At 37.5% G+C, this 144179-nt stretch overlaps 5 protein-coding genes and 1 non-coding gene across 8 annotated transcripts in view; 4 read left to right on the top strand and 2 right to left on the bottom strand.

Moving 5' to 3' along the window:
* The window catches only part of LOC140160634 (uncharacterized), a 33018-nt gene extending 15419 nt beyond the window's left edge, over positions 1 to 17599 (top strand). The window contains exons 6-12 of one of the 2 annotated variants that reach the window (XM_072183892.1): positions 1292 to 1456; positions 3419 to 3510; positions 8518 to 8680; positions 11530 to 11625; positions 11864 to 11968; positions 14520 to 14601; positions 15106 to 17599. In XM_072183892.1, the coding sequence (XP_072039993.1) occupies positions 1292 to 1456; positions 3419 to 3510; positions 8518 to 8680; positions 11530 to 11625; positions 11864 to 11968; positions 14520 to 14601; positions 15106 to 15535 (1133 nt within the window). In that variant the 3' untranslated portion in view covers positions 15536 to 17599. The remainder of the gene's footprint in view (positions 1 to 1291; positions 1457 to 3418; positions 3511 to 8517; positions 8681 to 11529; positions 11626 to 11863; positions 11969 to 14519; positions 14602 to 15105) is intronic. The other variant, XM_072183900.1, reaches the window with a different exon arrangement.
* Positions 17600 to 19748: 2149 nt separating this feature from the next.
* LOC140160625 (YEATS domain-containing protein 4-like) lies at positions 19749 to 34165 on the bottom strand. The gene is made up of 7 exons (XM_072183880.1): positions 34021 to 34165; positions 29781 to 29900; positions 26222 to 26288; positions 25353 to 25447; positions 23923 to 24015; positions 22545 to 22632; positions 19749 to 20919 (listed from the first exon to the last, which is right to left on the bottom strand). Exons 1-7 carry the CDS (start codon positions 34102 to 34104, stop codon positions 20741 to 20743), a joined length of 726 nt encoding a protein of 241 aa, XP_072039981.1. The 5' UTR covers positions 34105 to 34165; the 3' UTR covers positions 19749 to 20740.
* Positions 34166 to 41452: 7287 nt separating this feature from the next.
* LOC140165061 (testis-specific serine/threonine-protein kinase 2-like) lies at positions 41453 to 51819 on the top strand. Its single transcript, XM_072188483.1, has 10 exons — positions 41453 to 41744; positions 45664 to 45804; positions 46415 to 46511; positions 47241 to 47384; positions 47879 to 48010; positions 48356 to 48478; positions 48983 to 49132; positions 49428 to 49581; positions 50296 to 50438; positions 50987 to 51819. The coding sequence occupies exons 1-10, from the start codon at positions 41571 to 41573 to the stop codon at positions 51478 to 51480; spliced, it is 1752 nt and encodes a 583-aa protein (XP_072044584.1). The 5' UTR covers positions 41453 to 41570; the 3' UTR covers positions 51481 to 51819.
* A 15949-nt stretch (positions 51820 to 67768) lies between these two features.
* LOC140160608 (eukaryotic elongation factor 2 kinase-like) lies at positions 67769 to 131183 on the bottom strand. Its single transcript, XM_072183856.1, has 13 exons — positions 131008 to 131183; positions 113830 to 114278; positions 112851 to 112888; positions 97706 to 97877; positions 95239 to 95388; positions 93720 to 93784; positions 86487 to 86685; positions 84592 to 84915; positions 74857 to 74976; positions 73881 to 74069; positions 73169 to 73293; positions 72525 to 72703; positions 67769 to 68988 (listed from the first exon to the last, which is right to left on the bottom strand). Exons 2-13 carry the CDS (start codon positions 114199 to 114201, stop codon positions 68861 to 68863), a joined length of 2061 nt encoding a protein of 686 aa, XP_072039957.1. The 5' UTR covers positions 114202 to 114278; positions 131008 to 131183; the 3' UTR covers positions 67769 to 68860.
* A 368-nt stretch (positions 131184 to 131551) lies between these two features.
* Trnal-uag (transfer RNA leucine (anticodon UAG)) lies at positions 131552 to 131633 on the top strand. Its single transcript has one exon. It is a non-coding gene; the product is annotated as a tRNA-Leu (tRNA).
* Positions 131634 to 133459: 1826 nt separating this feature from the next.
* Positions 133460 to 138993, top strand: LOC140160592 (transmembrane protein 180-like). Of its 2 annotated transcripts, none has more exons than XM_072183844.1 (5): positions 133460 to 133716; positions 135179 to 136156; positions 136670 to 136824; positions 137317 to 137400; positions 138151 to 138993. In XM_072183844.1, the coding sequence occupies exons 2-5, from the start codon at positions 135272 to 135274 to the stop codon at positions 138422 to 138424; spliced, it is 1398 nt and encodes a 465-aa protein (XP_072039945.1). In that variant the 5' UTR covers positions 133460 to 133716; positions 135179 to 135271; the 3' UTR covers positions 138425 to 138993. The 2 variants fall into 2 exon arrangements, with proteins under 2 accessions (XP_072039945.1, XP_072039937.1); XM_072183836.1 differs by having other exon boundaries at positions 133460 to 133751.
* The last annotated feature ends 5186 nt before the right edge of the window (positions 138994 to 144179 follow it).

Genomic DNA, 144179 nt, shown 5'->3' with positions numbered 1-144179 from the left:
TTCCATTGAGCAATATCAAGGATTAAAATCACACGTCTCACATCAGGTAGTTACTTGGCTTAGCGGTCGTACGCTGTGCCTTTCAACCGAGAGGTACCGAGATCGATTCCCGCCTCTGCCTACTATTTTGTTCAAGACTGGAAAGAATGAAGCTTATTTGACTTTAGACCACTTAATTATTCATGACTTACCCTACGCGGTGGTGTAAAGTGCTACCGGTAAACATGAATATGAATTTATAACACAATGGCTAATTTAAATAAGAATGCGGCCTCATGCTAATTAGGGAGTGCCTCTTCCTATCAATTATTCCATGGCGGCGTCCACAGTGGTTTGTGCAGCTAGTTTGAATAAAATGGAAGCACACGCTATGACCAGACGATGCAGCTTGATACACACAATGTATGAATAAAATCACTTGATCTAATTTTAATTAGATCAAGTGATTTTATTCATACATTGTGTGTATCCATGTGTATATTCATTGTGTGTATTCATGAAGACTTAAAAGTATTCATGAATATTGATTGACAACATTTTCAGCGCTCAAATCGGACACAATAGATGGATAGTAGCTTCAGTCCGTTGCATGCATCATGCAATTCTATGTCTGTGGATAACACTTTTGTTATGGAATTCAAGCATGCCTTCTTTTCAGTAACGATACAGAAATTTAGAAATTGAACGAGTTTCTTGCCTAGGTTGAATTCTGGACCACTTTGAATTTGGAGCCTTTTTTTAAATTGACCATCTTTCCTGAAGTAGAGCCGTTTACTAAATGGAATAAACGCTATTATGAAGCTCGGACTAACTGGAAACATCAGATTTGAACAGGAATTTGTTTGATGGATATATTTCTAATATTTTTTCTATATTTTTGAAACACCATGACTGATAATATGACATGTGATAAGAGTGTAGTAATAGATAAATAAGTGGGGACCAAGGACCGAACCCTGACGGACTATGTACTCAAGATGGACAATATCAGAGCCAGATCATTTGTCAGAATTCAGACTTGTTCAATGATCAAGATATGACCTAAAGCAGTTATGAGCTGAGCCAGAGACTCCAAAGATGTTGTGGTCCATAATCATGATAATATCAAATGAAGTTAGTAGGCAGGTCCAACATTACCAGGAAAACTACACATGATCATCTATGGCTCTGAGAACAGTATCAGGAGCCATATCGGTGCTATGATCAGATCGAATGACCTACAAAGTTTTTTTTAACTGCTTATCTTATTTTGTTTTTCAATGACGATTTTGATATGAATACATTCTAATAGAAAGTAATTACAATACTTGCCCAGAGGATTGGATAGCATCGGAAGATTTCTGCTATTTAGTGTCGGATGACAAACTGGATTATGAACAAGCAAGCTCCACATGCAGTGAAAATGGGGCAACTTTAACATCAATCTTGAGCAATGAAGAACAAACTTTCCACTCTGGTAAGTAACGTAAGTTTTTGTTCACGGCAAAAAGAAAAATATCGGGGGTCTTTGGGTGACAGAGCATGTGCATAATGTGCTCAACGATGCTGAAAAGGGGTGTCTTAAAGGGCAAGTCTATTGCAAAAACAAGTTTATCTCTATTTGAAGAGAATAATTATTACAATACAAGCTGACACTTGTTGCAATTTTTTTGTGCGTATTTCTCCTGAAAAAGGAGAAATTGTGTGGGTAAAGTTCAGCCTCGTACGTGTTCTTCCCCGTTTGAAGCGTACGTGTTCTCCCCCCGTTTGGTTCATGACGTAGATAAATGAAGCGGGCACTTTATCGTGCTCTCATCATACAATCACAATCACTTTGAGAAGTTTGACATTATCAACAATGAGTTGTACTATCACTTACCATAACAATGCTGCATAACAATATGCACACTATTGTTCTCATTTCGGGAACAAAACTCACACAGTATTGTTACTATGCGTTTGCTTTGTAATATTTCATCCAACTGAAACTATAGCATTGCAATATACAGGGAAATCAGATACATGAGTTTGTGGACTTAACATGGTTTATATGCTAGTCTCAGATGAAATTCTAAGCTCAAATTATGTATTTATATTTTAGGCCCAATATTTCTCATGATATTGATATACATATCACAATTGTCTAATATATATATATAAAAGAAGCGGGTGGTTTTATCCATATGTTTAAAAACCATTAAATTTGTAATACTTAATTTGGAATTTGTTTTTCTGTGAACAACAACAGTATACGTTCTGTCCATTGAGTGCGTTTATAGTCCCTTTTCTCACAGCGGGCACATCTCATTTCATGACGTCGCCGTTTTTCTAGGCCAAATCTGTCTCGTTCGAAGGAACTCACCGCTTAAGTTGGTTTTTGCAGAATATCAATTTTAAACGTCTTATTTTCTCAAAAAATGAGTCATTTTCATTGTCCTCATAATATTAGCTTGCCAATGATATGATGTTGTTTTCGCAATAGACCTGCCCTACATACGCGTCACCTCCAAAGTTGGAGTGACCCCCCCCCCCCGGGCATTTGCACCCACATCTCATATGCAGTTTATCCCTTACATAACATGTCTTGAATAGCTAATGTAGCCCACCAACCCTGTGATTAAGAGGCTAGGAATCCTGGCCCACATGACAAGGCCTATTTAGCCCATTTAATCTGGCATTGAGACTGTCCAGTGTAGGAAATTTGTAGCCTTTTTTTAAAAACATGTTCATGATGTTTGCAATTGGCTTACAGCCATCACATGTGACAATACACAGCTAGGCAGGTCATAATTGCCAGTATACTTTGTTTACTTAGTGATAAGGCCTATCATCTGTATAGAAAACTATATGCAGCAAGCTACAATAGGCGATTTACTTCAGAAAAAGTTCAATATAACTATAAGTCCATTCTTTATAGTTAATTGAATGTTAGTTGTAATAACCCAGCAATGTGTGTATAAACATGTATAATATATTTTCTTACAAACTAATAATTGGTGTTCATAAAAGCAAGGATATGAGACAAATATCCCTGACAAAAGCTAGCAAGACCACAATGGATGTGTAATTTTATTTTTTACTTTAGTGATAAGGCATCTAGCATCTATATAGAAAATTATATTCAACAAATTTGAGATATTGCCAACATGCAATATTATAGTTTGTGGATATTTTGATGCAATTTTCTTCGTGCAGGGTGTCCCTGAAAGAACTGTATCGTCCGAATTTTTAGGTATTTTAACGCGTAAACCTAACATAACTAAACAACTGATGTGGTAGTGGAATATATTAGCTATCACATACTTTTAGCTGTGTATCATTTGGCAAAACGGGATAATATTTTTTAATCCCCCAAATTAGTGCTGTATTTAAATTGGTTATGAAAATGACATTTCAAAATACAACATGTAACAATTTGGTGGCATTGATTATTTTACAGTTCTACTGACTGTGTTGGTAAAAGAACATGCTTGGATCGGTCTTGATGACCTACAAACAGAGGATAATTTTGCTTGGACAGACGGTTCTGACGTATGTTTTACCGTATTAGTTTCATTGTTTTGGTGCCACTTTATTATTTTGATATTGTTAATGTTATGTGCCCCCTAAAATATTTCCATAATATTTATTAAAAGTTACTTAGTTTGTCATCAGACATTAGTTTTCAATTGTTCTGATATTTATCTCTATTTGTTTGTAGGGGAAGGTGGGGCATAACGGACCCCCGGGGCAAAACGGAACCACCGGGAAAAATGGGCCTTGGCAATACTGCCGTCAATGCAAATTATATTGAGGAACACAATATGGCCGCACGGATTTACAACAAAAATTTGATCTGAAACAATCCACTGACATCCGAGCAAGATCGAGTCAAAAAATTACTACCCGTCTGATGTAAGTCGTTAGGAATTTGGCCGATGGCCGAATCCGGATTCGACTTTTGGTAAATTTATTTTATGCATGCATTACTTTTGAATTTGAGAACAAGGGATCAATACTTTACCTATAGAGGGCAGCATATCGACTTTTTAACGGTTATCGTTGTTGACCGTACTGCGATGCACCGTTAGCTAACCCTGTATACCGCCCTCTTTTGAATACTTATCATCTGATCTCCGTTAAAAATTGATATGCTGCCCTCTATTATGTACAGCATTGATCCCTTGTTCTCAAATTCAAAAGTAATACATGCGTAAAATTAATTTACCAAAAGCCGAATCCGGATTCGGCCGTCTGCCGAATTCATGACGATATGTACTACATATGTAGTGTTTAATGTGCTGAAATTTTTCTTCATTAATATCGGATTCCCAAATAATTGTGTATATTGTAAACACGAAGGTACTAGCTTTGAACTGTAGGCCTATGTACTGCATGGCCTATATGCTACAATTTCTAAAAAATCGGGTATGGGGCAAAACGGAACCCCTAGGTGTGGGGCATAACGGAACAGGGTTCCGTTTTGCCCCGTGCGTTTTGCCCCACAGATGGGTTCCGTTTTGCCCCAATTGGACATAAACACGTATTCACTCAAGGAAATGTAGGCGTTATCTAGGGGCCTACTCGAGCATGGTAAACACTTCGCTGAAACAGGCATATAACTAGGCCTACAGATAGAATTAATGATTAAAAGTTAACTTACTCCACAGAGATGGGTAGGCCTACTACTTAATATTTCTTTCCAATCAAATATTGGGCCATATTGGTCACACATATTAAGACGTTAACCACTCACTCCACAGAGATGGTAGGCCCACTTAATATTGTAACTGAATATAGGCCTACATATAACTAGGTCTAGGACCTACCGATGGAACTACTGATAGGCCTATAAGTTTACACCCAGGGTGCCGTTTTTCCCCATAGGGGGGTTCCGTTTTGCCCCGATAGTGGGGCAAAACGGATTTTTTTTTTGTTGAAAATATTTCATTTTTATAAAAAAAATTGTAAGATTCAAGTTATATTGGCTAATGGTATATTAAAGGTAAATACAAACTTCACCTGAACATATAATTTTTACAGTCATATTACTTATGGTGACGTCACAGAGCATCCTCGAAGTTAAGTGTTCCGTTATGCCCCACCTTCCCCTAGGCCCCTACATGGAATGTTCTAGAAATTCAATGGAAATGCTAATCAGTAAAGTGAACTAGAAATTCCTGGATTCCTGGGATTGTGATTTGATAAGAGCCATACTGCACTCACAAGTTGTTTGATATAGTAATGCACAGTTTACATGAGGACTCTATTTCCAGCAAGGGAAAGTCCTCGTGTATATTGGTAATTTTGCCAGGCAATACCCCGGCCCCTGGACCTCTGACCTTTCATAGTTTCCTCAAAATAGAACCGGGGCTATTTTTTCAAGACAGTACTACACTCTCCAGAGAGTTTCTCTGGAATGTTGATGGCTTTTGCACACTTTTGTTATGTATTTACCTGGTTATGGTTTTATAGGTCACATAGGGGGGGGCAGATATAGTTGATTCAGATCATATTGCTCATTGCTGGAAACAAATGTCCCCCTGTAAATTGCATGGCCAGGGCAAGTCATCCATCAAAATCAAATTTATGGTTATTATGTAGGCAAGGGTAAAGTCCTCATGTAAATAGGCCTTAAGGGGCTGTGCAATATTATGAGCCCTGGGGGAGGGACAAGAAATTTTTGGCGAGCCGAAAGGCCGGGGGGAAAGCAATTTTTGGCCAGCCGAAGGGGGGGGGGGTGGAAGCGATTTTTGGCACACATTCATGGGGCGCGTATTAAATAAAATGCTCTAAAAAGGCTACGGAAAACAGTACGGAAACCCCGGGGGGGGGGAACTCAGTACAAATGACCATACGGGGACATGCCGCAAACATGTGTAGCATTTTCAGCCTTCTGGTATATCAATGACCCCTTTTTCAAAGCCTATTTTGGTATATGAATGGGTCCTTTTTTCAAAATTTTCTCAATTTTTTCGGAAAACAGAATTTTTCCTTAATCTAGCCAAAATTTCCCCAAAATTTTGGGAAAATTTGTAAAAACTAAGACAATTTTGGGTAAATTCGGCCGAAAATTTGGACTTTTGGTATATCAATGGGTCCAAATTTCTTGAAGAATTGGTATATTTATGGATCTACTTCCAAAATCTCAGCGGCACGTCCCTACCAAAACCAAACTTGAGTACCCCCCGGACGGAAACGCTTTAATATGTAAATTTTCATGCTCGCTGCGCTTGCAACATATATCTTGACTATATTTGCAAATTGGGATCCCAATTTGGCATGTGCGGGGGGCAAATACTTTTGGCGGGCTGGGGGGGGCAATCGATTTTTGGCAGGCTGAGGAGGGGGCAATCGATTTTGGCAGGCCGTTCGAAATTAACCCTGCTTCGGGGGCTCATAATTATTGCACAGCCCCTCAACTGTGTTTGCATGTTTGGTGTTGAGTGAACTCGGTAGCAGGTGATTTTGGCCTGGGCCAAGTCGTGACCATAACAATATGAACCGGGGGTGGGGGGGGGGGGGCTATGATGCCTATGGAAAAGTAGGGGATAGTGGGGAGTGTTCGCCCTAGGGGCAGGTTCACCCACCCTTGGTTCTCAACACTATACGGCGATCGGGGAATTTGGTGATGGCAAAATTAGGTGACATATGTCATTATAAACTTCTCGTATTAGCTACGCGATAGGAACGTGCTCATCGTGTTGTGGCAGTCAAAAAAAAAGCAAAAAATACACAAAAACGTAAATATTTCTTGCATTAATAATGTTGTATTAGGCCAAATAAAAAAATAAACATGTTTCACGTCCCTCCCGCTTCCTTTTTGAGGTTTTCTCAAATAAATTTTATTTTTGAAATTCAGTTATAACTTTTCAAAAAATATGTCTAGGAAGTTGGGATGCTTTCTATAGCCTTGTTAAGATACAAGAAACATTTTAGGAAGGTTTTATGATCATAAGAGGGGGTGTAACTCTCAGAACAACAAATAAAAAAGGGCCTCCTCCTTTTTCCAGGCATTATTGTATGTACGGATTGTACGCTAAAACAGCTCTAAGTATGGGTATTTACACCAATTTTGCGATAAAAATAGAAAATAAAAGCCCCTCTTCCTCCTTTTTTTCGAAAACCCGGACGTGAAACATGTTTTATTTTTTACTTGGCCTTATCATCGATACATAAATGCAGATGGTTTTAATGGAAATCTGTACTAGTATTAGGAACACATGGGATTTGTCAAAGATTTAAGGCAGTTATAAACTTGGCATTCGATTTGTATACGCTGATGAAAATACAAAGATGTGCACAAGGTGGAGGTGCACGTTCGCCCCTTTGAGGATGCGGCATGTTCGCCCTATATTTGCCCCGGGCGGACTTACCCCAAACTGGTGGGCGGACCTGCCCCATCAGGCCAAAAAAAAGGTTTCTTTGTCCATAGAGGCTTATGAAACAGTTGGGTCGGTAGGTCGGTTTAAAAATTTTTTTTTTACAGATATTGCACTTGAAACTGACAATTTGAAGACTGGTAAATAAATCAAAACACACAGCACTTTACTGGTTTAACTCTTGAGATGGTTCTGCATGTTATACTGTTCATTTTCTTTACATGTTCTTTCTTTAACTTTATACTAACCACTGTTTTACTAGCACATTCAACGCAAATTAAAAAAAAAACACGGTCGGGACCAGGGTACACGGTCGGTCGGACGTGGACTAACAAACAATTTTTTTTGTTTTGGCCTCAGCGTATTATGCAAAATATTGATAATTATACCATAAAATAAGGTAAAACTACTGAAAAGCATGTTTTTTGTTCAAGTTATGTTGTATCAGTATTACTCATACCACCGTTTATGTCCTAATCCATAATCCCCCCGAAGTTGTAAAAAATTACGTTTAAACTCACTTGGACCCCTACATTTTACCTTGACCCCAACCCCTGCAATAAATTTAACTCCCCAAAAGAGAATGAATGCCCTATAGATGCTGTATAGTCTTGCTAAATGTTTGTGTTGAATATGTTATTGTTATGTAATGTTTTAACCTTTTTTTTATTTAGGGTGAACTTACCCCACCATATGGGCGAACGTGCCCCAACATAGGGCAAGTTCACCATTTTGCCAAAAAGTTTTGCTTGCTCTATCCTGTTGAGTTGTGAGATTGTGGACGTATAATAGCCAAGACATATAATAATCCCCGGCCTATAACCGCCGGAAAATTGACATCGCTATAGGGCGACCACTCCCCGCTCTCCCCTATCATTACCCCCCCCTCCCCCAAATAATTTTGGCCATTGCCCCCCCCCTCCAATATTTTACATCTTCCGGAGCCTCTGATAACTATACCCGTCAGTCCGAACCACCGCTAGTCCGAATTTTAAGCTTACCTATAACATTAAACCTAACGCTAAACCTAGCCCTAATCCTAAAAATTCGGACTAACGGTGGTTCGGACTGACGGGGGAGACCCCCAATGATTTGTGTCATGTAATCTAGACTCGCGTTACCTCTTTCACCATAATCATCTTAATTATCAGGAAATCCCTATTGATCATTTTGACAGATATCTTATACTAATTGGGCACCTGGTGAACCCAATAATCAAGGTGGTATTATTTCTGGGGGTGAAGACTGCACTCATTTAGTATTGGCTGGCAGCAGCAGTAGGAAATGGAATGATGAGGGCTGTCAAAATACCTTCAAATACATTTGTAAAAAAACTAAAGGTAAATAAATTTGAAGAAACTACCATGTTACTGTTGTTACGTAATAATTAGGCCATATAAAATTAATGTTTTGGTTCTCGACAGAGGATTTTCATGAATTGATGAGGGAGAGAGATTTTTCCCCAATGTAAAATTAGCATTGTTAGTAGTTTTCGGTCTTTTCCCAACAGTGCTCCAGGAAAGGAGGAGCCCCCCTTTTTTTTTTTTAAATGTGAGATTCAGAGGGATAACTCCTAAGAGCACCACAAACAGTCTTGGAAGTGATCCAGGTTCTTTAATAAACTTATTTATGTGTATAAAGTTGTCAAAATATTACAAATTGGCAGCAATCATGGACAAATCACAGAACTTTGATTTTGGGTGTGAAAATGCCAGAGAAGGGGTCAAAAATTTTGGAATAAAGCTAGATGGATTTTTACAGAAATTAATGACAAAATTTATGGAATATTCTTGGAATTCTTTCAAGGAGATATAGTTGGAATAAAAAATTTTGTAAAAAAAAAAGTACTAACGAGATGGAGAAAAAACAGACCTCTGTTCGTAAAGTGTGCCAGTGCAGCACTCGAAGGAGCATGCTTTCTGTATGTAATACACCTTTTTCGTAATTGACCACTTTGTTGCCGTTGGCAGCGTTTGGCTCTGCTTAAACTCCAGTTAGGCTGAGCAGAAAACTGAAAGCGAGGCCAAAGATGTAAATTACATACTCCCAATTTTGTAAAGTAATTTCGGCCAAGTAACTATAAGGACTATCTAGCTGAGACTCGCTACATAATATATGTAGTACAAGTAAATTAGAAGTATATTATGTTTACATTTGCAGCAGATCATTTCATGTTTCAGCTGCAAACATTTGGAACAGTCTGCCATTTTCAGTTCGCTCTGCCATTAAGAGCTTGTGTAGTTTCAAAACAAACTTGAAAACACATTTGTTCCAAAATGCCTTTAATTGACTAAAATGCATATCATGAACTATACAACACTGATGAACTGTTTTGGCATTAGTTGTTATGTTTGTATCATTGTACATCAGAGGAGACTTAAAGGCATTCCTACAATGCACTATGATTAGGAAATTTGATCAATATAACCTAATCTTAGAGGCAAAGTCCCATTACCACACACACAAAATGGTAATTTTAAAATTGCAGCCAACGAGCTAATAGTTGAGATTTATCAAATTAAATTGGATTTTCTTATAGAAAACATTCTTAATGTCCCACTGCATTAATTTTATTCATAAATCTCAATGTTTTGAATGTTAAATAAAAGGATGAAAACACCAGATATTTGCACACAATCTCAATGCAAGGTATGGTCAACTGTGCCACATGTGTACAAAAGCCAGACATACCACGGTCAGAAACCCCATAGAGTACTGAAGTGTGACGTCATAAAATTTTCTTTTTTGCATTTCAGCATTTTCATGACCATATTTCAGTAGAACATGATGAAAAACATCCTGTCCAAATTTGGTGGGAATCGGATCATGAGGGCCCGAGATATGGCCGCATGAATACCTAATTAGCCCCATTGAAATCAGTGTAAATTGGCCTGGTTCATAACTGTTTGGAACCAGGCCAATTTACACTGATTTCAATAGGGCTAATTAGGTACTCATGCGGCCATATCTCGGGCCCTCATGATCCGATTCCCACCAAATTTGGATTGTGGATGTTTTTCATCATGCTCCACTGATACATGGTATTCAAAACGCTGAAATGCAAAAAAAGTTTTCTGTGACGTCATCACTTCGGTACTCTGTTGGTTATGGGAATGTCTTTATACATCCTCTGATTGTACATTGGTTGTTTTGCAAAGCGCCATGTGCGTCTCTCGACGAACTTTATTAAGTGTACATTATTATTATTATTACATTTTGCTAATTTTATAATCTGCATAATTAATTAGAGGCTATTAGAGTTCATTTTGTTTTCAAGAAATTAACCCTAATTAATTGTGCAGATTAAAATTAGCAAAATGCTAAACACAATATACTTCTAGTCATTGAACACTACTTTTGTAGTAAACTCATAAAAATCAAAAATGGCTATATAACCGCTATAAAGGCCGCTACAGACTCTTGAGTATTCGACATAGAATATTTTGATGTAACAATAAGGCGCGCGCAAGGACTATGACCTTGGAATGGTTGGAATCACTTACCTCAAGGCCCATACAGACTTTTTAGTGGACATAGAATATTTGATGTATTATGTCTTCGTTATTTAATCTACATGTATTCCCTTTCTATTTCCAGTAAGTTTTAACGAATGTTTGATGACAAAAACGATAATATCTTAGAGACCGTTCACAAACACTTGTTAGGGGGGGCCTGATGCAAAAAGGGAGGCCCTGAAAAGTTTTGACCCTGCGAAGGGGGGGGGGCTGAAAAATTTAACACAAATTTTCCTGGGAAAATTGAGTTTATATGCTTTTCTATGGGGTTGACCCATAATTTTCATGTCAAAATTTTTTTTGAGGTCTGTAAAGGGGGGCCCCCAAAATATTTTTGCGATTAATTTTTTTGCATCAGCCCCCCAACAAGTGTTTGTGAACGGTCCCTTATGTAGAATATCTGGTGGAAAGATATTATTGATTTACGTCATCAAACATTCATTAGAAGTTAAACATATTGTAGATAGTATGGGAATAGATAATGAAGACATGATACATGAAGTATTCTATGTCCACTAAAAAGCCTGCATGGGCCTTGAGGTAATGATTCCAACCATGCCAAGTTCATAGTCCGATCTTCTTGCATGCACGCGCCTTATTGTTACAATGGCGATTATCTGGAGTAATCGTAATTTTCTTCTCTTTACTTTTGGCGCTATTCTTCATGGCATCAGAAGCGACCCCAACAGTGACAACACAACTTACTGATGGCGCACCTTTCAGTTCTACCGAAGAAACAAGCTATACAGAAAAAAGGCAAGCTTCGGAAGGTAGGTCTTTTCTACACTTTTGCTGCGGTTGACATGGTTGATCAATAACTATGGCAATGATGATGATGATGTTGATGAATGCTCATGATAAAAATATGATGACGGTGATATTGACAATGAATTAATGATGATGATGAGGACGACGATGACAATAATTATCACGATGATGTCTAATTTAGTGACTATAGTAAACAGTAATTTTAAGGTTTCATTCATTTGTTCAACACTTTTCCACCAGAAACCTCTCAAACACTGACATCATCACCAATAACTTATGAACCAAGAACGACATTCAATGCAAATGCAGGAGCAGGTACCCCTCAAAAGGGGAATAGTCCAACTGGTACGTAAGTCACTTCATGTTTCCTCAGAAAAATATGATATACATGAATATCCATTTTGAACATTATTATATTTATTTTTTGCAAAATGTTAATATTTTATTCTGTGATTGGCACTTTTCAGTTTTTAGCGACAGTATGCAATTCCAATTGGTCCACTATCTGATTACAATAGATATTTAAATCACTGCTAAAAATGCAAGTCAACATTTGCTTGGAACGGTTTGCACTGTGGTGGTCGATGCTAAAATCACAATTTTGATGGGTTAAGTAGGAGAATAATAATAATAATAATAAAACCATGCTTATAAAGCGCAATACACAATTAAGTCTCAAAGCGCTACATAAAAAAAAAACACTGTATACAAATAACAACAGAACAACAAGTTTAAAATGTAACCATGGTTACAGGCATGATATAGAAATGAAGCATTTGAAACATTTGAAACATTAAACAAGTATGTTTTCACAGAGCATTTGAATTGATCAACAGTCTTAGATATTTTAATATTGTAAGGAAGATTGTTCCAGAGCTCAGCTGCAGCAGAACAAAATGAACGTTGACCATAAGATTGAGTTGACACTGGTGGAGTTACAAGAAGAAATTGAGAAGTAGAGCGAAGATTGCGTGTAGGCTTATATTCATGAAGAAGTTCTTGTAAATATAGAGGTGCAAGTCCATGAAGAGCTTTGTAGGTAAGAAGAAGAATCTTATACGTTATGCGGGATTTGATAGGTAGCCAGTGTAGTTCGCGGAGAATTGGAGATATATGATCACGAGATTTTGTAAGTGTTACAAGTCTGGCGGCTGAGTTCTGAATGCGTTGAAGCTTAGATATTTGTGAATCAGGAATACCATAAAGTAAACCGTTGTTATTATCCAAACGACACGTTACGAAGGCATGAACAAGTTTTTCTGTAGCATGTTGATCAAGATATTGACGAATTCTGCTAATTTTGTAAAGAGCATGAGAGGCAGATCGACAAATATTATTTATATGAGATGCCATGTTTAGATCATTTTCAAACAGAACACCAAGATTGCGCGCATTTAAAGATGGTTCAATCTGAGCATCGCCGATACACACAGTTGGAATACTATCACTGGATCTGAAGCGTGATGAAGAACTTCAGTTTTGTCTTGATTTAACTTTAGATGATTAGCAGTAGACCAGTTTTTAATATCCCTAACACATAGTTCCAATCCTGAAATTGTAGCTGATGATTTATCATCTTTCAAAATAACATAAACCTGTGTGTCATCTGCATAGATCATTCTACTAATTCCGTGAGCATCAATTATGCTTTCCAAAGGGATGAGTACATTGTGAAACCTAAAGGACCAATAACAGAACCTTGAGGTACACCCTCATCAAGAACATGAACAGAAGATTCCTTGCCATCAATAACTATCGACTGAGAACGATTTGTAAAATATGACTGGAACCAATTTAGAGCAGATCCAGTTATGCCGTACTTATCAGAGAGACGTTGGAATAAAATGTCGTGATTAATAGTGTCAAATGCTGCTGAATAATCCAAAAGAATCAGAACGGCCTCCTGGCCCATATCTGCAGCAAGTAACAAGTCACTGAAGACACGTAACAATGCAGTCTCTGTGCTGTGATTAGATCTATAAGCACTTTGCATTTTGCCATTTAAATTGTTCTCAAGAAGGTAACTTTGTATCTGTGAAGTACATGCACGTTCGATTGTCTTTGAAAGAAACTTTAAATTTGCAACAGGCCGGTAGTTTTTCAGTGTCTCCGGATCTAAACCAGGTTTCTTGATCAGAGGAACAATTTGAGCATGTTTTAAATCGTCTGGAAATTTTCCATTGTTGAGTGATAAATTCACAATTTTGGTGATGATTGGAGCAATTTCATCGAGACATTTTTAAGGAGCCAAGTCGGTATTGGATCAAGTCCACATGTCGAAGAGGGGGATTTCATGATGATGTTCCTAACATCTTCCTCAGAAAGAGGTTTAAATCCAGAGAAGATAGCTGTAGTAGATTCACAAATATCTGTTGAAATAGCAGTAGTAGAAGGCAAGTTCTTAAATTCCTCACTGATATGCTTGATTTTGTCAACAAAGTAACTTGAGAATCGGTCAACAAGAGGAACATTGGACGTGTCGGCAGGTAGAACCTTTGTAGATTTAGGGGTACATAAACTGTCAACCTTTTTAAACAGCTGGCGAGAGTCGCATCCTTCCAATTGCATAACATGATAATCTCGCTTGGCGTGTTTAATAAGTTGGTGATAACGATAAGGGGGAAGAAACATACAAATACTGTGTAAGGTGAAAAAAAAAGAAGTTCTACGGGCCCAACATACCCAGATTTTCCATTTCGTTTTTTTTATTTGCAGTATGTATGTAAAATCAGCCATTTTTTTGGGGGTTTGTTTGTTTGTTTTTGCCCATAAGATGACAGGAATTGCTGCATAAAAATAGTCCAGGGTTTTTTCGTCACCAAAACGTATTAATTAAATACATGTAGAATGAAATGAAAACTGTGTTATGACCAATGCTATATTGTATTATTTACAGGTGCCATTGTTGGTTCAGTTGTGGGTGGTGTCCTGCTACTATTGTTGATAGGACTTGTGCTTTTCTTCCTCATAAAACCAAGGTAAACTGATCTCATTTGTTTATTATATGGCTGTAAATGGCTATCTGTAATTTGTTTTATTGTCCTTGGGTATTTGGGGGGGGGGTGTTTGTTTTTATGCTTCATGCCAGTATACCTAAATGATAAAGATATAGTTAAACAAATCCATAAAATAACAAAAAAAATACATTTTTAATTTAATGGGCATTTCGTGATCCACAGCGTCACTTTTTTCAAAAAACAGTTGAGATTTTTATAGCACTGGAAACCTCTGGCTACATAATGTTTATGTACAAAAACAATTCTTGCATATGAATGTGTAGCAAAAATATCGTCAAATTCAAATTACGTTCAGAACAAAATTACAACACAGTGACCTATGTAGCAGTGTAATACATATCATGTATAACTTGCATACGCAAATAAACTTTTAAAACTAAAAAAGATCACAAAAAGAGGATGCCAGGATCATGAAATACTCCTTTAAGGTCATAATTTAATTCTTTTGGCCTTTCATGTTTACAGATTACAAAAACAACAAGCAACATCACCAAAGGATACAGCTGTGTTAGCAAACGCATTGTACGATAAAAACATTAATGGTGTACATCTAAATACCCCAAATGGTCATCAACAAGACGATGTAATTTACAGCGACCAACACCAACCTGAATACGCTTATGTAACGTCCACCAATCTGACAGCCTCCAAGCCTGGCGATGTCATACACAGCAACCAACGCCAACCTGAATATGCTTATGTAACTTCCACCAGCCTGTCTCATCAGCCCGATAAAAATGGCACCATAAACAAAAATGACACAGAAGACAACAGTTTGTACTATGCTACATCAGACAAATTTCCATGTCCAAGTAACAGCCAGCAACGCACGATTCTGCTGATAATGAAGGATGGGAGGACAATGTGGCATATAGTTCTTTTGATGGCAATGTAAAGAATGAAGAGGGTTGGGAAGAAAATAGCTTGTACAGTATGGATAAGTAACACTGATGAACATTTCAATTAAATTGAAATATTTTTATACATCTCTTTAAAAAAAGCTGTTGCTCAGATTTTAATGTATGCATCATGATATAACCCAATTCTGAAATGTGTCATGAAAATGTGTACTTTTTTGGCCAGAAGTATTACGTCTATGAGTTTGGGGAGTGTGGTGGTTGGTGGTGTGTTTGTTAAGCACCGGCAAACCACACACATCCATTGTCCAAGACGAATAAAATTCAAATGTACATGTCTGCAGTTACACAGTTGTGTAACACTCCCTTCACTTCCATGTTTGGCAGTGATTACACAAGTAGGAATATGTGGAGGTGGGTGTGGACCATTCCTCTGATACACTATTGAGTTGTATCCAGAACAGAAACCCTATGATACAAAATTATGTTACATTAGTATGTAGTCTGTTTGCACATGTAATTACACAGAGTGAGCTAGTTACAATACTAGTAATAATAATATGAGGAATGAATAAGTAATGAATTATTTAATATACAATTTGTAAACTAAGCTCAAGTGCATTTAACTGAGAAACATGTTTCTGAATATGCAAACCCATCTCGTATCACATACATTATACTAGTATATTTTTGTTAAATTTCTAGTATGTTCCAATTTAGGCAGTTAAAAGGCACTATCTGTGATTCACAATAGTATTGCGTTTTTGTATAGAGTATTTAGTGTGCTAACATATCCTGCTACTGATAGACTGAAATTCAGAAAATGACCCGTTTAGGGTAAAATTTCCCACTTGCAATTGAATGGAGCTCTTATTTGTCAACACTGCTGTTTTACAATTTTTTGGTATGAATAAAATGCCTAATGGCAATTTTATTGAAATATTTTTCAATTTTAAGATATTGCTACCAATTTATAACATATTTGTATGGTTTTGCTGATAGTGTCTTAAAGTTTTAAGTCTAAAACAACTTTTCAAAAATGATTGATACCTGTATTTATTTATTTAGCATTGGTTATCACCAATGTTTTATTTCTAGCTTACTCAGTTATGAATTCCTATAATATATATATATATATATATATATATATACATAGTTCAAACTCAGCTTTTGAACATGAACAATAATTTACGCATGACTTCCTCCTTTCAAAGGTTCATCTGTACATGATAACAATGTACATAAATTGATAATACCAAACAATAATATATCATGAACTTCTCTTTTCTCTTTGCCATACTGATATAGAAAACAGAAGGGCAAGATAGTTGAAAGTAGTCTGTAGTAAGTAGTATCTTCACATGCTTACTTTGAATTACATGTAGTGCAACATGATCTATAAAGCAACAAAGTTACTGTATATGCATGCATGTATTGTGGGGAATTTTCAGGTGTAAATAGACTACAAAGCCGCAATTAAAAAAAAAATACACCAACATAATTGTATTTGACTCATACTTTCATGTGTAGCTGTCTAGCTGACTCATTTTTTAGGTTATCACTTATATCATTACCAAAGTACATGTAACATTGAACCCTGTGATGGAAATAATATGTTAGCATATTTAGATTACTTGTTAATAAAATCAAGTCACAGAGAAATCAATTCACACTTTCACACCTACATTCCTAAACAATCTATACCATTTTTCACCCTGATGTGGCAACGACATCAGTGCGCATTTCAGTGCACAGGTCGAAATCAATAGCATTTGCTCGAAGTGCTAGCATACACACACACATGCTTAAAGACATTGCATATATGCATGAGCCACAACAGGGTTCATTGTTACCTTGGTAATGTTTGAAATCCCAAAGAATGACCCAGCTATTAGAAACCGAGAATGAAACCAACCACACACTATTCAGATCTGTAAAAATATCCTAACATTTATAAATATTCAGCACAAGGGCACAACAAAGACAAGGTTCCCTTTTGTATGAAATGTCCCATGTAACAGGAAGTTGAAGCAGCTTTTAATGCAAGAACTTCTACTTAAAATAATATGCCAAGGGAATTGTTAAAATTATCAGGATTTACTCTGCCATATTACAATGACAGTGCCTGGTAATTATTTTATTTGTTATGACATAATTTTCCCAAATGTAACAAATATAAAGAGAATCCAACTTAAACAAAAATATTTGTAAATTTGGGCAAAAATCAGGCTTTCTTATGATTTTTATAAAAATTTTGCATTTTTTGACCATTTTTGGTGCAAATTTCTCAAAGTTGGTCAAAATAAAAAAAAAAAAAAAAAAATGGTTCCTAGATTTTTATCTAGTTTTTAAAAATTAATAAAAATTTTTGGCCCAATAACTTTTTTGTTAACTTGAACGAAAAAGAGGTGAGCCAAAAAAGCCATGGGGGGGGGGGGCAAAATAAGCATTTTGGCCCAAATTTGACCTCACAGATGAATTTATCAAGTCTTTGTTAAATATGTATACTTTTATATACTTTAGACCAATAATTTAGCAGTTATGAGGCCCGAAAGTTTTCATAATTACATGGTTACGACCAACCCTAAGCTTAAAGGGAATAATTCCCAACCTTGGTGATCTTTGTGTTACATCACCCATTACCACTTGATACCTCCAATCTTGTGTGAAAATCGTTGGGACACTTGATGTTTTGAAGATCAAATTCCTGTGAATTGTGCACGAGGTTGAAAATATGTGATATGTTTTTGGTTCATGTCATATACTTGCTTACTCCCCCTGGAAACAATCCTGGAGTAGACATTAAGCGCAACCACCTTTAACTATTTTTTGGCATTCGACATTGATTAAAGGGAGTTGGGATGCGCAAAATTAACAAGTGTCTGAACATTTTTGCTGGTTGCAATATCACTGATGTGATAATTGGAAATAAAGCTTGACTTAATTTGAAGTCATGGAACCATACTCTTCTGTTCTGATAAGAATGTGTATTATTTTGGTAAAATTGGCATAATACAAGCCGGACTGACACAGATTTGGCATTTTGAGGATTTTGTTTTAGGAACTGCTGTATCTGATGTCAGATTTTTTTTGGAAAAAGTGGATTGACTTTGGTCTGGATGAAAAAATGTGAGTGAAGCAAGTGCAAAATAAAATGGAATTGTTTTTACATAATACTTTTGGTCATTTCAGACACTTCCGAATTCTCCATTGCCCAATGCAATGCATCATTTGCTGAATGATGGAGACCTGACCAGCTTTTATTTCATAACACAACACTGCTTTATACTGTTACATTCCTCAAATTCCATGTACAATGCAGTCTTATACAGGGTGAGTCAAATACGGCAAGGAAGCCATGTTCATTTAATAACCAACTTTTTACTTGCAGATATATTCTATGAATGCAACCCTCAATAGCAACATTCTGCGTGTATCTACTGGGGAACGGTTGGCGGGTAATGTGGTTTAGTTTAGAGTGTTACCGGTTAATGTGCTCAGTGGAAACAGATCGGTTCAGAGTGATGCGGTGTGGACACCCGGTAACCGTGATCCACCTCATGAGGTAGACCATGCGGTGTGACACCTGGTATTTCTGTCAGTGGAAACACAACGGTTAACGGTTGCCAGGTGTTGAACTTCTTTTATGTACATTTTATGTATCACATCGTGACCTTAAAACTAAAGCAGCTTGGGGGATCAAGAAAATATTTTCAGTACTTCCGATACAAACCACAATCCTTATTTTAAGCATCAGTAGAAATGTGCTGGTTGTTGCCTAAATCGGATTATGAGTTACCAGGTAATACCGGGTAAAAATACAGAGTGCTCAGTGTAAACACGCAGATTGTGTGAAAAAGTGAAGTAAATCATATCTAACATTATATTTCATGAGTGTCTATACTGTGATACCCAAATATTTCTACTACTCAGTGCCAGAAGTGGGTAAGTGCAATAGCTGCCATGTGTAGATGATTACAATATACTGTGTGTAAATTGCCAAATTTTCACACTTCTTGCACTGATCAGTCGATTTGTCCACCAGGCATTGAATCATATTTTGAATGTGAGCACACAATTTGCCCTTTGCATGGATCAGTCATCTTGCTACCAAAACAAGGTTCTCCCAGCAAACGCATGTGCAAAATATGCATTAATGTTCCTCGCGCTTTTCTAACAATGCGCCAGAAGGATTTTGCAAAGCATACGCGGTAATTAAAGCATGTGTTTGATAAATCAAATCAAATCAAATTCAAATCAAATCAAATTCATTTATTTCCATACATATAAAAAATTGTACATCAAAACAAACAGCTTTGATAGGTGTACGTACTACGCACACACTTTGTGGGTAGAACCTCATTTTCATATGAACATGCGATCGGTGAATAAGCAAAAAATTGCTAAAAGTCTCAATTCACAAACTAAGGTCTCCCCTGCTTATATGATATTACAGGAGATGTGTCTTAAATTGTAGCCATCGCTGGAAAGTGGAAACGGCCGAGAACATTATGTTGGTCCTGGTTTGTGGTCTTGGTTTCCAATAGAGTGGATTCCAATTTCACATTGAGCTTCAGGGAATCTTAATCCCTGACTATCAAAGAAACAGAAGAAATTACCATGTGCAACCATTATGTTGATGGACAGACATGTGATTTATATATAAATTTTAAGGGAGCATATTATATTTACATAACAAATTGCAGCAGACTTGACTAGGTGTTTACTGCTCCAGCTCACTTTCTGATGAAATCCCATGGATGTGGGATGAAATATCAAGTAAGTCAAATATTTGTTGAGAGAACTGTTTAAAATCTCTGTATATCATAGACTTCAAACCTATTCAATCTTTTGGAGGGCATATGATCGTCTGACATTTTGTTTACAATGAACAGTTTAGCGAAATTGACCTCCCACCAATTCTAAATAGTTCTGATATGCCACAACAAAAACCTTGTTTTGTCCTCATTAAACACAACTGCTTCCTGGTATCAGAGTCTTATTCCTCCTTTCATTAGCCTTACCAACACTTACCACAACTGACATGATTGAACATTGGTCCTTACCAAAAAGAACTTGCAATTGCAACCAACCACAAGCTCATGGTTTGGAACATGATATAGAGGACTTACAATACAGTGCAAGCCTATGTAAAATCATCTCCAAGTCTTTGAAATTCAATCCAACGATCTTACATTTGTAAAACTAATTGTTGCAAGACTTGGCAACAGTTTACACTGCCATCATAAAGCCACTTTGTCCCTGGTGAATTCAGAGTCCTCTAACCTCTTAATTTCACTTTTGAAATTAAGTATAGTGTCTTTGCTCTGTTTTAATCTTTCGTTTAGTTCTGTGATTTCAAAACGAATCTTTTTCCTCGCTGCTTGTAGAGCATTTGTTGTCCTTTCTTCTAGTTCAGCAACTGTAAAAAGACAAACAAAACCAAAATGACCAAATTGTACACTAGCTTTCTTATTAGAGAGTTTAAAAGGGGCCCTCCCACTCAAGTCAGGTCACCACAGACACAAACTGGCCTCCACCTATTACTACAGACAGAACATAATTTACATGGATAAATTTCCACCTTGACTAATTCCCTAAGGAACGTACACCAAAGGTGGGATGGCCTCTTTAAAATACAGTAAAACACTTACATTTTGCGGGTACTTTATTTTGTGAATTGAGAAAAAGCAGGATTTTCTGAGGGTTTTAAATTTGCGAATCCAGAAGATTTACTGGTAGTTTCTAGTGCTGTGGTCGACATGCCTTATGTCGACATAATGTCGACATTATGTCGACATAAGGCATGTATCCCGACAATACTGCTACTAAAAAAAATGCCAATTTTTTTTACAAAGTTGATGAACTTGTACATTTTGATTACCTTTGCTTTGTCAGGGACACATTGAATTAGTATGCATTGCTAGCTGTTCAATAGAAAAAAAAGTAATTAAAATGTACAACTTTTTCCAAATATGTAAAAAAAAATTGGCATTTTTTTTTTTTTGAGTAGCAGTATTTCTCTGGTTTCAACCTTGAATAACAAGTCAGTTTGGGCCTATAACTTGATTTTCTGGCCAAAAATATTTTTTGAAATTTTTTTTTTAATTTTTTTTTTTTTATGTCGACACACTGTCGACGTGCGGTATATCTAATTATATCGACATGTCGACAATAAAAAACGGTGCCGACCACAGCCCTAGTAGTTTCAATGTAAAATTTTATATTTCACGGGGGATTTAATTTCATGAATTTCAGGTCCTCCCGAAATTCGCAAAATTAAATACCTCACAAAATTTAAGTGTTTTACACAAATTTGCCCAATGTGAATCCCATGATATTGAATTGACAAAAATTATGTACAGTGTTTTAAAGAAAAATTGCATCACTTTCCACTTCAAAAGTGATGCCCCAAAAGACTAAATGAATTGCAATGATTGATTGTATAAAGGCAAACTGTGTTCATAACATATGGCTTGGTTTCTGTCATAAGGATGGTGGAACTTTTGCAACAATGAGGAAAATCTTTAAATATCAGTACAAGACTTACTTTTCCCCATGATTTCATGTATGGATAATTTTAACAACAGTTTCGCTGTTAAGGGACTTTCATGAATACAACAACTTGCTTATTGCATTTGTATATTTGTTTATTATAATATGTGATGTGATCAAGCAAAATCAGTCGGGAAGTCGGATATATTGATTTTGAGATATAGCCAAACAAAGACAATAATTTCTATTGTTGCATACTGTTTTGGAAACACTTCAACTGTTCATATCTTTGGCACTAACTGTTCAATTTCTAAGGCGTTTTCTGCAAAATGTAGCATTGCAATCATACAATCATGTAGAAAATTGAATATGCCCGACTTCAGACTGACTTTGCTTGATCACACCGCAAATTTTAAAACAAGAAACAAGCATGATACAGAAGATTCAAGTAATAATATCAGAAACACAAACCACAGCATAAATGGCAACAATCAGTAATGTTATAGCCAGCTTCTATTACAGAGATATTGAACAAAAAACCGATACACTTACAATCTGTTTCATGTTTATGGGCACCCAATGTGAGAGGTCTGACAGAGATCAGCAGTTGTTGCATCATAGCAGTAGGGTCCAGAAATATCTACCAGAGAAAATAATATGATAATGGTGAATACCAGATGTTGGCATTACTAGTAACATTTATACAGTGAATGAAGCATCCAGAGTCGCATCTTGGTAAGGAATTACCCATTATAATGAAAAAAAAAAAATATGTTTGGTTGCCCTCAACCGACTGACCCAAAAAATTGGAAATCTTGGGTCAGGGTTTTTTTTTTTCAATCACTTTTTTAGAAGAAACCTTAAATTTGGACAGAATCAAGGACTTTTATATTTGTTATTCACTCATTTTATTTATCAAATACATATTTGATTGAAAACAAGAAGTATTTCTATTTAAATCCAGTCCAAAAACACACAATTTTTTTACCATAAAATGATCAAGCATTTGTCAATACTAGCCATTTCAAAATGGAGGAAAATTGAGTAAGAGTCCATGAAAAAAAAAAAAAAAAAAAGATCTACCTACCGACCCTCCAAATTTTTGTCTCGGAAGGGCAACCAAACAATTTATTTTTTTGGCCTAATTATGTCCCTCAAGCTATAGTCCTTATGCTTTTCTTGGGAGCAGTAATTTAGATGTTTTTTTTATTGCACCTCTAAACGTAATGATGATATTTATATAAGTAAACATTTTCAGAAAGAAAATGACGCACAGAATCCAACTTGTTGCATCAAGCACAAAATCATAACATATTCCTGCCAAAATGAGCAGTTTTTGAGAAAATTGAGTTTACTTTACTGCCTGGAGGAAGGGATATGGACTATAGCAGTTGCAGTGATAGAGGCACAAATCACTGATCACATGCTGGTAGCAATTAGTGCAAATGATACTGGTGATTCAATCATTGCTTGTGACAGAAATCTGTATTGCTATATATAGGGTCAACAAGTTCCCCTCTACTACTTTTTATAATAAAATCAAAAATATTTTACAAAATATGAAAGTGTAAAACACATGGACCAAATTATAGCATCACACGTCATTCAGTCACAATGGTTTATTATGTAAAAAATGTTTAACGTTAATCTGAGTCCATAGGAGTGAAGTCTCAAATAATGTTCAGTGTTTGTTATCCACATTTTCTGCTTTTTTCCATCTTCTACTCGGATTCTGTGATTTTTTCCTGTTTTCCGTAAAACATTAGCACTTTACATTACATTGTGAATCTGGCCTCAAGGCAGGCAAAACATAGAAAATTTTATTTTCTGCAATTCTCTCACACTCTCCTTGCATATTGGGTCAAAAAGCTGCTATAAAAATGTCAACATTGCTCTAATTCTCTAAGATAGAGAATGTGTGCTAGCATACCAATTCATCATAGTGCTCCGATACCAACGTCTTCTTTCCTAACGTCAAGTTTGTGGGTGACTGGAACAGCTTCAAAAAATGGTACATTGTAACCTGTCAAAGAAAATAAAAATATTCATCAGACTAAAAATTCACTTTAATAACTTTACTTTATATATACAGGCCCCAGAAATGTGTGCATGATTTCACAACTCCCATACTCTGCAGGTATTTTTGAAAATGTTCCAATTACTATGTCAGGGTTGTGTGTATCAAGACAGGCTGCCAATTCCGCTACTTTGTTCTTTATACTCTGGAAGTTGACAACCATAGTTTTTAGGGTTGGTCTAGTAGGCGGTTTTGGGTTTTTGTTTTTCTTAACACTGCCCTATCTACCAGCACGTTTAGCTTCAAACCAGGATTTGCAGGGATCCAAGCGATAGGTTAATAGCTACTAGCTCTACACCAACCATCATTATTACCTACTCCTGATTCCAGAAAAATACAGCATTTTTTTGTGATTAAAAAGTATTATCTTGTTTTTCCAAATGAAACATAGCTAAATCCTAATCATTTAGTTAAAGTCAAAGACTTGTACCGTACTAAGACAAATTTCAGTTTATGCATATTCTAATTTATAGAAAACACATTTTCACACATCTTTTACAACCAATTATCAAAATTAACATAAAATATTAAATTTACGAGCAAACTCATGACCTATACTCCAAATTTTATACACTTGTGCCAAGTTGTTGAATTTTGTGACTGAAATTGTAAGATCATGCAAAATTGCATGTTTTGGGTCCATTTCCCCTCAAATTGGAAAGCTACTAAAATGTAACTTTTATTCCGAGTTAGAACCTGAGACCACAATACCTAAAGATATGATGGCATATGAGGTTAGTAGAACTAACTAAGAATTGGGATTTAGCTACCGTATTTCGTCAAATAGTCGCCCCCCCTCAAATAAACGCCCCCCACCACTTTTTTCAACCAAGATGTTTCAAAAATTCCGATATTTCCATGCTATCTTGTGTAGTAAGCTTACCAAGTTGCTCACATGGTCGGTAATAGCAGCAATAAATGGCGAAAATCTGCATCAGAAACCCGGAAGTGAACCAAAAGTCAGTGTCAAAAGTTCATAGTTCGTCATTTTAGCATGACTTTTAAGCTTACCTAATGATTTTAACAGGAATTGTCGTGCTAAAAATGACCTCTAATAAACGCCCCCCTTGGGAAAATGTAACGCCCCCGGGGGCGTTTATTTGACGAAATACGGTATGTTTCTTTTCGCAAAACAAGATATTTTTTTGAATCCAAAAACACTATTGCAGTACTTTTCTGGAACAGGGAATAAAATAAGATAACTGCTGTATGACAATTGCTTAGCTTTGCCTTGCCATAAAACAATTGGCTGCAACCCACTGATATCATAGGAGCCAACTTACCGGTCTTTCATTTGGATCTATAAAGAACACTTTAATGGCTATTTCAAACTCTCCCCAACCTGTCTCTTGAACTTCATATGGTGGTTTTGTGACAACTGAAAATAATTATGAAGAAACACATCAACAACAGGGTCAGAGAAAGTATACATCAAAATCAAAATGGACATCAAAAGGTTAGCCTCAACATCCAACTAACCTGTTTTGTTCTGCAGTAAATTAAGTTTTGGGAATTGTGACGGAAGCGATGGAGATTCAACAGCCAATTTAACAGAATGCACTACAAATACAGTGAAGTATGAATGGGCCTTTATTTAGATTCAAGATTTGTGTTTGTTGTTGTCCTGTTGTATTTTATTATTGAATGAAATAAAGATGAATGAATGAAACAACAATCGAAGACTGAATTAAACAAGACTAATTGCATCTGACATCTGTCAATCAAACTCAGAAACAATTTGTCATGATGAATCGATGATTGAAAATTCTAAAGTCAGTGGTAAAACAGCTTGCCCTAGTTAATTTTGCACATTCAAACATACAACCCGTCTCAAAATGTCTAGAAAAGTTGCCTTTTGCTTGTAAAATTTCAGAGATTTAACACCGTGTTATTACACCATTTTCTGTGATTCCTTTTCTCTGATGACGGCATCAGATGAATTAACCTGCCATTTTATGCACTGCTAACCAATCACAGGCTGTATGGAGTTGATGTCAGATGCAAACTGGTCTTTTGAACTTAATCTCAGATTTATAAGCTCTTTTGATTAGAATATAATATTTGATGAAATGCTATTGCTCCTTCTTTCAAAAGTCCTGCGATAACTCCATAATGCACAACAAGCCTAATTTTAATATTGATGATTACATACCTCTGAGCGGATTAGGATAGCTTTCATGCAGCTTAAACTGGACCTTCTTCACATATGCTGACATGTCCTGAAAATAAAGAGGTCACAATGGTTCAACTGAAAGTAAATTGTCAATTATCAATAAATGGGCAATTCCAAGCAAAAGTGGACATGACTCAAAAAAATGAAATTGCCAATATATATTTCTTTTAACTTTTATATTATTCCAAACAGATGTAAGGTTCAAGTTATAAACTTTTTTCGACATTTTTCTAACATTTTGGGTTTTTTTTTAAAGTTTCTTTGGAGAGTGTATTTTAAGTGAAAAACTCCTGTTCAACTTGGATATTTTCCAAGTGGGCCTATTTTATTAAACATGGGCACTTTTCTTTTAAATTTGATACATTTTATATCTCTGAAATATGGTCTTCAAAAAACATCCAACACATTTTAAATAATCCCCGGCTAATTTTTTTTTTTTTTTTCTTTCATTCCTAGCATTAAATATGGCGTAGCACGAGTTACCGAAAGATGCATTTTTTTATGTATTTTCAAAATGTTGGCAATGTAATTGATGCCACTTATTATTTTCCTTCTACTAGTAGTGCCTTGAGTAAAAATAAGAAATTAATATACAAAACACTATCCATCACATAATAATGACCCATTAAAAACTGTAGCACGAGTTACCAGTAGCACGAGTTACCGATGTAGCACAAGTTACCATAGCCCACTTCCCCCTGTACCAGCAAAGGTAATGCAAAATCTACCACTTGGCAGCAATAGAGGATCTCCCAACTACATGAATATGCATTTATATGTGACCATGGTATTGGTAACTATTTTTTTTCTTTCATTGCGTTTTCATAGCACTAAATATGGCGTAGCACGAGTTACCGAAAGATGCATTTTTTTATATATTTTCAAAATGTTGGCAATTTAATTGATGCCACTTATTATTTTCCTTCTACTAGTAGTGCCTTGAGTAAAAATAAGAAATTAATGTACAAAACACTCTCCATCACATAATAATGACCCATTTAAAACTGTAGCACGAGTTACCAGTAGCACGAGTTACCGATGTAGCACGAGTTACCATAGCCCACTTCCCCCTGTACCAGCAAAGGTAATGCAAAATCTACCACTTGGCAGCAATAGAGGATCTCCCAACTACATGAATATGCATTTATATGTGACCATGATATTGGTAACAGCTTTCTAGCACCAGTGTAGCCAGTGGGGGAGGGGAAGCCTGCCCCATGACAAACTAGAATTATGCAGTTCAGTAATTAAGGTGCCCATACACACACACACAAAAGTGTAAATAACAAAGGTTTGTAAATAAAAAATAATATGCAATATGCAAATAAGCTCATTAATATTCATAAATATGCAAATAACATGACACAAAATTATACAGCACATCAGGCCACCATATCCAACCAAACAAAGTTTGAAGTTGATTGGTTATTGTGTTTATAATGCTGCAAAGTGGATTAATGAAAATGTAGGCAAAATTTGTAAATAAGCTCATTAATATTCATAAATATGCAAATAACATAACACAAAACTACACAGCACATCAAGCCACCATTATTCTATCACCATACCGTACCAAGTTTGTAGTTATTGTGTTGGAGCTGTACAGTGGATTAATGAATTTGCTTCCGCCCGACAGCCAAACAAAGAAAGAAAGAAACAAACAACCAGGCAACCACACATGTGTGGGGGGCCAAAAATTAAAGAGAAAAGTGACCTCCTGTCGCAGGAAAATTAAAGTAAAAATATGGAAGGCAAAGATAGAGATAAGATTCAAGGAGCCAGTTTCCACCCAGATCATGTGCCAAAATAGTGTAAATTTATTTATACCAAATTTTTGCACACACCAATAAAGTCCTTTTTTTTTAAGCTCAAAGACTTTACATTGTACAGTCTCTCTAAAAAAACATGCTATTTAGCATATATCCCACTATCAATACCTGGTCAAAATGATGCAACCAAAATGTTTAGCCCTCCACCCCCTAGGATCTAGTCTAAGAACCAATCAATTAATATGGGCCTCATGGAAGAACAGAGGATACCTTAAAACATCCACTGAATGAGTAACCAAGGCAAAAGAAGAAATAAAACAAACAAAATAGATACTGGAAATCCTGAGATTAACAGCCACAGTGACATTGTTGATACTGAGATTTGTATAGTTCTGAGATTTGTATTGGAAATTGGTTTGTTGTTGAGTGTAATGAGGCTCATTTTCCAGCTTAGTGAAGTGATTGAAATCGGGCAAACTGTAGAGTATTTGCACCAAGCAGGAAATGGTCTCAACCAAAAGATGACCAAACATTCTATAACTCAGAAAGCAATTTTTAAAAAACTTACAGAGCAAATAACCATGAACATTACAAGTTTTGTGAGGGAATTTAGAGTCAAATAACATGGAAGTAAAAGTTTTATCAATTGTTGACTGTTCAATTTAACTGTTTAAATTTAAGCCCTAGAATAAAATATCCAAACAGGATCAAGCAAGGCGTATGTAAGGCTGGGATGTTTGTATGTAATGTGTGTGGTACATTGTATGCTGGTACATACACTGAATAGTGTTATTTGTACATAGATGGGTTATTTGGGGGCTTATTTGTACATAGATTGAGTTATTTGATCATTGCACCAGTTGTTGAGGAATTGTTATCAAAAAAAAATTGACATTTAGATGAACAATACCATTTTATATATGGCGGACAAACTGTAGCACGAAAGTTACCGTGAGTACGAGTTACCATGTTTTTTGCCAGTCAATGTAAAACTATGAGGGGCACAACTTTTTAAGGTATACCAAAACAAACCTTATTATAGCAATTACTTATCATATAATCAATAAGGCTTTAGTGTTTTTTGTTTTAGCACACCATCAAAATAAAAATGAGTGATTTTTAAGCATGTCCTCTGCTCAGTAGTACGAAAGTTACCGATTTTTACAGCTGTCCCATACATACAAAAGTTGATATCCTGAATTAGCAATACTATGAGGAACTAGCATTGACTGTTGGGTATTAAAATACAAAAATACAGATTCCAATCAAATCAATTTAAAAGCTGGAGCACAAAGTATGTAAAAGGACGCCATAAAGTGTAGCACGAGTTACCGTGGAATTGCCCAAATGTACCGTAGCTCTGTTACTACTAGCTGATAATAAGTTGTACAAGAGGATATGTAATTTCAAATTCACATATTCAAAAACCAAATTGCATTTACTACACAAATTGAATACTGACCAAGAGAAATTAGGAACAATTTTTGAGGCTGCAGAGTAGATTAATGAATTTGCTTCCGCCCGGACAGCCAAACATCATGAATGACATGATTATTAAAAATACATTTTCTTGTACATGTCATGTAGGTCTATATTGATTGTTTGGTGAGTTTGCTACATGGTCTGAATTTATCACAGTTGCCTCTATAGGTAACTGACTCTCGCATTCAAATATTTTTGCCTGTTTTAACATTCTGGATCTGGATATGGTAGAGTCAGCCGCTTCATCTGGTTAAAATCATACTATCGCCAACATTTTAAGAACATACCTCATTTCTGAATGGCTTCAGATAAATAGTCCACTGATGAGTGTGGCCATCCTCTTCACGTTTCTTGCCGAAATATCTTGCAAAGTTACCGTACACAATTGGCTTCACGAGGGTTATTCCTGCAAAAACGAATAAAAACCTCAAGTATCACTTAACCCATGCTTTTTGCTATCGGAAGTCAAAGAAGATCCGAATCTTTCAAGAAGAAGAAGAATTTTTGACTTGGCACCCCCGGGATTCGAACCTTTGACCCCCCGCATGCCAGCCGCACGATCGCGGACCGGTAGCTACTCGGGTTATTGCTGCCCGGCCAGCAATTCCGTGAGCATTTGACACTTGCTGGGTGATTGCGTCATCGCAGACCCTGGGATGCATGCATGCGCTGAATTTTTCATCGTGGTATTCTGTGGTATTTTTGGGTGTAAGGGTTAATCGAATACAATTTCAACCCACAGTGAGGAACATGTATATCCACCCTACATGTATATGTTTTCTTAGAATCTTTTCTTACACACAATGTAGGCCTATATTACCATGAAAATGGGCTTCAAGAGTCCTACACTTTTAGCTTGCAGAAAATGTCTCCTTGGACTTGTAAGTAGAAACTTTCTAGGAGTCGAGACATCAAGCATCAATGTATGCTATATGCTGTTTTTGGTTTTAAACTGAAGTTACAACAGTAACAAACTAACATGTAGAAATTGGTGAAATTTACTTGATGTTACGCTAGCATGGTTAGGGGCAGGGTCTTAGCTAGCCACCCGTCTGGCCGTCATTTTAGACGGGGAGTTTGCTCCTGGGACGGGCAAAATTAATGCCTTTGGCAGATGCTATATTATAAATTGTATTTTTTGAGAAGCTAATTGACCTTTTTAGTAGACCCAATTTGTATAACAAGGCCATATGTGACACGATCAAGGGAAATGAGTCGGATGTCGCTAATATTGATTTTGAGATACTGGCAAAGAAAGTGTTAAAATTCTTTTGTTTTATATTGTTTTTAGTGATTGATAAATTGACATAACTTTGCAAAGAAAAGTCCTATTAACATGGGGTTTTCAGTTTCTGAAAGCTCTAAATGTTCTCTTTAGAAACAAATGTAAAACTCATTTTCGACCAGGGTCGACATGTGACTCATTCCCCTTGATCATGTCACATATAAGCACATACTTGAACTCTTTGAACCCCCAATGGGCTATGTTTTAAAGGTCAAATTAGGACAGGCAATTTTATTCAAATGATTGATGGGCAACCCTCAATTTCTAGCTAAGACCCTGGTTAGGGGTCCTACTAATAACTATAAAGACACATATGACCATCTTTGAATTTACACATGACACACAGGACTTCATGATAATACACAACACATTCTATGCTAGAGGAACGTACGTCAGTATGTTGCTATCCTTTTTCAGTAGGTCACCGGTGATATTTTTTGCAACAGGTGTTATTTTTCTAATATTCTGTTAATGTTGAAATATGAATGAAAGTTATTTTGATGAGTCAACTGCATCTTTACTTGACTACATTTACAGAGTGGCAGATATGACAGATTTTGACCGAGAGATTGCCTATTTTGAAATTTTATTGAAATGCAATTTTAGCAACATTTTTGATGCAATTGGCTGTTGCGATCAGCTGTGTTTACTTCAAAACTTCCATTGCTTTAAAGTGTCATGTTTCAGCAAATCCGACTAGATTTTTAATTAAATGTGAAGCTCACAATGCTCATCGGTCACTGTCGGTAAGCAAATCAAATCAAATTTGTGGACTTCTCGAGCAACATACATATGGTCACATGTCATGAATTAGTCATCTTTTGTGTAACATAATGTTAAAGGGGCATTTCGTGATCCACAGCCTCATCCCCCCACTTTTCTCAAAAAAAGTTGAGATTTTTATCACTGGAAAACTCTGGCTACATAATGTTTATGTACAAAATATTTCTTGCAGATTAATTCGTTTTGCAAAGATATCGTGAAATTTGAATTTCGTTCTGATGCACCAGAACGAAATTACAACGCATTGTCTATGGAGCAGTGTAACACACATAATCATGCATAACTCGCAAACGCAAAATCGGAATCAACTGAAATTTTGGGAATAGGCTTTTTTCGTGGATATGTAAAGAAAAATGTCATAAAAAGAGGATGCTAGGATCACGAAACACTCCTTTAAATGATAAAAATATCACCAATTTTGATTCACTTCGACACAACTTTTAATGAATACATTGTAGACCATTATAAGTATATATTTCTGGAAAGCTTATATTACAAGGATGACAAATCAACAAAGTATAACATCATAATACAGGGTGGGTAAGAAATATACAGGGTGGAAGATCAACAAAATTAGCATCTTTCTTGTCATGGTAAACCCCATATTTTCTTTTTCTGAAAGCTATGTAGCTCAAAATAAATATGGATTCAGAAAGACATTGCATGGGCCCTTCAAACAAATTAGGAAGAAAAACTTTGGTATCTCTTGCGTTAAACATACAGGGTGGACAAACATTGTAAAATAATTTTAGAATTTGTATGACATTATCAATTAAAACTTTTTTCCTCCATGTCTGGCACTAAAACTAATAGCATAATTGAATTCCTCATCAAATTTCCTTAAAAATATGTGTACTTTTGAAAAAGCAGGGTGTTTCAGGCAAGAGATAGGCCATTTAGAAATGTCGGAGCATTACGTGTAAATTTTGTACAGTAACATATGGAAAACTGTCTTAATTAGCATTTAATTAGGCAATTAATTAGTTACATCTTTTGTTACAGTTGATCTACTATGAGGTAGATCTACGTACAGTCCAGGATTATATATGTGCAATTTGTGGTCCATGCTAGTTGTACTTTTTAAGATACAAAGGTTTGAAGTTTGCCATATTTTCACAATTTTGTGTACAATCCTATGGGGCTCACCCGCCCCAGCTCACCCGCCCCCGGCTCACGCGCCCCGGCCCCTCCATTGACACATGTTACATATTGAAGTATAACTCTCAAAGTAGTTGTCCAATTGACTTGGGTTTTTTTTGTATTTGATAAAGAACATAATTATCTACAAAATGACACCAAACTTTCTACAATAGGTATTAGGCCTATACTTTTAGAATAAACCAAGTTTGAAGTGCGAAGAAAGCGTTTTCATGTTTTTAATACGGCCCCTCCATTTTTGGGTGACCTATTTGTGACATGCGAATATATGTGTATGTAAATTAATAGGTATGAAAGGTCAGGTGAATTCAAATTTGCCAGGGAAGTAGAGATGCTTTCTATAGGTATGCTAGGTGAATTCAAATTTGCCATCAAACTGCATCATTTTATATATCAAATTAAAGCCCTTGAGTAAACAAAGCCAAAACTGAAAACCTTTTTTTCATAGCACTTTCCGTAGCAAAGTTACATCTTGTCAAAGACTGACTTTCATCAAAAAGATTCAGCTAGCAAAATTCCCCAAAACGGCATTTCGGGGTGTTTCTAGATCTTAGTCTCATGGCGATAGCAGCTTTTTTTAATGGAACTGCTATCAAAATCCTCTAAAATTCCATGTGCGGGTGACTTATCACCATAAAAATCATATATTTGGGTCAAGTGAAGTATAGAAAACATATTTATGTAGGTTTCTTTCTTCGGGCACAAGTTTTAAATTTCTATGTAAAAATGCATTGACATCGTCGGCGAATTTGGCTGACCAGCAAATGTGTTAACTAAGGTTTGCCTGGGTTACCTACTTTCTATAGCCTTGCTGATGATAATCAAGAAACACTTTTGGAAGGTTTTGTGATAATTTGAGGGGGTCTATCTCTCAGAACAAATAAAAAGAGGCCTCCTCCTTTTTCCATTGTGTGCCCTAAAACAGCTCTAATTATGGGTATTTACATTGGTTTTGCGATAAAAAATAAAAAGCCCCCTCTTCCTCCTTTTTTTTCAAAAACCCGGACGTGAAACATACATGTTTATCATGACATGTGTTTTTTATTTTACTTTAAATGCCTAAAAATCTCAACTTTTTTGAGAAAAAAGTGGGGGATGAGACTGTGGATCACGAAATTCCCTTTTATAATTGAGCAAGACTGTAGAATTCGGAAACTCTGATTCAGATGATGAACTCTGAGATCATGATTGCAAAACATGAAAAGCGAAAGGGAAAGACTGCCGAATTCGTTGACCGTCCGCCTACCGTCTCCGACTAAGTAAGTTTATCTTTATTCTTAATTTTACAACAATGTTTATACCTTTACACGTCCACCAGAATCGGGCCCGAAATCTGCCGCCGCCATTCTACTATTTCTAATTAACATAAGACTTTGCGAGGTCATTTTTGTTCTCTTTTGATCATGACCGTGATAAATTATTATAATAAGTAAATAAATTGTGTTGTGTATGTTGCCCGTACCTATTAACGCTGGGCGGTAAGCGATACAAAACGAAGACGAACAGCTTTCAGCAGCGCAGCGCGGTAAGTTTGAAACATTTACATGCACAAGATTGAAAAGATAAACAGTGAAGGAAAGACGTTCCGAACAGGTTTCAATTTATATATTTTCGAAAATTAAAAAAAGAAATTCGTCAAAAAATATTGAAAGTTGGGTGAAAATAATGTTTTATGATTGAAATTTGGGTGCATCATGCTTTTGGTGCATCATGCGTTTCCCGCGGGTAGCGGCCATTTTTTATCTACGTGTAAACTCGCTACTTTGTGTGCTGACTTGTGGAAAGTGGATTACGTTAACTGTATCATTTCCTCGTATATTTCTTCAATACTGGATTATTTTCGCGATTCTAAGTGTTTTTAAACCTCCGTGTACCAGTGGATGCTGTTTTTAACCTCGCAGTTTTTAAACATTTTGGTGTATACTGAGTTATAAAATTTTTCATGTTTCCCGCGGTTGGCGGCCATTTTTAAATCTACGTGCAATTTCGTGAATTGTATTATACCATGGGTCATTTTGAAACCCATTATTCGACATTTGTTGCTATTATATTGTGCCTTGAATACGTCTATTCAGTGTGGACCATGTGTTGCAGAATTGCCACCACCTCGATGTGGATCACTGGACTGCGCCGATAGATGATGCACTTGTTTCCCGTAACTGCCCGGTGAGTCTGTTCCATGTCTCCCTTCGCATTACAAACAATTATCGCCATTCAAAACGTTTTACCATACATAATCTGAACCGTACGTCTAGATTAACTCCCGGGGGAGGGGGGGCACTCCAACTTTGGAGGTGACGCGTATGTAGGGCTGTTAAGACCCCCTTTTTCAGCGTCGCTGTCACCCAAAGACCCCATATTTTTTACGAACACATGCTCTGTCACCCAAAGACCCTTATTTTTTCATTTGATCTGTCACCCAAAGACCCTTACTTGTTCACTTTTAACAGCAACTTTCATTTATCACTGATTTTGTCACTTATTTTGAAAAAACAAAGAAATTTGAAGCCATTTAGAACGAGAAATTCGATTTTCGAGGTTTCTGTCGCGCTGTTTCGGCTCTCACCCAAAGATTCCGTTTAAAAAAGGTCATGTTCTCACCCAATGACCCCATATTTTTTACATTTTGCTCTCACCGAATGCCAAAAATCATGCTGTCACCCAATGACCCCATATTTTTTACATTTTGCTCTCACCGAATGCCCCTGGGTGCGAAAGTGCCAGCCCTACACCTATATCCATTTCAAATCGAAGTGCCCCCCGGGGATTAACTCTTCTGCTATTGCTCGCTGGGGATGTTAACCCAAACCCAGGACCACAACAATTAAAATACCCCTGCCAAATTTGTAACACAGCTGCCAGGTGGGGCCAGGATTGTATTGAATGTGAGAACTGTAATAACTGGTTCCATAAATTTTGCCTGGGCATGAGCGACGAGGTGTATGACGTTCTTGCCAATCATGCATCTTACTCATGGCTCTGTGATGGCTGCGGATTACCTAATTTTCACTCCTCGTTCCTCATGGACCTAAATGAGCTGAAATCAAACAACAGTTTTGATGCCCTCACCGATTTGTGTGATGATTCCATTGATAGTTTACCTACGGACTCCAACTTTGATAGCCCTATGAAAACTTCTAGCCCTGTTAGAAGTGGACACACTGTGACTGATAAATCAAATAAACGCAAAACAATGAAATCCAAACCTAAAACTCGCTCTCTCAAAATATTGAATGTTAACTGCCAGAGTGTGCATGCAAAACGAGCTGGCTTTCAGTACCTCCTCCAAGAAGAGGAACCTGATATAGTTGTGGGTTCTGAATCATGGCTTCACAGCAATATTACCTCCGGTGAAGTTTTTCCATCTCATTACAATATTTTTCGCAAAGATAGAGACAATAATAATGATAGCCACGGTGGCGTCTTTGTGGCCGTTAAAAATGATCTTATTGCCCAAGACGAACAGGAGCTAGACCAAGAGGGTTGTGAACTGAAGTGGATTAGTATCCATGTTAGTGGCATAGCTCCAGTGTACATTGGAGGATTTTACCGCTCTCAGAAAACAAACTCGGATTACGTCCGCCTTTTGGAAAATTCCTTGAAAAGATCCCAAAGCAGTCCTCTGTTTGGCTACTAGGTGACTTTAACTTACCAGATGTAGATTGGGTCACAAATACCTTCAAACCGTGTGGTCGTTACCCAGGACCAAGTAAAACCATGTTAGAAATCGCTCTAGACCACAATCTTCAGCAGGTTGTCTTAAAACCAACGAGAGACAATAGTATCCTTGATCTATGTTTTACCAATAATCCGGCTTTTGTCAACAATGTGGATGTAAAACCAGGGATTAGCGACCACGACATAGTCGTCATACATGCTTCTATTAAACCCAAAATCACAAAACTTCCAAAACGGAAAGTGTACCTGTATAAAAAGCAAATTTCAGTAAAATCACTGATGAACTCGATGAACTTGGTGCTGAATTAACTGAAGAAGTTGTCCAGAACTTGGACATCGATGAGCTCTGGAATCGCTTTACAAACACTATCCAAAAATCAATGGATGTTAATATACCATCCAAAATGACTTCATCCAAACCAAGTGTTCCGTGGATAAATGCCACCATGAAAAGAAATATCAGGAAAAAACGCAAGCTTTATGACAAGGCTAGAAAAACTGGTGATTTTGAACTCTGGGACAGATTTAAACAATCAAGACGCAAAATTGACAGACAAATGAGGACACTGCATCGGGAACATGTCCATAGTATTGGTGAATGTCTTGAAACTGATAACACCAAACCCTTCTGGAATTATATAAAATGCCTACGTAGGGATGTTTTTGGCGTTTCCCCTAAATTTGACGGGTCGTATAGCATCTAGTGCCAAAGAGAAGGCAGAGACCCTAAACAAGCAATTTTGCTCGGTCTTCACTAGAGAAGACCTTTCTTCTATTCCAAATCTTGGAGTTAGTGCTGTACCAGATATGCCAAAAATCACGATCACTACATTTGGAGTTGAAAAACTGCTCAAGAACCTGAAAATCAATAAAGCGTCAGGTCCTGACAACATTCCAGCTAGGATATTAAAGGAATGTGCTTCAAGTGTGGCACCCATTCTTCAGAAAATTTACCAAAAATCCATCTCTTCAGGGGTTTTACCCCAGGACTGGCTGAATGCTACCGTCTCGCCAATTTTCAAAAAAGGCGATAGGTCACTCCCAAGTAATTATCGTCCGGTATCCCTGACATGTATTGCCTGTAAACAATTAGAACACATAATCCATAGCAATATCATGAACCATCTGGAAAAGTACTCTCTGCTGTGCGATAGACAACATGGGTTTCGAAGTGGTAGATCCTGCGAAACTCCGCTTGCTGGGTTGGTAAACGATGTTGCTGAGATCCTTGATAACCGTGGCCGTGCTGATCTATGCATAATGGATTTCAGTAAAGCGTTTGATATGGTTCCGCATCAACGACTCCTCACAAAATTAGACCACCTTGGAATAAGAGGAGATACCAAATCTTGGATTGAGGGCTTCCTGACGAAACGCCAGCAAAGTGTCGTCATTGATGGACAGGCATCCCCAAGTTCACTTGTAATTTCCGGAGTACCCCAGGGGACTGTCCTTGGTCCCCTGTTGTTCCTAGCCTATATTAATGATATCCCGGAGGGAGTAACATCTGAAGTGAGACTCTTCGCAGATGATCTGATTTTGTACAGAGCTATCAATTCTCCTGAGGACTGTGATATTTTACAAAAAGACATCAACTCTCTTTGTACCTGGGAAGAAACTTGGCAGATGAAGTTCAATATATCCAAATGTTTCATCATGCACGTGACACATCAAAGAAGTTTCATTCCACACCAGTATCGCATGGGAACTTCTACTCTCCAAACTGTAGATCACCATCCCTACTTGGGGGTCGAGATATCCAGCAACTTATCTTGGGCTAAACACATAAATCAGACTGTTAACAAAGCAAACAGCATTCTGGGCTTACTGAAAAGAAACCTTTGGAACTGTTCCCCTCGCACTAAAGAGATTGCTTATAAAACCCTGGTGAGACCGAGACTAGAATATTGCAGCCCAATCTGGGATCCGTACCAGAAAATTCATCAGGATAATTTAGAAAAAGTCCAGAGGAGGGCAGTTAGATTTGCAAAGAGCGACTACAGACGCACCAGCAGTGTCACGGACATGCTTCATGATCTGAAATGGGACACTCTTCAAGACAGAAGGGAAAAGGCTCGCCTCATAACTATATACAAAGAAACTCACAAGTTCACACCATCTAACATCAGTCATCACCTGACCAAGAACACTACAGCCAGACGCACTACTCGTCAAACTCATGAACTTAACTATAACGTCATACGCCCCAACAAAGACTGCTATAAATTCTCACTTTATCCACGGACAATACCAAAATGGAACTCACTGCCACCTACCACCAAAATAGCTCCTGATGTGGCCTCTTTCAAGAACTTGATCGGCGGTAAGGAAATTGAAATTGAGAAGAAAATTTAATAAGTTATCAGCGAATCGATGCATGATCTGTACGCTGATAGCCACACCAGGCGTTTTGTGCAGTAGCAGACAAGACAAGACAAGACAAGACATTTGGTGAGTTTTTGAACATTTTTCAACTAAGCCTATTTTTGTGAATTATTTCTCATTATTACGTTTTAGAGAATCCAAGTGTGTGAAAATATTGGATCCAAAACATAATGATGATAAGGGGCTGTGCAATAATTATGAGCCCAAAATTTCCAAACGGCTCGCCAAAAATCGCTTGCCCCCCCTCGGCCCGCCAAAAATCGCTTGCCCCCCCCTTGAACATGCCAAATTTTGGGATCCCAAATTGCAAACCTTAAATGGTCTAGATGTAGGCCTACGTATATGTTGCGAGCGCAGCGTGCAGGAAAATTTGCATAATAAGCGTTTCCATACTGTTTTCCTAAGCCTTTTTAGAGCGTTTTATTAAAAAGGCGCCCCATGAATGCGTGCCAAAAATTGCTTGCCCCCTCTCAGCTTGCCAAAAATTGTTTGTCCCCCCTTTCAGCTTGCCAAAAATTTCTTGCCCCCCCAATTTTACCCTCCCCAGGGCTCATAATTATTGCACAGCCCTAAAATTGGATGCTTTACGCCCAATATGTCTCGCTATAGCTCGACCAATAATTATGGGCTCAATCGATCCAATTTTATATCAAAGTTGGTCAAAATTCAAGAAAATTAAAAAAGCGGTAGAGCATATAGGTGCTTCATTCCCAATATGCAAATGGGGTGTCGGTTATAGAGTTAAAGGGGCATTTCGTGATCCACAGCCTCATCCCCCCACTTTTCCAAAAAAAGTTGAGATTTTTACACCACTGGATAGGCCTACCTCTGGCTACATAATGTTTATGTACGGTACCAAATATTTCTTGCAGATTAATTTGTTTAGCAAAAATATCGCCAAATTTGAATTTCGTTCTGGTGCACCAGAACGAAATTACAACACATTGTCTATGGAGCAGTGTAATACACATAATCATGCATAACTCGCAAACGCAAAATCGGAATCAACTGAAATTTTGGAAATAAGCTTATTTCGTGGATATCTACTGACAAATGTCATAAAAAGAGGATGCTAGGATCACGAAATCCTCCTTTAAGGTTACACTCTTAGAAAAAGTTCATCTTAGAACCTTTTTTGTCCTGTATGCAGAACCCCAAGCAGTAATAAGGTTCTAAAAAGAACATTTAAAAGTTCTATAAAGAACCTTAAAGATTTAAATAGGCCTAGGGACATTCTAATTCATTCAATCAGGGACTCATCACAAAGTTAAGAAAAGTAGAAAGTAGGCCTAGTGTTAACCCTTTTTGGTACTAAAAATCATTTTCTTGGATAAAGAACTTTTTTTCTATTCTACTTAGAACCTTTTGAGGGTTCTTTCTTAAAGATTCCTTAAAGGTTCTTCAAGCTTAAGGTTCTACAAAGAACCTTTTTTTCTTGGCTACAGAACTTTTGTTTGTTCTATAAAGAACCCTATTGGCTTTCAATGGTGTATATTTTTGTTTGAAACAAAAATTTTGAAAAAACGAAAAACCTTTTCCGTTATTATTTGATGTGCTCTGACGATAGTACAAAAACGTGCAAGTTGTCAAAAGTGAACTGTGAGAATCGACGTTTTAGTAAAAAAATATCAAAATTATGCACAAAACGGATATATTATTTGTAAACGGAAAGACTTTCACGCTTGTAAAAGGTGTATCCAGTGCATGGTCTAAAATAAATGTGCATCTTTTTGCACCAATGAATTCATAATGTCTACTTTTAATGCGCCAAAATTCAATATAATTGAAAAATCTGAGTGGCATTTTGACTGCAAATCTTTGTTTTGTTAAACACACGTTTGCTGGCGTCAACCCGAATGCAACTTTAGGGACCTATCATTTTCTTTGGAAGGGGGGGGTCCCAAATTTATAAAAGTTGCTACCCTCCTAAAATTTTATAACCCCCCTCCACACACACACACACACCCCTACCTTTACCCCCTAAACAGGCTAAAATTGAATTGAAATCAGAAGTTTGAATAAAATAAACACACTCTTTGTGGTCATCTTGTGACTCCCTACATTTTGGTCATCAAAAATTTTATAACCCCCTATTTTTCTTGCCAAAAATTTATGACTCCCCCCAGTATATTTGGGACCCCCATCCCTTTCCGAAGAAAATTATAGCCCCGATGATAGCTCCCTTACTGCGTTGGACATACACGCAAGGTTGCGCCGCGTCATGCAACGCAAATCGCGAGCGTAATCACAAATAATTAATTGTTTCGCATAATTATTCCTGACTCATTATTTCCCGCCAATTTACAACGCTGTTTTGAGCCATGTGACTTTTTGGAGTTGAAAAGAATAAAATAATGATTTTATATCAAACAAAAATAGGAGGAAATATTAACAAGTTGCATTTTATCGGTTTCAAGTACATTTTAGTGGTCATAAGTATCAAGAAATCTCAAATACGAGTGGATGAATGTGTCTGCCCTTATTCTGGCCTTAAAACGCGCGTTTTGATTGAACATTGATCACCGTGACGCATATGACGCGTGCTACGCCAGACGCGTCGTGATACCCTGGTGACAATACGCGCACGTTAAGCCCACAATCGTGCAGAAATCCCACTGGGAAATATAACATGTAGGCCAACAATAATTTTCCTCGGTTTGATTCCCGTGGTTTTCGCATAAACCGGCTTTCGTAAATCTTTGTCAAGATAATTCAGTTTATGAACGTCGACGATTTTAGGTAACAGACCTTCACTTAGGGGTAAAAAAACCAAAACAAAACCGGGGTGATGGAAGCCCGAATGGAAGCAAAGGACGGAATCTGCTACACGGACGAGACGCTCAAATTACAAAGGAAAGGAAACGGATTGTGGTTACCCCAGAGAAATGATTCGCATCCGCTAGATTGCCTCGGACTTGGCCTGGTTGAGGAAGGTGTTTTAGGAGAGGGACTATATACAAAGGTAGGCCCATTTCAAATAGGATAAACCTATATTTTAATCATGTTAATATAATATTTCAGTAGTGTATACTATCAGCAGTAGATAAAGTTGATGAAGCAGTGTGATATCAGCAGTCGATAACTAATGAAGTGGTGTGCTATCAGCAGTAGATAGTGGATGAAGTAGTGTGTGTTATCAGCAGTAGATAGTCGATGAAGTAGTGTGCTATCAGCAGTAAATACCCAGCAAACACACAAACGTTTTAAATAAGTTATATTTTGGCTTTTGGTTTAGGTAAAAACGTTTTAATAACATTAAAGTGTCGGGTTATATAAGGTCATGATAACATTTTAAAACGTTTTGTATGAAAACACACTACAACAAATATTTTAAATGTTTTTAAAAAATGTTATTGTAAACTAGGTTTGCAAACATTTTATTTATTTATTTATTTATTTATTTATTAACCATATTTAAACAGGGTAACCTACTCAACAAATATTACAATGTTGATTTTCAGTAGGGCCCTGAGACAAACATATAAAAGCATTAAATACACGTAGATTATACATTATTATAAACCATAAAAAATTGAGCTTACATAAATCTAAATATAAATATTATACAGCATGAAAACCAAGTTTTTGTAATTAAAATAATTCAAAAGCTACACGAAGTATTTAAAAACATATGACATGTATGAGCTGCAGAATTAGTTGTGCTACAATTTCAGGTCATCTTTGAGTTTCTTTTTGAATTGCATTAGTGAGTTGACTTGACGAATATCTTTCGAAATAACATTCCATAATACGCTACCTTTGTATTGGAAAGAGCTTTTACCATAATTTGTATTGCACTTTGGAACATATAGATCGCCATTTACACTACCTCTAGTGTTAACAGAATGAATGATATTAACTGGACGAAACAGATCATTGAGGTAGGAGGGTGCAATTTCATTTTTAACTTTAAACATCATACATCCAGTTAAGAAAATAATACGGTCTCTTATATTCATGAAGCCTAAAGTACGTAACATGTCGTTTATATGAGTTCTGTATGGTACACTTAGTATAATTCGCATTGCCGTGTTTTGGAGTTTTTGAAGCTTATTTAAGTTTATTACACTGCAGCTACTCCAAATAGTAATTGCATAATCAAAATGTGGTAAAACCATAGTGTTGTATATAGTAATCAGTGAACTTCTCAGGACAAACGGCTTAACTCTTCTCATGACTGCAAGACTTGTACACACTTTACGACAAATATTGTTGATCTGCTCTTTCCATTTCAAGTTAACATCAATTTGAACACCAAGATATTTAAAACATGTGACATTTTCAATCTCAACATTATTCATATACACTTTAACATGATTAATTTTACTAGTTTTAACAGGTGTACCAAGTAACATAACTTTTGTTTTCTTCACATTTGCTTTCATAAGATTATTATCAAACCATTTACAGAGTGTATTAAGATCTTCATTTAGGTTATTCTCTATTTCCTTAACATCTTTACTACAAACATAAATCAAGGTATCGTCGGCATACATGTCAACAACTGAATGTTTTAGATCATTTGGCATGTCGTTTTTGCCAAATATTGTGTCAATACGGTACTCAAATAACATTATGTTAAAATATTTGAACCCAGCAAACACAGAAATGTTTTTTACAAAACCTTTTAATAACATTTAAATGTCGGGTATATAATGGTCATGAAAACGTTTTGAAAACGTTATTGAAAATATTTTGGGCAAACATTTTTCTTAAAAAAATTTTTCAACCCCAAAATAACATTCTGTTTAAAATGTTTTGTATCAAGTTTTCAAGAATGTTTTTGGAATGTTATTGAAACGTTTTTATACCCTTTATATAACCCGACATTTAAACGTTTTCTGTAAAACATTTTTGTTTGCTGATTATCAATTTTTTCAATTTTTTGAAGGTTATGAAAACGTTTTATACTCTTAATATACCCTTTATATAACCCGACATTTAAACGTTTTCTGACAACCTTTTATAACCTTTTGCGAATGATGTCGAAAACGTTTTGTGTTTGCTGGGTAACTGATGAAGTAGTGTGCTATCAGCAGTCGATAGTGGATAAAGTAGCGTGCTATCAGCAGTCGATAACTAATGAAGTGGTGTGTTATCAGCAGTAGATAGTGGATGAAGTAGTGTGTTATTAGCAGTAGATAGTCGATGAAGTAGTGTGTTATCAGCAATAAATAACTGATGAAGTAGTGTGCTATCAGCAGTAGATAACTGATGAAGTAATATACTATCAGCAGTCAGTATAGTGGATGAAGTAGTGTGCTATCGGCAGTAGAAAAGAAGTGATGTGCTATCAGCAGTAGGGGAGAGCGGGGAGTGTTCGCCCTAGGGGCAGGTTCGCCCACCCCTTGTTTCTCAGCACTACGGCTATCGGGGAATTTGGTGATGGGAAAATTAGGTGACATAGGTCGTTATAAACTTCTCATATTAGCTACGCGACATATAGGGACGTGTTCATCGAACTGCAGCCAAAACAAAAAAAAAAAAATTACACCAAAAGGTAATTTTTTCTTGCATTAATAATGTTGTATTATCATTGATACATCAGATGGTTTTAATGAAAATCTGTATTGGGAACATATGGGATTTGTCAAAGATTTAATGCAGTTATAAACTCCTTATTCGATTTGTATTTTGCATACCCTGAAGAAAATACAAAAATGTGCACAAGGGGCACGTTCGCCCTTTTGAGGATGGGGCGCATGTTCGCCCTATATCTTCCCCGGGCGGACTTACCCCAAACTGGAGGGCGGACCTGCCCCATCAGCGTATTATGCAAAATATTTATAATTATGCCATTAAACAAGGTAAAACTACTGAAAAGCATGTTTTTTAAAGTTATGTGGTATCAGTATTACTCATACCACCGTTTATGTCCTAATCCATAATCTCCCCGAAGTTGTAAACATGATAAGTTTAAGCTCACTTTGGACCCCTACATTTTACCCTGACCCGACCCCTGCAACAATTTAGTGACTCCCTTGAAGAGAATGAATGCCCTGTAAACTCTTGCTAAAATGTTTGCATTTAATTTGTTATTGTTATGCAATGTTTAAACCTTTTTTGTGATTAGGGTAACTTACCCCACCATATGGGCGAACCTGCCCCAGTATGGGGCAAGTTCGCCACTTTGCAAAACTTTTTCGTTTGCTCTATCCTGTTGCTATTGTAAGGCCTATAGGCCTGGAATTGTGGTCGTATATAGCTAAGACATAGGGCTTTCACATGGGCTAATCAGGTCACCCCTAACCTTAAAATTGACATCGCTAGGCTGGTCAGAAAAATATAGGGCGAACACTCCCCGCTCTCCCCTAGATATTGGATGAAGTAGTGTGTTATCAGCAATATAGTAGATGAAGTAGTGTGCTATCAGCAGTAGATAGTGGATGAAGTAGTGTGTTATCAGCAGTAGATAGTGGATTAAGTAGTGTGTTATCAGCAGTAGATAGTGGATAAAGTATAGTGTGTTATCAGCAGTAGATAGTGGATGAAGTAGTGTGTTATCGGCAGTAAATATAGTTGATGAAGTAATGTGCTATCAGCAATAGGTAGCTGACGAAGTTTTGTGTGCTATCAGCAGTAGATATAGCTGACGAAATTGTGTGCTATCAACAGTAGATAGCTGACGAAGTAATGTGCTTTCAAAAGTATAGTAACTGAAAGTAGTGTGCTATTTTGGGAGCAAAATTTCCCCCCATGTAGGCCTAATACGTCCCTCATCATGTGCAAATAAATAGATATTAAACATCATTAATTTGTTAATTTAAATGTGTATGGATGCAACATCGGATAATATGTTCCATCTGAGTTGGTGAAGTGGAGACTTCGTTTTCTTTTTTAATTTTGAATTAATTATGCGGGTTTTAATATCTTTTCATTAGGTGAAGAAAATGTATTGCCGTAAAACTAACCGCACCTATGCAGTGAAAGTTTTCTACAAACTAAAAGCACCGAAAGAAGTTATTGATAAGTTCCTGCCAAGAGAAATTACCGTCATGAAAATGCTGGGACATGAACGGTTGGTAAGTATGGCTCACAAAGAATGATTATTGATGTTGATGATAATGTTGTTGATGATGATGATGATGATGATGATGATGTTGATAGAGGTGGTGATGATGATGACGATGATGGTGGTGATACTGTAGTAACGATGATGATGATGATGATGATGGTGATAGTAATGATGATGATGATGATGATGATGATGCTGATAATGTTGTTGATGTTGTTGTTGTTAATGATGATGATAATGATGATGATGTTGATGATGGTGATGATGATGAGAGGTGGTGATGATGATGATGATAATGATGATGATAATGTTGTTCATGTTGTTTTTAATGATGATGATGGTGATGATGCTGGAGGTGGTGATGATGATGATTATGATGATGATGATGATGGTGATGATGCTGGAGGTGGTGATGATGATGATTATGATGATGATGATGATGATGATGATGATGATGATGATGGTGATAGTAATGATGATGATAATGATGATGATGATGGTGATAGTAATGATGATGATGATGATGATGGTGATAGTAATGATGATGATGATGATGATGATGATGATGATGTTTATGATGATGTTTATGATGATGTTTATGATTTTTTTCAACAAAGGTGGGATTGGATGGAGCCATGATAACAGATAGACATGCTTACCTACTTATGGAGTATCTACCTGGAGGAGATCTACTCAAATACATCAACAAAAGAGGTAAAATATTTCAATATTCAAAGCGATTATTCATTTTTCTGTTTGTCTCTCTTTAACAATACGTCTCTTATGCTTTACATTTCTTTCCTTCATTCTACGGACCCTCCCTCTCGTACAGCTCTCTTTCCTTCCTCTTTTTAAAATCTGGCATACTGTATAGCGCCTACTAAATTCAAAACAAAACAGTAAGGGACAATTTATTTTGTTCAAATTGCCTCAAAAAGTTTTATTTTAAGGGCATTAAGTCCGTTCATTTTGCATGTAAGCCAATTTCTCAAAAAGGTCCACATTTTGGATGGAAATTAAGCCCCTAACAAAAATCCGGATTTCGGGCTAGGAAAAACAAAGCCTCCTCCTCTTTGCGGTACTGCCTTTAAACCTATTATAATTATAGGTCCTCATCAGGGAACGGTATTCTCAATTTGTCCAATAAAACATCTGATATTACTCTATATCTTGAAAGAAAATTTTCTAGTAGGCCCATGATCTTTCAAATTTTTATTCGTAAAACGATTTTCACCTCTGTGACTTTGTAGCTTCTTCGTTTGAATTCAAGATAATGCTGAAATGGATTTGAAAGACAAATTGACAAAGAATTGTTGCAAATATTCTCAAAATGTCACCACTTTTGCATGTTAACAAATTTCTCTTTCAAAATGTCCTCATTTTGGAAATTATGAAATCATTAAGTTCCTCTCATTGTATTATATCATTTTGATCCATTTCTAGGTCATTTGGCGGAGGAAGATGCCCGAGCCATGTTTCGTCACATCTTAGATGCAGTCACCTACATGCACTCTCTTGATATAGTACATCGTGATATCAAGTGTGATAACATATTCATTGATGAGCGTGATGATATTAAAATTGGAGGTCAGTAGTATAGAAAAATGAAAATAAATTTGGTTTAACTATCAGAAGAAATGTCGACTATCATCTTGAGTATTCTGTACTTCAGTAACAACAACATTGACAATAAACTCAGCAACATCATTATACAAACTCGGATTCGGAACAAAAAGCACAAATGAATGACAGTGATGGGCTGAAAAACAAAAGACAACAAGTAGACAGACAGTAAAAGTAGACAAACAGACAAAACTTTTTTTACTTCAGTGTAAGATGATTTCGTGAACATAAATTGTAGTTTAAAAAAAAAAATCATATTTTTAAACAATTATAACATCTAATTGACCTAGTGGTTGCTCTCCCCATGCATTTTAAGAAATTATTTCAAGCAAGAAGATAAAGAGAAATAATAATTATTAAGCTCTCCTAAAGCATTTTGTTTGATATATTTAAGGAGTTTGTTGTGTTGTTGTAATGTGCTAATTGAAATCTTTATTCTCCTTTCCATAACTTCATAGATTTTGGTTTTGCAACAATGTGTCTTCCTGGCCAAAAGTTAAATCAATATTGTGGTTCCTATGGTTACGCAGCTCCTGAAATACTGGAAGGAATGCCATATGATGGAAAAGCTGCTGATGTATGGAGTTTAGGTAAGAAGTATTAAGGAAATGGCATAACCAATGGCAGTACTAGTAATTGTTTTCTGAGGGGGGGGTAGGTGCTTTGCATGGTATTTAAGGCTTTGTTACTTGGCTTTGCCTCTCTAGTTGTTGTAGTCATGGGCATCAATCCTCAGGGCCTGTCCCCCACCTGGGGGAGTGGTCACATGCCCCCATGCTCCTATGAATCTATATACGCCACTGATGTTTGTAGCCAAAACATAAAACTAGGCTAAAAATCACACTATTTGGGGTAATAATAATTGTCAAATTTTGGCCAATGTTCACATTTTCACCACCCTCACTTTCACTTTTCTCCACATCTATTTATCCTAGGTGTTGTCCTATACTGCATGCTATGTGGTCGTCTACCATATCATGATGAATGCTTGGATATCTTGATAGATTCTATCTACAATCCACAGGAAAAACTACGCTTTCACAAGAGAGTCTCAAAAGGTTTGTAAATTGGTAGGCCCTACATCATTAGTTTATCATGTTTATAGATGGCAGATGTACATGTCAAAATGGACATTATATTTTCCCAGGAAGAATGCACATAATGGTAACTTTGTAAGGTATCAGTAAATGTGAAAACAAGTGAAAGTGTAACATGGTGTGAAACAAGCATTTACATGGTGTGCTTTGGTAGCCAGGTTTGGCAGGCCAAGAAAGAGATGAAGAAGACATAATTTAAAACTTTTAAAAAGGTTATAAGTTTGAGTTGTTGACAGCCAATCATCAACAGGTTTTTGCCAACTGTTTCTGTCCAAAGTACTTGGTGCAAGTTGACAGAATCTTCTTCTCTTCATATTGCTGTCCTGCATTGATTATGTTTCTTAGCTTTCCTTTTGCTTTTTGGTTCCATTGTCTAGCTTGGCCTATATTTGTTCTATTCATCTGTATTGATACTTCATTGACACTACAAATTGAAACATCTACCTTTGCTTTGTACGCCTTCAGATTGTAGAGACTTTGTACGAGCCATGCTGTCTGCAGATCCAAGGAGTCGTCCTACATTGGATGAGTTGAAACATATGGACTGGTTGAATAGACCTATAGATACATCTACAGCAGCTTATAGTACACCTGTGCACTCAGAATCATCATTGTGTGAGTAGACCTAAATAAACTTTGTGGCCATACAGCAACTCTGTTTCTTGAATTTGTGTCCATAAAGCTCCTTCTATATCTCTGTATGTGGCAGTGTTTTCATGTGTAATGCAAGTTCACAAATGTTTGAGATAACAGTTATTACAGGTTTCCTGTAGCATTGCATTATTGAGTTTCAAAATGTAAACAAATACCAAAGAAGACTCAAAAGATGACCCCAGCTAGGTTTGTGAATTTACTGGATGGTGTTCAAAAGGTCCAATGAAATCATTATTCCATTACTATTCTATCACAGTGTCAATAGGATCAAGTCTAGGGAAGCATTGCGATTCTTTAGACATGAATGCAGAGCATGGATTCTTTGAAGATCACAAAAGAGGCACTAAAACCAGCGATGAAACCTTCACCCGAGTCACTGATATACTCAGGGCTGTAGCAGTTAGATACGTGTAAGTACCTGGAGTATATTATAAGGGTAGCCTGGATGTATTGCTCATGTGAGAATGTCAACAGGACACACTGACATCACCTGGCTAATAATTATTTGGTGCAGCAGTGACATTAAAATGAATACACAGGATCAATACACGTGAATTGCTATGCACGATTTTGATATCAGACGAAAATCTTCGGATACTGAGTTAGAAAATGATGAATATCTCCCGTAAATGAATTTTTCTCAAGAAACCAGATGTGGTCTCATACACTTGAAAATACGTGTTGAACAGATATTATAGTCGTTAGCTTGCGCTTTGAAAATTGGCCGTGCGCTTTGAACTCAAAATTTGACCAAGACTCTCAATTTTATATTGCGTTGGTCTTGTATGGACTACAGCGCGCAGCAGGCTATAGCGGCACTCACTCAAGTGGAGAGAGTATAACCATGACCGCAATGTCGTATACAAGCTTGCTCACAGAGCGAGAAATCAATTACCCCGTCTATGTCAGATACTACAATCACAAAATACCCTTTTAAATGGTTCTCCACTAATGCTGTCACATATTTGCTTTAGAAAAAAGCAAGAAAATGTATATGAATCACTGAATTATTATATTTTGAGCTGTGTGTATTTGTGAGTGTGTTCATTTTTAAATGCAATTATATTGTGTTGAAGTTATGTCAAAATCTTACAACTCTGAAATATCACTTCTATTTACCTTAGATACGGTGAGGGCTCAAGTAGCAACATCGGCATAAAACGGGCCAAAAATATGACCTCAGTACCTATCCATCTGTGGCAGACAGATCTAGGCATCACAGGACCAGTGAAAAAGAGGATCGGTAAACAACTGAGCCAAGCTGATTGTGAGTAATACAAGTGTTCTCAATTTAGCACCAAAATCACTGCTTTGAATAATCTTTACCTCGTCTTCAAAAATCATTGACATTTAGATACCAATGAGTTGGGCAAAGTTGGATACATGCCTTCATTGTTATGGTCTCAATTAGCCATCAAAATCTCATGTTTTTCACCAAACTGTCAACCTTTTAATCAATATCCATGATTGTCAATCTCCATAGGAGTTTTGTAAGTTGTATTTTATGGGAGATTTTAAGCCAAAATTGGTACCGCAACTTTTAACTCTTTTAATTTTTCAAAATAGTGAAACTTGACTTAGTGGCACATTGGGCTATTACAGTTAAAATCCATACACTCCAGTGGAAGACATGTTTACTTATTACGATCGAAATATTGGTTGACCATGTACACGATTTTTACGTACATGGCATGCTTGAAAGTTATTACACATCAAAAGGATGGCCTCAGTCACAACCAACAGAGTAACACGCATTGGCGGCATATGCGCTGGAATTAAATTGTGATTCTCTTTGCTTACCATTTTAATTTGCAGTATCCCCAGCGACAGGAATGAGTACTCACGTGTCCTGCATCTTGGCTAACAATAACATCCATTCACTAGGGGGAGTGAAACATGCCGGTGGAATGCATCGTAAAAGTAGCCTTATGTTGTTAACTCATCCACATCATCTACCCACTAAAAAAGGAGGTACTCTCAAGCGAGGCTCTCTCATCTTCCATAATGGTAGCATAACATCAAGTGGTTCCCAGATCATGATGGCCAGCGAAGATCTCATGCGGTCTGCAACTCGCTTACATCAAGACAAAGTTGATAAAGAACTCCACGATATGCACTACTATGTTTCTGCCAAGGTGGCAACACAAGCTGGTGTCAAGAAACAGAGATCAGCGTTGATGGTCAGGCGGAATGCGATAACCGTGGAGACTTTGGCACTTTGGGCAATTCCTGGTGCTCTGGATCCGGAAGAACAAATGATGGCCAATTCCTTCAGATCTAAACTGGAGAACTTCATGCATGCTCCATGACAGAAAACTGCATTATTGATTTGTGTAAAACTAAGGACTTGTTGATAACATTGTTGATAACAAACAATGTTTTTAAATTGTGGACAAAATTTCTGTTGAAGATATCCAGAGTGAAATTTTTGTTTCAACTTCAAATTATTTACTTTCACATAAACTTATTGCACTCCAACAACAATAAATACAACATTTAGGAAGCATGTCAATTATTTTTCAAGTTTTTATTTGATTTTTATCTCTTTAAGAGAACCTTAATCAATACATTTTTAGTAAAATAAGATTTTACAGTGAACAGAAAACATTTTTTCAATAATGGAAGAGCTACTTTCTATTGTATTTTTTTTTAACCAAGGCAGATTTACTACTTGCTTATATAGTAATACTATGCATTTTGGCGAATCAAAATTATTTTTGAATTAAAAAACAAAAAATATTGAGTATTTCCATTTATAATATCAATCCTTCCTTTCATGATCTGCTTCAATCATAACTACTATCCTTTAGTGGAATATTATATTGATTAAGGATACATAATGAATAAAAGCAATTTAATTGTCACTTGATAGCAAAATGAATACAGAAAATAGTGTTAGTAATTTGTTATTGCCAAATCTTTTGACAAAAGAGGACAGTTCTTCATCTTCTATCACTTACAACACATTCCACAGAATGCTATTAGAATGGAAATGCAGAACACCCAGGGTTCCCGCACCTTGAAGCCTTTAAAAGTCAAGGACTTTTCAAGGACTTTCAAGGTCCAAAAGCACTTGCAAGGACCATGTGCAAATTTCCAGGACTTTCAAGGCCTTGAAAATGTGTTTTCAAATTCAAGGACTTTCAAGGACCGCAGGAACCCTGAACACTGCACCAAAGCCAGTAAGCCTAAAATGTATTTTGACAACTGTTAGAGATACAATCTCATTCTTTGGAATGTATGAGTACTGGATAGGCAGAACTGTAGCAATCTTGTCAAGACTTGTTATGTTAGTACCTAGATGATTAGTCTATTACATTAACAGGTCATTCTCAGGATAGCAGTTACAATAAGCAAGTAATTATACCAGGGCCTACAAGCATATAATGTACATAGGTCCTTCATCAAATTTGGTGATAACATACATCTGGTAAAAACGCACCATAAATATTTCTCCACGACTTCTATTCCATGTGGGCATAACAATCAGTTCAAATGCTGCAATATACACAAAGTAAGCCTCGATATAATATCTGTGAGATATGGTTTTACTGCTCCAACAGAAGGCATACCATGTGTATATTATTTCAGTCAATTCATTTACTCCTATACTACCTAGTTAGCTAACACAGCCTTTCTGTCCAATCTGAGTTTTAACAAAATAGATTTAATGTTTTGAAACAGGTTTCAAAAGAATCAGAAAAATATAGAACATAGAACTTTACAAAAAGCCCATTTACCTTTGTTTGACACCAATTGTTTTGTATTTACATTGTAGTATTGGTAAGAGTGAATGATTATTATTATCAATTCATTTTTATACAATTTTTTGTAAACTTTACGATGGCCATTCTTGTAGCAAATTACTTGATATTTACATGGGTTAAGGTGGAATCCCCCCGGTTGTGGTAAAAAAAATTTACTTTACAAATTGGAATTAAAGAAAAATCTACCTTTCTTTTGCTTTTTGTTTGACAACAATCGGAGCTTCCATTCAAAAGTTATATTCAAAAATGTAACTTCGTGAGGCAATTTTTTTTTAAATTAATTCTTATGTATTTTATTGTTTTCTCAAGCTGCGATATTTAACGTTTTTCCATTTAAAAATTCATATCTCAAAAAATAATCAAGATTTTGACCTCAAATCTTCATTTTTATTTGTGATAATTCAAGTGTGTCTTTTCCAAATCAAAATTAAAGTAAAACAGTGTTTCTAAAATATAAAAAATCCTAAAAACAGTGTTTCTGGACTAAAATTCACTAAATTGCTGATATCTTGAAAACTTTTTTTCGCAAACGCACCCCCACACGGAACACAATATCTCAAAAAGTATTTGAGGTATGGACTTCAAATTTGAACTGAGTGTTGCTGATATGCAGGGCTATAAAATAGACTAGAAATTTTTAATTCCAAGCTTGGGAACTATGTTGTTGCTATGGCAACATCAAAATAGCATACAACAATAATGATTAAATTTTGAATTTGACCTTTGACCTCCCGGTAGACCCCCAAGACATCACATGATTATCATCATTCTAGTTCAGATTCGAGTCCTGCCTATGAAAAACACATTCCCAAAATTTCATTTCTATTGCTAAAATACTTTTTGAGATATCATGTACCAAAGGCCTCTACCTTTGAAATTCACCAAATCCAATATGGCGGCCGTTACCATGGCAACGGGTGATATGACCAACAATCTGAGTATTGGATTTGAAGGTATACATTCAAGGTATACATGCCACCTAGTTATGGGAAGTTTCATTCACTAAGTTTACCTATACAAGCTTTTGATTCCAGATCACCCAAACCGGGGGGATTCCACCTTAAGTTAACGGGCTGTTCCAGCTGAAATCCATACACCCCTTTGCAAGGCATAGCCTTAATCTCCCACACAGGAAGTAGTGATTTCAAATGGAATCACCCATTCAGGTAACCCCATATAAAATTCACTCTCCGTGTGCAGAAGATTAAGGTCATGCCTTCCAAAGGGGGTGTATTTAAACTGTAATAACCCTATGAGGTAGGCCTGTTCAGTACATATAAATGGAATATGTTTTATATAATGAGCATGGTATTATTACATGGTATTACAATGAATATTTTTACTTTATGTACAGAAATTAGTTCCATGTAAAGCTTCAGAAGTCTCATATTCATTAACACAAATATAATACTGGTACCTTTACTGTACCCAGAATACAAAATGTAACTTTGCCTCTTGATATGAGACTACTGAAACTTGCAAGGACTACATAATTTTAATGACAATTTATATGGGTTTTGAGTGAGCAACCATTACATGTAATATTGATAAACAAACATTAAACATGACAGGAGGGCTTAGTATTTCATACTTCACGGAATGCCTTTTAAACAACATTAAATTTTTTTTTTTAAACTGATAAAATGAAAATATGTAAGACCCCGCCAGGTTTCTTAGGTGTGTTTATACTGTCAAGATTGAACCAACTTTAGGAAGTTACATGTCGTAACTATTCCAGCAAATATCACTCTCCTATGCCTATCATTTTCAGCACAAAATTACAATGGCTTATGGAAATATGATGTGTGTAACGCAACAAATGTACTACAAATATTTTGGTATAAATTGCCTGGTAAATGCCTGCCCAAAGCTAGGCTGACACTGTGGACTACACAATATCATAATGCAAAGTTGAGTTAAACCAGCCTTTTCGACACACTATGTACTTAATAAAATGATATCATATTGTTGTAGTGAATTTCACATTCAATCTTAACAGAGTAAGCAAAACACCTATAGTAACTGACAACTTGTTGAAACCTTTTCCCACTCTTCCCTAATACATGAATAGCATACAAGACATGCCAAAATATATATCGCAATATGTACTCTTTTAAAATTTACTCTAAATTTACATTGCCTTCAAAACAAATAATGAAAAAAAAAAACCACACCATATTTTATCAAGTAAAACAGAAGATAAAAGTCACATAGGCAATTTCTTTTTGAATTTTTCCATACATATTCTACAACATGCAAGACCTCAACCACTAACTATTCTTTCATTTACACTAGCGGGTACCCGCGCTTCGCGCGGGCCCCCCGCTAGATGAGTAAATGGGAGCGGTTAGTAAACGGGATCGGTTAGTATAAACGATGGAAATGGTAATCATGTCAATTGGTATCGCTTTTAACAGCTCAATTATTACGCTGTTAGTGATGTGGTAGGCCTACCATTTGTTGCCTCTACTTTGCAAACGACGTTCTTTCTTTCTTACTTTCCCGTTCTTTCTTTCTTGCTTTCCCGTTCTTTCTTTCTTGCTTTCCCGCTTCTTTCTTTCTTGCTTTCCCGTTCTTTCTTTCTTGCTTTCCCGCTCTTTCTTTCTTGCTTTCCCGCTCTTTCTTGCTTGCTTTCCCTCCCTATCTCTCTTGCTTTCCCTCCCTTTCTTTCTTGCTTTCCCTCCCTTTCTTTCTTGCTTTCCTCCCTTTCTTTCTTGCTTTCCTTTCTTTCTTTCTTTCTTTCTTTCTTTCTTTCTTTCTTTCTTTCTTTCTTTCTTTCTTTCTTTCTTTCTTTCTTTCTTTCTTTCTTTCTTTCTTTCTTTCTTTCTTTCTTTCTTTCTTTCTTTCTTTCTTTCTTTCTTTCCCTTTCTTTCTATCTTTCTTTCTTTCTTTCCCTCTTTCTTTCTTTCTTTCTTTCTTTCTTTCTTTCTTTCTTTCCCTCTTTCCTTCCCCTTTTTACTTATTTTTTCTTTGTCTTTCCCTTTTTTCTTTCAGTTTCTCTCTTTCCTGCGTTCCATTTCTCTTTCTGTTTCTTGCTTTTTCACTTTCTTTCTCTCTCTCTCTCTCTTCTTTCTTTCTTTCTGTCTTCTGTTATTTCTTTTTTTTCGTTTTTCTCTCCCTTTTTTGCTTTCCCGTTGTTTCTTTTTTCTTTCTTTCTTTCTTTCTTTCTTTCTTTCTTTCTTTCTTTCTTTCTTTCTTTCTTTCTTTCTTTCTTTCTTTCTTTCTTTCTTTCTTTCGCTCTTTCGTTCTTTTCCTCTTTCTTTCCCTCTTTCCTTCCTCTTTCCTTCCTTTTTCCTTCCTTCCTTCTTCTTTCTTTACATAGGCATAAATCCCGGGCTGAGTAATAAATTCCTCAATATTTCGATAAGGGGCATGATCTACTGAATCACCTCCATGTTGACGCATGTATGTGGGTTCCTTTATTTCTTTCGTCGTTCTTTTTTTATATGTGTTTCTGTTTCATCAAGTAGGCCTATAGCAACATTGGGTTTCAAGAAGGTTGAGTTACATAGCGTAAATTCGGTGTTGGGGTGGGTATAACCCCCCCAATGTTTTGATAAGGTCAATGGTCCGTATAATCACCCCAAGTTCACACATGTATAATAGATGTGGGTTTCTGACAAAATTAACCTCATTTTTGGCCAAACTAAAAAGTGCCAATTTTTATGGCCTTCGTGCGAATTTGTTCCACTTTTGCACAATATAATTCACCAGTAGGCCTAATTAGCTTGCCATAAATTATTCTGCAGCCAAGATGCGGGCTTCACTGTAGGCCTATTGCAAGAAATTGATTTAAACGGACCCATCCCCCATGCCATGTCAAGAGAAATCTACGCCATTGTTAATGTTGCCAAAAGATGCCGGATTCACTATTAATATGCCTACTTCAAGAAATGTTTTCATCCCTCCCCTAATGTCAAAAAGAAATCTACGCCACGGATATTTAGCGGTTGCGGTTTTATACCATGCTATAATCTGCTAATAATGTCCCACACTCCCTATCGAAATTCATCACAACATGACAAACGAATAAACTCAAATTACTTTCCAATACCGTATATATGCCTAGGCCTACCTTGAATTTAAAATCTTCGGAAAGTCATCACAAAAGAAGTTTCCGAAAGTCATAATTTGCATAAACGAATGCAGTTGATCAATTATTATAGCCGTTGCGGTTACCATGCCGCATAAAGCCACTCTCCGTCGAAAGTCACCACGAACGGATAAACTAATATCACTTTCAAAATTATTAGATCACTTGGACCATTTATTTTCAAAATACGTAACTTAAAACCACCTTTGTCTCAGCCATTAATTTGTTAGTTCCGCTCTAAGAGATGTGATATTTTCCGTCTTAGACTGAAACTGGAAGTTTTGTTACCATTAGCGCGTCTGGAAGTTGCCACGACCTGTGTGCGTAATCCGCGATAGCAACGCAGCAACGGACCGTAAATAAGCGGGCCACCATTGGTTGATCTACCGAATAAATCCAAATCCAAATAATTATTTGTATTTATTAATTTATCTATCTATCTATGCATTTACCATTCATCTGGAAATGCTAGAACCTATTTATTTATCTATTTATTAATTTATAATTTATCTATAATCTCCGAGATGATACCGATGAATCGATCAGTTCCTCTTCAAAGTATCGATTATCGGCAAGTTCCTCTTTAATAGTATAGATTCACAATAAACCTGTGTCAAAGCAGATATACATTTTCTCACCTGGTTCTCTTCATTTAATCTAGAAAGTATTTATAATTATCATGGTAACATATAACTTTCTTTTTTTCTTCCACTTTTTCCAACATTTCCAATCATGCAAAGACACTCAAACCTTACACAGAGAAATTAGTTTAATTTGATCTGTTTACACCACAGAATTAGGGAAGGAGAACTTAGATTCCCTAAACTGCCACATACAATTGCGCCGTCAGCTAGCTATGGGGAGAAAATTGGGGGTATTCAAGTCTTTGCCGACGGTGCGCAGAGACAAATGAAAACAATTCTGCATCTCATCTGAAGCGTCTTGGTACTCATGTGTATGTCGCATAAGTGCGTCTCTCAAATGTGTTTATCATCCATGTCATCATCCATGTCATGCTTGCATGACAACCAATGCCTCGAGCGCATTCTGAGGGAAACCGAATAACCCCAATTTTTGCTCCATCACTGTATCAAGATGGCGGCCCAAGTCCCGGTTCTCCTTCTCTAATTCTATGGTTTATACACTTCAGTAAACTACAACCTACCAACAAGAAATGTTTACAATATACACTTACATTATGCAACTTAAAACATTCAAATACAGGGTGATACTTTGTAGCTTCCTTTCATAGGAGATTAAGACAGTTACTTAAACGTTTTGATGTAGGCTACATCAAAATTGAGGTTAATTTGTATGCAGTACAATATTGTCAAATTAATAGGTTTACAGACAAATCATGTTTTGACTTCTGGTTCACAGATTACAGGGTCTGCTAATGTTCCATGACCAATTTGCTACATCAATACAGACAATATATTTCAGCATAGTTGTAATATTATTGTTATTGGCCCTGTCTGACAAACGAATAGTGAATAATTGCTTCTATAATTATTATGATTATGCATATTGCTAGCCTATTTGTGCAGCAGTAGAACTTATTTCTAATGATAGTAACTTCGTAAATCAGTACATATATTTAGTACAAATATACCAATATAGAAGTACACACAGCCATAATGATTGATTATAGTACGAGTCATAATAATTGGCACAAGTATAAAATTGATAGAATTATATCAATATCTTTAACAGCATTATAAGCTGTGCGTCTAGTTGTGATATGAAGCTTACATGTAAATGAATCAAATAACCCGTAAAATCAACATATTGTGCATTGAGTGTTAATAGTCATATTGTAAATCGTGATTTTGTGCATTTAGTGTAAGTCGCTGCACCCTTGTACTTTCATTTACCATCCTTATGCAAGAGATATCACAGCTTGAACACAACAGTCATATCCAGTGTGTTGCTTCCATTCATCTGTGTCAATGGATCTGGGAAGCATTTTGGAAAACAATTGTTGTATTTAGTAAACACCCTATGGCCCACGGCTTGTATTTGGCACATACTTTTGGCAATTGAATTTGAGTTGTAAATTTGAGTAAACCTTAACCCCTCATTTACTTAACTGATCATACAGAACCACCACAACTGGCCCAACCTACACTGACAGTCAAAAAGTTTATCTGAGGGTTAAGCATCAGTTCTTGTATACACTAGATGTTAATGCTTGTTGCACTTTATACTGTTCAGACTTGAATATAGTCCAACCCTATGGCTGTTTAGTTAATACAACAATAAGTCCCATACCGGCATTTGGACTGCATCATTTTCTGGCATAACACTTCAGGTACACATTGACTCACTTATTCTGGGAAAGAAAATATGTGTACAACTTCTGCAACACCCTATGCACAATCTAATGCAGACTTATACAAGCTATAATATACAGCACACTTGATTTTCTTTTGCACTCAACCACTATTTAGATTGAAGCACTGCATACAATTTTTGCTACCATATAGTCTTTCATTTGATTCATACTGACAAACTCACTTGTAGTGTATAGCTCTGGCTGACTTAAGACTACATATTTTCCCCCTCAACAGACTTGCATATTTCTTAGCCATAGACCTTTTCAAATCAACCTCGGAAACATTTGGAAAACCAGGTCATGTGCCCCAGATGCGTATCCAGTGTATGCGAGCATTTTTACGCTCGTGTTAATTCACATATGCGCTCTCCAGTGACAGGCATTACACAAAGTGTAACTAGCGTAGGTGCTGCGCCCAACAGCTGTATGATGACCTGATAAACAGGGTCATCAGAAATAAATGGTAGCTGTCTTCAGAAAACTTTGATTTGAAAACATCTATTGGTGTATCAAAATGTGTAACAAGCCTATTATTGAATCACCTGATCTGATACCAGTGTGCAATTCTATCTGAAATCCACACACCCCCTATGGACAACTTGAGCTTAATCTTTCACAAAGGGAGTATGAATTTGAAATCAAGTCATCTGAATGGGTGGCTCCATTTAAAATCTACACCCCTGTGTAAAATATTACAGTTGTGTCTTCCACAGGTGGTATGGATTTCAAATAGAATAGCCCTATGGAAGTGCTTTAACCCATTTTCAATCTCTTAACTCAATACAAAGGCATGCATACATTAACTTATGTTACTGTAAGTCAGGAACAACCACCACTGCTACAAATGACTTGCCAGTTTTGAAAATGTTGTAAGACCAAGTGTGGATTTCACAGCTAACATTTAATATGCTTCAAGGTGTTATGGTAGGTTCAATTCCACAAAACGAATTATGATTGGTAACAGAACCCATCATAAAATTTGAATGGCACTGATCATACTTTTTTTTTTTTGGTTGATTTACTTGGAACAAAAGTTGTGTGAAATCCAATCCTGGTGTTGATCTCTCAATTACTTGCTATGCATTGTAATTGGCCAAACCCACTGTATCCCAGGTTATCATAAAGTTGGTATTGGAGTTGGACACTCACAATGCGTAGCGAAGTCTTTTTTGGTTGAATAAATCAGGACCCTAGCACATACAAGGTTTTATTAAAACTCTTACCCTACCCTCCATTGCTCAAAACTACATATATACATAAGTGATATATGAGGAGATTTACCCACAGATTTCATAAATGGTAAGCTTAGCTACAGTCCATTATACACATAGATAGCAGCATATACATATCTTACAAATGCTATATTATGTATTGTATATACCATTATTATTGGACTTGTAGAATATAGATGTTATATTTCAATGGTGGAAAGAGAAGAGAAACAAAACTTGTCACGAGAAATGTACAGCTCCAATGATATCAATATTTGACACAAATATATAACACTGAATAATGCTACGTGCAAGGTGCATATAATATCATCATAATTATAGTAACAGAGACATGCCTTATACATTGGTGTATGCATAATACTATTCTGAATTGGGCTATTCCAGTTGAAATCCACCCCCCTATGGAAGACATGATCTTAATCTCCCACACAGGGAGTGTTAATTTCAAAATGGGGTTACCTGAATGGGTGACTCCATTTGAAATTTTTTCAACTAGAATAGCCCAATATATTTTGATCAGCAACAAATAGGAACAGATTAACCAGAATCAGATTCAAACTTTGCTAGCTTAGCGGCACAAAGACGCATCTCCATCAGCTGCTGTGACTACAACTACCATTGATATGTACGAGTTCACTCAAGACTGTATGAATGCATGCACCATGCATACATATCACAGGCAATCTTACACACATCAGCAAATGGAGATCATCTTTGTAGTGCTCAGCCAACAAAGTAATTTCACCTGTCTCTGGTTAACCTTGGCATATAATACAGCATAATTACTGCTACTAACAGTTGTTTGTAAACCAATGGTGTCAGAGTCTAATATCTGGCAGATTCCAGCAGTAGGACTCACCTGGGCCAACTGATGCAAGATTTGCAATTTTTCGTAAGTTCCATAACTTATTGTAAAATATTAAATCTTGCACAGTTACTTATAAAGCATTGCAATTCTTCACAAGATTGCTGGATTTGGCCCTCATAAATTCCTCTTCCTATATCCACACACCTCCCAAAACAGTCAAACTTCTCAAAAATAACTTTGTACTGAGCAGATCTCGAAAGCTGTCAAAATCTGCAAACCACAGTTCTTTGTTTATACAGTTTCATAACTTGCATACATTTTATGGAAATTCTATTTTACATGAAAGGGAATTGCCCTACTCGAGAAGTCTCCCATACATGCACAGATCTGTTCTGTGCCGCTGTTTTGTAAGCAATTATTAATATCACAGGCATTTATCATATATAATATGAAAAATTAAGAATGAAATGAGGCTCTGAAACAATACGAATGGTCACCCCGGAGGACTGTAGCAACTTATTTACAGAATAAACATGACTTATATTGACATAAGCTTAAAAAGTTACCTTTTCAGAGTCTGAGTTGAGCAAAGACGTAGCTTGCGACACCATCACGGCGTCTTCATTCAGCGTAGTCTACATGCTGCTATGACTTATATTGTAAGTAATTTTATCGGGCGTGTACTTCACTACACAAAAGGGTTTACAGGACCACATACACCAAAAAATAAAAGTTAAGAGCTACATGTGTCTCTTTTTTTACTTAAAACATCTAACATGTAAAAAATTTATAGACAGCAGTAAATAGCAAATGCTTATGCAGTGTTAAGTAATTTATCAAATTCATAATCAAAATTTAAACTATTCTAGAAGCCACCTGATCTTGAGATCATCATTATCTCAGCTGGTATCATGGTTGCTAAGATATTAGGCTCCTTCATCTGCATTCACAAAGCACTTGCTATCTACTACATGGGTAGAACACTTGATGGTAATAATATCGTTTTTACAATTTAGCACCTACATTGTTACATCTATAACACTACCAAGGGAACTCCAAAGGATTCAAACAAAGGGATATTCCATTTAATATCCACACTACCCCTGTGGAAGATTTAGCTAAAGTCTTCCACAGAGGGAGTATGAGTTTAGACTAGTATTGACAATTGGGTAACTTCCATTTGAAATACTCACTCTAGTTGTGGAATATATAGGTAAAGCCATAATGCAGGGGGAGTATGGGTTTCAAAATGATAAACTCTGACCAATTACATTTGAAAAACATACTCCCTCTGTGGAAGATATTTCCAAAATCTTCCACAGGGGTAGTGTGGATTTCAACTAGAATAGCCCAATGCATCTGCCTTCAAACCTAAGTCCACAAAACTTGCATCAAAACTTCATTCAGGATGTGCTTAAAATTTCAACAATATTATTCCCTTGAAATTTCTAACTCGGATGTATAATCTTAGAAGTTGCCAAAATACTTGTGATATAAGTTCAATTTCAAATAAGTATCATGTTTACTTATAATACAAGAACTGTATGAAGATTTGTAGCAGGAAACTCTCAAACTAGTTGTTGCATTTGGTATTATCACAAGTCCTGAATAGTAAGAGAATTACCCCATAACTTCTTCAAAAGTGTCTCTTTGTTAGGCACACCTTTTCCATGCATGATGGACACCAATACCCAAGCACTGCAGTATCTTGGGAGAAAAAAACTACACAATGGCATAACATTGGGAAACAGAGTTACATGTCATTGTATGTACATTTCTTCACAGGTGTAAGTAGGTGTAAAATTAATTAGAAATATGGAAAATTTGATAAAAACATAACAGAAGAGAGTGCACATATTGTATGATTCTGATAGTGAAAAAGAGAACATGTAATACAATTTTTTTAATTTTTTTCCTTTATGTAAAATATATGTAACAAATGTAATAATATTTTATGCAATTAATACTTCTTCTTTGAAGTGTGTAGTCTCCAACACAGATCTGTATACTTCATACCCACTTGATTCCATATATGAGCCAAGCCTTTTATATATACAATGTCAAGCTCTTGTTAACTTCTCATCATTTATGCAAAATATAATTTAAAACAATGCCCATCCCATCTTATCTTAAATGATTATACACAACAGTGCTTTTAGCACAATACATTTTAGTCGAGCAAAATACATTTAGTCAATTTAATGCTTTCACCTTTGATTACCTTACTCATATTACCATAGCTCTAACTGGAACACCCAGTATTTACTCTCTTACAAAATGCAATATTCCAGTTGAAATCCATATACCCCATATGGAAGACATGACCTTAATCTCCCACAGATGGAGTGTAGATTTCAAATGGAGTCACCAATTCAGGTAAACACATGTGAAATTCACACTCCCCATATAGAAGATTAAGGTCGTGTGTTCCATAGGGGTGTAGGCTATAGAATTTTAACTGGAATAGCCCTGGAATTTAACTTCAGACTACTGTTACACATCTATTGATCACTTTAACAGAAAAGTACAATACAAGGTTTTAATTTACAGATATTACAAGCCTTGTACTCACCATCAGTGTCACTTGCCTTAACATATATGTTAACCACACTGCATTTACTTTCTTAACCATTGTATTTACCACCATTATTTTATCCTTACTTCTTACCATTACATTACTCACTTGTTTTCAACAGAATCCTATATATACAGTCATAGTTAACAGCTGAATATATAACAATTGCATCATAATGTCCAAGCTATACTTTACTTGTCAATGTCATATTTTAATAGGAATACTTCTTCACGCCTGCTGGTTACACATACTGAAGTTTCTTCAACTTATAATTGGCAAATAAATGAGACTCATAACATTGTGTATTGATATAGAATAGCATATAGGCAGTTGGGTGCATCACAGGCTATTTGCCTGTAATAATGTGCATCTGGTGCACCCATATGTGAATTTACGCAGTGTAAGTTGGACTTTATTGATATCCGCAGTAACAAAAACCAAATAATTTTGCCAATTATAAGCCGAATAGACTTTACAAGGGGTATTCCAATCCATCTCTGTCCTCTCAAGTCAATTGAACACTGCATCTGCTTTGTTAATTACAAGCTGATAATGCACTTAACTTTGGGAAGAGACTTATTGAAATACACCTGCCGGCCCTCTACATAAAGATGAAGCACCTGCTGTGTCATCCAACCAATAGAAGGGTCAATCTGTTCATTCATACTAGTTACAACTTTTCATTATACACTGTAGTCATGCAGTTTTCTAATAGTTATTTACAAATTTCTAACATTCATATCGGTCATTGTTTTTCTTTCAATTTACATTTAATATCTCACCAACACTACCATGATATTTTCAATGTTCAAAGACCACACCTAACACATTCATATCTGTATCCTTGTAAAGTATTCCTATTCAATATGACATGTCTTAATTACAATATACAGTCATATATACAATTGATGCCATGAAAAAATAGAAGATTTATCAACAACTCAATAATTATTTTAAACATAAATACCATAATTATGATTATTAATATTGTGGGTAAAATGTTAGTGTGTATCATAACAGAGAGGATTATTGCAATTTATTGCAATTTATATACTATATGAGAAAGAAACCTATAGTTTATTAAGGATACAGGTCGCTAAACATGAAATACAAAAGAGGTGGTTTGGCAATAAGTTTGGTTATTGAAAATATGTTAAAACTGGACAAATGCTGAAGTAATACCATACATAAATGGCCACCTGTTGTAGTCTTAGATCAACTATACTGTGAATTAAGACAATTAAAAATAACAAATACCTCTCAATTGGATCAATGCAAAATATGTCTCTTAAAATTGTTGAAAATTGAATACAAGTCTTGTGGGAGCTTTTTGTTTCATTCAGGAGTTATGGTCTGACATTTAAGATGTGTTTCTTTTGTTGGATGCAGACAAATATATGACAAAACAGAACAGATCCAGACAATCAAGTAAGCACATTTCTGATTGGTTGTAGCCTAAGCATAATAATCTGACCCCACCTACTTTTATGCAGTTAACCAATGAATAAACATGGCACATAATAATTATTTGATTGACAAGGATAAACATTACACACCCAGAACCAAATAACTCGATAAAATTAGTATTGACAAATAGTTGCACCATGTTAGTAAAAAGGGAGAAAAACTAAATTCTAAAAAATCTAAAGAACTTAAAAAGTAAAAAGGTTAGTAGATAGCTGGCATCATACTGAGGTAACTCTGTTAGTGAATTCTAAACTATAAAGAGAGTCCTGCTCTGTGAAAATCATTGTGTCGTAACTAAGAGCACATAGTTAAGTGAGAAAAATATATTTACAATATGTAACAACTTAAAGCCATATCTTCCACAAAATAATATTATTGGTAATAACTGTCAGGAAAGTTTTGTACCCATTTTAAGTTTAAATGAGGAGTTAAAATGAAAGAAAACCCATAAGATTGATAAAGGTTCTTGTTCAGATCCAATAAAATGATACTACTCACTCAGAAATATTTCAATTCCTATCAGGAATCTTGTTCACTCTGGTACTGGTGTTTCTAGGTGTTTTTAGAACCGCAACACTTCTGTCTGGTTTTGATGACGCCACCAAACTTTCTTGTTGCCGAGAATTTATGACCTGGTCATAAATTTTGTCCAGTCTGTAAGCCCCCTCGTCCTTGTTCATGGTGTCTTTTCCTCTACTTCTAATCCAGATTGCTTCCTTTAGCCAGCGTGTTGTTTTGTCTGATTCTTGATCTATGACCTGAGCCTCATCCCACCCAATCACATGATTTTGATGTGCAACATGTTCTGCAATAGCCGATTTGTGGATTTCAGAAGCTGATGCTTTTCTTTGTGACCTGGTGAAGCTCTTTGCGCTCACTTTTTCACTTTCTGATTTATGTGTCCGTTAGTCTAGTCTCAAACAAGCGACCCGCTTCCCGATGTACGCTTTTGGGGCAATTCTGGCACGGGATCTCATAAATAACTTCCGCCGATTGCAATGGGTCACGCTTGTCTTTTGGATGGACTAACATGTTTCAGATCGTATGGTGGGGTTTCATGCTAGTGGAGAATCCGTGTTTCTTAAAAATTCTTGAAACCCTCCCGAGAGGCCCTCCACATAAGGGATGACCACAAGGCCTTTACTCCTCTCCCTAGTGTCTTTGGGGGGTTTAACCTTAGGTTTAGGGTTCTCTTTGTCCGCTTTAACTTTGTTGATCGACCACTCAGGGTAACCGCATCTGGCGAGGGCTTGTTTTATGTGCAACTCCTCTTTGCGCTGATCTTCTGTCTCGTTACAATGGTGTCTTTTTCTATCTAACAAAGTTCTTACGACACCCAACTTCTGATGTAGTGGGTGGTGTGAATCAAACTGCAAGTATTGATCTGTATGGGTTGGCTTATGCGATAAATACAGAGCTTTGTGGTGCCATCAGGCTTCTTGATAATGAGCGTGTCTAGAAAGGGTAGGCTACTGTTGGATTCTTCCTCGTAAGTAAACTTAATACTCCCTGTCGGGTCAACTTGATTAAGATGGTTGGTCAAGTTCTCTGCCTCGCCACGCTTAATAACCTCAAGAACATCGCTACATATCTCTTCCAAAGAGACGGCTTGCAATTGAGCGGGGCTGTAGTGATCGCTTCCTCCTCAAGCCATTCCATGAAGAGGTCAACTGCTATCGGGCTGAGTGGACTACCCATTGCCATTCCTTTCTTTTGCTTATAAATTACACCTTTGGACGGAAATACGCTGTGGGTTAGAATGAAATTAACCAACTCCATGAGGTCGTCAACTGTAAGCAGGGTTCTTTGTTTGAGATTCGCGTCTTGCTCTAGTTTATGACGAATGATGCCCAAAGTCAGCTCAATGGGGGTATTAGTAAATAAAGACACAACGTCATGTGAAATGAGACACTCATCCTCTTTGATGGTAATTTCCCCTAAGTCCTCAGCCAACTGTCTAGAATTGAGCACGTGGTGGCTGGTAGTACCCACAATGGGACTTAGGATGTCGGCCAGTGAGCGTGATACATTATATCCAATGGAGCCTGTATAGTCTACTATTGGACGGAGAGGCGTGTCCTTCTTGTGAATTTTAGGACTACCGTACAACCGGGGAACAATCTCAGCCGTGGGATACAGGAAAAACCAGACAGAAGTGTTGCCGGTTCTAAAAACACCTAGAAACACCAGTACCAGAGTGAACAAGATTCCTGATAGGAATTGAAATATTTCTGAGTGAGTAGTATCATTTTATTGGATCTGAACAAGAACCTTTATCAATCTTATGAACTATGAACGATCCTGATGAATCTGTTTCAAGAGAAAGAAAACCCACTTGACCATTTAAAAAAAAAGGTTTGAAATTTTTTTTAAAAGTTCATATGTTATGGCTTTAATTTCAATATTTAAATGCAATACAATTTTGCTATTGTAATTTCTTACTAAACCATAGGTAATGCATGTATATTGTGCTGATATCATTATATCCAATACATATTATACAGTGCACTTTAATAGTCCAAAATATTACAAAAGTAACAGTAAACATTCTATTCCAAATAGAAATAGCAAAATTACATAAGATTTAACGGAACTGACCATTATTAGGTATGGGTGGATCACTACCAAGTCTTATATTTTAACAATGTATGTTCTTTGTCTGTAGAATCATAATAAATGCTCTGAACCAATACAGCCACAAGTAGTGTACATCTTGAGCATATACCTTGCACATATATAACAGGATCACATTAAATGCAAGAAACACACATGCAAAGGATCAGAATATAAGAATAACTTGATGATTTTAGGTTAATCCTGTACATCAGTAGCCATAGCAACCAATACCTAACAATGATCTATGGACAAGTTCATCATTATACATTTCCAGTTGTTAATAATATCAAAGCACCTACATTTCATCATTTTCAAGTATCGCTCGTCATTTTTCATACAGATCATCATTTATAAACTATTTACACACTAACCCATGCACCCTCTGTAACCAAATATCTTATATTTAAGCTGTCTTCATCGACAATGTTTTATCAATTCCATTAATCAGATCTTGCTGATACTGATACATAGTTTTCAAGTCTTCAATCTCTGATATAATCGAGTCTGTCTTTGATTCACAATACACAACTGATCTCTCAGGTTCAGTTCAGTTCAAACTTGAATCCCAACTATGATAATCAGACTGTTATCTTACATAATTCATTTCCTACAGACAGTAACTCCTTTTTCTTCAGATATTCAATCCAGTCTTTCGTTGTAACACATCAATCCATGCATCATCCTCAATCAGGTATCCCAATATCTTACATTCATTTGATATTACGTATCAATCCTATCGATTCACCATCTTTGATGTCCATATTGTCCTGTGTGTTTTATTTGGTATTCCAGCTGTTTACTCCCCCTCTTCCTCTTCTTCTTCACATTCTCCATAGCACTCCTCTGCTAGCATGAAGTACTTGTTGGACAGCCTACCCTTCATGGCGGCCATGGCACCTTCTGCAGCCTCATTGTAGAGGTCACCTACACATGAGCAACAAGAGTATGAAACAAACAAGTTTATAATCTTGACAATAACTAAGTGGCATTTCATTTCTCAAACACAGTTTTAGGCAGGGATTACCAAACTGGTCACAAGATCAAAACTTGGGGTCGTAAGGCTTTGCATCGAGTTATCATGGGGACTTAAGTTGAGATTGCCCGAGTACCGACTGTGAACTAAGGTAGTACAGTAGCTCGACTCTGGACCGATAATCCAGCAACTGGGGTTCAATCCCCGCTGAGTCCTGACTTTTTCTCTCTCAAAATTTTCATATGTCAGTTTGCTTGAGCCCCAAACATGTCATTTAAATCATAATTTCTCGGGCTTGCATTGTTTATTTCTGATCCTCGCATACATTAATTTGTGTCTCGCATTGTCTTACTTCATTACTCATCTATAATACATACATACCTGCTTTAGTGGGGCTTGCTTCTAGGTCAAAACCTCCCCCTCTGTACATCTCAGCAAGTCTAGCCTGTATCGTATATGGAGGATGGCTAATGTCACCTCATCTATTATACATACATACCTGCTTTAGTGGGGCTTGCTTCTAGGTCAAAACCTCCCCCTCTGTACATCTCAGCAAGTCTAGCCTGTATCATGTATGGAGGATGGCTAATGTCACCTCATCTATTATACATACATACCTGCTTTAGTGGGGCTTGCTTCTAGGTCAAAACCTCCCTCTCTGTACATCTCAGCAAGTCTAGCCTGTATCGTATATGGAGGATGGCTAATGTCACCTCATCTATTATACATACATACCTGCTTTAGTGGGGCTTGCTTCTAGGTCAAAACCTCCCCTCTGTACATCTCAGCAAGTCTAGCCTGTATCATGTATGGAGGATGGCTAATGTCACCTCATCTATTATACATACATACATACCTGCTTTAGTGGGGCTTGCTTCTAGGTCAAAACCTCCCGCTCTGTACATCTCAGCAAGTCTAGCCTGTATCGTGTATGGAGGATGGCTAATGTCACCTCATATATTATACATACATACATACCTGCTTTAGTGGGGCTTGCTTCTAGGTCAAAACCTCCCTCTCTGTACATCTCAGCAAGTCTAGCCTGTATCGTATATGGAGGATGGCTAATGTCACCTCATCTATTATACATACATACCTGCTTTAGTGGGGCTTGCTTCTAGGTCAAAACCTCCCCTCTGTACATCTCAGCAAGTCTAGCCTGTATCATGTATGGAGGATGGCTAATGTCACCTCATATATTATACATACATACATACCTGCTTTAGTGGGGCTTGCTTCTAGGTCAAAACCTCCCGCTCTGTACATCTCAGCAAGTCTAGCCTGTATCGTGTATGGAGGATGGCTAATGTCACCTCATATATTATACATACATACATACCTGCTTTAGTGGGGCTTGCTTCTAGGTCAAAACCTCCCCCTCTGTACATCTCAGCAAGTCTAGCCTGTATCGTATATGGAGGATGGCTAATGTCACCTCATCTATTATACATACATACCTGCTTTAGTGGGGCTTGCTTCTAGGTCAAAACCTCCCCCTCTGTACATCTCAGCAAGTCTAGCCTGTATCATGTATGGAGGATGGCTAATGTCACCTCATATATTATACATACATACATACCTGCTTTAGTGGGGCTTGCTTCTAGGTCAAAACCTCCCCCTCTGTACATCTCAGCAAGTCTAGCCTGTATCGTATATGGAGGATGGCTAATGTCACCTCATCTATTATACATACATACATACCTGCTTTAGTGGGGCTTGCTTCTAGGTCAAAACCTCCCTCTCTGTACATCTCAGCCAGTCTAGCCTGTATCGTGTATGGAGGATGGCTAATGTCACCTCATCTATTATACATACATACCTGCTTTAGTGGGGCTTGCTTCTAGGTCAAAACCTCCCTCTCTGTACATCTCAGCCAGTCTAGCCTGTATCGTGTATGGAGGATGGCTAATGTCACCTCATCTATTATACATACCTGCTTTAGTGGGGCTTGCTTCTAGGTCAAAACCTCCCCCTCTGTACATCTCAGCAAGTCTAGCTTGTATCGTGTATGGAGGATGGCTAATGTCACCTCATCTATTATACATACATACATACCTGCTTTAGTGGGGCTTGCTTCTAGGTCAAAACCTCCCTCTCTGTACATCTCAGCAAGTCTAGCCTGTATCGTGTATGGAGGATGGCTAATGTCACCTCATCTATTATACATACATACATACCTGCTTTAGTGGGGCTTGCTTCTAGGTCAAAACCTCCCTCTCTGTACATCTCAGCCAGTCTAGCCTGTATCGTGTATGGAGGATGGCTAATGTCACCTCATATATTATACATACATACCTGCTTTAGTGGGGCTTGCTTCTAGGTCAAAACCTCCCTCTCTGTACATCTCAGCAAGTCTAGCCTGTATCGTATATGGAGGATGGCTAATGTCACCTCATCTATTATACATACATACCTGCTTTAGTGGGGCTTGCTTCTAGGTCAAAACCTCCCTCTCTGTACATCTCAGCAAGTCTAGCCTGTATCGTATATGGAGGATGGCTAATGTCACCTCATCTATTATACATACATACCTGCTTTAGTGGGGCTTGCTTCTAGGTCAAAACCTCCCTCTCTGTACATCTCAGCCAGTCTAGCCTGTATCGTGTATGGAGGATGGCTAATGTCACCTCATATATTATACATACATACCTGCTTTAGTGGGGCTTGCTTCTAGGTCAAAACCTCCCTCTCTGTACATCTCAGCAAGTCTAGCCTGTATCGTATATGGAGGATGGCTAATGTCACCTCATCTATTATACATACATACATACCTGCTTTAGTGGGGCTTGCTTCTAGGTCAAAACCTCCCCCTCTGTACATCTCAGCAAGTCTAGCCTGTATCGTATATGGAGGATGGCTAATGTCACCTCATCTATTATACATACATACCTGCTTTAGTGGGGCTTGCTTCTAGGTCAAAACCTCCCTCTCTGTACATCTCAGCAAGTCTAGCCTGTATCATGTATGGAGGATGGCTAATGTCACCTCATCTATTATACATACATACCTGCTTTAGTGGGGCTTGCTTCTAGGTCAAAACCTCCCTCTCTGTACATCTCAGCCAGTCTAGCCTGTATCGTGTATGGAGGATGGCTAATGTCACCTCATCTATTATACATACCTGCTTTAGTGGGGCTTGCTTCTAGGTCAAAACCTCCCCCTCTGTACATCTCAGCAAGTCTAGCTTGTATCGTGTATGGAGGATGGCTAATGTCACCTCATCTATTATACATACATACATACCTGCTTTAGTGGGGCTTGCTTCTAGGTCAAAACCTCCCCCTCTGTACATCTCAGCAAGTCTAGCTTGTATCGTGTATGGAGGATGGCTAATGTCACCTCATATATTATACATACATACATACCTGCTTTAGTGGGGCTTGCTTCTAGGTCAAAACCTCCCTGTCTGTACATCTCAGCAAGTCTAGCCTGTATCGTATATGGAGGATGGCTAATGTCACCTCATCTATTATACATACATACATACCTGCTTTAGTGGGGCTTGCTTCTAGGTCAAACCCTCCCCCTCTGTACATCTCAGCCAGTCTAGCTTGTATCGTATATGGAGGATCATCCATAGTAGCATCAAATGTTCCTTCATCATCTTCATTGTTGTTTTCCAAAACCTCTTGGTACCAATGTGTTGCTTCCGTCCAGTCACGCTCTCTGCATGAAAAATGACAACAACTGATCAATTTTGATGGGTTCAAGAGGTGGCTTCACCACCTTATACTTGTTACAGATAAATAAGAGCTGAACCATGAACACTATAACATTAACTATTCCAAAATGCACCGATCTTACACAAAATGGGGCAAAGGTCATGTTGCCAATTTATGGTGGAACACATTTTAGTTGTTAGAAATCATTTGACCTAACTTTTTTTAAATTAACTGCATGAACACCACATTATCAGCCTTTAACAATTATTTTCATTGGTCATGTATTGAACCAATCAAGAGATGGTAAGAATAGTCAGTACGACCGAAGGGGATTATGCTTCAAATTACCAATAGACCTAAAAGCTCTTTTTTGGTTGGCTACTCAAGATGATTGTATCATATAATTAACCAATCAGAGGTACCGTAAAAAAAGTTAATAGTGCCCATGGGATTCTCTACATTGTCTCACCTGTGGCTGCTCAGCCCATTGCCTGTATCATAGGCTTTAGCCAGGTATAATAAAGAAGCTCTATCTCCAGCCTGAGCTGCGATTTCCATCCATTCCAATCCCTCAGCTATGTTATCATCAGTGTCCTGTACAATCAGTATAAAATTGTGTGTTACTAATATTTCCAACAGCAAAGCGTATTCATTGAAGGTAGTTGAATTCAAAGCAGAAACAAACATTGTAAGTCCTTTTAAAGCTTGAGTTTCAGAGCTTAACAACACTGCCTATGGTGAGTTTCAGTAAATCTAACAAGAAATAGTGAGTCATTTAAAAGGGCATTTCGTAATCCACAGCCACATCTCCCCACTATTCTAAAAAAAAGTTGAGATTTTTATACCACTGGAAACATCTGGCTACGTAATGTTTATTTGCAAACAATTTCTTGCAGATTGATTCGTATATCAAAAATATTGTCAAATTTGAATAATATTCTGGTGTACCAGAACGAAATTACAACAGTGGCCTATGAAGCAGTGTAATACACATAATCATGCATAACTCTCAAATGCAAAATCGTAATCAACTGAAATTTTGGGAATAAGCTTTTGTCGTAGATATCTGATGAAAAATGTCATAAAAATATGATGCTAGGATCACAAAATACTCCTTTAAGATAGTGATAAATCACTCACTGTGCAGACCCTAGTCATTTAATACTACATTATAAACTTACATCCACAGACATCTCTTCCAGTACATCATGAGGAAGTTGTACATACATCCTAGCCATGCCAATGATGGCTTCTAGCACACCACACTTAGCTGCCTGCTCCAAATGGTATAATGCCGCATCCATGTTACGATCATTTTCATCTTCCGCAAAACGCCCAATCTCGTGATAACGTGCAAGATCCAAATGAATCTGTTGGAAGTCAAGAGAGTCAAATATTTAAGAGAAATGAGCTACACCAAATGCGTTTTATAAAATCATCAGGGATGTAAGTAACCCTTAAAGCGCGTAAATTCGGGCTAAAAAGCCCAAAATGGGCTGAAAATAAAAGAAATTGCGTAAATCTGGACTACAAAAATTACAGAATTCTGTAAAAATACAGAAAACTTACATCCCTGTTAATAAATATATTCATAACTTGGTGAGTGAATATTTTTTCTTTACCACGGGGACGGGGACCATTGCACATTACGTCTCACTCGATTTCATCCATATTGCTCAAACCAAACTATACTATAACAGACCTGTCTAAGCTTTGTTATGACAATCCAGTATTAGAAGGCGGTGAAAAAATGCCTGTATACGGGCATAGACTTTTGAAGTAGTGTGTCTCACTTCAAAAAGATTAACCTTTTTAGTAAATCGCATAATTCACATTGTAATTAGTCATCATTTGATATCAGGCTGACTTGGAATGTGCAGTAACAATGTTCGCTAAATGATGTGCGCATCGGTGTGATGTCAAATGATAACATCTCAGGTCTAACCACAAGGAATTATGGGATTTACCGATAAGTTCAATTGAACTGCTAGCTTAAAACTTCTTAGGAGGGTTGTGGGGGTAAAGGTCATTGAACATAAATTAAAAATCATGTGAAAAAATTGGTCCATCCATCCTCCTGTAATTTCAACTGCAACATCTAGGGTCTATAAATCTGGAATAATGGCATGACGATGTGCCCCCTGGTATTGGACTAACCTGTCCCAGTATGGATCCTCCAGCTTTCTGATGGTTCAGTTTGGCTCTCATCATCATCTCCTGGTTGACGGATGATGCCTTGTGCTGCTGATTCATAAACATAGCAGCTCGCTCATCCTCCTGGTAATAGCAAAGAGAAAACAATAAACAGGTTAAACATGATATAACACAATCCAAATTCTTATCAGTGGCATACCGAGCGGAAGTCAGGGGGGGGGGGCAATATTTCTTCCTTTAGGCCTGTATCAGCCCCAAATGAAGCTCATGTTAGTCCATTTTAGCAAAACAATAGCAAATTTTTACAGCCTCTGCGAGTATTTGTCCCAATGAAGTAATTCTGAGAGCCAGTCAGTGGGACGAACTGTCAATTTTACCCCCTCCCCCTTGGATATTTCAGCCGGTACATCACTGATTCTGATATCAGAGAGATATTGGATATGACACATAATGTATGAGTAATCATATGGAAAAAAGCTGCATAATTCTGCAGTAAACAACACAGAAGATACTGTTTTTATGTGGCTGTCAAATATTTTTGAATGTCTGCAAAACAAAATATCTACTTGTAGGAAAAAGATATTGCATTTTTTACTTCAGAGGAAGGGCTCTTCCAGTTGAAATTCATACACCCCCTATGGAAGACATAATCTCCAATAGAGGGCATGTGAATTTCAAATGGGGTTACCTGAATGGTCGACTCCATTTGAAATTTTCATTCCCAGTGTGGGAGATTAAGGTTATATTTAAGTTCCACAGAGGGTGTATGGATTTCAACTAGAATAGCCCATTGGTTATACAATGAAGCAAATGATGTCATACAAATTCAATGTTAGTTTTTGTTTCATTTATTTCATGTTATATTTGCTTCATTTATTTACTTTATTATTAATATTATTTCTTGGTTTTACTTCCCTATTCCAAACACTACATTTTTTTTTAAACACACATTCCATCTGGTATTACGTATGCATGCACTTCCTGGTGATTGATTACAAAATGCATTTCATTGCTGCTTTTGCTTTTAAAATACAAAATAACTGTTCACACTTACAGCTTAAAATCAAGCTTGCTGGCAATCATTTCACATAAATAAATGCAAAAATAATAATTGAAACAAGTGTCTGACAGCCTACATGTATACGTGTTCTATATCATTTTTCACCTGATACCGTAACGCCAGTGTGCATTCCATTGGGCGCAGCCTCAAATCGCTAGCGTTTGCTCAAAGCGCTGGTGTACACACACATGTATTTAAAGATGCTGCATAGATGCGTGAGCAAAACAGCTGCTTCAACACATTGATGTCACTGCCACATCAGGGTGAAAAATGGTACAGAAATATATTCTTTTACAGATGCTACATCAAAAAGCATACAAACTTTTTAAATGTTTGGCTTCTGTGATAAGAGATAATGTGAAATCAAATCCAGAACCTCAGGGTTACTAGTCAAGTGCCATAAAACCCTCTTTGCAAAATGCTGAAAATATCATGATTTGATTTGTAATTGTTCATGATCAATGTAGGTCAAAAAATAATACTAATGATAATATTTGTACTGATAATGATAATAATGCTTTCATCATAACATGCTAAATCCAAGTTGTTATAACAGGTATTTCAACACATCAAACTCCTACATCATTGCACACACATACACACACAATTTCTAAACAGTTACAGAAAAATTTGCATTTCCTTTTTGCTGATACCCTGTTATATATACCATACCTCCCTCACCACGAAATGGGCGATTTCACTCCAAAACTAGGGTGGGTTTATAGCCGAGGAGGGGCTAGTACTTCTTAATTTATCTAACATTCATGCCTGATGTACTTGTAATTTCTATCATCTGTGTCTGTAAGTATGAAATGTCAATTTTTTAATATTCCTTCTTACATGTGAGAGCAAAGCATTGATTTGATTTATGATCTTGCTGCTGTAGTCCACAACTTGTCTAGTAGGATTTTAACTTGCTGGAAGGTTCTAACCCTACTTCTCAATAGTGAATAATAAAATTGACAACCAGGCCAAGGAAAATGGGTAAATTATTAAGTACATTAAGTACCGTACTTACAGTAGCAACATTTTTCATAAATTCTTATGTATTACTTCATTTGAGGAAGCACCATTTCCCTTTAAAAATGGGGAAAGTTCCCTCTAAATGCCCAGCTTCCCTGGAAGTATCTTCCTGGATCCCACAATTTTTCCAGGCATGTTTACAACTTGACACCCAGGCAGCTTGCCTCACACATTTACACATGCATGTGAATTTGTAGTGCGCTTTAGCAATGAGTAAAATGTCACAATCTGACGCATTTTATATAAGAAGTGGGCCATAGCATGTTCTAACTGTAATTAGTGTGAATTCAATCAACAAGAATCTTGCAAAGACAGAGTTACCACATAATTGCCTTACCCATCAAATTGGAATACTTTAAAATGGTCTACTGAAAGGTCAGTACATTGCTCAATTAATTACCACATCATTCTGGCAGTATTGGGTGGTTACTTATTGCTATACTGAATTCTAATACCACATGTGAGCACTTGGATACAGTATCCACCCATCAATCATTCTCTTCCCTGATTTCATGTAATTTTGTCAACAAAAAAATCCCAATTTCCCACTTTCACTATTGCTTGTAAATTGTAAACAGAGTGACATTAAAAAGAATGAAACGGTCATGTGAGATTCATCACACAAACCAAATCTACACAATTAGTGCATTGAAATGGAACTTGCAGGATGCGTATTATTTGTGGACGTAACACATGAATGTGCCAGTTAACATGCAGGTTTCAAATACATCAAAATGATGAAATAAAATAATTAACTGTCACATCTTTCTTTCTTTTTTTTCCACAAAAGATAATTACCCCATGTGTTTATTATTAGGCAATTGCTGCAGTTGATGCAATTAACAAACTAAACTGGAGGTTATAAAAACACTATTGAATTTCACAGCAACAATTAAGGTTGTTATGTAATTCCAACAACAAAACCAACCAAAGTATTGAGATTTGTATACCTCAGTCCACAGTAGGTCATTGTACAGTGCATATTGCTGTCAAAAATATGAAATATGCATAATGCACGATATGTTATTTCCAGCATCAAATCACAGTACCCTGTTTAAAGGTGTTCATACTCTTTGAAATTTTGCAGACCAAATGAAATATTTTCCTCCCTGAAGCTTCCAAACATCATGTTCTATAAAAAATAATATGTTCTATATAATAGTCTGTATGCCTTCCTCGAGGCAGTAAAGAAGTATCAAATTTTGTAAACTTTCAAAAAATACTCATTTTTACAGGACTCTGATATGCTTGTTGGGTTACTTGCATTATTTATTTTCTAAAAATGTATACTTTTATATAATTTTCATCATCATGTTCAGAGATACAATAAACAAAAATATCAAAATTACTGCCTCAAGGAAGGCAACCAGACTATAGCTGGAACTCCACAAATTATATTCTATAGCCATTATGTAGAATAGCATAAATCTCTAAATCAAGTTCTAAGATTATCCCACTCATTGATTTTATCTTTCTATTTCAACCTCTGCCCAAAGATGACCAATTGTGACAAGATTAGGTCACAAATAATATTGAATTTGTTTTGATAAACTTTCCACTCCATACCTTACCTTACCTCACCTCACACTCAATTCCACACCTCGGTGTGACCATTATTACTGTATATAAACACACCCAAGAAACAAAGTTCCCACTACCTTGATGACAATTAAATTAAAGCAATAAAATTGATACAAACAAATTTTGTTAGCCCCTGTTTGAAACCACACTGGTATGGCACTGGTCAGCATGTATCATTGATCACTAAGAGCCATCATTGACCACAGTCTATTCAATTTGGAGAGCATTATCATTATGCATGATTTTCATATGCTGTTCATTAATTTTTCAATTATTCTGATATTGTTTTACACAAGTTAAGTATCCTACAACAGCTAACAAAATTCTCCACATTTGTTATTGTTTTCCTTATGTTATGAACCATATATATAGTGGGGACTACCTTTTTTGGATGTGTTTATACTATTACTACATGTACATAAACACATTTAGACTTTACAAAATGATTTGTGATGCATGATGGTTAATCATACAATATTTATGAGGATTGAGTTATATTAGATATATCTGTGAATTGACATGCTCTTTATATTTGCATGCTATTTGTTTTTGAAACACAACACAATGTTGGTTAGTTCATTAAATGTGATGGATGAGTGGCAATTTTTTATTTTAAAGCAAAATGATTGTGATGTATTATGCACATGTAAAACTACAAGTTAATGTTGGTTAACTGATAATAACATGCATGAAATGTTGTTACCCCTCCCACCTCAAGATCGAATTAGTTAGGCATTCTTTGCTCTATTTTTCTTAATCTCAATTTTTGAGTAAAATGATTTTGTGACGTATTTAGTTTTAAATGTATTGACCACTACATGCATGATATGTTACCCATTCCACCTCAAGATCAAATTAGTTAGGCATTTTTTCCACTATTTTTCTTAATCTCAATTTTTGAGTAAAATGATTTTGTGATGTATTATTAGTGACTATGTTTCGTATGTTGATCACTCCATGCATGATATGTTACCCACTTCACCTCAAGATCAAATTAGTTAGGCATTCTTTGCTCTATTTTTCTTAATCTCAATTTTTGAGTAAAATGATTTTGTGAGTATTTAGTTTTAGTGACTATGTTTGTTATATCGATCACTACATGCATGATATGTTACCCACTCCACTTCAAGATCAAATTAGGCATCTCAATTTTTGAGTAATATAATTTTTTGGATGTATTATTAGTGACTATGTTTCTTATATCGATCACTCCATGCATGATATGTTGTTACCCACTGCACCTCAAATTAGTTGTCTGACTCTAATTCTACATACCGGAACCATTATATCATCGTCTTCAGTTATTTGTATATTGTTTGATGCAGCTCTCTAAAATATTATTGACAAACAAACAACAGCATGCAAGGAAACAGAAAGACAAAAGCAAGCAGATTTAAGCAGCGTAATATGTAAAAAAATTGCAATAAATGTTAGTTGTGCTGTGCTGCTGTGAAAAAAAAGCAAATTATACAAAATGAGTGTGTTTCTGCAACAGTGCATATGTGTGCACCCTACATCCACACCGGTATTACCTTCATGTAAGCATACTCAAGAGTTAGCCTTGTATCAAGACATGGATGATACAGCTTATGGAATAAAGCTGTCCAATCTCTCAATGAAGTCTTGACAATAGGCTCATTTCTTGTATACATGAAGTTCAGATCTAATACAATAGGCTAGCATGGACAGAGAAGAGACAAGAATGTGGACTAAAATACTAATAATTCTCACCATTTTCTCAGTCACAAAGTCTATCTTGATATTATTATTATGGGCATTTCATACTTATAGTTCAAAATTGCTAGAGATTACATGGGTTATATTTTCACAATCGCTAGCAGTGTGCAATCGCTGTGAGCCTTGGAGTCAACTGATACAGGACTTGATGCTCAAGCATGTTAGCAACTTATCGATTAGATATTGACAGCCACTCTGCCAATCAGTGACAGAAGTGAATTCATAAACAAAAATGCAACGCACCTAGCTATTGCTTTATGATATGCCCTTTGACTCTTTGCACAGAAACTGAGTGGCCTGCATGTATATAATTTGTTTAATTCCTTTTTGCAAACAATCGCAGTAATATCTTCTTGTTCAAAGCCAATTTTGATGCAGACGATCAGCTCAACAATATTGCATTACAGGGGTGGAAATGTCAAGTAATTAAAATTGGGAATAATCTGCATGGCTTTACATTGTGAACTATTACAACTACTACTGGTACACACATAAATTGATGAACAGGTTGAAATCTATACAAATAACAACACTAATCTTCTTATTCTATTAGTCATATTATGACAGGTGCCGTGTTTCACATTGATATCATGCATTATCATATCTAATGGAGCTGTTTGTTTATGATGATATTCTTTGTAATGCCATTGCACTATGATTTTGCACTTGATATAGAGGTTGGTACCAAACTACACGTACGCCACTACACAAAAAATATATGTAGGCTTCTAATATAGAGTAACAGAAGACTTTCCCTCATTTGAAATGTATCTATTGTATTTAATCAAATACGTGATTACTGAAACATGTTTTTGATGTTTGCTTCTGTCAGAAATCTTGAAACATTAGCATGTAAGCACCAAATGAAAGCGCAATCAAGGAATCAATTTCTGCAATTGAATCACTCTCATGGAAAGAGTTGTGAGAATCAATTGTGATTTTACAAACCTCTAATCATAACATGTTGATTCTCCCCAAAGTTGCTTGTCAGAATCAAGTATGAAGGATTCTCCTCAAGTTTGGTGCAACTTCAAGTGTAAATTTGTACTCAATACGTAGACCCTAGGTTTCTCTACCTTAAGTCACCAGTCAGTTTGACCAAAATGGCCCTTTCCTTACTTATCCTGGAACAACCTGTAGCATATGTCGCATGGGAATGCACACTGTCAGCTCTGCTGATGGCACATGTGGGATGCTAAAGAATGCACTGTTATAGCATATTTATTTTAACCAATCATTGAACATTTTTAAAACAAATTCAGGCTAGCGGGCGATCATGCATATCACGTTATGTATGAATGGCAGATGATTGACCAGCAGCCTAGATTTGTTTTGTTGGAAAAATGTCCAACGATGGGTTCAATATGCTTTCAACAACTCTTCCTATACCTTTGTACAGGAGCCAAGCGTTGTTAATCCGTGATGAATCCACACTTTTCCTGAGTGTATACGCGAATGCCAGTTAATGCGTACGTGTTACGCATGAGCGCGTAAAATTCGTCATGTCTGGAACTTATGCGTAAACATGAACTCTCTTATGTTGGCGGTAGCAGCTAAATATTACCGCTTTATTCTTTAGTTTTATTGCTGATATCAACAGAAATACCGCGATCTTCTTGTAAGGTTGAGTGGCAATGACAAACGGACATTCCAATAGAAAGAATCATGTGAATTATACAATCAGCTTGTTTCGTTGTTGAAAGGGATTCAATCATGTTACACCGTTATTCATCACCGATGAACAACTTGTGGCCGGCGCGTCTGCGTGGTTTACTTCGCTAGGGCAGCTAAAGCTGCCCTCGCAAAGTAAACCACGCAGACTACGCGGCCGCATCGCTGTTAATCGGTGATGAACAACGGTGTAACATGATTGAATCCCTAAATAGCACATGCATAATTGCATATTGTATTGTGGGAAGGAATTTCGGTCAAACTGACTTTCGGTAGTGAAACCCAGGATCCATGTAGTCGGTATAAGTCAACATGGATAATGGCACAGATCAGAAATTGGTGATATATGGCTTAAGCATGTATCTTGCACCAGACCAGATTGCTATTCTATGCTATGCATTATACTAGTCTACATGCCCATGTCCAAAGACTATTGACCTGTATGTAGGGGTGTACACACATGACAAATTTGGTAGGGTTAAACTTACAGTCAAATGGATTCAATAAATCTAGCCTTGACCATGATCTAACATTATTAGACACACAACACCTGTGTCAATGAAGTCAGTCATTTAAGCATTCCACCTACCATATCTCCAAACGCATGCAATAGAATGTGATCAAAATCATCCGAACCAGAGCGATCCTTTTTCTACATAGTATACATGGTCGGCATTAAGCAAAGAGTGAATGTGAGAATATATAGTAAGAAAAGCAAGAAAAACAGCAAGCAGCTAAGCAGTGATACATCATAGTTAGCTAATACAAACCATACTTCATTAACTTATCATACCAAACATGTTCTTTGAGTATGTACATGTCAATGATGTTCTTGATGTGGGCTTCTTTGCTCAATATTTGATTAAACTGCTAAAATTTGAAATTGAAACTGAATGCATGGCAAATTGATTTCTTTCTGTTAGTCCTTGGTTTTAAAAATATCCATTCCTATTAAAAGATGTCTTAATTTCAAGAAATTCTAATAATTTCTTTCTTGGAAAGCCAACAAATTTCCAAGCCTATACAAACCAAAGTTACCATATTTTTTTTTTTCAGAAACAAACACTTATGGCCTAAATCATAAAGGAAAAAAAACTTGAAAACTGCTGCATAATCACACCATTAAAATGTAGAGGGCTATCACAGAGGTGTCAAGAGAAATTACTGAAAAACTGACAAATATCCTGAAAATTTACCTTGAAAGGAAGATAAAAAAAATCCTGAATTCAGGATTAATCCTGAAAACGTACTTCTATTCATCGTGTGATTTACAGAGAGGCAATGATCAGCCAGATAAATGTATAAAAGCAGATGAAACCTGTGGTTCTTTTGTGATGTTTTTGAATCTGTAATTTGTTGAATTTATGAATTTATGATTTTTGTTTATATATCAATGAATTGGGATGTGATTCCTACATACCGACACTATTTCACGATCTATCCGATCTTCCAACATGGCTTCAAATAGTTCTCTTTTTTGCTACAAATCATCATCACAAGAATTTAAAAGCATTTAAGTCAGTCATGCAAGATGCTCTTAAATCTTGTGTTAAAAAAGTTGTATCAAACAAATTATACATTATAATATTATATACAGCAGTGAGATGGAATATCGCAAGTATAGCACATCATTTTCGGACACCCTGTACATTAGTATAAGCATTATACATGCAGCAGTATAAGTCATGCCAGCCTGCCACCAGTGTAGTGCCTAGCAGCTTAAGCTCAATATGCTTCCAAACCCATGCTACCTCGTCTAGCCAATTCACAATACTGCTATAGGGCATAAGCAGCTCTCTATAGAATACAATGAATACAGTAGCCTCATAGTCACAGCCATAATCAACCAAGATATACATCACAATAGTAGCAAGAGTCAGGTCTTGAGCAATATTTTTAGGACAGGTATCAACACAAGTTCCTTTGTCCATCCAAGTTTTCTTTTATAAAGTGATGCATATCAATGTCTTGAGCTGGCTTGGCTACTTTCTGTCACACAATGTAGAGCTTACAAAATTATGCTTGTGCCTGAAAATGTCTAGCATTTTTGTCCACTACAAACAGGCATGATTATATCCTAGATTATCCAGTATCTAATTAAATTGAATGTAGTCTGTTTAAACAAGTGCAACTTGTATCAAAATGATTAGTACCCATCAATTTTCCATACTAATTGAAAAAACTGCGTTTTCTAAATAAAAGAGTGGATCCAAATAATATGACAATGATATTTAGTTTGAGATTTCATTACATTATGTAACAAACCACACCGACATAATAAGTCGATCTTATGCTGCATCTTGGTGTGACAGTCTTGTTTTGCTTTTTAACCTAGAAACTTAACAAGTATCATTTCAACATACAGGTTTACCAAACAGACTTGAATGCAATATGTGCAACTAAACAGCACAATTGTTATTAACATAAATGGGGCTATTCCAGTTGAAATCCATATACCCTCTATGGAAGACATGACCTTAATCTCCCACACAAGGGTGTAGATTTCATATACAGTCAACCATTCAGGTAGCTCCATTTGAAATTCACACTCCCTGTGTGGAAGATCAAGGTCAGGTCTTACATTTGGATCTTGTATGGATTTCAACTGGAATAGCCCAATCATGCTGCCATACTGCAGTGAGGGGCATGTTAAAATTGAAACCTACCCTTGACAGTGTATCACTATCCGATTCACTAACACCGCGTCGTCTTCTGTTGCCAAAGAACCGCGGTAAGTCAGTCAACATTGGAGACTCGGACAAGTGGCTGTCTCTTGGTGACATACTGATGTCATCTGGTGACGAGGGTTCAAAGAAGTCAGGTGGTGGTGACCCCACTGGTGGAGACATTGAGCCAGTAGAGCTCTCCGACATTGAGATTTGTCTCTCTAAGATGACAAATTGTGTCACATCCATTGGTGAGATGGATGGTCTGGTGCGGGCGCGGGTGCAGTGGTATGTAGATCCCCGTACATGTGTATCTGAATTTCTCTGTGAGAAATAAAGGTTGAAGTCATATATATGTCAGTTATCAATAGATGGACATCGTTAATGCAAAAGTGTAATTTTTCGCCATTTGCCGGTTTTGAGCTTCTTTTGCCTGCCTTTAAATATGTGATATTAAGTTGTCTAACATAGAACTATACATAAAACACTTTCTAAAATTACATTTCACTTTCTTTTTCATTTATTTGCTAAAAACAAATATTTTCAGAAAGTGTTTTTTGAATTCACGAAGCTAATCATCTAACAGAAAAATGCCAGTAGGAGCAAGAGCTGCACTTAATATAAAGTTCTTCCATTACCTATGGGGACAACCCAAAAGATAGATGAAGTCACATAAATGAAACTAGTTTTGTTTCTCGGCCAACCCCTCTCTCCCTGCCAGTAACATAATTCCAAAATGTTGAAAATTACATTTTTAAGACTGATGATTTATACAAACATAATTGAGATTTTTATCCACATCCTTCCAAACATACAGAACATCATCAATATCAATTTTTGGGTTATTCCCAAAAAATTCATCCCTAGATCCTTTTCAGTTGCTAAGTGGAAGTTTACAATAAATCTTGATTACCACTGCTGCCCCTATGGACAATAACAGGAAGCTGTCTTTGAACACAACCCTGGACAAGTTTAATCTAGAGCTATCTAGGCTATGATATACAGGTTATGGCACACACTGACCATGCAATAACGCATAAGTATGATAGAAGGAAGTCATACTAGCCTATGATATAGTTCACTGTAGGACATGGTCTATTTCTCTGTAATCTATCTTTAAATCTGATGTCTTGGGCAAGCAACATGTGGGGCTCTTGGTTATAAGCGCATTTATCAAACTATGAATCTCAATGTCATCACTAACATTGCATTCACATTTCACTGATATCAAACTATTCGGAGTGCTGTAGGTTTTGCTGTGGGAAATTATGTGATGAACACACTTTTATTAACAATTATATTCAAATATGTCCCCTTTAATTTCTGCATCACTTCCCGGTGACTGAATTATTTGTTCTTTATTTAAAATGTTTCAAAATCCCTTTCATATCCTTAAAGTAAATTGTTTAATTCTTCAGTGGTCCAGTTATGTAATGGTGATTATCCATCACGTTGAAGATTTGATGTCAAACATTTTGCTGTCATAACCATTGATTAGCCAATCAGCTTCAACAGCGCGATTTTGATCACTTCTGCGGCATTCACGCTTGAAGCACAGCAAAAACCAAGGAAGAATTAAAAAATTTACTTTACCATCTTCAAATGTTGCATTATTTTTTTATCTACCAGCCTGCAACATGGTTGTGTAATATACTCTTTTACTGTTTAACGCCCTGAGCACTACCTGCCAATCTAACATTGCCTTTGATTGGTCAATTACATCATTTTTTCACTTTAATCACCAATCAGAATGGAGCTTTGCAAATAATTCACCCCAATTTTTTTTGTGTTGTGTAATTATTCTAACAATGTTGCTGATTGGGTCAATTGATAACGACAATTTTTTTTTTTTGCCAATCGGCAGGTAGTTCTCATGAGGTTAAAAACCTTCTTACCTGCAACTGCACAACCTTCTCATGGTCTCTGAACTCTGTAGGATGCAAGTCAAACTGAGTCAGGTCCAAACTGCGACAAATTTCATTGCAGGCGTGTGTCGCAAAGAACAGCGCAAACCCTCTAGTACCAAGGTTGCCTTCATTGTACTCGGTCCCGGTGGATGTGTGGATTTGTGGATCCGTCCAAAGATCCCCACACCTGCAGAATTAAAACAATTGGTATATTTTGCTGATATCATTTTGATTTGATCAACTGATCTATTACTTGTTTTCACACAAGTTGATCAATGTTTAGTTATAGCTAATTAACCCTAACGCCCTAGCTGCTTTTTGGTGAGGGAGAAGGAAAGACGGAAGGACGAAAGAAAGAAAAAGAGAAAAAAGTGTGGTTTTGAACCACTGACCCCTCGGGTGCCAGACAGATGCACGGACCTACCTTGCCACGGGGTGTAGCTTTGCCGGCCAAGCTTTCCGTGACCATATGACTGTTCGCATGATGACGCAATCGCATCACATGGGATACCTGCCCGTGCATATGCTTTGTGAAGTTTGGTTTTGTGATGTTTGGTACCGTTAGGATTATAATAAATAAGAAGTTGCATAGCAAATACTATACTACTACAGTATTATTCTAAATACACTAATACAACAATATAATTTGACATATGTGTGAATGTTCATGTATGATAGTGAGAACTACTTTCATTAGTTCAAAATAGTACAGATTAAGTTTTGAAAATCACCAAAAAAAAATCAAAATAATATCACAGGAAATCACTGCAGCTGGAAAGAAACTCTCACATGCCAGAATTGTCAAAATTTGTCCTCAGACGAAGAAGAGATCAGGTGGAGAGAATCTGAACAAGAAAAAAAATCATATTCGCAAAGACAGCCTATACAGAACATTTGTGTTGTGAAGTAAACCAAGGAAGGTTTTGTTTTACAATTTTTTATGTCATGAAAATCACTAAGTATTGCTCATTTGAATCCTTGATTTCCTTCAGATAAATGTTAAAGAGAGAAGGTCACCAACTCACAAACCCTGCAAAACTGCTAATCACTTTTAGACGATTTATCATTTGTGGTAACCAGTCAAGATGATTGACTGATTAATTCCGCCAAACCCTAGAATCCATGTCTAGGTCTGGGTACCTGGCTGGGTTGCACTGCTTGATACAGCTGACATTTATATATGTATTTACCCTAAAGCTACAACATCTGATCTTATCTCCAAATACAGATCATTCATGCAAGTTCATAGGCAAGGTGAAGCTTAGTCATAAATCCTAAGTTTGTTTGTTTGTTTGTTTGTTTGTTTGTAAGCCCTTCAAGTGAATTTTCCAAAGCATTTTTTCTTTCCTTCCTTTCTCTTTCTTTATCTGTATTGTTAGTTTTATTTTAATTTTCTAAATTGTGGTCAGTAATAATACAAGCTTCTTGTGGTCATATAATTATGTGTTGTACCTCAATCATTATTGTGTGTACATTTAAAGGTAGTGGCCTCACTTGCCTTATGACAATATCTCACATAATATTTACTTCAGTGTCCATTTGATTCTTTTGATGCATTGTGGAAATTTAAAAAAATGGATTTTACTATAATTTATTTCTTATGTCTTCATTTCAAGGAAATCATGGTATTTTGCATGTTTGCAATTTTGTGATGACAGCATCCTGTGCTTTGCATACATTCCTACACTCTAAGCACTTCATCATATACACTGATGACACCCTATTGACACATTTAAACTCTACCAGATAAATTACCAATTTTGATAACACCAAAACAATAACATTGTATCAGTTATTCCTATTGTGACCTACATACATGTAAGTCAACCAATTCAAAACAAACCTTTGACATTTGAAACACCATAGTAATAATAATCACTTGGAAGTTTTAACATTGGGAAGTCGTTATACCACAATGAATGGCTACACATCCAGGGTAGCACCTGGGCACAGCTATACACAAATCCAGAATTTTCATCGTACCTGTAAAGCGCAATATGTTTTTAAAATAAAAAGAATTCATATTCTGTACAGCATGAATTTCAATATGTTCTGTTCCAGGGAACTGAAGAAAATAATCTAGGCTTAGTTTTATTAAATCTATCTCCAGATTACCTTATTGCAACCTATTATTATTTCATTATACATGTACTTGTCTGCAATATGGTTTTACTTTACATAGGAACACACACATCTATGTGAAGTAGTGAAGGATGCCTCTATCCATCCGAGTTGTGTGACACTGGGACGCTGTACAGACATTTGCCTATTCTAGTTAAAATCCACACACCCCGTATGGAAAACATAACCTTAAACTCCCACACAGGGGGTGAAGATTTCAAATGGAGTTGCCCATTCAGATAATCCCATTTGAAATTCACACTCCCTGTATGGAAGATTAAGGTCATGTCTTCCATAAGGGGTGTATGGATTATAACTGGAATAGCTTATTTTTCCACCCACTCAATTTTACCAGGCACTTCCCTGATTTGACTCAAATTGGAAGCTGAATCCCTTTTATAAAATTCGCGTACTACTAATCATCCGGCGCATGTTATTTTGAACGAGATCAGATATACGCTTCACATTGTGCGCGTACTACACAAGGACTATGTTTGAAATTAATTTAGCATTTTAGTTTAAACCTCCTCATCAATTAGCCCTAAATTCAAAATTCTGAAAACAGACACATCTATACAGGGAAAAGCCTGTTTTCTCCAAGTTGATATCCACCAGCCTATTGTTTTATGCTGACAAAGCCATTAATAAGATAACATAATTTAATTTGTGTGGTATTGCATCTCATAACCTTAAGTTCAACTTTGATGTTCCTCAAATTAAATCAACCATGTTGGTGCATTCTGAGCACGTATTTAGTTGCAAATGGATCAATTGACAGTGCATAGCTGAGACCTATAAATTGTATTGATAACATAGTACAATAAAGCCCAGAATCTAGAACATAGACAATTCAAGTGTGTGCATATTGATGCACTGATTTCTGCAGCTTAATTGTGTGACTGTGAACATCACAAAATTCAATGTAGCCTGCCTTATTATTGGTCTAAGGGCTGTGCGATAATTATCTCCCCCTCCCTGGTAAAAAATAAGGGGGCAAGCATTTTTTGGCAGGGCATAAAGAGCGATAAGCAATGTTTTGGCAGGCTGAGAAGGGGACAAAAGTAATTTTTGGTATGCCCAAGGGGTGGGGGCAAGGTTTGTTTGGAATGCTGAGAGAGGGGAAGCATTTTTGACACGCCACTTGAAATTTGCTCACCCTGGGAGGGACAGAAAAATATACAGCTCTAATCTTAAGGCCATAGAAGCAGTTGGTGAATTGGAATCAAGCCATAGGTCTATGTATTTACCAAAACTACTTTTTTGTACAATAAAAAATATTAATATTAAATTGAAATTTGTTTGCATTTAAATATTTAATATATGAAGAGCTTTGTTTCAAAACCCCTTACATCCACTTTTGGGTGAAATTGAGTTATTGACATGACATTATCGTGTGGGTAAAAATACACATTTTGGTGGTTGTTTGACCTTCATACCACTTTCCTTCCGAGATACGGTATATTTCCGTTTGGGAAATCTTAGGGAATTTCCGAAATCTGAACATAAAATTAATATAGAATTGTTTTGTTTTAATTTTTTGATGTATACTAGTAGCATGGAATGTTCTTTACCTTATAAAACCAAAGGGAACTGTTTTTGGGTCACTATTTTTGAAAAAAATCATTTTAATTAACAAAAGGTGTAGCTTCGAAATACTCAAAAATGCCATTTTCCCGAATTTAATTAAAATTCATAATTAAACAAGTAAATGAGATATTTCAATTTTTCTTTTTGATTTTGAAAGCATTAGTCAAGTTACATAAAGTAGTGCAAACAAATGGGCTCAAATATGATTGCAAAGGTGATTTCTAGAAAAGGGGTAAATTTGTTTTGTTGCAAAAGCCCTTTACAAAGGCGCGATATAAAATATATAATAAAATAAATAGGAAGGCTTCAAAATTGTACCAAACCTATTCTTTTACTTTCTATTCATCAACACTTTATCCAAACCCAAATTGAATCAAATCGAACCAGTAATACTTGCACAATTAAAAAAAGCTGTTTTTCTCAAAAAGTTAAAAGTGGATGTAAGGGGTTTTGCAACAAAGCTCTTCATATGCTTCAGTCAATAGAATGTAAAGGGTAATCATGGTAATACTATCATATCTCATTTTGTTATTATTTGGCATTATAATCAGTGTCATCAATAATAGTACAATAAAGTTAACCAAATTGCTTTTATTTGATGGCAATACCAGGTGCACAGATGACAAGCTGTAAACACGGGGACATGTGATCAAGTTCATGGCATCGATCTGCATGGTGCAACCATGAACTACATATGACTCACAGCACAGACACGTCCTCACAGTCACAACAACCAAGAATAATAAAAAAATTAAATGACCTACTAGGAGAATGCTTGCAAATTTATTTTCCTGGAACATGTAATAATATACGTCAGTACTTATACTGTAAAAAAAATAAGAACGGACTACAGAATGGGCAAATGCGTAAGGCGGCAACCTCTCTTTATATATTCTTTACAATGATCTCCCTCAAACATCAGGTTACTTTTGAAGCATATGTTGCAGTTTATACATCATTGAACTCCTTACTTTCCATACAATATTATTATGATTTTATTCCAATGTACTAAAGTGACTCATCTCTGAAACAGTAAATAGTAGGTAGCGGGTACATTGTACGCGTTATATATTGGGGGTGGTGCCTGGCCAAAATTATTGGGGGGCCAATGATACTTTTCCATAGGCATCAAATTATTTTCATTGTGACCACAACTTTCATTATTTTCATGAAAATGCCAATTATCTGAAAATAGAGCTGGGAATAATCAAAATTGAAACCCTCAAAATTTCCAATATGCCCTGCTGATCATATCATCAACAGTTTTTCTTGGTTGTAGGTGTAGAGGATACATGTGGTAAATAATGGAAATTTAAGGATTACCTCATTAATATGTTTCTGGTGATAACAAAAATTGCACATTTTTCTTTTCATTTTGATAAAAACAAATTCAAATCTTTTCTCAATTTGTTGCAAAGTGTCTATAAAGATGGTCCAAGCATTATTTCATATTTTGCCATGATCTTACATCAACAATATAGACGAAAAACAGTTCAATAATGAACAATGGATAATGGAAGAGTCCCCTCATCACTCGACAATAAATATGTGATGGGAAACTTAACATCAACTTTCATTATGTGGGCCCTACATTCTTTTATTTCAAAATCCTAAGAAAAATTTAGTTGGATGTTGCACATCAAGCAGTGATCCTGGTAAAACTCATGCATTATTTAACACATTGAACAGTTTGTGTGTCAATTTCATTTTATAGCCGCATCCACAAACAACTGTATCAATATCCAGTGTTTGTAGTCTTTGTCAAAGACTACTGGCAACCAAGGTGGATGCTGTGAAATTGAGCCGCGAAGTGGCAAGTAATTGCGACCAAGGTGGGACGAGCAGCGAAGCTGCGACAGATCTGTGAAACCGCGACATGTGACACACAGTAGTTTCTCTCCCTATGGATAATACATGGTCTGTAGCACAGACTAGAGTGTAAAACACTTCAATCCTAGGACCTATACCTTTACAATATTGATGTTGCTTTATCATCCAAAATGTACTTGAATTTGTAAGTCCATATCTATAGGGTATATTGAATCTAGTTTATATGACATCTTGAAATAGAGAAGGTAATAATTATAATAATGAGTGATTAAAGTTGATAAAGGCTTCATTCATTCCACCAAATGATTTCTGGTAGATGGTAACATTTCTTATGATGAATACATTTATTAAGGGGAAAGAACTGCATGTGATAATAAACTGCAGAATAGATGCTTTTCAAAGAGTCTCAATTCTTTCAAATTTTACATTGAGATAAAAGCATAGTATATTGATCCCAGTGTCTCGTTGTTCAAAGTAGATTAGTAGAAATGTTGACATAAGCTGCTCGCCACTTTTCCATTTACCCACCCACCCAACTAAATCTAACATAAGGCACTTAAGTTATTTCAGATGTACTTGATTTGTGCACTCAAATAACTGCAAAAGTCAATACTTTTTAATAATAATCTTGATATTTTCTCCCTTATTATACAAACACATAATATGTTTTGATTTTATGCTTGAGTGTAGCTAGCCTGCAGCACAAAATAGAGGATATGGTATAAAATTGATGCAGCACAAACAAATTATTTCATTTTGAATTCAACAAAACCTGTTGGGATTAACATTTAGCCATTTTGTATTTCTAGTAATGGATATTCTGACCGTTACAACCAATTCGTTTTTTTCTTTATCTTTCCAAGGTTAGTTATGTATTTTTGTAAATTATGCATTGCAAACAACGATTGCCCATGAGAGCAAAATACCTTTTTTTTTGTTTAGCTTGTTTAGCTTGTTGTCTTATTTCTTTTACAGTGATTTAAACATTTTTCCCCAAATCATATCAACAAAACATCTCTATTGCAACATATGACATCTCAACAATCATCTACATGAATAAATTTAGAAAACGTCTCCACATTGCATTTCCAAAATCATGTGTATGTAATCATGGTAATATGCTTTTCTCTGATAAAATAAAAGATTCTATTGTTACGTGACAAAAATAACTCAAAATCTATGCATGTTAGCCAACCTTGGTTCAGGCACACATCTTTTCTTCCAATGTCAAATGTATACAAGCAGCAAGTAGGCCAACAACACAGAAAAGAAAGAAAAGAATGATAGATATACAATGTATATAGATAGACACCCAGACACACCCCCCCCCCCAGACAGACAGACAGACAGCAGGGCCTAGATTTCACCTTGGTTTGTGAGAATCAAAATCCATCATAGTCACTGCACTTACTGTATGATACAATGAGAGAAGTTGATTGTCGCAACCGAATCTTACGGAATCATTTCGAGAATCGATTCTGTGATTCTCATCAAAATCTAGGCCCTGGACAGACAGACGAACGGACAGAAAGTCAAAGAAGCAATCTTTGAGGCCAAGCAGTATTTTCAATAACATCTTTTTTACAGACCAAAACTGCTACAGAATGAAGCTAAAACTGAATATCTTTTAATTACGACAGACAATTTGCCACTCAATTTTCCGGTCCTATCTCACACTGGTACTCACCCTGGATATCCACCACTATCAGCTTATGGCCAGATCTCTCAAAGGTGAAATGACTAAATGACTGAAACAAAACAAATTCAAAGAGATTAAGACTAGTAAAGCTCAGCAGCCTCTTGCTAAGTGGGTGCAAAAATGGTGTTCCTCAGAATAATTTTCTGGCACACTTTGATTTAAAAGTACATGTTTATTTCCAGTATGCGTGTTATAATACACACTAGCACTACCTGGTATGTGCACAACCCTTCATATTATTTGTGCTTTAAGACACCAATTATTATTCCATCTAAGCTTTTCCTGCTAATTGACAACTTTGTTCCCCCCTCCCCATATGTATTACAATTCAATATGGTGGATTCTCAAAAGTGTAACACAAAGGGCTATTCATAGTTAGAACTCTCCTGGTGTAAAGTCTTTGAACATTCTGTGTTTTATTTTAGCTCTGTTTTTCTCCATTTCCTTCCTCCACTAAGAAATGCCAAAATACAACGCAACTTATTCTATATTCATATGTTTTTTTCTTGTGAAAGCTTATTATATTTCTATTGATGCAAAATCCACACCTTTTATGAAGTTGTTCAATTGGAGAGAGAGACAAGCAGTTAAATTGTCTCATATTACCCAAGATTTTATCTGTAATGATATTACAAATGATATTACAGGTACCCTGGTAATTAGATAAGCAATATTACTATGATATTGCTGCTACTGATATTAGTACTGACCTCTGGTTTCCATGAAATACATGTACATTTGTATAATCAGTTGTAATGGCTGTGCAAGCTTGTCCTATAATTGTGAAGAGTGACCAATCTGATAAACAATTTGTACTTGGTCTTCACTACCAAATAATACTTCATAGTGCGTAAGTTGTTTGGTAATATCTTTGCTGTCATAGATGCTTGGATCTCAAAATTGGTTTTGCATACAATTATAAGACCTAGTAAAAGACTGTTAAGGGATTTTGGTAGATCGTCTTAAAAGAGTTAACAGCTACACATCAATGTGTGCATATAAAATATGATTACTATCAAATTAAAACTACCCTTGATAAATTCATGTTGGAAAAATTTCTATTACTAAATTATCAAAACAATGAAGTTCTACACACAATATATTTGCTTGGCAGGAAAAACCTACTATATACATTTGACTATTGAAAACCTCCTGGGCTGGAAAACCTCCTGGACATAGTTTAAAAAACCTCCCATGTGCAAAACTGTATTTTAGACCAAAACAGAATGAAACTAAAAATCACAATTGCCAATATTTTTGTGAGATTTTTAGCTCCAGCAATGTCTCTTCTATAAAATAAATTACCAACATAGGGTTTTTTGTTGTTAATTGGGCTGACATTTGCACATCTATTGGATGTTTTGAAACTGGCACCCACTTTTACATACAAAGTTTGATTTCAAAATTCAAATGTCACAAGGTTTTCCCAGTCCAGCTATGATATAAAATTGATACAATCCACTGAAAAGCTGCTCATCAATCTTGTCTTGATCACAATCTTACCTGCGGTGTCTGACGCAGAGCTTCATCTCTAACAAAGCCTGAATTTGAATTGTACTTTGTGTATTCTCCCTCTATGAAGTTCTCCAGGTGGAATAGTGGCTTGCCTGGTCTATCCTTCATCTCAAGTACACACATCTGACAGATGTCCACCTGCGCATTCAATAAAGTAACATGAAAGGAAATAGCAATCAGTAGAAATATGACAACATTAGTGACATTTGATATCAATATGTAATGCTGCTCAAATGTTGAATGAGTAGTATGCAAGGCAATTTCATTACATTAACAACGAGGTGCTCTTTAAACTTCCCTATAAGAAAATAAAATGCCGAAGATAGAAGCCACTTTAGTTGTGTCACTTAACTGTAGGATTGTTTTATCAAATGATGTATCAACAGCAACTAACCTGATCAACAGGCAACCTGTAGACTAAATAGCATCAAATTGTATGAACTGTGGCGCAATTTTTATTTTCATTTTGCTTAAATATTTGTTTTTTAGGAAATTTTTCCTTCAGTAATCAGCCTTTCAATATTTCATTATAACTGGGTACATTAAGGGATGGGGTATGAGCGTTTGGACAGTATTTATTTTGGGACATTAGAGCACATCAGACATATCAATTGCATTCTGAATACGAAGAATGTCCTTCTGATATCAAATAATTTTGATTTTTGAAATTCGCAATTTAATACACATTTTATGGCAAATCATTAAAAATTGATATTTTTGATATTTAACAGTACTCAAGTAAACTTTATAAATCTGATGATTTATACTTAAAATGTATGTAGGTGGGATGAAAAGCCGACGATCAATTGAAAATTTTGACATTGCGTATTGAAGATATGAATTTTTTTAAAAAAAACAAAAAAAAAAATTAGGTCTTTTTGGAAAAAAATCCATATCTTCAATATGAAAGGTCAAAATTTTCAATTGACCGTCGGCTTTTCCTCCTAGCTTTCCTCCAAACATTTGAAAAATATCAAATTTTTATAATTTGTCATAAAATTTGTATTATATTGTGATTTTCAAAAATTAAAATTATTTGATATCAGAAAGACATGCTTCAGATTCAGAATGCAATTCGATAGGTCTGAGGTGCTCTCATGTCCCACAAAAAATACTGTCGAAACGCAATAAACGCTCATTCTAGATCCCTTAAGGTTGAACACATTTTGATGTTGTAACTTTGAGCTAAATGCAGTATACTATAGAAAAATTATTTAATTTGTGTGTACATCGTGGAATATTCTTTGCGTGGCTGTGCGAGTGTGCGTAGTAAGCTGTTGTACGCAGAAAACCTTGCTAATATGGACGCGTAGAGTAGCGTTGTATGCTCGTGTATTAGCATGATTAGTCGCGGAGTAGCAAGCATATTTAAATATTCCACGATGTACACAAATTAAATAATTTTTCTATACATTTTAGCTACAAATTAGAAGCCCCCTTAGAGCATAAGTACTCCTCTGTTTATTGTATGTTGATAAGGTTTCAAATCTAAATACCAAATCATATTTTAAAACACATAAGCTTGATAAAAATATATATTGCCATCAGTTATATATAGAACCAGCCTCCAACATTTACCTCAACCAGACAAAGGCCATTTAAAGCAATCATTTCAGCCTAAGTCCTGAAGAAAGTTAACCCAAATATTATCACGCCAGTCTCATCATGCATTCATTCCTTGCAGGCATGATGCAGTATGAATAAATCTATACAGCATGTAGCCAGTATAGATCAACTTTTATGGAGATTTGCATGCAACATAAGTTGCACATGAAATATGGATATTTGTCAATTGCTTTCATATGAGCTTATATGAAGCAAATCTACACCATGCCTTCCATGATAGTACATGGTCACTATATAACACAACACAAAAAGTCCTCACTTCTTTGAGGGGTCATCATTTTGGATAAATAAGGTAAAATTGGTATGAACAACTGAACATGTAAAGCATTTTGTTGGCTACAGTTGGATACCTCACTTGTGTAAAAATATATCGAAATCTTCATGATTTTATGAAAACTGGTGCAATTTCAAAAGCCGGAATGTCTGTTACTGTGTAAAGGACATGCTTTAATGGGCATTGACCATGCATAATGCTTGATAATTTGAAAATTTACCGATTGATGACACACACTGTCTGCTTCTCCCTTCATGCAAGTGCAACAACTAAGGCTTAGCCACTTTACACTGTGTACTCTGTTTGCATCTGCAACTTCTCAAATCCCACCAATTTTCTTAAAGTTGGTAATATCGAAGTTTCAATTCCTTTGGTACAAGTGAGTCAATCTGTAGCTAACAATATTTGTCAAACTTTCCTATCAATTTTACTGTATTGATCTATCATGCTGTTCTTTTTGTGCTGTGTATACTTATAAAGAATTGGAAAGACTTCCCTATCTCCTGTGGGCAGGGGCTTTAGCATGGAATGTACCCTTTTTTCCCTTCCCCTCACCTTCTTTGGTGGGTTGTGTCGACTGTACTCTTCGCCCCAAATTTTAGCATCCATCTGCAAACGAACATCTTGGAAATAGACCTGTCTATCCACAGTTTCCATGTACGATTTGGCCACAAAGTTGCCGGCATGCTTCCAATCCCTAGACTTGGCAAAGTTGGACTTCTTCTTCCTGCATGTTTCAAAAAGAAAATGAAAATAGTATTTAGAATAAAAAATAAATATTCAGAAAATGTCCCTTGCATTGTGGACTGAAGGAATCATCACACAACAATGACTCCCACCTGCAGAAGAGACCAACAAAATAACGCTGGGAAGAGGTAATCTTTTCAAATTACAGCACCTAAAAGTATGGAATGTCTTGCCAGAAACTATGAAACCTTTTACTTTGAAGACAAATTTTAAAACGTGTTGAGGTAAGTTTAAACTGGTCACACAACTTAAGAAAAATTTGACTTACTCAATTTTAAAACGTTTTTTATGGGAGGCATTTGCATTGCATTTTGTATTCCACAATGAGATTTAGTAATCATCATTGTATGTCACATGATCTGATCCACTCAGACCACAGTCAGAAATTTTGAACATTTTTGAAAATTGAGTTACTACCATTGCTAACTTTCTCGGTACCAAGTTCCTGATGTTGAAATCACATCATCCTGGCTTAATTGGTTGCAAAGTTTATTTTTTACATTTAGGTTCATTTTATTTTTGCATTGTAACTTTACCAATTTGCACTTTGCACGGATCCGCCATCTTGAACAAGGTTCTACCTGCAAATGCATGCGCAAAATGTGCATTTTTATTTCTCGCACCTGAAGGCTTTTGCAACACGTATGTGGTAATTAAAGCGTGCGTTTGACCTGCATAAGCACACACATTGCACATTTTGTGGGTAAAACCTCGATTTGAGATCGCCATGCAATCGGCGAATACCTCAATATCATTGAGCACTGCCAACTTTAGTCTGATTTGGCTGGATCAGATCATGTCACGCATATTACTGCATGAAGCAACAAGCATTGCTTTAAAAGGCTTTCATTACTGAGGGGAAAAATTGAAATACTAGGTCATCTAAACAAGTTCCCTATCCATGAATGATGTGTTCTGATTACAAACAATTTAATTGTTTCTTTAAAATGACTGAAAATGTATAGCTTGTGATGTGAATGATAATACAACTTTGTTTCTAGATTCTGAATTTTCCAATTGTAATTCCATTTTGCTGTCTACCCCTGAGGGGCTGTGTGATAATTATGTGTTTCTGGGACGACCTCCTTGTATATAATGCCAGATCTTGGGGAACACATGCTTAAAACCTTAAATTGTCTAACCATGAGGTACAAGTGCAGCGAGCAGGAAATTGTGCATGAACATTTTCCTACTGTTTTGTATGCCTTTAGTTTTAAGAGTGTAAGTCAAAAAGGTGCCCCAAAGATTTGTGCCAAAAATTTCTTGAGATGAAAAGTTTTGCCCCTATAATTCACTCCAGGGCCAGGGTACACAAAATTATTGTACCACCCCATTCATTTTGCTTTCTGCACATATTAAATTTAAATCACAATCTGCAACTGGGATCTTTTATTATTTATAACAAATCCTGCTAGCTACGTAATCAGTAATCTGATTGTGCTAGATACTCCCCTCGTGAAAATTATAATGTGATCAACTATCTACCAAGTGTCTGAGTGCTTGAACTGTCGCACCGTGTCGTCGTCCCTTTTGTTGTTATTATGAGAGCTCTCCATCACATGACATGCACAGTTGTAGCTTGCTACAATATGGCACGGATGTGATGCTCAGCTATCCCTGGATACGTTAACACCATATGCTGTTCCTTCTTTAATAATAATTACTTGCTTTGGAATGTGAGAATTAGCAAAAAATTGTTTTGAACGTTGTATTCAAATTTTATATATCCCTCATTTTCTTTTGGGGGGGTTTGTGAATCTGTATGATCATGTAACTCAGTGAGGCACTAGTAACGTTAATTATTCTCTATTGACGAATGAGAGAGTTCTAATAGAGAACTGGAAACTATGAATCCAGATTTATTTCTTTAGAAAAATAGTTAGTTATTCTTATAAAGATCTAGGCCTTTATGCTTAATATTTATACTTTTCGTGCAATCAGTTTTGATATTGAATTTATTTGTTTTTGATATTAAATTAATTTGTAGTTTGATATTTGGTGCAGTAAAATTTTAAATATTAATTATTACCTATGCTGGTACATAGGGTGATTTTTTAGTGTTTTATCTTTATGCTTTTTGGGGTTCCCACATAGGTTTATGTAATATTAATGGTATTTTATTTTTATATACATGTTGTTATAAAGTTACATTGTAATTTGAATTATTTGTATACCGGTATCTAAATTTTAATTTAATTTTAATATTGTGTATTGATGTACATGTAGTATTTGAAAAAAAAACCCTTTTTGAGTAATTATGTAAATGTTGTATTGATCCCTGAGCCTCAAGGAAAAACAGATGTTTTCAACTGATTGAGTGTCCCAGGTTAAAGACGAAATAAAAGCAAACAAACAAACAAACAAACAATCAGTAAAGAAGCCTGATTTATTTATAAAATAGTTTGTTAGTTGTTTATACAAAGATCTATATGCATAGACCCTAATGATGTTTGAAAAAAATAAAAACAAATATAGGCCCTTTACATAAAAAGTATCAAAAATAACAATAATAATGAAATAACAACAATATAAATTGAGAGTTCCATTACAAAGTTTGGCAAAAGTCCAAAATTTTAAATGTATGCAATTTAAAATACCTAACCCAATATTTAATTTGTATGAAACAATTTATAATAAGTGCATAAAATTTCTGTTTATTTACATTCATCCAGTATTGTATTGTCACCCCAAAATTGCTGTTAGACCGATCAAATATTCAACCATGCAGGGTCTCTTGTTTACACCATGATACTTGGCAGTGTGCCAGGTGTAGAGTTCAAACAGAAACATATTGGCCTAGGTTCCCAGGTACGCAAATGGCAGACTTGACAAAAAGAACCAAAACCTGTGTATTTGTACACTTCTTTGATTACTTGAGATATACATGTAGATTTTTAAAATGGTTGCCCCAATAATTTAAGGGAAAATTCATAATTTTAAGGTAAAATTCATAATTTTAAGGTAAAATTCATAATTTTTTAGGTATAATTCATAATTCAAGTTAAAATTTATGCATTTCAAAAGCTTCCGTGCAACACCTCCCGCATGCACCCTCCTCAGCATTACGCGTCTCGGAGAAGGCCTCATATCAATGCCCCCCAAAAAATCTTCCAGAGCCTCTTGACTGGGTGGATAAAAAGTTACTAAAAACTGACTTGTTCATAGAGCTACTAGCATTTGTGAAATATAGAGTACTACCAATTTAGATCTGTGTACAGCAATTTTTGATGTATTATCTCTCAAATAATATAATACCCGACTAGTGAAGCAGCAAACCTGATAAACAGCTGCTGGACAATACACATCAAAAGTGAACATTTTCAATCCACTTATATTTTCAGGCTTATGACAAAACAACCAGCAAGCAATAAATTTTAAAGCATAAAAATATTTTCAAAGGAAATGTGATTTGTTGTTGGTAATTATGTTATGTCAGTCTTTTGTCACAGTAAACACAAAATTTACAGTGAGCAAAAATTGCTACTTAAAACGTTATTAAGAAATCCCAGGGTCTTATTTAACTAAACAACTGGAATAGAAACTAAAAACAAGATGGGACTATTAAGAGATGTTAACGTAGATGATTATTAAAACCCAAACCATGGTTCTTGCCCCAGCAGTATTTCAGAAATGCTTCAGTCTGGATGCATACAAAGGAAGCTATCTACTGAAGATGGCATGATGATTATTGTAGAGTGTTGGGAATTGGGTCTAAAGGAGATGTGACGCTGCTGACAAAGCTTGACAATATGGTAGCACAATCCAAGAATATATCTTGGTGCATTTACTTATGGTTTATAACAATGTGATCAAGATAAAATAGCTCTTAGGATGATACTGGTATAGTGAGCAGTGAGGACTACAGGAAACTGAGCATTTAGATTTCAACAAAACATGAGCACCTGTACGATTTTTTAATTAACTGTTAAAACTAGAAATGCATTTTTTTTACCCAAGAAGAACTGTCTCTCCTGTACAAGGGCAGCTCGTCTGGATGCATACACACGGGCTTTTATCCATCTATTGAAGATGTCAGCATTGGCAGATATTGGGATAAAAGCTAGCCAAATAATGACAATATGGTTGGGGAAAATATGGCATGTGCCCAGGTATATTAAGGGGTACCTGTGCACTGTGATTTGCAGTGATATAATCATGATATAACCAGGCATGTTTGAGTGCCTCAAACTATGTCTTATTTCATACACAGTGCACAAAAAAATTAAGGTACCAGTTATGTTCACCCCTACTGTACATTGGGGTACCAGTTATGTTCACCCCTGTACATTGTATATCCTAAACAAAGACAAATGAGTCTAAATTAAAACAAGCAGGCAATGTAGTCTTACGTCTGATTTAATGTTCTCATTTTTTGAAATTGGTTGAGAATTTAAAAAAACAACGGAAAGGAAAGAACAAAATCAAAAGTTGCACTTTTATGTTCTAATTAATGAAAACATGATGCTAGTTTTAATTTAATGTGCTAATCAATAGAAACCACAGTGCTAGTTTTCTTGTTCAATTGGACATGCAATTTGCAGATCATTATCTTTATTTCTTGAACTATTTCAACAAACAAGGTCTCAAATCCGAGTTAATTGGCTGCTGGTTCCAATTATGACATATGCCTTTGCTGAGAATATACATGGGTGAACATAACTGGTACCTTAATTCTTTTGCACATTGTATTGCAAATTTAACCGCTCTCTCTACAACACAGTCTGTTTAATTTTAATAACCCAATTTCAACAAAAACAAGTTTGCGATTTAGAATTTGACATATATTTTACGAATGCTGCTGAAAAACACAAATGTGAGCAAATAATGATCCTAATTCAATGAGAAATGCTAAACTAAACTAATCAGTGTTTTTTAAACCCCTCAACGCCCATTGCAAGTTACTTTCCTGTAGCTGGTCACAAAAAACTTCCTGTTCAGTTTTTGATGAGGTTATGTGTAATTTGCATTTTCTCAAATGCCCACCCCCTATTAACACTTAGTAAAATTAGTATCTAATTTTTTAAACAATTAATAACAATAATAATAATAATAAAATACATTTATAGAGCGCTATAAAGGCAGTTTTGTAAAATTAATCTAATTTTTTAAACAATTAATAATAATAATAATAATAAAATACATTTATAGAGCGCTATAAATGCAGTTTCAAAGCGCTGTACACAATAACAACTTCACGATTAACAATTTTTTTGCCGTTATAATATAATATAATGAAATAAAGAATGTTGATGACAACATTTGGACAAAATAATCAAATTCCATTCTGTTTCTGGCCATTTTTAGAGTTACAATGTACAAACCCCAAACCATAATCCTAAACTCTAACCTTAACTTTTTACCTAAATCCTAATCCCTAAACCTAACTTAAATTCTTTATCCAAGCCCTCTCCCTAACCCCAATTCAACAGTATGCACAATTTTGAAAGAACTGTGATTCTTTTGACCATTTTGAGACTTTACCTCAATCAGTATGGATGACATTAGGCAGGGATTTTCAGGTAATTTTGTGCCCAGGTACCAGACACATTTTTCGGGCGAGTAATCGGGTACCCAAAATTCCAATTTTTTTTTTGGTTTCAGAGTGTCTCTGGACCTGATCATTCATGGTTGACTTAAAAAAAAATGTTTGTGTTTTTAAATATGCAAAGTGATAATTTTCTGTTCATGTTAATATTCTCTATTAGGGGGCTGGCATTTTCTTTGGAAGGGGGGATCCCAAATATGTCGGTGACCGGAGTCAATTTTTTTTATGACCCCCTATCGCGGGCAAATTTTTTTTCACGACTCCCCCCCCCTATCGCGGGTCGAAAAAATTTATGACACCCCCCTTCCAACTACAGACTCAAGAAAAATTATTCATTGCCGGAACTAAGGCGCGGAGCGCGTCAAAACTTAAAAGTGAAGAAAGTGTGTGGAGCGTGTTAACATTTTTATTATAAGTGTAAAGAAGGCGGGCGGAGCGTGTAAACATTTTGCATAGATCGCATGCACATTTCGATTGCGAAGTTAAAGAATGCGCATGCTGCGCGCGAAAATTTTGAGTTACCAGCCCTTAATAATTCTATAACCACCCCTATTTTGGGTGTTAAAAAAATTATAACCCCCCTATTATTGGTCTGAAAATTCTATGACCCCCCCTGTATTTTTGGGACCCCTCCCCCCACCCAGCCCCCTTATTGATTTCAATATGGATACAAATGCAATGCAATATGGATACAAATGAATGATACTCGTATTTAGCTCTAGGTCCAGGAACACTCTGAAACCAAAAAAATAAAGAACTTAAAAAAAACATTGGGGGGGAATTCTGGGTATCCGATCTTGGACGGGTACCCGTGAGCCTGCCCGAAAATCATTGCCTTAGATGACATTGACATGGAATAAGGTCATTTACTTGTAAGTAGGTCATTTGAAAGTTTACTGACATTTTTCTACATTCTACTCTGCTTGCTTGTCAATGACATTGAAACGGGAACCATTCACAACTTGCCAACACACCGAGAACTTCCCTGAGGCGTCTCTGACATCATGGAATAAACCTGTACACCATACACTGAGGAGATACGTGCATGTACATCATGTTTTTAAATTGAGTGTAACATTGTTTTGATATACATAGGAGCTCCTACAAGGATCGCAGTTCGAAATGTTCGCACACACAGTTGGGCACAGAGGACACAAGCAGTCAATATCAATGCTTCAGTCTTTGTACAATTGCTACTAGTAATGTTTACGGGGATGAGGGACTGGGAATGAACAAATGAATGAATAAAAAGAATGAATCCGGGGAATGAATGATTGAACGAACGAACGAATGAACAAACAAATGAATGAATATTTTTTTAATGAATGAATGAATGCTGGGTTTAAATTGGACAAAAATAATATAACATCATGAATGGAAATTTAACAATTAAAATAATTAACTAAAATCAGTCACAAATGCAATTAAGATCCTACCAAAATTCAAAGGTTGATAAAAAAAGAAAGAAACTCAAGTCGCACAAACTTAATACACCAGGCACAAAAAGAAACTCGTCAGTTATATTCATCCTTGCTGTTCAATAACTTGATAATTTTGGATTATTCCAAATACACATTTTGTTAATTGACTTTTCTCATTTGACACCCTGTTCGTGAACATTGACCAAGATATGCACCTCCAAACTCTCAAACCCCAAAATGAAAAGTTGCAATTTTAACGATTCAATTGTGCCTGTTACACTTTATTGAAAATCGTTGAAAATGCAACTTTTGATTTTGGGTTTTGAGGCTTTGGAGTCGCATATCTTGGTCAATTCTTGTTCGTTTTTCACGAACAGGGTGTCAAATGAGAAAGCAAAGTCCAATTAACAAAATGTATATTTCAGAACAATCCAAAATTATCAAGTTATTGGACAGCAAGGATGAATATAACTGACGAGTTTCTTTTTGTGCCTGGTGTACATGTATGGGAACAAATATCAAATTTCCATCATGATGTATTATTGACACCAGATCTCATCACACTATCATATCAATGTATATGTGCATTGCAAGTACTGTACTTGAACTGTAGTCGTAATGCACACATGATTGTGGCTCACAAGGTATACAAACCACAAAATTATCAACACCCAGGGATTTCCCAAACTGCCCGACATGATTACTCTAGCATGTTGCACGTACAAAATGTACATTGGCACAATATTGAATACCAAAACCTATTATGGTCATTTTACCATATGACTTGGCTTGTTTCCTGGATTTCTACATAATATCATTTATGTCCCATCAGAATTTTATGTTGCCCAGTACATTTGGCTCTCACAAATAATGCGTACCAAAAACGCACCTATTTCTGACAAAATATGTTATAAAATATCTATATTTCTACCAAAAAGTGTCTGTTTTGGAGGTATTATTTTATTTATTTATTTATTTTTATTTATTTCTTATTTAACCTGGGGTGACCAATCAATGCACTGGCACTGTTCTCCCTTGGTTCCCAGGTGAACCCAATACTGTATAATTTTGTTAATTTTTTATGGTGGAGCAATGTTAATTTTATTTTTTTTTGCGATTTGAACTGTATGGGTGTTATTTCTTAAGCTTTCATGATTACAAACAGCTAAACATTAAAGCCTATGATGAAAATTTCCCAGAAGATACAGTTATAATGCCAAACCCAAAGCTAATTATAATGTTCAGAGTTTGATCTAGGTTTGAAAAATCAATTTTCAAATGTTACCATTTCTGTGTATTTTGGCCCTCTATCATGTCTATGTCAACACCATAAAAAAAACACGCACACAATTCTGTAAGTGCCACTTACTAAAAAAAAAAAAAAAAAAAGGACAAAAGCTGACTGACTGACTGAGGACAAACACAATTTTCTTGACAGGATTTTTTATGCCTAATATTTTAAAAACAAACATGATCTGGTAAAAATCTCAATCCACACCAGGCACAAAAAGAAACTTGTCAGTTATATTCATCCTTATCAATAACTTGATAATTTTGGATTATTCTGAATTATACATTTTGTTAATTGGCCTTTGCTTTCTCATTTGACACCCTGTTCGTGAAAAGCGAACAAGAATTGACCAAGATATGCGCCTCCAAAGCCTCAAACCCCAAAATCAAAAGTTGCATTTTCAACGATTTTCAATGGGAACGCATTGTTGTATTGCACACAAGCACCACGGGCCAATTAATAAAGCACACAGTGTAACAGGCACAATTGAATCGTTAAAATTGCAACTTTTCATTTTGGGGTTTGAGAATCTTAGTCAATTCTTGCTCAATGTTCACAAACAGGGTGTCAAATGAGAAAGAAAAGTACAATTAACAAAATGTATATTTCAGAATAATCCAAAATTATCAAGTTATTGAACAGCAAGGATGAATATAACTGACGAGTTTCTTTTTGTGCCTGGTGTAGAAGAGTGTTTGCCAAAACCTGATCCTAAGGAGCTGATATGTGTGAAGACATTGATATCCATCCATACCCACTGTTCTAATTATTTACAAACATTGCCCTACATCCTACTTCCCTCTGAATAACGGGAAGTCAAATTATTACCAATCAGGTGTAAGTTGAAAATTTTCCCTAATTTAAGGACAATGGCTGATACATCCTGTACAAAACCACAATATAACATTTGGCAGGTAAGCTCAACATTTACTACATGAATGCTAAAATTGGCTTATCAAGCTTATGAAAATTAAAACATTGTACAATGCTGTACACAACAAAAGATGCTTTTAGTCTATTTGGTGCAAATCAAGTAGTCGGGTATACATGTAGGCCTCGAAATAAGGAGGGCCCAAGAGCCCTCGGCCCCGAAAGTCAGTGAGGGCCCACAAAAGGTACATCTGGCGGGCCCAAAGTGCCCGCAAAATTTGGGACAAATGATCCACTTTTCTCACTTTTTTGTTTTTTAAAACCAGTGGCCCAAATTCGGGCCCACAAAAATTTGTGAGGGCCCTCAAACATTTAAGATCAAGGGCCCAAATGGCCCTCAGAAATTCTGGCTTATTTCGAGGCCTGCTGAAGTTGAAGTTAGGGAAAGTGATGGTGAATGAAGAAATGTCATATGACAGAATGTAAAATTTATTTCAATAATGTACTGATCATGATCAAGAAAAACAAATCGGATAAATTTAGATATACAAATTTTGTGTCTTTTTTTGTTGCCTTACACTGACAGATCAAATACATTAATTTGGTTCAATTTCATTTTCATCGTTTCTAGTACTACCTTTGATAGGTTTTCAGCATAATGCAGCTTATGACAGCCTTCAAGCTTTGACTTACGTTTGGCGGACACGCGTGTGAAAAAAATATTTAGGGGTGAAAACAGTCAAAATTCTTGATTACTTAAATGTTTCTAGGGGTAAAATATCACATATTTTCAGATTTTGGCACTTAAAACCCCTTATTTTTCACTAATTTTGAGAAAAAGTCATTTTTTGGTCCAATTTTGGCAGAAAATGGCTGTTTTGTGGTGACAAAAATTTTGACTTGCTAATTTCCTGTGAGTGTATGAACATTGAAAACTACTGCGCAGTGCCTAATTGTTTATGCTAATTATATGACAAGGGTACATTTGTGTTATTCAAATCATTAAATGGGATAAATCAATTTCTTTATTTTTGTAACAGGGTTAGAAAGTTGGGGGTCAGGGTGACAATTGATTTGAGAAAAAATGCAGTTTTCGCTTAAGTTTGAGCTTGAAAAAGCCATAACTCCTCAATGGTATAAGCTATTGAGATGCTTTTTGTGTCTTTTTGTTCAGTATTTCAATAGCTAAATAGTGGTATCAAACTTGACTCAGGTAAATGTACTGACAAAAAATAAGGTAGTAATATGTTACCCCTACCCCTAACATTTCGGTGGGTGTGAAAACAAGAGCACCAATGGTACTGTGGCTCTACGCTTCTTTGGTGGGAAAGCAATTGTTCTTGAAGTCGAATGCGCAACAGGTTGGTAGCTGACCCCTAGGTGACACCAGATGACCCCGAAATGACCTTCCAAAAATTTGACCCCAAATGTTGACTGTACCCACCAAGTTTCATGCCCATACGACAGTTTTGCTCATTTGACCTCAGATGACCCCTGGATGACCTCAGTTGACCTTGACCCACTAACCAATACAAACTTAATTGTTCTGCCTGGGGTCAAGATGCACCCACCAAGTTTGAGGAACATGTTACCCCACAAAATTTGGCTCCAAATGTTGACTGTACCCAGTTTCATGTCCATACGACAGTTTTTAGTAATTTGACCTCAGATAACCCCTGGTTGACCCCCGAATAACCTGAAATGACCTTCCAAAATTTGACTCCAAATGTTGACTGTACCCACCAAGTTTCATGCCCATACGACAGTTTTAGTAATTTGACCTCAGATGACCCCTGGGTGACCTCGAATGACCCCGAAATGAGCATCCGAAAATTTAACTCTAAATGTTGACTGTACCTACCAAGTTTCATGCCCATATGACAGTTTTTAGTAATTTGACCTCAGATAACCCCTGGGTGACCTTGGATGACCTTGAATTGACCTTCCATAAATTTGACTCTAAATGTTGACTGTACCCAACAAGTTTCATGGCAATACGACAGTTTTTAGCAATTTGACTTCAGATGACCCATGGGTGACCTTGAATGACCCTGAAATGACCTTCTGAAAATTTGACTCTAAATGTTGACTGTACCCACCAAGTTTCATGCCCATATACAAGTTTTTAGTGATTTGACCTCACATGACCCTTTGGTGACCTCGGATGACCCTGAAATGACCTTCCAAAAATTTGCCTCTTAATGTTGACTGTACCCACCAAGTTTCATGCCCATACAACAGTTTTTAGTAATTTGACCTCAGATGACCCCTGGATGACCTTGGTTGACCCCGAAATGACTTTCCAAAAATTTGACTCTAAATGTTGACTGTACCCACCAAGTTTCATGCCCATACGAGTTTTTAGTAATTTGACCTCAGATGACCCCTGGATGACCTCGGGTGACCTTGACCCACAAAACAATACACACTTGTTTTGTCTGGGGTCAAGATGCACCCACCCACCAAGTTTGAAGAATGTGTGACCCCCAGTCTCTGAGAAAATAGGTTTTCGCCTGTAATGCACAAATTATGCATGATTAAGTATTTCATAACCATACTTTGTGCTCAAAATCGAATCAGGTCGAGACCCTCTAGTCATGCTACCCCCTATCAAGTTACATCATCATAGCGCTAAGGGTTCTTATGGATCCCCATATACAGCTCCACAAGGCGGATTTCTTCAGATTTCCAACCATATTTGTAGAAGTGTTCGGCATAAATTATGCAAATTAACAACTAAATGCGCATAATCTTTGCCAAAAACTAACCAGGTGATCAGCAGGTGTGTATCGCTCCCAGGGGTAGCGCTAGAACTAAACACTCCAGTGTACGCAGGGACCCCGAACTTGCAGAAAATTAAAAAGTAGGGGGTCCGGAGTAGAGCTTGGCGAGTTTGCACAAATGCAGCATAAATATGCCTGCAATAGCGCTAGATTGAAAAAAACTGGGGATCTGCAGGGACCCCTGAACCCGGGCCCTGAACTTGCAGAAAATTTAAAAATAGGTGGTCCGAACTCTATTTTGGTGGGTCCGGGACCCCAAAAAGCAACCTAACGCTATACCCCTAATCGCTCCTGCCACCAGGTTTCACGTTACCATCGCCCAACGGATCTTCAGATCTTGCTATCAATTTATGCTGATTTTTGCATCCACCGAAAACATACGGTTACGGAGCAAACTTGTATATGCTTCCTCCCACCAAGTAATGTCCCCGCAGGTCTTACGGTTCCCCAGATACAGCTCCGGACGGACACACGCCCCCTCCCCCACACACACGGACAGACAGAAATAGTGATTACTAAGGCCCATCCTGAACGAGGTATCGGTACATGAGACCAGATATAGGCCTAAACATAGACCAGACGAGACAAAAATCAAACCCTCTCTTTTGCAGTGTTTGTATCCAAAGCTTATGCTTACATTTATTCAAATTTGCCATCAAACTGCATCATTTTATATATCAAATTAAAGCCCTTGAGTAAACAAAGCCAAAACTAAAAACCTTTTTTTTCATAGCACTTTCCGTAGCAAAGTTACATCTTGTCAAAGACTGACTTTCATCAAAAGATTCAGCTAGTAAAATTCCCCAAAACGCGTTTGGGGTGTTTCTAGATTTTAGTCTCATGGCGATAGCAGCTTTTTTTAATGGAACAGCTATCAAAATCCTCTAAAATTCCATGTGCGATTTGATTATCACCATAAAAAATCATATATTTGGGTCAAGTGAAGTATAGAAAACATATTTATGTAGGTTTCCTTCACCGACCTATTCTCGAAAAAAATTCAAATTTCTATGTAAATATGCATTGTGTTTGGGCCCCGGTCTCGGCGAATTTCGCTGACTAGCAAATGTGTTAACCAAGGTTTGCCTGGGATACCTATTAAAAATTACTTTAATCAAATTCGGAAGACTGAACAGTCACTTCCGGGTCCATTTTATCTACATCTGCACCATTGATCCATTTCAGAATCTGAATTGATGCAGAATTTATCCTCATCTAACAAATACTCATGATTTTCTTCTTCATCTGAAACATTTATGACATTATTTGCACAACTGAATCACTGCAATTTAATCTTTCCAAAAACTACGACTTTCGCCATTAGAATTGTTTATTGTGAACACATGTGCGAATGGTAGAGGGCTGACATCCTGAATTAATTGCATTACGTCATGCTCATCAGTCATCACTCTCTACACAGCCGCTGTGGTTCCGGTCCCTTCACTTCTAGTGTGGAGCGAGCGGACCAAAGCGGCTGGTGTAGAGACTGAAAATTATATTCATTCCTGATTCATTCATAAAATTCACAGCGCGTCGATTCTACTATGGGTGACGCCGTAAATTTAATTGAAAACAGCAGCAAATTAATTTCCGACATTTTCGTTCGAGATTTATGAACAAAATATGAATGTTTTTCAACAGATCATCAAATTACTTTATCATATATATTTTTTCAATTGGTAGCGTTACCCACACGCTTTATATATTGCTCCCACGCTTTTTAGAAACCCACCATTTATTCCACAAAATTTTAACCCCCACCCTTTTTACAGATTTTCAGAATTCCCAACCCCACGCTGGTAGAAAGCGTGCCACACAAACAATGCCAGCTGTGACCTTCGCTGGCGAGACGTTGTTTTCAGGGTTGTCAAACCCGCGATTTGGTAGCCCAATTGGGCGACTTTTGAAGATTTTAACCGGGACAATTTCCTGCCCCATAGAATACAAAGGGTAAAGAAAAAAATTGGGCGACTTTTCGATTATTTGATTCGGGCTGATTTTTTTTTGGCAACCCTGGTTATTTAGCATTAATTTAACTAAATTACTACGCCACTGGTCTCTAAATATTTTGAAGTGTTGTCCCATGGTGACGAAACTCCCGAGAACTCAATAAACAATCTGGACAAAGGAATCATCCAATCACGTTTCTAGCCATGTGAGATCACCGCAAAAATTCATGATAAAAGGTCACTTTCCCAAAGAAAAATAGTGCAATCCGTCAATTCCCGCCATGATCTCGCAACTTAAATTACTCAGACCAAAATAATCTCTAGCGCATACAGGGAACCAAGCAAAAGATAGAAATGACTTGTTTCTCGTGACGACTTTTGACTTTTCTCACTTCAAAATAAGTACTTTCCCCACTCCAAATTCACCTCTAAAGGAGTGCAATCGATTGAAAAATAACTCAGCAAAGCTTAGAACCCAATTTGATATCTAAATATCACACACACAAAAAAGCCTTAGTATAAACAAGCAGCGCCGGAAGTTGCCGAAAAATGAGTTAAAATATGGCTACCATCGAGCTGGAGTCCTTAGGCCCATTAGCTCCGCTAAGAGCCAAAAATAAAGACCCTCGCAAAAAAAATAAGTCCTTCAAAACTGTGAGGTTTAAGGCTAAACAAATATAAACTTGCTATAGCCAAGACCTCCCTCCAGTGCAAGTTTATATTTGTTTAGCCCTGAGAGTCCCAGTTTTGAAGGACTTATTTTTTTGCGCCATTTTTCGCTCAAATTTGAGGACTTCGGGCAGAAATATGCCTGTACAGTGCTATGGGGAAAATTTTCAAGTTGATAATTATGCATTTTTTATGTCAGATTCAGTTTCTATACAAAATTTCACCCTAGAAAATGTTCCTTTAAGTAGGATATCTTTCACTTCAAGTTCCCACCATTCTGGCCACCAAACGTAAGTCAAAGCTTGAACGCTGTCTTATGTATATATTTAATAATTTAAAGTAAATATTAAATAGACCTGGCAAAATATCATTTTGCCTGATCACATGATTTGCATCACATAGGGTTGATTACAATGTGTACTTACAGTCTAAAGCATTCTCGCATAGCTCCATGGGCAAATGCCTGCAAGGAAAACAAGAAAATTATGTGAACTATAATTCAGGAATATTGAAACTGTAAGTAAACTGAGTACCACCTCCATGCACACCCAAAGCAAATGCTCAAAAAGAGAAAGTTGTGACTACTGTTAATAGTTGCAAGTCCTACATCTATAGTCGAATTAGTCATAGAAAGTTGCGACTACTGTTGATACTTGTGAGTCTTCTATAGTCAAATTAGTCAAAGAAAGTTGCGACTACTGTTGATACTTGTGAGTCCTACGTCTATAGTCGAATTAGTCACAGAAAGTTGTGACTACTGTTAATAGTTGGGAGTCGTACGTCTATAGTCAAATTAGTCGTAGAAAGTTGTGACTACCATCAAAAGTTGCAAGTCGTACATCTTAAATCTTAATCCAATTTGTCCTGCTACCCTAAAATGTACACACTTCACTTGCGTGCACTTAGGGCTCATATCGAAATACCCTAACACGCTTTCACACAGAAAGAAGGCATGATTCCCTCGCTAAGCGCCTTCCTTAGGAAAGCTCGGTCAGGAAAGCGCGCTCCTAATTTAAGTGGCTAATTGCAGTGTTATAATCACACAGGATTTTAACAAAAGAAGGCTAGCACAGGAAAGCTGCAGGATGGTGCACACCTTCCTGTGTAAGGGAATTTCAAAAAGAGCCCTTATACATTCATGCCCATGATTTGTGCTATTTACAATAAATTGTCAATATCTTCTTATTTGACTGGTTACAGAAATTGTGATTTTTTTTCTCCATGAACGTATGTCATACTTACAAAATTTTCACTCATTCATTTGAATGTGTATCTTATATGACAAGAACACTTTGAAAGGGTCTCTGAGGTACATAAAATTGCCAAATTGCAATGAGAAGTAACATAACATCAAATATTAAAGGTCTTACAACTTGCAATACAGTGTGCGGTTTAGGCACTCACCTCAGTTGCCATTTTGATATTCACTTCATCGATGACCCATGTTTGTTTGGTACTGTGATAACGATGCCTTGTGGCCCGCTCCGTCTTGATATCCTCCAGATGAAACGATGCCCATGGATCATCCATAGACAGTGATTTCTTTATAGCCCGCTTCCACTTCTTTTTGAGTGGAGGTGTTCTGGCCTGCTTGATCGTAGCCGGTTGAGGCGGTTCATTTGTGTTGAGGGTGTCTTTGTTTTGGAGTATAAAATCGACTAGCGAGACCAGATTCACCATGGATCCATCTTCGTCGTCAATGCTCCCTGCGATCGGCGGGAGACTGTTGAAGTTGGTCTTGACTTTTCCTGGTATTGAGATGGGTTGACTCGACATTGTGATGATGATATTGATGAGCAGCTTACTAGCGCTAACTTTGATGCGTTCAAAAACCTCATTGGATGATTATAAGTCTGAAAGAAAAAAAAGAAAAAAGAAAATTTAAACTTAAAATTATTTTTTGGAAATGGCTGAAAAAACATTTGTAAAGAAAATAAATATTTTATTATTTTCTAGAAATAAACATTTTAGTAATTAATATATATACTATATAGTATAAGGCCATGGTAAATCATTGTCTAGTTTAGGCTTTGGTCGGTCGATCGCGAATATATTCAATTTAACTTATTTTGCTGTCCATGATTGTCTAGGATATTGTTAATGCCTCTTAGTATTAAAAAGCCTTCAATTGACGAAATCGCATGTACTCGAATGCTCAAAATTGCTTCCAGGAAAATGGCAGTGATTAACAGTTGATACAATTGCAATCAACGCGGAGATCAATTTCACAACTAAATTGCAGTTTTTATACCTGCACATGAAAACAGTTTGGACAGTAGCTTTCTCAGAGCGAAACATTTTTCGCGAATGTGCACGTTGTGCGCCAAACGTATTTCACACCCAGCTCTTCGCACACATTGCTCAGACGATTCCAGGTAAGCAGGAATCCCCGATAATCGCATTGGTCTTCGTCGTCCGAATGCGAGGGAAACAAATGCAGCCGTTTCCATCACAAGATGGCGCGTGGCACCATAAAACGCAGGAATTTTGTAACACGATGGATTTTCGTTCCCAAAAGTCACGACGACGATTTTAATCAGAGGTACTTTGAACATCACGAACCTGGAGGAAAGGGAGCGGCAAAAATTCATCTTGTTCATGGCGTAAAAGTTGGCGTTATCGCAGATGTTATCGACCAAAATGTTTCGCTGCGAAACGCGACCAGTATTTCCATCTGTCACAATGAAACATAAATGTCAATATCACAAGAACATCACCTACCGTAATTTCCGGAATATAAGCCGCGGCTTATACATTATTTTTGGAGCCGCCGAAAGTCAGTGCGGCTTATACGGCTTATACAGCAACGCTTTGAAGCAGAAAAACACACAAGAAAAAAAAAAAAGCCAGACTCGACCGCTGGTGAGTGAGCCAATCGGCAAATTGTTCAAAGTCATCAACATCGTTTACCGTAATCCTCTTTTATGTCAGTTCATTCATGGAAATTTTGATTGACAGTCTCATTGATTGACTGACATGACTAGAGTATTATCCCCGGAAATTATCAACAGACGCCGCCGTCATCCCGTCCCAATTTAATCATGATCGCATTGATGGAATTATCATTCAATCATTCTCATAATTGCAGCGATTTATTAATAGAAAGTGTAAAAAAATTATTGTAAATTTTTCTTGCATTTTTAATTTGATTCGTGTACAATTGTGAAGTTTGAGTAAAAAAAAATATGGTTGTTCGTTTTTATTAATATTATAAAAGTTTTTCACACCCAGCTCTTCGCACACATTGCTCAGACGATTCCAGGTAAGCATGAATCCCCGATAATCATTATTTTGCTTCCGAGCGCAGTTACTCCGACAGTGCATGTTCCTGACCCCGAGCGCAGCAATGATCCACCGTTACATATAAGGACTGCGCCGGGCGCATCAACTCCGAAGTGGATGTTCTGCGCCCGAGCGCAGAAATGATCCACCGTTATTATAATAAGATAATCTATTATTTTGCTTCCGAACGCAGCAACTCCGACAGTGGATGTTCTGCGCCCGAGCGCAGCAATGATCCACCGTTATTTAAATAAGAAAATCCATTTCTTTGCTTCCGAGCGCAGACCTAATAGTAAATATCAATAAACTTCCAGGAGTTATAGTTATTATTATACGCATGCATAGGCCTAATAGTAATAAACTTCTCCGTAGAGCTATTACAATAAAAAAATATATTATTAATATAATAAGAAAATAATTTATTTAGCTTCCGAAAGCGCATCAACTCCGACAGTGGATTCTCTGCGCCGAGCAGAAATGATCCACCGTTATTTTAATAAGAAAATCCATTATTTTGCTTCCGAGCGCAGTTACTCCAACAGTGGATGTTCTGCGCCCAAGCGCAGCAATGATCCACCGTTACATATAAGGGACTGCGCCCGGGCGCATCAACTCCGATAGTGGATGTTCTGCGCCCGAGCGCAGAAATGATCCACCGTTATTATAATAAGATAATCTATTATTTTGCTTCTGAACGCAGCATCTCCGACAGTGGATGTTCTGCGCCCGAGCATAGAAATGATCCACCGTTATTATAATAAGAAAATCCATTATTTTGCTTCCGAGCGCAGTTACTCCGACAGTGGATGTTCTGCGCCCGAGCGCAGCAATGTTCCACCGTCTTCATATAAGGGAGATCTATTCTCTTGTTCTGCGCCCGAGCGCAGAAATGATCCACCGTTATTATAATAAGATAATCTATTATTTTGCTTCCGAACGCAGCAACTCCGACAGTGGATGTTCTGCGCCCGAGCGCAGCAATGATCCACCGTTATCTTAATAAGAAAATCCATTTTTTTGCTTCCGAGCGCAGACCTAATAGTAAATATCAATAAACTTCCAGGAGTTATAGTTATTATTATACGCATGCATAGGCCTAATAGTAATAAACTTCTCCGTAGAGCTATTACAATAAAAAAATATATTATTAATATAATATGAAAATAATTTATTTAGCTTCCTTATTTTAATAAGAAAATCCATTATTTTGCTTCCGAGCGCAGTTACTCCAACAGTGGATGTTCTGCGCCCAAGCGCAGCAATGATCCACCGTTACATATAAGGGACTGCGCCGGGCGCATCAACTCCGATAGTGGATGTTCTGCGCCCGAGCGCAGAAATGATCCACCGTTATTATAATAAGATAATCTATTATTTTGCTTCTGAACGCAGCATCTCCGACAGTGGATGTTCTGCGCCCGAGCATAGAAATGATCCACCGTTATTTTAATAAGAAAATCCATTATTTTGCTTCCGAGCGCAGTTACTCCAACAGTGGATGTTCTGCGCCCAAGCGCAGCAATGATCCACCGTTACATATAAGGGACTGCGCCCGGGCGCATCAACTCCGATAGTGGATGTTCTGCGCCCGAGTGCAGAAATGATCCACCGTTATTATAATAAGATAATCTATTATTTTGCTTCTGAACGCAGCAACTCCGACAGTGGATGTTCTGCGCCCGGCGCAGAAATGATCCACCGTTATTATAATAAGATAATCTATTATTTTGCTTCTGAACGCAGCAACTCCGACAGTGGATGTTCTGCGCCCGAGCGCAGAAATGATCCACCGTTATTATAATAAGAAAATGTATTATTTTGCTTCCGAGCGCAGCAACTCCGACAGTGGATTCTCTGCGCTCGAAGCGCAGAACATCCACTACCGGAAGTTCTGCGGAGGGGCGCAGGAGCTCCACTGGTGGATGACGTACATAACTCCACACGGGGAAAGTACCCGATGTGTGGTACCAGAAATTCAACTTTTTCGAGCGCAGCAATGATCCACCGTTACATATAAGGGACTGCGCCCGGGCGCAGCAACTCCGACAGTGGATTCTCTGCGCCCCCGAGCGCAGAACATCCACTACCGGAAGTTCTGCGGAGGGGCGCAGGAGCTCCACTGGTGGATGACGTACATACATGCCGTGTGCTTTCCCTCATTACGGTAATTATTCATACACAACCGCCGTCCGCGGGAACACGGTTCTGCCATGCGCACGTTGAAAGTAGACATTTTTGGTAAACAACTTTACGAGCGACCTTGTACTTCCCGGGGTAGTCCCTCATTAAATATTCATAACTTCATTCATACCGACCGTGGGGAAAGTATCAATTACACCATATTTAGAAACATGTTTACCTGGGCATTTGCCTACGGGGTCCTGGGGGCCGGGGTGATGATCTCACCAGGCCCCGTGTATTATTCATGTTGGTTCTGATTTTATTCTCTGAATATGGGTTTTGTTTCATATACAATTATTTTTAAAGCAAGTTTATGGTCAAGAAGTTTATTTTTATAAAATTTGAATGAATTAAGGTTTTGTAATTTAAAAAAAAAAACTTTTCTTAACCATGCGATTGGCGATTCCCGATCAAATTGATAAACAATGTGAAGTGAAGGGGAATCCCTGTGATGACGATCGACGTTTGAGATACGTTTTGATGGGGTTTCCCGACTTGCTCATCAGGGCTGGCAGTAGCACATGGCGAACGACCCCAAGACCCGGAAGATAGAGGATGCAACCTCGCGGCGCGGCGTGTGTGATGGACTATTTCAGCTCAGAATTCGTCAATTATCATTGGTATTTTGAATACATAAAAATCATACAAGGATACGCTATCGCTTACGGAATTGCTGAACTGGGATTATTTTATTAATTTGGACAGTACACAGACATTGAAGAACATTATTGGAAGATAATGATCGAGTACAAGTTACATTAATTACGCATGGATCAATATACACACAGCGGTATTCCCCATGTTGATACCATGCTTGAGGATCAAATAAAACGCCGACGCCAATGAAATTGACCCAATTTTATAGTAAGTTAGGAACAACATTTAAACCATTTTGCTGATAAAATGTTGTCTGATGACATAAACTAGTCCCAAACAAAAATGTTTGGTAGACTCATAACCGGTGCGATCTTACCTTTCCGATGTTGATTAAGATACTTCTTGCATCGATCCCGAGATGCGGAAAAAAAACCAATAGTCATTTTGTCCCACATAAATGAATAAATAACAAAAAAAAACCGATCCCCCGAGTGGACTCACCCATTCGGTGACGTCACACCCGATAATCATCCCTTATCCGACTTGGGCAGCCCCTACTCGCCAAACTTGTAGGGGCGGTCGGGTCGAGATAATCAACATCGGAAAGGTAAGATCGCACGGTTATGAGTCTACCAAACATTTTTGTTTGGGACTAGACTCAGTACACCGGTCGATCTTACCGCTTCCGATGTTGATTAAGATACTTCTTGCATCAACATCTGAAAGATCGATCTAGCAAGTAACCGACGGATGGAGGTACAAGATTGGCCAGCATCTGATAAGGATCGGGAGTGGGTAGCATGGTCATCGCGAGGTCAAACTATTTTCCCCCCTCACGGCCGGGAAACAGAAAGACTACGTGAACAGACAAAAACCCCTGAACTGAAAGTGCAGTGGTTAAGAATAGAAACACTGGTTCTTACCATGTTGGAATTCTGACTGTCTGAAATACACCTGGTACCCAACCACCATATTATCGCCCAAGAACTGCCCTGGTGAACTTATCGCCTGGTCGTTGGCTTACGTTTTTATAGTAAACTGAAGAAAAGGACGACAGGTTCTTCCAGGACACAGCCTGACAAATCTCCTCAATGGGGACCCCCCTATGGTAGGCCCACGATGATGAGATAGATCTGGTTGAGTGGGCCTTGGGGCGAGCGCCTTTTGCCGCCCCCGAGTCCACCAACACCTGGACCAGCCACCGTGCCAGAGCCTGCTTAGCGGCTGGACCGTGCCGTTCAGCGTGGGTGATAAATAAGCGGTCATGAGCCCCCCTCAAGGTTTGTGTTCGGCCAAGGTAGTGCTGTAGCGCCCTCACCGGGCACCACAACCTGTCTTCGGCTATTGACGAACCCTGCCCAATACTGGGTAGGAAGAGGGGCGAGTGTCGGAATGTACTTCGCTCATTTTTTGCAAGGAAATCCGGCGAAGAAACAGCGCCCGCTCCGTTGTTAGCAAATACGGAGGCTGACTTGAGACTGCGTGCAACTCCGAGCAGCGCCGTCCCGAAGCCAACAACGCCAGAAGAAAGGCCGCCTTAAGAGTGACGTATTTAAGGGTCGCGTTTGACAGGGGCTCAAAAGGGTTACTCTTAATATACTCCAAGACTGTGTTGAGGTCCCACGGGGGGACCACCTTCCTTTCCGGCGAGCGCTCGTTGAACATACCGTCGAGAAGAAGACTTAGGGACCCATCTGAATTGATAGTCGACCCGTCTTCAAATCCCCGATGAATCGAGAAAATGGCTGACTTGTAGTAGGGAGCCAAACGCTGACCATACGTACGGAGGGTACACACTCGTCAACCCCCGGCGATGAGAGAAGCAGCTTCTGATGAAAAGCCTCCCTCCGCCGCAGACGTTCCTGATAAGGGCCATGCAGCTAACTGCAGGTGCTCTAGTGGTAGACTTGGTACCTCTCCTCCGGGCATCCGGAGTAGATTTGGTAACTCGGGGAGTACTTGCGGTGGTGCCGCTAGTAGATCCACCATCGGTCGAAACCACAGGTGTTTCGGCCAGAACGGTGCTATCAGAATGACGTTGCAATCCTCCCTCCCGATCTTGGTCACTACCCTTGCGAGCAGTGAGATCGGGGAAAGCGTAAGCAGTCATTCCTCCCCAGTCTCACGGACAGAGCGCCCACGGCGAATGCCTGTGGGTCTGCGACCCTCGAGCAGTACACGCAGCTGATGATTGCGATGAGATGCGAACAAATCTATCGAGGGGATAGTCTGGGCGACCTGCGGAGCAAGGGACCATTCTGTAGGTCCCGACACCTTTCCTCGTGACAGATCGTCCGCGAGGATGTTGGTGACTCCCGCTATGTGCATCGCTCTCAACGTAATCTGCCTGGCCTTGCACCACCCTATCAGGCGTAGTGCGCGCAGGCACAACCGTGGTGACCTGGTGCCCCCTTGTCTGTTGAGGTAGGCCACCACGGTTGTGTTGTCTGTTTGGACAACGATATGAGATCCCACGATCACCTTCTCGAAATGCTGGAGAGTTCTCTCCACTGCCCAAAGTTCGAGAAGGTTGATATGGAACTCCGTCTCCGTGGCCGACCATAGGCCCGAGACTGAGTCCCGTGGATGTGGCCCCCCAGCCCAGCTTTGACGCGTCGGTCGTCACCGCTGGTGCAGGAAACCTGACACCTTGAGTCAAATTGGGCTGATGGGTCCACCACCAGAGTTCCTCTCGCGCGATCTCCGACATCGGAACCGCGAGGGATATTGGGTGACGACTGGGCCTGTATAAGGCTAGAAGGTGTAGTTGTATAGGCCTCATGTGAAAGCGGCAGTACGGTACGAGGTCTACCATACTGGCCATAAGGCCCAAAACCTTCATCCATGCCACAGCGGTGCCCCTCTGACTCGGCCAAGAGTCGGGCACACCTCGCCATGTTCGCCACCCTCTCGGGTGAGGGCGCCATGATCCCCTCCTTGAGGTTGATCTGGGCCCCTAGAAATAGCGGTGTCTGCGTCGGGACCAAATTGGATTTCTTGACGTTGATCAGAAATCCCAGGTCCCGCACCGTGCACGGACTACTAACTCCACGAGACACTGTGTCTCCAGCGGGTGCGTCCGTAAATGAACCAATCGTCCAGGTAGCAACACATGTTGACTCCCCTGCGCTTCAGGTACGCTGCCACCGCCCTGACCCGGAGTGTAAACACCCTGGGGGCGGTGGACAAGCCGAATGGCAGGCATCGAAACTGGTAAGTTTGACCCTGTACCTTGAAGCGTAGAAACCTCTGATCTTGAGGTGCGATCGAACATGCAGATATGCGTCCGAGAGATCTAGCGATGCCGCCCACATACCCTTGATGGGGCAGGCTAGCACCGGCGAGAGTCTCCATTCTGAACCTCTTGGGCCTGATGAACTCGTTCAACGGCTTGAGGTTCAGGATGGGCCTCCAGTCGCCGGTCTTCTTTGGAGCCAGAAAAAATGTGCTCCAAAACCCCTTGGTGAAAGGGGGGTAGACCGGGACAATCGCTTGCTTCGTGAGAAGCTGAGTGACCTCTGAAAGTAGTGCCCGACGCTGGGGGCCGTCTGGCGGCACTACCGTGGACCTCTGAATCGTGCAGGCGCACGAGGGGTGGCTGGTAAATTCCACTAACAATACCCAGGCGCCCGGGGAGATGGCATGCCATCTCCGGGCGTAATGCAATAAGCGGCCGCCCACAGGGGGAATCCCCTGTGGGAAGTCCAAGGCCTGCCGGCATGGACTGTCGACCGCCGTGCCCTCAGTATCTATCTTGTTTGCCTCCCTTAGAAGAACGGCTCTTCTTAGGGGGCTTGCCATACGATCCAGCACTACTCTTGCGCTTCCCAGTTTTTTTGGGAGGTGCTGGAGTAGCCTCGGTGTAGTCGGTGGTGCGCGTCCTGCTGAAGCGGAGCTGGCGCTGAAGAACGCTTAGAAGACTTTTTCTTCTTGTGCTTCTTCTTCGCCTTACTGCCCTTCCCCTTGGTCAGGGCAGCCTCTGACTTCTTCAGAGTGCTCTCATTGGTGGCCTTCTTTGCCCGGTCCTCTACCGTAGCGTAAAAGGCCTGTCCAAAGAGAAGCCCTTGTCCCTCCGAGTCTGACTTCTTCATTGCTTCAGCAAAGTCAGAGCCATAAGTCGACTGGAGGGACAAACAGGCATTCTCCCGGCGGCGAGATGACATCCTATGGGCTAGGCCCATAGAACTCTCGTTGAGGTTAGCTGTTAGCACCGCTAACAGATTAACCCCGCGGAAGAGTTCCGACGCTGCCCGTGGTCGCTTTGCGACCTTCCTGCCGAGGTGCTCGGCAAGCGTGGTAGCAACGCTAGAGACTCTGATAAGCGGCCGCTCGCCTTATCGATGAGCTTTAGCTCCTCCTCCCACTGGGGGAGAACGACCCGTCGCCTTGGCGCTAGCGGCAGGCGCTTGTAACGCTCTGGATCCATGTCAGGGACCCTGAGGTAGGTTTCAGTAGTCCTCCTGCGAAACACGCAGTGGAAGCGCAAGCACGCGCGTCGAAGCTCCAGCGAGCCTGACAGCCCCACGAAACCCTTGAGGTCCGCCGGGAATGCAAGTGCAGGCGACCCTTGTGTGGACGCCGCTAGCTGGGCATCCTACTGAAAGATGCCCTGGTCCTCCTGAATGGACTCCTCCTGAGAGAAAGCCAGGCCCAAACCTTGGGCCACACGGCTCATCACCTCAGCGGTGTCCGCAGGCAGACCATTGCTAGCGAGTTCCTCACGGGGAAGCGGGGGAAGGATACCTGAAGCTACCCTCACAGCCTCATCAGACTGTGAGTCGCTACTGGTTTCATCTTCCGACTCCTTTCCCTCGCCGTCAGACTCTGACTCACTCTCTGATGAGGAAGAGATCTGACGACGGGCATCTGAAGGTGGACAGGGAGGTATCGCCACCGTGTGGCTAGCCAACTGAACACCAGCAGAAGAGGGAGTACTCCCGCTAGACCCCGAGATGCTAGCCATAGCACCCCGGGATCCGCGACGCTCGCTGCTGTCGCCCTAGCCATAGCAGCGGGCGGCCTACCCTGAGCGGTATCAGGGTGAGCCACGCGCCGCCCAGCCTGGGTAACAGCTGGTGGTACTGCTTGCCCAGCGCTTAGGCGGCACTTGCCACGCGGTGCTGACCGTGGAAGAAACCACCCTGCGGCGGGTACCACGGGCATACCCTGTCGGTAGCTGACCCTGAAAGGATCCGCCACCAGGGACACCCCATGGAACGGCAGTACCAGCACCGCCTCCCCCCCCTGTTGCCACAGAGACTGTGGCAACCAGGACGAGTACTGCGGTACCTGCGTGGTTGTAGCGTGGGTGCCCGGTAGGGCTCCCGGCTGTGTACCACTGTACCCATGCCTCACAGCGTTCCCCGCTAGAGGATCAAGCCGCAGTGTATGGGTACCCGCTATACTGGCTGTCCCTTGGCTAGAAGGAGCTTGCCGAGTATCACGGGTAGCTGAGCGTGTATACCCCGATCAGTCACCTCGCTACCTGAATAGGCAGTATCAATCAATGGAGCCATGCTCCGCTGAATAGATAGTGATCGATCATAAGAGGGTAATTGACCCATTGACTGTAATGGATCACCCACGCTCTGCTGGCTCTCGAGGACATAAGTGGGTTGTTGATCAGCCAGGCTGTTCAAACTACCTACCCTAACCTCTTGAGCCTCGCCCAAGGTCGCTGTGTGTGGCGGACCACTCACGGCAGCTATGGGCGCGTGCATAGTGGCTACCACTGAGGTCGAGCCGTAGCTCGTCTCGGTAGCTGCCACCGCTTGCACTTGGGTCGCTGTCCCGTGAGAGACTGCGAGCCCAACCCCGTATAGCCGCTTAGCCAGTCCCGGAGGACAGCCGGCAGCCATTCCAAGGCCCAGGGTATCACTCGGCGGTCCCGCCATGGAACGCTGCCGTGTGACAACCCCAGTTGGTTCTGCTGCCTAAGACTACACCCGAAGCGTTAGCCCCGGTATCGTCTCTGCTAAACCCATGCACGCCATTCGACCCTTGCGGGAACGAAGGCGTGCTGCGTGCGTGGATCAACCCAGGCAAGCCCGGGTTCCACTGGCACGCTGCGTGCTACAGACCAGCCCAGGCAAGCCCGGAGGTCCGTTCGCACGCTGTATGCTAGGATTCAGCCCAGGCAAGCCCGGGGTACCCTTGGCATACTGTCCATCACCGGCTACTTCATGCTGGGTGCTAGACCCGCTGTTACATCCAGCAATAGACGGGTGTCCACCTGCAAGAAACTCGCTAGAGATCTCACTGGTAGACTGGTACTCGCCTGTTAGGGCAAGTACCGCCCTGCTGCCTGCTACTAGCTTAGACGGTTTGTCAGTGCTTTCGCTGGCTGCTAGGCCTTCGGGCTCGCTAGCAGTCCCCGGAGGATCCGCCTGCTTGCCTGGGACCGGAGCCCCAGAGGTTACCTTAGCGTGGCCCTTGCCGGCCGCGCTAGTACCTACCATATCAACCTTACCTGTAGCCTTCTGTTTCCTGGTCTGCGTTTTCTGTCTGTGTCGATGTGCCAAACGAGCGCTACTTTCTAAATCTTGAAATGTACGTCCGATAAGCCTATGCAAAAAGATGCACACTTATTAAATTTAGAACAATCCCTATGGGTGTAGCAGAGTGGATGTGGGTCCCACTCTGCCACAAGGGAAGGGCAGGATTGACAAGGCCTGGACATGTTGTAGTAAATCGGGGCGTATAGCACTACCCCCCTAACACAAGCTCAAGCCCAATAAGCAGACCCACACGCACAGTGGCTGTCGAGATGTAGTGGTATGATATAAAAATATATATACAAAGGGATGAAAAACTGAAAACCTTTTTCTATAGATTTGTCAGGCTGGTCCCTTCGGAAACCCACCGAACTCTTAGCAGTAACTCGTCATCTGACGCGTACTGAAAGATATAACGATAGAGCACACCATAAACATAGCGATAATCACTCACCATACATGTATACACACTGTACTGTACAAACATCTATTGTAACTTACTAGTCTGCTATAGCTGTTTTACGTGAGAACAAAAATAAAATGGCGTCCTAAGGGCGGCCATTTTGAAAACGTGTGTCCCGTGATACTGAACGGAAACACTCATACAAGCTAAGTTTTTGGATCGTTTTTGTCACTTTTCTAGTCGAAAAATGTCGTCAAAACTATCTCCCTAGCGTACTATACTGGTTGGTTTTTACCTCAGGTGTAACAAACAAACTGTATATCTTGTCCTTTGGTTCGTAATGATACTTAGCGTTGGCAAAGAAAAATCCACACGTCTATCTCATGTAGAAACCAAGGAGGATAAGGGATGATTATCGGGTGTGACGTCACCGAATGGGTGAGTCCACTCGGGGGATCGGGTTTTTTTTGTTATTTATTCATTTATGTGGGACAAAATGACTATTGGTTTTTTCCGTATCTCGGGATCGATGCAAGAAGTATCTTAATCAACATCGGAAACGGTAAGATCGACCGGTGTACTGAGTCTTTTATTTATTCTTAGACTTCCATTGTATTTAGATGCACGAAATTGGTTTTAATATAATATTGCTTTACTTAAAACAAATAATTACCTCACTCCTCAGTTTGCTTTGTAGCGCCACAATCGTGAAAATAGCGCATTACAGAAGAGTATGCATGTCAAAATCGGCCGTTCGTGGTGCGGCTTATATGGCGGTGCGGCTTATACGCCGCCGTTTGAATCTTATTTTAGCATTTTTTCAGACCTGCGGCTTATACTCCGTGCGGCCAATATTCCGGAAATTACGGTAAATGTTTTCGCTAAAAATTGCTATGCAAATATTTCAAAGTAAATCAAACCCTGGTCCCCATGTTTGATTGCCTTTGTCACATGTAGTCTGGACACCACAACACAACAGATATCAGAAGATAGTCAGATTAGAATTGTTGACACAACAGCCGTCTGTTTAGCTTTACAATTATTGTCCCATGATTATTTATCAATTTCCAGTCCCGTATAATGGTATTTTATGTAATATACTGGCAGTCAATTTCTACACTAGTTTTGAAAACTAAAGTGCAAATTTACTTGATGCAACAAAATGAAGTTGGAATGCAGAAGAAATACACAAGAAGATGGCTAGTTGATGATGTTGTTGATTTATTCAATTATTCATAAGCATTTAGACCCATTCAATCTAAAGTGCTCTGAAAGTTGATTCATGGATTGGATGAGGGACAACAAAATTCAACAACACTTAAAACTTTCTGGGAAAATAATAGCACTTGAAATTGCTATAGCGTACTCAACTCAGAATTCAAAGAAAATGTTAACAATAAGCTAAAGGATAAACTTAAATTAACAAGTTGAAAATGAAAAAAAATAGTATACAATCTCAATTTGAAATGGCCAATTCAAATAAACATGTTTGTGTTTCACTTGAACTTCAATACAGAGATGCTAATTTCAGACACAATTTGATGCTGACGTAAACATGGTAAAACCCTGCACCACAACTATGTACACAAGAGTAGGCCAAATTCCAAAATGTACAAACATGTTTTTTTGTAATTGAATTAGCATAGCTGGGATTTTTGTCACAGGGTCTTGCTTAGTTCCCAAAACTGACAATTAAAAATATATACAAACATTTTAGATGCAATTTGACCAAAAAACCAAAAAAACTGCTCTTTTTAATATTACAAAGTTCTGCAAGACCTGTCAGATGGGGACAAATTTTTGTCAATGAGCAGTGGTACCAGAATTACCCACAGAATTTAATTTTAACACCAAGTATGTTTCAACAGTCAACACATTTTGCACACTGAATAAAGAAAGTTGAAAAGTTGAGATCTCCATGGGACTACCACAATACAAGCTTGTAGAATTATTCTGTTGACATAAATCCCAAGTTATATTAAGATCCTTGTCACATTGCTATTTTCCATATTTGCAACATACCTACCAAAATGCTAAGGAATGATTTTTACATCAAGATGAACGAAATGACCCAATAGCTCAATGTACCAACGCATTGTATGTCCATTGTACACACCAACACATCACCAGATCCCCACATTTATTTTATACAACCAGTAGAGCTAGAGCTGTGGACATTGGACATGGGGGTGTTTTGACCCACTTTTTACCTGGAAAATGCCAGTACCAGAATCATGTAAATATACTATATGGCTGTTTACATGCAGTAAAGGCCAACACCTCTTAAATACAACTACTTTGAACATTTCAAATTTCATTTACATGTATCCTTCTAATCTTCCATTCTTGCACAAACAGTACTTACATGAATATAGCTCAAACTTCCAAGGTACTATAAGAGCACATTACAACACTTTACAATTCACTGATCACACCACTGCACATTCTATCTGGAAACTGCTTCAACCATAACACTACACGTGGCCAATTTAAAATACTCACTGCTTTGAAGCATGTTTGAAGAGCTTGAGCATTGAGTGGATGATCTTGTTCACAACAAACACAACCACACATGGCCAGGGGTAATTTAACTGTAGAGGTCAAGTATGTATTATTACAGTGTTGCCAAGTTTTAAGCACAACACTGCACAATTGGAACACAACACCGGGCACAACACCCAGTAGTCTTGTGCAGGGAATTAATATCCGGAAGTGGCTAGATGGCTTTAATACTTAGTACTTTGGTATAGGCAGGCCCACGTCACGCAGGATTTTTTTTGGGGGTGCTGATTTTGAAAAAGTGGACCTTTTTCCAAGGGGGGCGATTTTGTAAAAAGTTGACTTTTCCTGGATAATTTGGACCTTTTTTGGCCAAAATAGCGTAAAAACCCTGATTTTATTGCTCGCTACCCGCGCAAATTGTCATATTTTGGGACTTTTTGTATACTTTTGCCCATTTGGGGGGGGGGGTGCGACCGCACCCCCCCTGCGTACGGGCCTGGGTATAGGCCTACTACTTGTTGAAGAACTGGGGCTTGGTGATGGAGTGACCAGGCACGGCCCTGCAAGGTGCTAACACTTCAAAGTGTTCATAGTTCTGGTCGCTAGGGTTCAAATCCCCGCACAGGCATGGAATCCTACGTAATATGTATCATGTTCGCTTCCATCTAGCGATCAATAACCTGAATAACCATTGTGTAATTCAATTCAATGCACAAGCTCATACACATGTGTTTCTTTGATCAATCGCATACAATATAACCTGTGATCAATAATGAACGTTGGTCAAAAGACGAGCTTACTGAAGTGAAAAATTATGTACATGCAGATTCATCCTTTATGCATATTGGCTTGAAAATCATAAAAAGCGATTGCTTGATCAACCCAAATGATTTTATTAGCGTTATTTCTAAACCAAAGTGCAGGGTCGTGCAGGGCCAATAGCAAAAAAAAAGAAAAAAAAAAAAGAAAAAAGAATAAGATATAATAATATCACAGACATCAGGTCTGAAAGGACTTGATCAAGTCTAATCTATTGTGGCTGCCTTCAAAGGTAGCCCAATTGTGCTCAAAAAGTACTTCATAGCAAGTTCAACTGGACACAATTGCACTTTGTCCTGGGTCAATAGTCAACAAAGAGATGGGTCAACATAAATGGTCAGGTCTCAGCTCTGTTGTTTGTATACTATACTGTGCATGTAGCCACCTTGTTTGCCTTACTTTATTTTATGAAAAAATTGCTTTTAAAAATATTAACCACATTTTGAGACATTTCTGTCTGTAAACATTATAAAGTCTAGACCAGACATTCTCAAACAGAGTTGTGGCAGGGTTCCAACTTCCAAGTGGTGCATAATCTCATGTTTAATAGAAGAAAAAAATAATAATAATACCAGATTGGTCCGAGTATAGTCCCACCCGCTTTTTATGTGAACATTTCTCACAATTGGGGGTGGGATTATACTCAATTTCAAAAAAAAAAAAAAATTTTAAATTTTTTTTTGTAAGTTTTTTTTTTCCCCGGTTTTGGAGTGTCCCTGGACCTAGACCTAGATGTTAGGATCATTCATGGTTGACCTAAAAAAAAAAAAAAAAAAAAAAAAAATTTCAAGATATTTTGTATTTTTAATATGAAAATTGATACTTTGTTTTCATGTCATACTCTATTAATGATTTCAAAATGCATTCAAATTCAATGCATTTTGAAATCATTAATAGAGTATGACACTCTAAAAAATTATCAATTTTCATATTAAAAATACAAAATATCTTGAAATTTTTTTAAATTTTTTTTTTTAGGTCAACCATGAATGATCCTAGCATCTTTTTTTTTTTTTTTTTTTTTTACAATTTCTGAAATTTTTCGAAAAATGGGGGGTGGGATTATACTCGAACATGGGACTATACTCGGACCAATACGGTAATAATAAGGGACCGTTCACAAACACTTGTTTTTTTACCCTTCTAAGGTAATAAGTACAGCTTGTCTGTACGCAGTGCGACAATACTCATACATATGAGGGAGGCACTTATAAGGAAGAAGAAGAAGAAGGGGGGCCCTGAAAAAAATGACCACAAATTTTCCTGGAAAAATTGAGTTTATATGCTTTTCTATGGGGTTGACCCATAATTTTCATTTCAAAAAGGGGGGGCCCTGAAATTTTTGAGGTCTGTAAAGGGGGGCCCCGAAAAATGTTTGTGATAAATTTTTTTTGCATCAGGCCCCCCTTACAAGTGTTTGTGAATGGTCCCTAAATAAATAAAAAAGTTAACATTGGGGGTTTCAAAGAGTTCAAATATGTGCTGATATGTCCTTGTTCTACAAATTGGGTAATGTGTGCTGTGCAACTTGGTAAGCTTACTACACAAGATAGCATGAAAATGTCGGCATTTTTGAAACATCTTGGTTGAAAAAAAGTGGTGGGGGCGTTTATTTGAGGGGGGGGGCGACTATTTGACTAAATACATAACTTTCGCTACCAGTTGGCAGTGTGTAGTAATTTTTTGAAAAATGCAAAATTAGTCACAGTTAGTTCCAGTAACTGTAACTTGTGACATCTGTTCCACAAATAAGAAACATCACAATATGTGGGCTCATTTTGGGCTCTAAGAATGTAGCCGAGGAAACAGGGCTGTCAACTCTCACGCATTGGCCGTGAGTCTCATGCATTGGGTCACTTGATCACGGTCTCACGCCAAGGTAGTATAATCTCACGCCCAGGTAGTAAATCTCACGCAAAAAGCTGAAAAATGCGTATAATCTCACGCATCGTCATGAATGATTCTTGGACTTGGCTAGAGTTCTCGAGCATCGAGCAAATCTGTGCTGACATGAAAATTTTAAATTGCTGCTCAAACCCGGCAAGAGTTTTACAGAGAAGATAAAAAAAATATTCTCTGTTCAAAGTCAAACCGTGTCTAACTAGTAACTACTACTAACTAGCTACAAAATATACAAGATTTTGCATGATGCCAGTGTCAAGTGGTATATACTAAGTAAAGGGCTGCCATGTTGTGGATCTGTACCACTACCAGTATGTGTATGACGTGTATCATTCATGGTACATCATATGATTACGTGCTAATACTTAAATTTAAAGGGAGCAATATCTTTTTAAAACTCACGTGTGCGTTATCCAAACACCTCTTGCATACAAGTTCCGTTTTGCATGCACTTCCTCGAATGTCCATGCAGGTCTTCAGCTTCAAAATGTTGGTGAAATTTGCGTGCAAATTGGCACCTCTGTTATGGTAGTATCCTCCTCCCACGTTGGAAATAACCTGATGATCTCATCGATCAGCAGCGCAGCGCAGCAAAACAATCAGCGTGACCTTACCGGAAGCAAAATACCAAAGCGAGTCTGTCAATCAATTAAATTGTCTGGAAAAACGGATTTTGATTGGCTGATGATAAGGCACCTGTTCGTGACATTTTCAGTGATTGGTTCATTGTTAATGATAAAGGTGGAGCTAATTTCTCGATCTTTTCCGTAGTTAAAAACACGTCAAACGTCCATTCTTCTTATGTTTTCATTAATCTCATGTCAGTCGTATTCTTCTCTATGCCAAAATTACTCTGCATGTATCTGTTAAAGAGACTTTAATCACTATTATTTTGCCATTTTTTATTTTAGATTATATAAACTATGAACAGCTGACCTCGTTCTGAGGTAGCGTGGCCGAGTGGTCTAAGGCGCTGGTTTTAGGCACCAGTCATTTCGATGGCGTGGGTTCGAATCCCACCGCTGCCAAATTCTTTGCAGGACTAAAATTTATACAGGGTGACCCAAATAGTATTGAACTTATTATTTATTTATTGTTTGACAGAAGAAGCTTTTATTTCTCTACATGCAGATTTCAAATTGTGATTTGTCTGGAAAAATATTATTATATTTAGGTAGAAAACCCCTCCCCCTTGCGTACAGGCCTGGTTGCTCTAAATTTACCTGTTGTTCTACAAACACAATAAATTATTGTTGTCTTTAATATAATTTGACTATAATTTATGATTATTGAAAATTGAATTGAACTAACTAAGGGACCGTTCACAAACACTTGTAAGGGGGGGGGCCTGATGCAAAAAAAATTTATCGCAAAAATTTTTCTGGGCTCCCCTTTACAGACCTCGAAAATTTCAGGGCCCCCCCTTTGACATGAAAATTATGGGTCAACCCCATAGAAAAGCATATAAGGCCGTGTAAAATTAATATTTTGGTTCTCGTCCCTCCCTCCTCAATTTCTGGGATTTGTCAGATTTTTTTTTTTTTTTTTTAGATTTTTCAATTTTTTAGACTTTGGAATGATTTATGAAATCTTCATACATATAAATAAGTTTATTAGAGAACAAGCATCACTTCCAAGTCTTTTGTGGTACTCTAGGGGTTTATCCCTCAGAATCTCACATTTGAAAAAAAAAAGGCCTCATCGTTTCCTCGAGCACTGTTGGAGAAGACCGAAAACTACTGACAATGCTAATTTTACATTGAAAAAAAAAAAAAAAAAAAAACACCTCCCTCCCTCATCAATTCATGAAAATCCTCTGGACGAGAACCAAAACATTAATTTTATACGGCCTAAACTCAATTTTTCCTGGAAAATTTGTGGTCATTTTTTTCAGGGCAGGAGGCTCAAAAATTTTCAGGGCCCCCCTTTTTGCATCAGGCCCCCCTTACAAGATCCCAATTTGCAAACCTTTGTATAAAAAGAACTAATGTTAGGCCGTGTAAAATTAATATTTTGGTTCTCGTCCCCTCCCTCCTCAATTTCTGGGATTTGTCAGATTTTTTCTTTTTTTTTATAGATTTTTCAATTTTTTAGACTTTGGAATGATTTATGAAATCTTCATACATATAAATAAGTTTATTAGAGAACAAGCATCACTTCCAAGTCTTTTTGTGGTACTCTAGGGGTTTATCCTCAGAATCTCACATTTGAAAAAAAAAAAAGGCCTCATCGTTTCCTCGAGCACTGTTGGAGAAGACCGAAAACTACTGACAATGCTAATTTTACCTCATCAATTCATGAAAATCCTCTGGACGAGAACCAAAACATTAATTTTATACGGCCTAAAACTCAATTTTTCCTGGAAAATTTGTGGTCATTTTTTTCAGGGCCCCCCTTAGGAGGCTCAAAAATTTTCAGGGCCCCCCTTTTTGCATCAGGCCCCCCCTTACAAGATCCCAATTTGCAAACCTTTGTATAAAAAGAACTAATGTTTACAACAATCCAAATGAACTTGTTCAAAGACTTGGTTTCAAGTATCATTGCAAGAGCAGCACTATTGGTGTAGCACGAGTCGTCCTATGGGGGGGGGGGGCAACTATGATTGGGGTCATCGGCCTGATGGGGCCCGGAGGGCACAAGTTGTTTTCGGCAAGTTTCATATTAAATGGATTTTCTAAATTTTCAGATCGATTGGGGGGGCACATCTTTAATAGGGGATTAAAAAATGTTTAGGCTGGCTGTGTATAGCCTTCAGGTGATCGTTTTGAGACGATTTACTTTCGGGGCGAGTTCATTCCGTTCAAAAATAAGTCTATTACCACGAAAACACATACGCAATAATAGTATTTGCCGCTTCGGGTTTTGTGGACTCAGGCTAGTTTTGAGCCCTTATCGGCTCGGCTCTAATTACAATGCTAGATTCGTCCAGTTCAAAGTCAAACATGGAAGTGGTGTACAACGCCTCAAACTCTGTCTCTGCGTAGTATCATGGTATGGAGCTTAAATACCCCTGATAACGGATTGTATTGAAGTGAAGGCATGTATACATATCTGGATGCGGATGGACGGTCACATCAATGAATACTTCCAATCGATATTCATGGACGCACAGTGAGTGCTGATTTTTATTTGTTTACGTTTTTTAGGTAAGCTTAAAATTATTAAACATGGGCATTGTAGGCCAATAGTATTAGCTATAACCCTTACATTTCTCATAACAAGCTGATTTTTTCAGGATACTATTGGCCTATTGCATTTATTGCGATGCATGCATTCTCCGCAGGCACTGCAGCTGAGGGGCTATTTTAACGTGCCTCTGGTAAGTTTGTGCAGTGAGATTAAAAATCCGTGCAGTGAGAATTAAAAGTTAAAACTGTGCTTAAAATATTTCTATGCCATTGAAGTTCACAAATTCATCATGCTCATTTTTATACCATGTTTACAATTTATACAGAGACTGCCAGCTACGAGCTTTAATAGTATATTACGTCTCAAAAGCAGGCCAGTCTTTTAGATTGGTTGTGCATTCATGCCCGGGCATTCATGAGATGCTAATTTCTATTCCCTATTGTGTTAATTTCTCCCATACTTGACAAAGCATACAGGGATGTGCCACTCCAGTTGCTCACTTGCAAAAATCCTTAAAACTATTTTTTGCTGGAAAATCCTTGAAGACATGGTCTGTTTTTGACATATGCATAAACAGGATAAACCCCTTTTCCACAAGCATGACAAGTGAATCATTTCAAGTTAAGCATTCTAATTTCCAATCTTTGCCATTTATAACCAATAATTTAGCAATAATAACATAATAATATAAAAATTATGAGCGAACTATTAGCCTAGACTCAAGATTTTGAATGCGTAGACTTGTGCCAAGTCTTACCATTTTGTGACTACAATTGTAAGAAAACATGACAAAACAGGATACCGGTAATATTTTTTTAATTCCAACAAATTTATAGTGCTGTATTTTTCTTGAATAGGGAGTAATATCATGCTGCTATCAGTATAGGAACATTAAAACAATTTGATATATATCAGACATCTTCACTAGATAACATTATAAATAAACATTAATTTTCATCAGGTTCGCCGTCGCAAATAATAAAGGAGACAAGGAGAAAAAGTGATCCCGCCTGGGAATCGAACCCAGGACCTCAGGTTTACGAGACCTATGCCTTAACCACGGGAGCTTCATGATTAGGCTGGTTGAAATTCGAACCCATAAGCGGTCACTATAACATTATCTTCAGTGCATATGTGACATGATCAAGGGGAATGAGTCACATGTCGACCCTGGTCGAAAATGAGTTATACACGTTTCTAAAGAGGACATTTAGAGCTTTCAGAAACTTAAAACACTTTCTTTGCCAATATCTCAAAATCAATATTAGCGACATCCGACTCATTTCCCTTGAGCGTGTCATATATTAGCATTCATGATCCAATATATCTTCAGAACTTTGCAGGACTATACAATATATTGTTTTTAGTTTTTTCCCCTGGGAGATTTTGCAATGAATTTACTGAATGCAATAAATACTGATTTATTTTATTTTTGTCTCTACAGGTATTTTTCCAACAGATGAAAGTTGAACTGAAATTAACAGTAGACCTGAATAATGTCACAACTCACAGACAACCTATTGTGAAATAGGTCAATATGGATGAATACATTCACAAAAATGCTGTGGCTTACTCAACGCTGTTATTTTCCTTTGGACTTATGACTAGCATCTTTAACTTTTACTATGTGAAGCTTTTTTTAAGTGTCTATGGTATTTCACAATACTGGTTTAACATTGCTCAATTGATATATCTTCTGTGGAATGCAATCAACGACCCGCTGTTTGCATACTGGCAGGATAATTGCAAAATAGAAATATTTCGAACCCGTGAAGACGGCCATTTTGTATGGCGCACCATTTTTGTAGTCAGTTTCTTGTTAGCGTGGTTTCCTTGGGGAGATTATAATGAAACCAAATGGCTTGCAGGTGTTCATCTATTTGTATCCATGGCATGTTACGATGCTCTTTATACGTTCATCTTGTTGGCGCATTGCGCATTATATGCTGAAATCTCACCAAAACATGAAGACAGATTACGTCTGACAAAATATTCCCAAGTTGCCGGTATGCTTGGTTCAAGTAGCGTCATCCTGGCAGAGTTCTTGTGTGATGGGTTAGAAAATATGCGTGCCTTTCAGATATATGTGCTAATCTTAGGTGTTCTAGGCTGGGCAGGGATGTACTACACAGCAACAAATGTCAGGACCGCTCATGATTTGAAATCCGCAAGCATTCCACAATATTTACCAAAGTCTGATGCATCATCTGATCCTACTGCTACATCAATATTCACCCAATTTATGCAAGTCATCAGGAGAAAGAACTTTATCCTGTTTGTGACCATCAACTTTTTGCAGATCTTCCATAACTATTATCTTCACAACTTTTTATCAATTTTTGCTGATGAACTGATACCGTCCAGAGCTATGCCAAAACTTGTCAAGAAACTGCTGTATGGAGGCTCCAACTTGTTGGTACCGGTAAGATATAAAGTTTGGGTACCCGGTACATGATTGTACATCGTAGCTAGGATTACAGTCAACTAAAGTTGTTCCACACTATGAACCAACAGAATTGATGTGACAGTGGCTGGACCATATGACCCCTCCAGAAATTGTACTTTTCCCAATGTCAGAAAAATACACCAGAATATTGAGCTAATACACCAGAAAAATGAGCAAATGTGCGATGTTATGTTTCCATTTATAATTTCATGTAAAAATGAGCTATAAATGTGCGATGTGTGGTTCTTCTTTCCCCTGTATGAAAAGGCAATGCTTTTAATTAACATTAACAATCAGGCTTATAGGCTGTCAACATTTGGTCAACATGGTTAAATCAAGTGACACTTCCAAAATACCATGGAAACTATCACACAGATTGGTACTCAATCCTTCTAATAATTATAACATGTGCATCAATACAAAATCAAGTTGTTACATGTACATGTATACCAAATTAAATGTTGTAAACTATTGTTCTTCTATCATCAGGTGCTTGTGCTATGCCTTAGTCCACTTGTGGCCAAGAGAGGCTACTACAAAGTACTACTGTGGTCATTTTACTTCAAAGTTGGGACTGCTGCTCTCATGTTCATCTTTGGATATGAATGGCATTGGCTCCTGGTTCTCTTCTTCCTATGTGACAGGTAAACTTGGGCACAATATAAAGGATAAATTTCTTAATTGTTTATGGTTCCAAGTATGCAATGGTGAACATCAAGCACAAAGAAGAAAGTATCTGCCCCTTTTATGTGCCCTTTTTATGACCAATGTTTGCTTAAAGTTTACAATTTTTAAAACTGATCTCTTGCTTTTGAGTTTACAGGTACAAAGATAATGTGTAACAATATGAGTCAGATATATACATCCATTTATGCAAACATGGATTATTCCTTGTCCAATACAGCACCTCATCAGGTCATATCAGAGTTAGGGTTTGATATCACTTGTGGTGATATTTTGAATGAGCAATTCATCCTCTACATATATGTATACCTCTCTTTCCACATGAAACAAATACACAGAATGACAAACATCTAGTTTTTACACATATGAACTTATTCAAACTAAACCATATTTGTCCATATTGTGATATTTCCATGGTAATTTATCCATTGTTTTCTTTGTTGTTATCACAGAAGTCTTCATAAAGCCATCTTCAATTTTTTCAACCTGGCAGTATCTGATATCATTGATGAGGATCAGAGGGAATATAGGAGAAGGTACGCAATTAAAGTACATAAAGTTTGATCAGCTCGTATTCCGCGGGAATTGTTAGGCTTTTACCACTATGCAAAAATGTAGAGTGATATAGTTTACCTGTCTTGTTTATACTGTGTGTGTTTTATATAAAGTAAACAAAGTATAGGACTTTGTGACACTTCTGGCAAGATGTTATAAGGCCCGCCAATTATGAGCTGATCAAACTATGTATGATAGTTGAGAGATTGACATTTGTCATCATGCTTTATGATCAGGGTTGTAGCTACGCTGGGTTGTTGCTGGCGGCCCTGCCCAGCACTCTTTATTTCCACCCAGCACTCAAGTTAATTTTGAGCCCAAATACCCGGCACTCCAGTCTCAAAATCAATGAACAATCAGTATAAAAATTACTAATTCTTATCAAAATTTCAATTTTTTTACCATTTCATATAAATTTTACCCGGCAGTAAAATTTGCCTAGCTATAACCCTGTTTATGATTGTGGGTGTACTGTTAGGGGATGTGTTATTGACAGGATGACAGAATTTTAGGAACAGGGGTGTGGCCTATTATCTTTTTTGAATATATGCATAAGCGCTAACGGGGTTGGCTTGTGTACTGAAAATTTCAAATCTTACTTAAACATATTTAAAGCTATAATCTTACCTGTTGATTGCAGCAATGTGAGCATGGTAGTTTGTATGTGCATTATATTGTATACACAGCTATAAATGAGCAATATTTTCTTTATTCTAACATTTACATTTCAGTCATCCGCTGTCATCCAGTGTCTTTGGCTACAATGCTCTCTTCACCAAACCTGCGCAATCGTTAGCTCCCATGATGATAGTTGCTATCCTAGAAGCTAATAACTACCAAGATAGACTAGCAGAGGACATGTCAGTTGCACAACATGAAGCTCTCAAGGCAGCTATCTTCTCTGTTGCATGCGCTATACCGTTTGTGGTAGGGGTATTACAGGTTATTGTGTGGCGGCCATATTCCATAAGAGATAGCCACCGTGATGATAACAAAATGTATTAAGAATGTGTGTGGAAACTGTAACAATTGGAAAATAATGTAAAACTAGTCATCAACACTTGCATTGTTTATTATTATGCTGGGTGGTGTCCTTGATCTTGATACGTAAAATTAATTTTTTATTACTTCCATGGTCTGTGCTGTGCGCCGAGCTTTCACAAGCGTAAATACAGAAGTGATAAACTATCACGCTGATTGGCTGATCAATGGTCTTGGCAACAAGACAGTTGACCCATTGCTCATCGGCACATAGAAGGGGGAAACTTTGCCACTTCTACCAGTGCGTACCCAGACCACGGAAGTAATAAAATATTTACTGTAGTTCTTGCAAGTTCACAACTGTTGTATTATCTACAAAAGAAAAACCATTAATGTGAGTACTGATGACCAGTTGTTTTTTACTAGATTCTACCCGGCACATTGGCTCCCAGAGCTGTTCCTGTGTGATATGTTTTGGGCTGGTCATTATTTATAGGTTGATGTACGCTTTTACTGGTTGCTTGAGAAATTAGACAAAATAATGCATGCATGCTGATGTGGATGCGTCTAATGCACGAGCCCTGATAGACATGCATTAATGATTGGATGAACGTACGATATGGGCATGCTTATTATGGTTGTAGCCAGACTTTGAATTACGCCATACCACAAATATGAAACTTCCTTATACTCTACTTTGGCAAACAAATAATGTTGATCTTTCCTTTACAAAGCCAATATTAGAGGGATACTAACATTGACTTCTCTGCATGGAAGTCAAATCCTGATCAAGCCTGCCCATGAGGTAACTAATTCCATCATCTCCCTTTTTTTTCATCAAGAATATGCCAGGTTAGTGACAGGGTATCAACCAATTGTATGATCGTCCAGCTTTTCATAAAAAATATGGCAGGTTACATACAGGGTTTCCATTTCCATTTGTGTTTCAGGTTTTTGATCTGGAATTTTTAAATTTCAGTTACAAAATATCCAAGCTATTTCATCATCTTTCAGGCTTTTTATCAGGAATTTTGGTTAGTTACAGGGTATCCAACCACTTCCATAATCTTTCAGTTTTTCTTGTGGAATCTAACAAAAGTTAATTTTCAAACCTATTTTTTTTATCATTCCTTACTTTCCCTTACAGTGTCTTTCAGTTCACTAACATGCTCTTTTACATAACATCTGATTGTTTAATTTAGAATTGTTTACATTAGGAGTATATAAATTGTATGTGAATGCAGGCTATGTCTTGGTTACTTGAGAATGGCTTTTTTGAAAACTGCCTGAAAAAGTGTGTGAATTCGGCTTTAAAAGGCCCAAAATAGGCTGGCTGGACAAAAAATGTAGAAATTTGGACAACAAAACTGCCCAATTTCAGGCAAAATCTCTCATGCATGGTTACTGCAAACTATTCTTTACACAAAAATACCATTCTGCCGCTGCAGTTCAGTGTGTTTAAACTTTGATAACAGCATGAATTCTGCATTTGATCTCACATATATAATGATGACATTTTTGAGGAACTTATCATCAGATCCTAAACAGTACACATATGAAATCAAGTTAAAACTGAATTTGAAGATTGGGGGGGGGTGCCAGATTTACTTCTGATTGGAACATTGAATTTTGGACCCATTAATCGTAATCACAGTACCAGGGATCCATTTCACTAAACTTTTAACCCTTCATATCTCAAGTTGTCCATGTTGTAAATCCCTATTACTTACGAAGGGTACCGATCATAATAAGTCATTTCAGTGAAATAGATATTACGATGTGTCACAAGTTACGGTTGATTTTGAGACTTATGAAGATTTGTTAAGTTTAGTGAAATGGATCCCTGATATGCTGCTGTGTTTCTAATCTTGTACCATCTGTAACTGAATCAAAATTGGATGGATTAAGCACAATACACAAATGTATCGGTCATAATGATGAAACTAGCAATTACATATCTAAGTATTTTGTGACAAAATCTATCCAATTTTATCATTACTATGTTTTTAGAATTGCTTTTCTTAGTATGCAAATGAGGCTTTTGGTTGGATAGATATTGGATGCAAGATTCTGAAAACATTAATAAATCAACCTGTAAACAGAGGCATACAAACAAATCCTTTATTCTTTAAGTATCAGGTGGTTTTATTCCTTTGCCTTAGATAGTTTAGTTTTGTACCTATGTCTTGCCATATATTCTGCAATATTCTAGAAAATTTGTAATATAATTTGTAAGACACATAAAATGTGTATGTTTACTGTATTTAGTATATAAAATCAAAATTGAAACTTGTGTGCTGAAACCATGTGTGTATATATGTAGGCCCTGGGTCTGTAATGTGTGTTGTACAAACAAACACCTTTTGATGTGATATGTTGTTTTATATGTGGTAATTTTGTACATTTTAGATACTTCTACAAATTCTACTATAGAACCAAAGAAGAAAGTAATGTTATAATCATTTGTACTAAAGTGGAGTAGAAACCTTGAGCTGAATCTAGTATTATGTTATATTTAGAGATAGGTTTTCGGCTGCATCTAGTATATATGTGACACGATCTGGTCCATGGGGGCCAAAGGCGGCAAATTTGAAACTGAGATAAAGGTCAAAATATGGAGTAAAAAATAATAAAATACATAAGAAAATAGACATCAAAAACTTCATAACTTTAGAACCAAATATGCTAGACCTTTTTTGTGTTTTCAGTAAATGCACTCATATTATCTCGCCTCGACTACGGCAACTCTCTCCTTGCTGGCACCACCAACATCAATTTATCCAAACTGCAGCGTATTCAAAATAGGGCAGTGCGTCTCATCTACGGCCTCAAACGTCGTGACCACATAACCCCATACATCAAGGACTTACATTGGTTGCCCATCAGGGAGCGTGTCAATTTCAAGATCCTCACCATCATATATCAATGTGTCAATGACATAGCTCCACTCTACCTTCAATCTGGAATTCATTCCTACACCACATCTCGTCATTTACGCTCTTCCATGGATACTACTCGGCTCTCCATTCCTCCCACAATCAAATTAGCTGGTGATAACGCCTTCACTTCCTTTGGTCCTCGAATTTGGAACAACCTCCCACGCAACATCAGGGAGGCCCAAACACTGGCCAGCTTCAAAAAGCTTTTAAAAACCCATCTTTTTCCAATTTGATCCATTTCTTGTTATTGCTATTTCTTTCTTTGTTTTCTCTTATTGTAATGCGCCTAGAGCTAAAATTGTATAGGCGCAATATAAATCGATATATGTATGTATGTATGTAAATGAAAGCATATTGTATGTAGAATGTAATAAGTACAGTAACCCAATTTTCAAAAATGCCTCCTTTGGCCCCCATTGACCAGATCGTGTCACATATTATGTTGTATTTAGAGGTGGGTTGATTAGGTTATTTTGCATATTTATATTCCTCAGAACTTCTGTTTGATTTATAAAATAAATTTCAATAAGCTGATGAAAAATCCTTTCTACTGGCCCTACCAACTGAAATTTTCTGTTTTGGGATTTTTTGTTGTTGTAGGCATGTAAAATCAGCAAAGAAATGTGAGCGAAGCAAGGGAAATAAATTTCAATTTATTTACAGATTTTGGTGATTTATAAAGTAAAAAAAACAACAGACCGATCTTAATTGAAAGGTCCGTCCGCCAGTAGAGTGGGTTTTTATTCATCGCCTAATTCATAATATGTTAAGAGGTTGATAAATGACAGGCTGTGATGTACAATTTTGGTATTTATTTATTTATTTTCTCTTTATTCAGGAAACTCTTTCATTATATTAGTACTGATCTCCAAACACAGGTGTAGATCAATCAGACATGATGATGAGCACAAATTACAAGAAAGGAATATAATAATAAGAATATAAAATAATACAAGTGAGGATATAAACATACATGAACAGTTCAAGGGAAATAAACATGAAATGCAATAAAACCCATTGTTTCTATAAAAGAACCATTGCAAAATCTGTGAAAGAAAACAAAAGGAATTACCTGGCACATTGTAATTCAGTATAAATCTGCCACAAATGCTAAAACATGTCCACTAATTTGCACAACTTAGCTTTCAGGATATTGAGAAAACATGGTTAAGCTGTAATAGTCTGTATACCTTTCTTGAGTCAGTAATTTAGATATGGTTTTTATGCCTCCACCGCGAGGCATACTGTTTTTGCAATGTCCGAGATTCCGCTTCCGTCCGTCCGGAGGCTGTATCTCGGGCATGGATGGGCGGATTGACTTCAAATTTTCAGGATAGGTGGGTCATGGTAAAAAACTGTGGCTACTTTTTTTGGGTGGGGTTCAAGGTCATATACTGAGGTCAAAGGTCATTTAAGGTCAAATTACAAAGTCCGTCCGTCCGGAGGCTGTATCTCGGGCATGGATGGGCGGATTGACTTCAAATTGTCAGGATAGGTGGGTCATGGTCAAAAACTCTGGCTACTTTTTTGGGTGGGGTTCAAGGTCATATACTGAGGTCAAAGGTCAAATTACTAAAAACTGTTGTATGGGCATGAAACTTGGTGGGTACAGTCAACATTTAGAGCCAACATTTTGGAAGTTCATTTTGGGGTCATCCAGGGTCACCCAGGGGTCATCTAAGGTCAAATTACTAAATATTGTCTTATGGGCATGAAACTTGGTGGATACAGTCAACATTTAGAGTCAATTTTTTTAGGTCATTTCGGGGTCATCCGGGGTCACCCAGGGGTCATCTAAGGTCAAATAACTAAATATTGTCTTATGGGCATGAAACTTGGTGGGTACAGTCAACATTCAGAGTCAAAAGGTCAAATTACTAAGTCCGTCCGTCTGGAGGCTACTTTTTTTTTTGGTGGGGTTCAAGGTCATATACTGAGGTCAAAGGTCATTTAAGGTCAAATTACTATGTCCGTCCGTCCGGAGGCTGTATCTCGGGCATGGATGGGCGGATTGACTTCAAATTTTCAGGATAGGTGGGTCATGGTCAAAAACTCTAGCTACTTTTGGGTTGGGTTCAAGGTCATATACTGAGGTCAAAGGTCATTTAAGGTCAAATTACTAAAAACTGTTGTATGGGCATGAAACTTGGTGGGTACAGTCAACATTTAGAGCCAAATTTTTGGAAGGTCATTTCAGGGTCATCTAAGGTCAAATTACTAAATATTGTCTTATGGGCATGAAACTTGGTGGATACAGTCAACATTTAGAGTCAGTTTTTTGGAAGGTCATTTTGGGGTCATCCGGGGTCATCTAAGGTCAAATAAATAAAATTGGTTGTATGGGCCTGAAACTTTGTGGGTACAGTCAACATTTAGAGCCATTTGGCATGTCATTTTGCAGTCACCCAGGGGTCATTGGAGGTCAAATTACTATAAATGGATTCGTACACATTTAAATTTAAATTGCCCCATGGTGGAGGCATCCCACTCGACGCCTTGCGTCGAAAACCGCGACGTATCTAGTTTATTATATCTCTAAATGTAATGATGAGAAGTATATGAAAGTATACATTTTCAGAAAGGAAATGATGCAAGGAATCCAACGAGCATAACAGACTCCTGCAAAAAATAAGTTTTTGAGAAAATCACAAAAATTCATTTTGCTGACTCGAGGAAGGTATACTGACTATTCACCATCACCCCCTTTTTTATAGACTGGTCCTATTTTGGAAAATTGCATTCTAACAGACAAGTTGGCGTAAAAGTTAGCAACCAGCTTATATTTTATAATTTGGGTAATTGCTGAACTTGTACCTGTAAGCAGTATTTTGAGACTGTGA

Source organism: Amphiura filiformis, chromosome 1, assembly GCF_039555335.1.
Source record: "Amphiura filiformis chromosome 1, Afil_fr2py, whole genome shotgun sequence".
NCBI lineage: Eukaryota > Metazoa > Echinodermata > Ophiuroidea > Amphilepidida > Amphiuridae > Amphiura > Amphiura filiformis.
Note: the sequence above shows the minus strand (reverse complement) of the source record. Positions and strands in the feature narration are given on the sequence as shown.

Excerpts from the sequence above, each read along its gene's own strand:
- LOC140165061 (XM_072188483.1), top strand. The coding sequence starts at position 41,571 with ATGGAAGCCCGAATGGAAGCAAAGGACGGAATCTGCTACACGGACGAG. Across the intron at positions 45,805-46,414 it reads TGCTGGGACATGAACGGTTG|GTGGGATTGGATGGAGCCAT; the intron begins GTAAGTATGGCT and ends TTTTCAACAAAG. Across the intron at positions 49,582-50,295 it reads GCTGTAGCAGTTAGATACGT|ATACGGTGAGGGCTCAAGTA; the intron begins GTAAGTACCTGG and ends TATTTACCTTAG.
- LOC140160625 (XM_072183880.1), bottom strand. The coding sequence starts at position 34,104 with ATGACCTCGCAAAGTCTTATGTTAATTAGAAATAGTAGAATGGCGGCG. Across the intron at positions 29,901-34,020 it reads ATTCTGGTGGACGTGTAAAG|GGAATAACCCTCGTGAAGCC; the intron begins GTATAAACATTG and ends TTCGTTTTTGCA. Across the intron at positions 22,633-23,922 it reads CGGAGCACTATGATGAATTG|ATATTTCTGGACCCTACTGC; the intron begins GTATGCTAGCAC and ends TTTCTCTGGTAG.
- LOC140160608 (XM_072183856.1), bottom strand. The coding sequence starts at position 114,201 with ATGTCGAGTCAACCCATCTCAATACCAGGAAAAGTCAAGACCAACTTC. Across the intron at positions 112,889-113,829 it reads ATATCAAAATGGCAACTGAG|GCATTTGCCCATGGAGCTAT; the intron begins GTGAGTGCCTAA and ends TTTTCCTTGCAG. Across the intron at positions 84,916-86,486 it reads AGAAGGTTGTGCAGTTGCAG|AGAAATTCAGATACACATGT; the intron begins GTAAGAAGGTTT and ends TATTTCTCACAG.
- LOC140160592 (XM_072183844.1), top strand. The coding sequence starts at position 135,272 with ATGGATGAATACATTCACAAAAATGCTGTGGCTTACTCAACGCTGTTA. Across the intron at positions 136,157-136,669 it reads GCTCCAACTTGTTGGTACCG|GTGCTTGTGCTATGCCTTAG; the intron begins GTAAGATATAAA and ends TTCTATCATCAG. Across the intron at positions 137,401-138,150 it reads CAGAGGGAATATAGGAGAAG|TCATCCGCTGTCATCCAGTG; the intron begins GTACGCAATTAA and ends TTTACATTTCAG.